This window comes from Lontra canadensis, unplaced genomic scaffold (assembly GCF_010015895.1).
Source record: "Lontra canadensis isolate GAN:19392208 unplaced genomic scaffold, GSC_riverotter_1.0 scaffold111, whole genome shotgun sequence".
Lineage (NCBI taxonomy): Eukaryota > Metazoa > Chordata > Mammalia > Carnivora > Mustelidae > Lontra > Lontra canadensis.
Window position 1 is genome coordinate 4,337,326 of NW_022631105.1, and position 144,179 is coordinate 4,481,504.

The window sequence follows — 144,179 nt, forward strand, 5'->3', positions numbered from 1 at the left end:
ATGAAAACAATTCCACATCCAAGTCCTAGATGGGTAGCTTCCTAGAACACATTCCTTACCAAGGGATTTGGATTAGAGGGGAAATACTTTGTAGCTACCCACGGCCATTTCCAAACTCTTTTTATTCGGGTATCTAATGGAATTCATTCCAGAGACTCCTGCCATCGGGCATGACCCCCCACCATCCCACCTGGTTGCTGTTTTCCTCCTACTCTTACGAGGATGGCTATGAAAGCACACGTTAAAACAGATGGAGTCATGCTCTGCCTCCTAGCCGTGCTCGTGGGCATGCACTGAATTCCTTTCAGCCATAGTTTCCCATCTGGAAAATGGGGATCACAGTAATTCTGATTTACTGTGTTGTTAAGATTAGGTCACGTGCAGTCTGCCCTTAGCGAAGTCCCACCACACACAGTGCTCCTGCTTCCACATGTCAGATGAAGGCAGACACGTAGGCCCAGAAGACCGGGCTGGAAAGTGGCTGGAGAAACCAGGAGAAACTGAAACAGTCCAGCGACCCCAAGAACCAAGTGGTCTGAGACTCTCCAGTGGGAGACCGAGGGTCTGGGGTCTCTGATGATTCCTCAAGAATAAGCAGGGACTGCCTACAGCATGGAAAACTCAGATTTCCCCATTATTCTCTGAGTGGAGAACTGACATTATTATTCTCATACCCGCTTCTAAACTTAAATAACAAAACTAAATGTTTCTTAAGGCAAATTTTCAGAGAATAAAACCTACTTCGTGGCTTAGAACAAATACCATAAGCACCAGTTTAGAAAGTAATGTCAGGATCACACGAAGAATGGAGCAACACTGAATGTCTTAGCTCAGCCAAGTACCTTTCAAGCCAGTGATCTACTCAGCAAATGTCGGAGCAGTTACTAGAAGCCGCTGGCAAGGATTCTGAACTCCCAGGAAGGGCTGCTGGAAATCCGTAAGAGACTCCCGCCCCAGCCGACCCCCAAAACCCGTCCCACGGCACTTCCTGGACTCCCGGGCGGGACGCAGCGGTCACTGAAGACAGGAAGTCCTCCTCACTCTGGTAAGTTTCCTTCCGCAAGCTTGGTACCAGTTGCCAGTTGGGCACAGAGCAGACACCCCAAAGACCAGCACAGCACAACAGGAAATCTTTATAAAGAGTCTAACTGCTTTTATTACAAGGGTGCAAGGCAGCATTTCACCCAACACAACCAAGAGCAAACCAGCGTCTTCTATAAAACAGTTCCAGAAAGTTCAAACAGGCAAATGGAAGGTACATTATCGGTAATGATTCTCACACAACAGTGTTTAGCGTTGAAACTTCATGTCACTCCAATAAAGTGTAATCATTTTCTAGCAAACGTGGCCAAAAAAAGTCTGCTGTTTGATTTTGTTTGCCTACAGACATATCAGAACATGCCTCACGATGAAAAACGTGTTCTCACGGCACTCCATGACACCAGTATCTACCCGTGCTCAGAATCAGCCAGTTGTACCAAATACCAGAAAATACAAAATGATAGGAAATATAAACATCAATTTGTATTTCAAGTTTGTAACATTTTATTTACAAAAATAGGCTGGGAGGAAAAGGGTTTGCAGCCCCATATTCTTTCCTGGGGGGACTATTTTGCGTCATCTTCTGGGTTTTTTTTCCTAACGATTTTTCAAGTCGCAGGTGAATTCCTCCAGAATTGGATTCACCCACTAGAAGCTGGGGAGGCACGGAGGCGAGGGGCGGGTTGGGGAGGGGCGGCGGGGGAAGGGCCGTCGGACAGCGGGCACACAGGTGACGTGCACTGGACTGCCTCATGCACTCGGCGACGCAAGCACGCTTCTCGACATCGACACCAAACGCCACTATTTACAGGAGCTGCGGTCTCGTCCGAGCCCCGACGGCACCTGCTCACCAGCGCGACGTGACCGGGGGACCGTGTCAAGCGGCCGCTAGGACATGACTCCGAAGACGGGGTTGTGGCGGCAGATGCTGGGGCCATACTCCTCGTAGTCCTTCTTGGTGTGGCACACCTGGAAGAACTCGGGCTGCGGGGCAGTGGTTAGAGGGAATCTCGAGACCCTCCCAAAAGAAGGTCGGAGTCCTACCCCAGGACGCCAGCCGGAGAGTCCTGCCCCAACACCCCACCCCCCAGCCAGGCCCCTGGGGAAGCTCCGCGCCCCTCCAAGGCCCGAGCTACAGACCGGGACCTTATTTCATTTCTTTAAAATGGACTCGGTCCCCACTTAACCAGCTACGTGCTCCCCAGAGTTAGCATTTCACTAGCTACTGGCAAATTTGAGGAGAAAAAGGAGTTGTTACGTGAAATGGTTACAGGAATTAATGACTAAAGCAAGGCGTCTGGGGTGACGTCTGGATCTCACCTGCCCTATCACCTGTAACCCCTGACCGGCAGGGACTCGCCGCGCAAGGGAAACACCCGGGACGGATCTGAGCTCTCCGGACCCGAGTGCCAGGCACAGTGCGGACGCGCACCGCCCACCCGGGACCGGACGGCTTTGCTCCCGCTCCACAAAGGGCGCAGGCAGGAGACACAGACCGGCCTGGGGAGGACTTACCGTTGAGGCGAGCATGGAGCCCCCGAACCACACGGCGTACCGCTGCATGTGGTGCGTTATCACCTGGACCTCCACGGGCTTGGGCTGGAAAGCAGACGGCGCACGGTCACCCGCCAGGGCACACGATGGGTCGCCGCTAAGCTCCCGGCTGACCAGACCCCCGCTCCGAGCGCCGACAGTGGGGCCTCCTCCCACCACTGGCACGAGGTGCGTCCCTTGTGTCCGAGTCCCTCCGTGGGGATCAGCCATGTGGGGCCCCCGGGAAGCGTCTGAGCCGCCCTGTCCCGCGCAGTGGTGCAGAGAAGGCCCCGGCACCGAGGGCGCGTGCTCACGAGGCTAAAGGCATTTTAAACAGTAAACAATCCAAGCAATTAACCCAACTCGTGTTTTTTTACAACACAGTTAGCTGTTTTCGCATCGCAGAGCTAGATCAAGTGTCCCAAACTGCGTGCGAAATGACCCTTCGCCAAGAGTGTGATCCGCTGGGCTGAAGGGCGCGTGTTTGCTCCCATTTTCCCCACACCAGAGCCCGGTCCCGCCTGGAAGCTCAGGGAACACACCAGCGCATTCGGAACATGACCTCAGAAGGGCACACACAGAAACTCGCTGCTACAGCTAGTTACTTTAGTTTAATGAGAACGTTTGCAAAGGATGTGAAAGACCCTCACTGCGAACGGACCCCTCTCCCTGCATACTGGTCGTCACACAACAGGCCTCATCTCTGGTAAGACAGAGAAACTGCCGGCAGCCGTGGGTCAGCGTGGGCACCAAGGGGCTGTAGCCAGCCCAGTGGCCGTCAGCCTAAGCTACACTCTTGGAAGGAGTTCAGGCGGCAAATCTCCAAATGTAGTCTCACCCAGCAGCTGAGAAACCAACCTGTTCCTCCTCCAGGCTCCGGCCAGTGGTCCCCGGGAGGGGGACTGGCCGTGCGTGGGAGGGGGACTGGCTGTGCATGGGGGGCGACTGGCTGTGCACGGGGTGGGGGGGACTGGCCGTGCATGGGGGAGGGACCGGCCGTATGGGGGGGCGATTCGCCGTGCATGGGCAGGGGAACCAGCTGTGCGGGGGGGGGGGAACGTGTCCTGGGAGGGAAGGGGAACAGCCATGGGAAGGACCCGGAGCAGCCAGGCTAACGTGCCCGTCACACCCGCCCCCTACCTTGATCCGGCCTCCACTGAGCTCCTCACTGAGTCTCAGCCGGGCATCCACCACGCGTTTCAGATCTCTCTGCAGTCGACGTCCAAAATCCCTGAACATCGTGGAGCCTCCTGAAAGAACGACATTCTACAAGACACAAAGCAGAGGGGTTTCCTTTGATGAAATCACCCACCCGCCCTGGCCTGGTTACCCGCCCCACAGCTCCTGTGACGACACATTCCACCCACGTGGGAAGACGTGTCAAGGCAAAGTCAATGCTATCAAAATTCTGCCTCCTGGTACTTCTCCTCAGCGATAACCAAGCAGACATAGAAATTCTGCCCTACGTGCTCCTCTGACAAAGGGACAGCTCCGCAGGGGCCAGGAGCCCAAACACACTCTGAACCAACAAACGGACTTGCTAGAATGACCCAAGGCCAAAGCAACAGGAGATCTGTAGCTGTTGTGCCTTAATAATCACGGCGGGGGGGGTCCTTTCAATTAAAACTTGAACGTTTTTCAAAGGGGGAGGCCAGGGAGGAAGCGTGCCCTTGGGGGTTCCGGGGAGAGTCACCGAGCTGCCCACGGGCCTCCACCACGCACGTCCTGCTCAGCAGCCAAGAGAAGGGGGAGGAAGGGAGCTTTACTAAATCTCTTACCGCATTCTGACGAGGCAAATGTCGTTCTTTCAGGCTACGGGACATTATTTAGGACAATGAAAGCAAAACTAGGTATATCCTGACAATTTTTTTTTTTTACAGAAAACATCACCTGAGAAAACGGTAGAGAAGGAAAATAAAGTACCCATCCCAGAGCCAGGAAGCCCGACTTCAAGGCCCTGTAGCGACACGACACGTGCGGGGCCGGCCCCTACTCTTCCCGACCCCGGGAGTCGCGGAGCAGGACCCTCCGGTAAGCTCCCAACAGCCAACCCTCCCCACACGGCACAGAAGGGGAAGTGCACCTTCCCGTCCCTGCTAACCCAGGGCACTGGTGACATGACAGGATGTTACAATATCCCTTTCCATGGGGTGCCTGGGTGGCGCAGTGGGTTAAGCCTCTGCCTTCGGCTTGAGTCATGATCTCAGGTCCTGGGATCGAGCCCCGCATCCGGCTCTCTGCTCAGCAGGGAGCCTGCTCCCCACCCCCCCGCCTGCCTCTCTGCCTGCTTGTGATCTCACTCTCTCTGTCAAATAAATAAATAAAATATTAAAAAAAAAAAAAAAAAAAAACAATACCCCTTTCCAGGCGGCCAGCACGGAGCAACAACGGACTGTATTTCTTGTTAACTCCCAGAATAGGCGCCCCAGCACCCACACAGACTTGGGGCAAGACAGGCAAGCTCAAAGCTGGGAGGAAAAGGAGCAGGGGCCAGAAGAGGCCACTGGTGATCCTGCCTCCTACCTGGGATCCACGCCAGTTCCACCCCTGAGTGTCTGCCCAGAGAAATGTCACCCTCATGACCTGCCAGCAGACTGCCCGTCAACCAGAGGCACCCTCCAGTGGCTGGGCTGAAGGGAAGCACCAGAGGTGGAGGCTTTCGCTGAACCTTAGCTGGGGACTGGCCAGGGGAAGCCGTCAGCAAGCGGCCACCAAACTGAACTGACATTTTCTATCACCTTCAGAAGTCTCATGTACAACCTACTTCTAAGAGAGGATCTGCAGGCACCCTGGTGGCCCCGTGGGTGGAGCGTCCAACTCCTGATTTCAGCTCAGGTCATGATCTCAGGGTCGTGAGATCAAGCCCCACACCAGGCTCCACGCTCAGCCGTGAGTCTGCTTGAGATTTTCTCTCTCCCTCCCCCTCTGTCACTGTCTCCCCCCAGCCACTTGCGCATGTGCTCTCTCTCTCTCTCAAATAAGTCAATCTTTAAAAAGAGGGGGGGGCCTCCTGGGGGGCCCAGTGGGTTAAGTCTCTGCCTTCAGCTCAGGTAGATCGAGCCCCGCATCGGGCTCTCTGCTCGGCGGAGAGCCTGCTTCCTCCTCTCTCTCTCTCTCTGCCTCTCTGCCTGCTTGTGATCTCTCTCTGTCAAATAAATAAATAAAGTCTTAAAAAGAGAGAGAGAGAGAATCTGAACTTGGCCTTCAAGGCCAGGAATGAGGAGGATTCTGATTCTCTGTGAGAATTCTGTGAGGATTCTCACAGAAGCACTGTGAGAACCCAGAGCCCTGACCTACGCCACAGGGCTGCCCTCGCCCCCCTCCTTCCACCCTCCTACTGAAAGGAAGCAGCACTGCGCACCGCAGACCCCTGAGGAGGGAAGCCCCCCTCGGAGGGCATCCAGGAATGACCACAGCAGACAGAGCATCACTGAAGTCTCTCCACCAGCAGATCTCACACTCGGCCGTCCTCACCGGCGCACCTGAATGGGCGCGGGCCTGACTGCTCTCGGAACAGTGTGGGCTCAGTCCCCAGGAAGCCCAGCCAGCGGCCACTTCCATTTCCTGGGGGGCAAACTTCTACTGACAGCCCCCCCACACACAGAGACCGTCAGGCACCCATCGTCTGTCTGTCCCTGACAAACTGCGAACCCAGATCTTTCAAGCCGCATCCTATCCCAGGATCAGCGTCGTGAATAATCACTCCCGCACTCGGTCTCCCTGGGGAGACCTCTCTCGGGAACAAGAGGAGAGGGTCCGGTTCCCATCGTTGTCAAGGGGACAACACACGGAACTGGGGGTCACCCTGGGTGCTGACACTCAAGCAGGACACCACCAAGAGGTGAGAGCTGCGGGACCGAGTGCCCGACGGAGCAGATGAGGCCAGACCCACCTCCTCCGAGAGGTGCTGTCACCTGCGGACACAAACTGTGCATCTGTTTGCTGGTAAGAATCACAACTTAAAGGCATTCTTGACGTGTTGGTCATCGTACCCCTGAACAAGCCTCACTGGCAACTGGTCCTGTTTTCTACATGCTGGTCAGACCAGCCAACTACCTTCTGGAAGGAAAGACCTCAGCTTCTATCAAAGAATCCAGCAGGAGCTGGGGAGCTGGCAGGGGGAAGGACAGCACCTGGCTGCAATCTGACAGCCCTAAGTGTGCTTTTATTTCCAGTTTTTTGCTGTTGTTTTTCACTTACTTTGATTTCTCAAACCCCACCACAGACAACTCCTCTGAAATCTTTCCAGGCTAAGATGACCATGGCCTTGCTCCGCGGCCTGAACTCGAAGCAGCCACCTGTCGGGCAGCGCCCTGTGGGTTCCTGAGGAAGCCCCCGGATGGCCCATCGCAGTGTGGGGCAGAGGGCCACAGTGGTCATCTCTCAAAGTCACAGCAAGACTCTGAGTCATCCCCCCTTAAATGACTGTCTACAGACGTGGAGCTGCTTCTAGCTGGATACCCAATACCATGAACCAAGAGTCATCCACTGCCCCATCTGCAAACCGCGTGCCGGTTATTGTGAAGGACGCGGTGAAGGGCATCAGTGTTACTATTACAGCAACACAGGCCATCGGAGAGCTACCTGCGCACTTTGCCTCTCGGTACCCACCCAAAGGACCATGAATCTAGGCTCCCCGCCCTCAGCATGGCTCCAGACAGAGCAGTGAGAAGTTCACTGCCTCTCGTAGAGATGAGTGGAGAAGTGACCTCCACTCTCAGTGAAGGTCAAAAGCAGAAGCTTGTCCTAGGTCTCAGTGTCAGGAAAAGCCGGGCCTCTCAAGAAAACTCGCTGGTTTCGATCACGTCTCGGAGGCCCTGTGACTCCCATCACAGATTACGCCGTCCCTCTCTCCTCTGGCGCCCAGTCCTTCCTGAACGGCTGGATAGAACCGTGCTGTGCTCCGCTGTCCTCGTCTTGCCGGAGTCACTCTGCTACTCCTGTTCTCCCTCGCCCAGACCGCTCTTACATGGGATGTATTTTCCCGACTGCCTCAAACTCTGCACACTTAAGGGTGGGCAGGTAGAGAGGGGCAAGTTTCTAGGGGCAGACAAATAGGAAAGCTGAAACACATTAGAACTGGCTTCTGATAAAATAGGGCAAAAGGCTAAACGAGACTGGGGTTTATGCAAGAATGCTTCGTCTCCATTCTGAATTCCTTCCTTCTGTCCTTCCTTCCCTGCACAACAAACCTCCACGGCCTGCAGTCTGCCTGATCACCAGACAACCTCCTAGTCCCCTCCACGCACACCTGTTGTCACTGGTGCCAACAAAAAGACCTCTGAAGCCCCTAAGAGCAGAGACTGTCTGGGTGCTGCAAGTTCACTAACAGGCTGGAGGAATATGTCCAAATTCCAGGAATCTAGAGATTCCCAAAGGGGCCTAGAGATCTCAAAAAAGTTAGAAAATATAAAACGAAAAATGAAACTTTAAAACACAACTTTCTATCACTGTGAAGACTGACATTTTAAAATGTTAGTATTTGGAATCTCCTAAAAGCATTTTAGAGCTGCTCATTTCAGATTTTCTCTAGAAAGAAACTGCTTGTTTCCTGCAGAAGAAAGAAATTGCTCTGTGCCTGAATCTTGATTCTCACTTGAGAGGTGCCCAGGAAGGTCAGCGCAAGGGTCCTTGAACTGGTAATTACTGGGCTTGGGAAGGAGAGTCCCTGCACCGGTGGCAGGACTCGACCCAAGTGCCTGCTTACCACCATTAACGAGAGCTACGTACGTGCACCGACCCAACTGGCCCCTGAGAAAGAAAGGAGGCATCTGGGGAGCAGGTGCATCTCAGGAGAATCCATTAGGCAAGGTCACACCCAATGACAGGTAAGAAACAAACAACCCTCTTTTCCATTGCTTTGCTTTTTACCCAGAACTATTTTATCCTCATTGTAAAATGAGTGTGAGCTTTAAACCACAGGCTGGAGCTCCATCCACACTGTTACTACACTCTGTCGAGGCCAGCACAGTTAATATGGTCACAGACAATGAACTCAGACACAATGCAACACAGGGAAACCTGACAAAAACACCAGCATGAATCCTGGCAAGATTCAAGATGGCCCTACCCACCAAGAAGATTCTGGAGAGGTCAGAAAGCTTAGAAAACAATGTCATAAGCTGAGATCGTACTCAGCAAAAATAATAGGAATATGGAACAGGACAGATAGAACAGCAGAACTGAAAAGACTAAATTAGATGTGGTCTGAATCCAGGTTGTAATGAGATTTACTCACACAGAATACACTGTGAGCAAATGTACATACAAACTTCACTGTGTGAGTAGAGATGAAGAACTGACCATGGCAAGTGAATAAGTCAATTAAGATGCTCAGAGGGACAAGTGGTGAGATAAAACATCACTGGGTCCCCCTTGTGGACAAGATGGCCCTCAATGACCACGACAAGTGGATGAGATGGCTCTCAATGACCATGGCAAGTAGACAAGATCCCCCTCACTCACCACGGCAAGTGGACAAGATGGCCCTCAATGACCACGGCAAGTGGACGAGATGGCCCTTGATGACCACAGCAAGTGGACAAGATGGCCCTCAATGACCACGGCAAGTGGACGAGATGGCCCTTGATGACCACAGCAAGTGGATAAGATGGCTCTCAATGACAATGGCTAGTGGACGAGATGGCTCTCACTGACCATAGCAAGTGGACAAGATGGCCCTCAGTGACCATGGCAAGTGGACAAGATGGCCCTCAATGACCATGGTTAGTGGGTAATATGGCTCTCAATGACCACAGCAAGTGGACATGATGGCCCTCACTGAGCACGGCAAGTGGACAAGATGGCTCTCAATGACCACAGCAAGTGGACAAGATGGCTCTGACCATGGCAAGTGGACAAGATGGCTCTCATGACCATGGCAAGTGGACAAAATGGCTCCCACTGACCACAGCTAGTGGACAAAAAGGCTCTCACTGACAAAGGCAAGTGACAAGATGGCTCTGACCACGGCAAGTGGACGAGATGGCTCTCACTGACCATGGCAAGTGGACGAGATGGCTCTCAATGACCACGGCAAGTGGACGAGATGGCTCTCAATGACCACGGCAAGTGGACGAGATGTCTCTGACCACGGCAAGTGGACGAGATGGCTCTGACCACGGCAAGTGGACGAGATGGCTCTCAATGACCACGGCAAGTGGACGAGATGGCTCTGACCACGGCAAGTGGACGAGATGGCTCTGACCATGGCAAGTGGACGAGATGGCTCTCATGGATCATGGCCTGTGGACAAGATGGCTCTCGTTGACCACAGTAAGTGGATAAGATGGCTCTTACTGTCCGTTGCGAGGAGACAAAATGGCTCTCACTGACCATGGTAAATGGACAGGATGGCTCTCGTTGACCAGATCAAGCAAGCATCACTTTATAAGAACCTACTGGCTACACTGATTTCTCTAAATCCTTTCCCATTTCTGCCCTAGAACAGATCATCTGTATCTGGCAGATTATAAGGCTTCTTCCATCCATTTTGTTGTGGCAGAAATAGATCAAATATAAAACAGTACTTGGTAAAACACAGCTAGGTTGACATTAAGTCCCTGGAGGGATGCCGGAACTTAATAGTGACCCCGTCTTCTTGACTAAGACATACACAGGGATCTTGTGCATGGGTCTCTTAATTATCTTAAATTACTCACATCAATCAAACTAGGCACTTAAAAGATATTGTAAGAAATAGAAAATACCAACAGAAAATTTTCAAATAGGCCAGTTTACCCAACAGAACTCATAGCTGGATTTCAGAGACAGAATTTGCAACATAAGCCAACATCATAAAATACTTTAAAAATTGAGTAGATTACATCTAAAATGGCCATTTATTTTTTAAGTAAATTTCTATTTACATTTCAAACAAGATAAGCACTGTAACCTAGTTTTTTAAAAAATCACCACTAATGGCTATTTTAATACATTTAATCTTACTTTTTTGGAAAAGGCAAATATTAACAAGTTGATGTAATGGATTTTTTTAAACTTTTTATTTGAAAAGAAAGAAGTTTCCATTTGGAAATAAGTAATTTCAAGGTAGCAAAAGCGGTACCACCCTTTATTCAGACTTAGCTGCTGTGAACACCTAACCACACCTGCTCCATCGTTCACAGTCTACACACACACACACACACACGCCCTTCTTTAATCATCTGAGAGTAAATCATATGCATCAAGGTTCTTCATTCCTAAACACTTCAGTGTGTCTAAGAACAGGGACATTCTCTTATGTTACCACAGCACAACTGTCAACTTCGCGAACTTACATGAACACAAAACTTTCATCCAACCTGTCATCCCTGTTCCAGTTTTGTCACTTGACCTAGTAATAGTCTTCACAGCATTTTTATCCCTCCAGTCCAGGATCTGGTCTGGGTTATTACAATTATTTGTCATATCTCTGTCATGGATTTTTTTTTTTTAATTTGATTTATTCATTTGACAGACACAGGTCACAAGTAAGCAGAGAGGCAGGCAGAGAGAGAGGAGGAAGCAGGCTCCCCGCTGAGCAGAGAGCCCAATGCGGGGCTCGATCCCAGGACCCTGGGATCATGACCTGAGCTGAAAGCAGAGGCTTATTTAGCCCACTGAACCACCCAGGCGCCTGTAATGGATTTTTAAATTAAGAAATAATTCAGCCAAGTACGCACATGAATGCTCACCGTGAACTTCAGAGCTCGAGTCGCCTTCAGAGAAATAACACGTAAAATCCATTTTATCATTCGAGCAATAAAAGTGCCACAGTATATATGCAGCCAAATGATTTTAGACATAGTGGCCAAGTTACCTCAATAGGGAAGGGAATACGAATGATGCTAGAGTAACTGATAACCATGGGAGGATGTGGGTACCCACTACCATCCTTCACATACACGGTGTGACTCAACATGGATCAGACGTCAATGTAAAGCTAGAACCAGAGAATCTCTAGAAGAAAATTGTTTTAATCTTCATGACTTTGATGTTGGCAAAAAATTTCTTTGATGGCACACTAAAAAAGTATTAACCATAAAAGATAAAAATGGATAAACTCGACTTCATAAAATGAACAACTTCTGTTCCTCAGAAGACACCACTAAGAGGGGTGCCCGGCTGGCTCAGGGAGTGGAGCCTGGGACTCCTGATCTCAGGTCATGAGATCAAGCCCACGCTCGGTAGAGAGTACTTAAGAACAAACAAACAAACAAACAAAAGATACCACTAAGAAAATGGAAAGACGAGCCACAGACTAGGAAAAAATATTTGCAATATACATATCTAACACAGGACTTGTGTCCAGAATAAAGAAAACAACGCTTACACCTTAATAAAACAAACCAATAAAAAAACAGGCAGAAAGTTTTGACACTTCACAAAAGAAGGTGCACAGGTGACCAACAAGCACACGGACAGACGGCGAACCGCACCCATTAAACCCATTACACAGCAAGTTGAGGTTATGAGAGGAACAGGCGGCACAACCACTCTGGGGAAAGTCTGCGGCTCTTTATCAAGTTAAACACACACAGACACACGACCATGGCACGCCTGGGTATTTGCCCGAGGGGAACTACACACGTATCCACACAGACTTGCACCCAGATGCTCAGAGCAGGTTTTTGTAGTAGCCAAAACCTAGAAACAAGCCGAATTCTGTACCGGTGGGGGAAGCCACCCGGGGGCGCGCATACAGCAGTGCTAACTGGCAGACAGGATGGCCCCTCCTAGCCTGCAGCTCCGAAGCACGAGCTGAGTACAGGGGACAGAGGACGCCGCGTGCGACCCCACGTGCGTGCAGGCCCAGAAGGTCAGGTCTGACGTGTAGTGACAGAGAGAGGTCGGTGCCCTCCAGCAGCCGGAGCTGAGGGACAGGGACGGCCAGCAGAGAACGGGGACCGTGTGCAGGCGGTGGTCGCGCGCTCTGCCTGCACTGCGGCGGCGGTTCCGCGGCCATGTGGACTCGTCCAGTCTCCTTCAACGGTCCTTAAGGTGGGTGGGTTTTATCGCAAGTAAATTCTACCTCCGGTGGAATTAACAGGGCAACGCAACAGAAGGCTGGGATGCACGGAGGACCCGCCGAAGGGGCAGGCCGCACGCCGAGCAGCGCGGCGGGAGGAAGCCCGAGGGACCCGCGCTCCCGGGGTCCTCCCTGCCTTCCCGCACTCTGCCCGCGCGAGGAAGGGAGCACACGGCCGGATCCACGTGCATGAAACACCGGAGTCCTCCCAGGTGCTGCTGCTGTGCGCAACGGAGAAGCAGCTCTGCGGCCCGGGCCCTCCCTGAGGGGGAGCTCCAGTCCTCACCCCCATTTCAAGCCTCGCTCAGAGCAGAGGATTCTAACGTGCCCCGGTAATCTCGACAGACTTACAGGACCAACCCTGATCTCAACCCGCTCGCCCACAAGCAACTGTTCACCCTGCTCTTGAGCCTCCGAACACAGGCCGTCGTCCCGGACCCCCAGTCTGATGGCAGCCGCCCCCCCACGCAAGCAGCGTCCTTCACACAGACCCACAGTGCGGCAGCCCCGGGGGGAAGGTCTGCAGGGCCCAGACCAGGTCACGGGTCTGGCTCTCGTGTTTGGCTGCAGCCTGGGCTTCTGAGCACCACAGCTAGCAGGGATACGTCCGCGAGGGATCAAAGACCTGTTAACCCAGGCGAGCAACGCAGCCACAAGGCACCTGCTGGGCTCCTGTCGGCAAATGCTCCCATCAGAACCGGCCGCTTCAGACAGCATCACTAAGGACATGCCGCCGTGAGTGTCAGATGAGGTCCTGGGAAAAAGAGATCTTGACCCCCGCTACAAAATACCAATACCCTAATTGTAAGAAAAGAGCTGGATATTAAAACAGACACAGGACAGAGCATTAGATCCCATTAAAAATCAGGCTTTTGAAGAATGCTGATTACTCAAGAAAATGTTCACAACCATAATGCCAAGTTAATACACAGGACACAAAATATACGCGTAGCAGACAGACCCACCCACTCCTGTTTCAAAACCATGAAGAAAAAAGGTGGTCACAGTAATTATACACAACGATCACAGAGTGGCGGGCTCGGTTTTACGAAAGATTTTGGGATTTCTCAAATTTTCTAAATGCATTTCAAGTTGGAGATAATCATCTTTGCTCGCCTCCAGAGTCGATGTTTTCTAGACTAAAGCTGCCCCTTACGATGCGGAGCCCTGACTTGCTGAACGGCGGTGAACGCTAACAGCACGATGCTCCCCTCACTCTGCAAGGCTGTTCCACCTGCTTACTCGGGCCACCGGGCTGGCCGGAATTCTCAGTGGCCTCGGCAACCACAGCTAACACCTTACCCGGCTGCACAAATGTTTGTTTCGTGATGGCCAGCAAAAGTCTCCGTTACAGAACCCCTCACAGACAGAAAGGTCCTGTCTACACCAGGAAAGATGATGGCAGCACATGCCGCTGTCGACACCACACGCGGCCTGTTGGCCACCCGAAGCCCAAGGCAGAAAGACTTGAAATAAAGTATGTAACAGCGGTACGTTCATTCAACGGACACCTAACACGGCACGAGAAATGGCAAGAATTCCCATTCCTGGAACTCTTGGCACGCCAAGCAGATTCTGGGCGAGACTCTGCTTCCTTTTAATCGTGTTTGGCAGACATACACTGCCCCCTGCCCACCGTGCTGTGTAACTTTAACCCGCTTCCCGGGTTCCCTGTGGTGAAAGTGCTCGTGGCAGAGTGTCCCCCCCAGGCCAGGCCGACAGCCCCATCAGAAAGTCCTGGGACCCCTCTCCCCCACACTGCAGTCCTGAAAGGCTGTCCCTCTTTAGGGACAAGAGCTTCTCGACTCTCAGGCGGGCCCCAGAGACAGCAAACCCAGCCAAGCCCGAACAAGCCGATCTCTAAAAGGTGGGCCGCAGGACGCAGCCCCGGGCCGCACAGAAAATCCAGGTAAACCTCCAGGCCCAACGGTAAACGGCTGCCCGATTTGGGGGATGAAACAACTAATGACAAACGTCTCACAAGAACGTCTGCACACCCCCCTTCCCTCGTGACCCCTCTTCCTCCTGCAGCTGTGCCATCTGTCCCCGCCCAACTCCTCCCAGGCCGCTCCAGTGCCTTTCCCGGGAAACCCTACAGCCACTTCTCCGCCCTCATCCCACGAGGCCTCTCTGTGTCACCTGACAGGGCGGAGGACAGCTGTCTTCCCTTGGCTTCCAGAGTTTTCTTTCTTCTTTCTTCAACTACCCCCTCTTAGCTTCTGTGATGGCTGACGTTATGCGTCAGCCTGGCCCAGCCGTCATACCCAGGGATCAGATCCACATTAACCTAAATGTCGCTGTGAGGGCATCTGGCAGATGCGGTTAAGTACCGAGGACCCTCGGGGCTGCGGGTGTGCCTCACGCACACGGGAAGGCCTGGCTGAAGAGAAAACCTGAGGTTCCCACGGGAGAAGGAATCCTGCCCTGAGGCTGCAGTGCCCACCCGGCCTGGGTTTCCAGCCTGCCCGCCTGCCCGCAACATTCTGGGCTTGCCAGACCGAAAGCAGGCCAATTCTTTAAAGACATGGAGAGCTAGAGCAAGATCAGATGGACAGGCAGAGAGGAAGGAAGAGAGAAGAGAGAGATACAGAGATACAGAGAAGATAGGTAGATAGAGACATAGATTAAGGGGGGAGCAGCCTATTGAGTCTTCTTCAGGAGACCCTGACTGACGGCCTCCGTCGCCGCCTTTCTCTGCACAACTGTTACAATCTGACCTTCCCGTGCGCTGGACCCAAAGTTTTCCTATCTTGTCACTTCATACTCTCCCTTGGTGACAGTCACATCGACGACCCTAGAAAGTCTCAGATATTCCTGACCCTCCAGCCTGTGTACCCAGCAGAGTACCCCAGAAGCTGGAACTGCTCTGACTCCTAAGCGGGTTCCCCTTCTCCAGCCGTCCCTGTCCTAGTAAATGACACCCCACCTCCCCAACGTGCAAGTAAGAAACCCGAATCTCTTCCCCGCCTCATCAAAATGCCACCAGACACCCCAGAGCCCCTCTCTCATCTCTCCACCCTCCCATCTCCCTCTGCATCTCCCGCCACCTCCCCAGCCCAGGCACCCTCCCACCTGGCCTGCCAGCCTTCCTGGCCCCAATCACCTCCTCAGGTGCTGCACTTCTCAGACTTAAATTGGCTTGTGTCACCTCCCTGCACAGAACCCTCAACACCCTTAGGATGAAAACTAATTCCATGCAAGGTCCCTCCAGATGGACAGGCCACACCACCCCTAAGCCCCGTTTAGTACCCGGCAGCTCACATCGCCCCTGCTATGGGCCTGTGCACAGCCCAGGCTCCATGCCCACGACTCCCATTCTCCCGTGTCGGGTCTGGAGACGCCGAGTGCCTTCCAGACCCACACATGCCCTGCCATAATTCACCCCAGCCCTGTCCTTTCCACCAACCAGCAAACCCTTCCCCTCCTGGTGCTGCACGCCCTGCTCTGACCGGGAAGTCACACCAGCCTTCAGGACACAGAGTGGGTCTCAGTAGTCCCATGTGACAGCCATTAGCCACATGTGGCCATTTATGTTTCAAATTAAGGTCAACAAAATTCTAAACGCTATTCCTTAGTTACACTATTCACATCCCAAGGGCTCTGCAGCCACACCTGGCTCATGGCAACTGTATTAAACCACACACAGACCGTGTCCACCATGACAAAAAAGTGTATCAAGAATGAAAAACGTGGGTCAGACCCTCCTCACTAGGGGCTCTCCCTCACAGCCATGTCAGAGTGAGCGTCCCCTCCGTGCCCTCACAGCTCACTGCCCATCTGTGTCCTCGGGCCCTGCAGTGAGGCCTGGCCTTCTGCAGGTGCTCAGTGCACGTGTGCTCGGCGTTGTCAACACAGAGGACGCACCACTGACACCTTCACCGCTCAGGTTACAATGAGCTTCTGAAAGCCCTCGGCTCGGCAAGTCAATGTCCTGTGCTGTGCCTCCCGTGGCAGACGTCCCTGCTTCTCCCAAGTGACCCGAGAACCGTGCAGTGCCAGACACGTCAGCAGGATGTGCCACAGAGAGTTACAGGGGATACAGGCATAAAGTCAGGCTGAACCAGCACAGTTCTGGAACCTTCTCTGCCCACTACCCTGCCCCAAATAGAGCAGCTTCCCTCCTATCTGTTCACATGTCAGACCTGAATCAGGATTTCATCTGAATAAAAGGCTTATTTAGAAAAGGGGTGGAGGGGCGCCTGGGTGGCTCAGTGGGTTAAAGCCTCTGCCTTTGGCTCAGGTCATGATCCCAGGGTCCTGGGATCGAGCCCTGCATTGGGCTCTCCGCTCCATGGGGAACCTGCTTCCTCCCCTCTCTCTCTGCCTGCCTCTCTGCCTACTTGTGATCTCTGTCTGTCAAAAAAAAAAATAAAATCTTAAAAAAAAAATCACTACTCACCTTTAAAAAAAAGAAAAAAGAAAAAAGAAAAGGGGTGGGAAAAAAAATCTTAACATGTGCATTTTTCTCTCTTAAATATTAAAGATATTTTAACTTATTCAATATTAAAAATGAAAATAAATATAATTCATTTACTCTACAACATGCTTCTCTGATTTAAAAGGCATTATTGGGGCACCTGGGTGGCTCAGTGGGTTAAGCCTCTGCCTTTGGCTCAGGTCATGATCTCAGGGTCCTGGGATCGAGCCCCACATCGGGCTCTCTGCTCATCAGGGAGCCTGCTTCCCCCTCTCTCTCTGCCTGCCTCTCTGCTTACTTGTGATCTCTCTCTGTCAAATAAATAAATAAAATCTTTTAAAAAATAAATAAAAGGCATTACCATAATTAAAATACGTACACCCAATTCAAGCCATCTGTGACAGAAAAATCATTCCTTGAACTATATCAAGATGTGTTCACATCTGCTCGACAAACATAATGAATAAGACTTTTTAACAACTCCCAACCCACTGTGTGCTAAAGCACATTTAACAGCATTTTATCTCTGGCCCTGCCCTCCGTCCCAGACTTGGTGCTGATACGCTCAGTGCCATCTTGGAATCCACCCCAAACAGATTTCTGAAACGCCTGCCCCACTCCCCCACCGCCACCTGTGAAACGCTGTCCTCCCGCTCACCGTACTCCCCCCACCCCGGCTAAACCCTCAGGACTCTACTCAACCACCACCTTCTGCAGCCTTTCAGGACCCCCTCCACTTAAATGCAATCTGCCCCTTCTCTCAATGACCGTAATTTGCGTGACTCACTTTCATGACATTCAGCTTGTAGTGGCTCCACCAGAATTATTGATTATCTGTAGCTTTTGTATAAGCTCTTGAAGACGAGAACCACCTCTCACACACACATCACCTAATCTGGCAGCAATAGGGTGCTGCAGTTAGTGGGGCACTGGTGTGACAAAGGGAACTCAGGAGCAGAAGACATCTAGCTACATCACAGAGCAATGCAAACGTGACTTTGCCCTCAAGTAGAGCATAATGTTATGAAACACTGACTAATCCGGGAGCGGACTAGTTGCTGACAGTGTAACATGGTTCTCCATCTAGCTGTGCGTTAGAATCCGCCAGGGAAGCTTTTAATGTCCAGACGCCCAGGCCCAGCCTGGTTCCATCAGAATCTCCGGGGTGAGACTGGGGCTCCACCAGAGGTGTGGCTATAAGCCCCCGGGGCCAAAAATTTCTCCTTTCCAGAAGCACCTGCTCCTTGTAACAACTTGGCCTTCTGGGGAAATCACAGGCCAAACCAAGACTGGGGCCTCACTCGAGTCCCCCTGTCCAGGCCCCACTTCCACAACGTAGCAGCTGAACAGAGAAGGAGGCACGTAAACACCTATCCCTCTATCTACAGGCCAGAAAGAAAGAAAAATTAGATGGGAATTACTTTCATCTAAAAAGTTATGGGGCGCCCGACATGGAGCGTGCGACTCTTGATCTCGGGGTTTTGAGCTCAAGCCCCGCACTGGGTATAGAGGTTACTTAAGAATAAGTATCTTTTTTTAAAGATAAATAAATAAAAATAAAAATGAAAAGCTGTTCTTCTATAAAGATTCTAAGTGCTCATCCGCCCACCATCCCTGCTTACCTCTCCACAGGCCTGACCAGGGGTTACTCAAGGACCAGGAGCGCCTCAGGTGTTTTCAGCAGAGCCCCAATAGCTCACAAAGGGAGCAAGGGGTGCGGTCCCCTCTGTGTCCCTGTCCTCCCACAGTGCACAGAGCCTGGCCCCACGACAAAGCAGAAAAGCCCCACCAACTCCCCCATTAACCCAACTGGGGGTCTAGCCACCTGCAAGGCTGCCATCGCCACATAGAGGCCACCACAGGAATACCGGCAGCGACGCGACGGAGCCAAGACCACCTTGGTACAGACAACTGCGGCCCAGCCAGCACCTTCCCCACCACAGGGAGAGACAACGGCCCTCAGGGTGAGGTGGTCAGGGACAGGCCTTCCCTCGTTGCAGAATCATCCTCCTTCCACCTGAGATGCAATTTTCAGTGTTGTGTGTCGATAGATGTGGGACAAGACGCAGAACCCAGCCACCTGGCTCCGCAGCTACGTGACCTCCCCCGCACTTCGCTCCTCCGATCTGCAAACAGGACCATTTTCCTCAACAGAAAGGTGTGAGGCCTGAAGGACCACGTCCCTGCCCTCGACAGGCCTCCACGACACAGCAGGGCCACCTGGAGCCAGCAGCCACCTCACGACAGTACAGTGAGGAAAGCGTTTCATCTGTTCTCGACACAAATCAGCACCCAATAAACGAGCTGTCGCCATTTACGAAGTGATCTGTTAAAGTCTGTGAATAACGTGGTCTGTTCAAGAGAAATCTGCTCAGAGACGGAGACACTCAAGGTTGTTTCTGAACAAGGTCAGGGGCATCCGGATAGCAATTAACCACACAAAGGAAATCTGAAATTTCCTAACATTTAAAAAATTACGTTTAGAAGCTCAACTACTTTCTCCAACTTCCTGAGCACAGGATTGATAGAAATCTGAGACTTTAAAAATGTGTTGGGATGGGGTACCTGAGGGGTTCAGTTGGTTAAACACTTGCCTCTTTGTTCCGGCTTGGATCATGATCTCAGGGTCATGGGATCCAGCTCCGAGTCGGGCTCCACGCTCAGCAGAGCCGGCTTCTTTCTCTCCTTCTGACCCTCCCCCCCTTCACTCTCTCTAAATAAATCAATTAGGGGCGCCTGGGTGGCTTAGCAGGTTAAAGCCTCTGCCTTCGGCTCAGGTCATGATCCCAGGGTCCTGGGATCGAGCCCCGCGTCAGGCTCTCTGCTCAGCGGGGAGCCTGCTTCCTCCTCTCTCTCTGCCTGCCTCTCTGCCTACTGGTGATCTCTCTCTGTCAAATTAATTAATTAATTAATTAAACCTTTAAAAATATATATGTTGGGAAATGCAAGTAATTGGGTTAAAGCCCTTGCATTAGGGCTTTAGTCCCGTTGTCAGTCCTAACCCACCCCCGCCTCCGTGTCCCAACACCCAACCCTCTACACCAGCTCTGCATTCACCTCCGCCAGCCTGTGGCCCAGGGAGCGGCGTGCACAGCCACCAGTACCGAGGGAAGGTCTCCCCACACGTCTCACCCTCCTTCACCCCACATCCATCAGGAGGATGACTCTGAGGCCAAGTGACCCACTAGTATCTCTTCACTCTCACTCCGGGAGTGTCACCGGTCTGACCCGCCTGGGGCTGTGGGTGAACCCAGCCCACCCTTCCATCAGGTGAGGACCACGGGGAGACAAACTGTTAGCAGGGCCTGTGCATATATAGCTTCTGTGGTGACTACGGAATCACCTGGGAGTGTCTAGAAAGCAGACAGAATTGGAGGCTGGACCCCCCGAGTGGTGAGGGGGCAGAGAACCCAACTGGAGCGGCTGCTGCAGGAGACTTTCTCAATCCCAGCCCCCAGAACTCATCTTCCCTCCTCCGCTTCATAAGCCATATCCTCTCCCACCTGTAACCCTTCTGATGACTCTGTTCTGAGCATACTGCTGTTAGCAACTCAGACTCTGCACTGGAAATGGCGTCCTGGTGCAATTACTGGTCAGACAGGAAGGAGCAGGCCCCCCAACAAGGGGAGAGACAGGAGGCCGACTCCTCCAGGAAACCCGGGGCAGAACACGGTGGAAGGAAAGACGCTCTCCTCTTCGAAGCAGCAGAGACTGTCCTCCCCACCCAGCCTTACCAGCTCCTGTCACTGGGGTTAAGGAACCTGTCCCGTGACAAAAGACGTGAAGTGGGACCAAAGACAGCCTCACAGGCATCTGCTCCACTTGGCCCAGCACCCCTAGCTTGGCCTCCTCTGCCCATCTCTGGGCTCGGTCCACACAGTCTCCAAGGCCATCTCTTCTTCGAGAATCCTAGAAATCCACTGAGCGTGAACTACAGTGTCATGAGAAAGACCCCGCCCCCCCAGGAGCAATCCGCAGCCGCTGGTAGGAGCTGTGCACACCTGCTCTCACCTTCGGGGACAAGGAGACACAGCTGGCGTCTAGTGAGGGTTAGGAAGGGGGAAGGGCACGTGCTACTCTTTCACTCAGTAATACGTGAGCAGACCCCCCCAGTCGGTCGTCAGTTTCCCTCTCTTGCACATTTTACTTGAGAAAAAAGATACGCAACAAATAAAAATAGAATTATAATTTGTTTCCACCAATAAGAAGTTATCTACACAGTGAATTTTTTCCAATAATAAAAATAACATTTTTTAACTATGAAATCTCCAGTAATTTTAAAACACAAAAAGTAGAAAGTAAAAGCTGTCCATTCCCCACCCCTGAAGACACCGCACATTCAAATCCTCTTCTATGCACATGCGAGCTCTATTTTTACATAAAATGACGTGACAGTACGTGTAAGTGGTATAACTTGCTTTCTCACATCTTTTCATTTGAGCTTCCGTGGATTTACCTCACTCTCCTTAAAGACTGCGTAGTGTCCCGCCGCACAGATGCCGCAGGACTGAGCAGCTGTCGTCCCTGAGCCCGATTCTTTCCCTGCCACAGGCGCCGCCTGCGCCCGGGGGGAGGCAGGCCGGAGCCACAGGCCATGGCTGACAGCGTGACGTGCTCAGGCAGAAGCCACTTTACCGTGAAGGCCAGCAGACCTCTACCTTCTGCTCTCAACACGTGGCTGTCAGCAGTATTTCCTTTATCCTACAGTGACATGGCTAGCTTTTTCTCATTTCGAGGTCCAAAATACCTCGCAATCAAAGAATTCTGGAGAAAATGTTATATGACCATTTTCTCTTTGACTGTTTCATCTCAGGCTCTAACTTCTTCTGGCTATACCACATTTGGCACCAAACCCAGACATGCATGAAACAAGACCAGTGGATCTCATGGAAAGCACAAGGGGAAGTATATTCTTTCAACCAATAAACATGGCTGAGGTCCAATTTAAAATATAGCTTGCCAGATAAGAATAGAAAATCCTAGAGTATTTAAATTCAATATTTCTAGCTAACTGAGTCATATTTCCAAATTTAAGTCACCCCCAGTCTAAGAAAAATATTTTACCATCACACCAGCCTTTAACAAAGCCTATCGAACAAGAATGGAACGGGAATGTCTGTGAATTCTTTAATGCTGAAACGAAATCGAAGCACCTAATCATACCTTATACAGTGGACGGCGCACATCGATGGGGCAGTTCTGTATTACTTCGTCAACGACATCGGAGATGGATTCCATAAAGTCTGGGTTGGCAAACTAAATTTTATAGAAATATAAAAGAAACATTACACATTTCTCTCAATACGACAAAAGAAAACTCTTTTTAAAAAGTAGCTTTGACAGATACAGGATTTACTGTACATTTCAAATCTTCACATTCATATTGGTATAATATGCCAAATGAATCCCACATGACTTGTGTAGTGACGAAGACATATGTCCCCTCAAGAGAGGAGATGGCTGGGTTTAGTGAAGGAAAACTAGCAAACTGAACAAAAACACCCCAAGGACAATGAAAGATCACGGAGGCGGGCCAGAAGAAGGGTGGAGGGCTGCCCGATCTGATGACGGTGGTTTATGTTTTTTAAGCAGGCTCCACGCCCAGCACAGGACCCTGAGCTCAAGACCTGAGCTGAGATTGAGTCGGGACGCTTCACCGACTGAGCCCCCTGTGCCCCAACCTGAAGACGGGGTCTTTAAAATGACAAAACCGAGATGGTGTTGATCAAGCTACCGAGGGACCAATCTTATACTTCATTCTCTAAGTTAAATATGCTAAAGTATAAATAATTCAATTACATCGTAAGCAGATTTTAAAAATCAAGAGAAGCTTTAATGTACACTAGTCTCAAGGAAGAAGAAGGTAACATCCAATTTCTCTAAGCTGTTCACCAGACCCTGTCCCTTTCACATCTGTTTTAGGTCAGTATCAGCAAAGGCTTGCGTGGAGCACGATGCTGTCAGATGACAGTAACTCGGACGTCTGGGCCACTTCCTGGACGAGAGGGGCATAGACACACCCAGAAATAGGCCGCAGTTTGTGACCTCGTGAATATAAACGGAATTGGGCAGAAATATATACCACAACACAAGTGAAATGCCTTTTACTGAAACCTTAAAATGTTGCCTCACAATTACTCCTCCTGCAAAAGTAGTAATTCTTTGTGACTAATCGTTAAAACGGTGACATCTGTAATTCTTAGACTACGTAACTGATGGAAAGGCTAGTCCTCCTCCAACCGAAGCTTCAACTGCTCTGCAGAACCAATGTCCTGGGTTAAACACCCGGAGCAGGAAGGATGGCCACCGAAGAGGGAGAGACTCTGCGTTACCCCACTTTTAAAAAGAGGCAACTTTCATTTGGTCCTTGAGGCAAACTAGCTTTCCTATCAGTGTGAGACTGACTTTAATCCCATTACCTTCCACTGCTCTTCCCAACCACCCAGGTGATCAGTCATTAACTATTGAACAAGCGGGTGTATGCAGAGACAGACTGGAACAGCCACCCTGACAGACGGCAGGGGCCGGGACAGACATATGGCAGGGGCCCGGCACCTGGCAGAGCCGCCGGGGGACTCAGTCCTCCCGCACTGCTCTCCACACACACTAGGTGGCAGCGTCGCTCCACGGACGCCTCACTTTGGCACAGTCCAAAGCAGACTCTTACCTCGGGGTGAAAGAAAATCTCGGGCCCCAGGAATCGTTCGTAGCCCACATCTATGACGAACTTCCTCTGGTTGATGGCATTGATACCCGTGTACTGTTTGATCCACTTCCGGGGATCCACGTCGTATTTGGCAAATTCCTTGACTATGTCGGGGCAAATATAACAGTATTTCTCCTGCAGACGCAAACACAAAGACGGCACCAGGCATTAACTAGGCAGAGTCTGTTCCCTCCAATAGAAGTACCCAGTGACCCCCGCATGAAACACGCCAGAACTCTGGTGTGGACGTGCCGTCAGGCCTCCTGCTCCCCTCCCTCACAGCAGACGGGACTGTGCTTTGATTCTGGATACGGGAGTCGGCTTTCTCTGTAGCTCAGCTGTAAATCTCAGCCTTACTCTCTCAGACTTTGTTGCCCTATTACCTGAAACAATGTCCAAATGTGTCTACTAAGTGTCCTGTCTTGGGGCACCTGGGTGGCTCAGTCGGTTAAGTGTCTGCCTTCAGCTCAGGTCATGATCCTGGGGTCCTGGGATCCAGCCCCACGTCAGGCTCCTGTTTAGTGGGGGGGCCTGCTTCTTCCTCTCCCTAGGTAATCTCTCTCGCTCTCTCTCAAATAAATAAAAACCTTCAAGTGTCCTGTCTCATCTTCCCTCACTCCTCTGAGGTCCCCATACAGCACTGGCCCAGGCACTGGACCACCAGACCCTCACACCTACCATGAACAATAATTCAGCTGTGAGCCTGCTGTGCAGTGTGACACGGCATGGTCATGGGCTCTGTAACAAGTACGCACTGAGGGCCTAAGCACATGGGCTGTGCAAAGGAAGAAACACACACCGACCCCTGCCCACTGGAACATACGCTCCGGCCGAGAGCTGGACAGTAACCGATGGCCATAACACATAAGAAAACGACAGTGTGCTGCAAGGAGGGAGATGCCGTGAAAAAATAGAAAAGGCAGTGCAGACGGGAGCACTGGGGGTCCCATCGCTGCCGCCATGACGCTCTTCGCCCTGGCGTCAGCAGCCAACCCGGGATGTGCCCGGCATTCCCTCAGCGTCTGGTAGTGTGTGACAGGCAATCTGTGGGTGGCTCCTCTGTCCCCACAGCTGACCTCAGCTAGCTGGCTGGTGGCACTGGGGTACCAGCTCCCAAAAGTAAGCTTCCTGTGGGCAAAGGCCCGGTGAGCTCTGTTCATCTGGCACTGTGCAGGGTAAACAGCTGGTGCTCATTACACATTCCCGAAGGACCTCTGCAGGTGTTTTCCTAATACTAAGTTCTACGTTTTTTAGGATCCCCGAAACCTATTCTAATAGCATCCTTAACACACTCTTGCAGAATTAACAAGACCGACAAGCCAGAGTTGTTACCATCCCGTGTGCCCTGACGCTAGAGGGGGTGAGTCGGGCCATGCGACTTGAAAGCTCCCGGGCTGGACACCGGCGGTAAGCAGTCAGAGGCCTGGTCAACTCCCTGCAGCCTCGCTCATACCGGAAACGCCTCAACAGACTTGGCTGGAGGGCGGCGGTGTGAGTCTTAAATTCTGGACTCCTGCTACAATGATGCTGTGTGCCTGCTCGCGACCAAGGGGGACGGCCACAGGACTACCACGACACTGGGGTACGTCTCAACCACTCTTTCCAGAACCTCCTCCTTCACAGAAAGCAGAGAGGAGACAGCGAACAGCAGGCTACGCCACACAATGGGGCCAGCACAACTCATCCGGGGGGCGCGGGAGGACTCCCAGCGTTCACCGCTGAGCAGGACGTGGTCACAGCCTGAATGGCAGGCCCCAGCTGCCGGGTGATAACTGGGCCCCAGACAGACTGTGAGCAAAGTGGACCCCACTGCAAGGACCAGGACAGCACAGTCAGAAACCTTCACTAAAAATGGAACTCTCACACTCGCCAGACAGAGCCCTGAGCGTCAGGGACAAGTAGTTCAATCCTGAATCACATTAATCTCAGATGTGGGGTGACGAGAGAACATGGATCAAATATCCAAATTTCTTTCATTGAAGAAAGGCAAGGAAAAAAGGAAAATCTTGGGAAATATTTTAATCTAAAAGAAAGTCTTAGAGTACTTCTGTAAACTCTGCCCCCGGGTTCACCCAGGGCAAACTATTCTAGCCCTGGGAGTACCCAACCCCTGACACTCCCGTCCCCGGGACGCTGAGGCAGCTGGCCATCCTCCCAGCAGGAGCCCTGGCCTACACCAGTGCACCCTGTCCGGAAAACGCCAGTTTTTACCAAGAGCGGCATACAAAACGTGGGTCCTCTCTGATGACTCTCCTTCGATCAGCCCACTACTGGGTGCTCAGATGGGAGCGGGGGCTTCAGCTCACCTCCCCTTAGCCAGCCCATGTTCCATGAAACAGGGGATGCTCCTGGTCACATGTCGCACGTCACAATCACACTCGTCTCCAAAAACCGACAAAACCCTTCCCTCTTCAACGATATGACAGTTATCCTTGCACTATTAAAATTCTCTTGCCTTTTGGCTAAAAAAATAATCTGCCCTGATTTTGAAACCTAAAAAGAGAAGTCCCTTCAGAAAGGGTCTGTCAGCTGCCACATACAGAGTAATACAAAGGCGAAACTGATGGGCCAGGTCACGCGGACAGTTTAAGGACCGGTGAGCCATTTTTCTTCTAATCCTACTGATTTCCATGGTCAAACCTCGTGTGACTTCTCCAGCATGGTACCCAGAGCCTAGGAGATGCAGGAGGATGTTGTTTAATGGTCTGAGATCCTAGAACGGCGTCATTCTCAGCCGTCGTTCCCAGGGCACAGAAGCTCAGCCGGGCACCAGCCGTCGGTCTGAGGACTGGCCTGCTCCACGGGCCGCCCAGCTCTGCTGTGCTGGTGCTCACGCCTCTTTGCAGGAAGGAAGCACAGAGGCAGATGTGGAAGGCACATTCAGTTAATTGAAGGTTCCATCTAATTAGGCTCCAATTAAACGATGCTGTACTACGTGCGCCTGTGCTCAGTACCAGTGATGGAGCTGTTCGCGCTTACAGCGGAGCCTCCACAGCACTGGCGCTCGGAGAAGGCGAAGCTTCCAGGCTTTCAGTCCCTTAGCTCAGGTGGTCAACAGAACAAGACCCACATTCTCCGGAGGGGAGAGGAAGGAGGGAGGGAGCAGGGTTGATGGCGGCAAGGGGAAGCGTCCAAACACCGTTTCTCTCTCCCCCCAAACCGGCCCATTCCCCGGCCCATTCCCCGTCTGTTTTTACCTTAATGGCTTTTGCGGTCTCCAGTGACTGCTCAGGAGGGATTCCCACCTCCCTCTCCCTTAGCAGCTGCTGAATGAAATACGTAATGTCTCTACCTGCAATCGGGATGTGTTTGATGCAGCTTCCGATGACGTAACCTTCTGCCTGGGGAGGAAGAGGAGGCAGAACGACCGCAGTGAGGGACCCCAGTGGGCAGAGCTCCCGGACGCTGTATGTCCTGCCCCCTCGGAGCCCGCACGTCCTGGACCCCCAGTCCAGGCAAAGCTCAGGACAGGAGGCCTCTGAAAATGACTGCATGCACGAGCCCATTAATATAACCTGAGACTCTGCAAACAACCAAAATGATTACGTCAGAAAAGTGAAGAGAAAAACCAGTGCATTTCCAAAATGTCGTGCCATCTGTGAGAACAGGAACAAGGGAAAAGCTTTACCTATAAAGTGGGAAACCGACTATGAACCTACTGACATCTAGGAGTCAACAATCTGGCTAAGTACACGGGGATTAGACTCAGACAACCTGGATGCAGATCCCGGCTCCGAGACAGTCCGCTGAGTGACCACGCACATGCCTGTCAACGCATGTCAGCCCCAAAACCTTCCTCCACAGTCTGGGCAAACAAAACCCACACGTGGTTTGCAACAGAGACTTGGTGAAACACAGTAAGTCAAGCACATAGCACTGTTTTGGGGCACGTACTTGGTACTTGATAAATGGTCCCATTTATGGTACCAAGAGCTGCACGTGTTAGGATTAATTCTGGTTAGTTGACCCTGTGCAGCTGGAGACCAGTGCTGGTCAGGAGCTGGGCCGCTCTGGCTAGACGGACTGTGTGCCTGGTCGGCAAAGCACATCTGTGGGGCCCGGACAGGAAGCAAGCCAGGAGTTCACACGCCGGCCACACACAGGCGGCCCCAGCCCCTCACCAGCTGTCCTGGGGGCACAAGTTGCCCCAGAAGCCATGGCTCTCCGGGGGCTGGTGGCCAGAGTGGACGGCTTCCTACCACAGTTCCAGCTGAAGACAGGAGACGCTCCAGACTCCACATTCCAGCACCGGCTTCTATGCCACATGCCCATGGGAGGCGGGGGACAGCAGTGACCACCGACCTCACCTTATGGGTGGGTTGGAGCCAAGGGTTACCAGCACCAGACACATCGGCAGTTAAGCTGCAAGGACAGGTGCCCAAATTCCTCTCGTGTGCTTTCTGATGGACCTGAACTCTAAAAGTAAAAGATTTGGTCTCTCCACAGTGTCCAAGCTATTTGTGAAATATTTTGAGATGGAAATAAAAGATGGTACAAATTATTAAAGTAATAAAGATTAACCCAAGCTCACAAGAATATTAGCTAACACAAACTACTCACAAACTAAATTGTCATACTCTATGCATCACATGCAACATTTTCTAAAATGAAGTTGACCAGCATTAAGTGAGTATTGGCTTAAAAAAAAAAAAAACAACACCCTGTGTCCAACCACAGGAAAATAAATGAATGGGTTATCCCATACCCACACGATGGGCTATAATGCAACTATTAAATATTTCTTCACAGAATATTTAACCATGAGAAAAAATATTAGGGACAAACCAATATGCAAAACATAACTTCAAGATCATATTATACAATTAGAATACACACAACCAGACACAGAGTATCCCAGTTTTGCCTAAAACATGCATCCCTTTGCACCTAAGAAAAAGAACTGGGAAGGTTCTCCCAACAGAAGTATGATGTGGTTCTCTGGGCAGGTTTATGGGTCATGTTACTTTCTGTTTTACAGAAATTTTGCACAACAAATGTAATTTCAGAAAATCAGAAAATCAGAAAAAAACTGATTAAAAAGCATAGATAAAAGGTCTAAAACCACTTCCTCTGTGGACCTGTACACTCTGTGAAATCTGTTTTCTCTACTTCTCCTCATTCGAGACCGGATGGGCCGAGCAGCAGCCCCTTGGCACCCCTGCCCCCAGGGCTTGGCTTTACTGAGCTTGGAGGGCACGACCTCAGAGACAAGCCCAATGCCAGAATCTGCCCATCAGTGTTACACATTGAGTGGCAGGAACACTTCACAATGACCCAGAAGAGGAGTAAGCGTGCTGAGAGGGCCCTGGTGCTCCCAGCCCAGGACCCGCAGGCATCAGCCAGGCCTGCCCGATGCCTCCCTCACCCTCTACAGCAGGGACCCTCGGATGTAGCATGGGACAAACCTGGTGTTTCTAATTCCTGAGTACAGATGTCTCTTGAAGCCTAAATTAGGAATCACTTCTCTAAGGTTTTAAAAATTAAAACCAAAAAATGACATTGCAGAGCACTCTGCAAGTCAAAATGTACAATCTCTCCTTCTTCGTTCTTGAATCCATTTTTTAAAAAACAAGAGCGTAATTCCTCGAACAATTCCTCTAAAGCATGAGGGGCTCAAAGCCGTACACATCCGGTCCCACAACACAGCAGTAACCCTCCAAGGGGTCATGCCCCAGGCCAACAATCCGTCTCCAAGATGACATCTACCCAGCAGCTCCACACGCGAGCCGGGAAAAGTCCACGGGCGATGCCACCCCAGGAGGAGCACGCGGAGGCCAGGAGTCCGAACCGCAGCTCACGCCCAGACTGCGGACATCTGCCGCTACAGAGTGAAAACCACCAATGCCACGGTGAAGGGACATCTGTCCTCCCCACACACCTGGGTTTAAAACCTCTTTTTACCTTTTCTAAGTACAGCCATGACTTTTAATGTGAAATTTTAATTACAGAAGGGGTTTTCTCTTTCATTTCTTCCCTTACCTCAAAATTAGGTGAGGCCTACAGAGAGTGAAGCATTGACTATCCTGCTTACCACTGGGATGGCGTGAGTGACCCCATCCCCGCTGTCAATGACGATCCCTGTTAACGTACGTTCACCGACTTGTCGAGACGTCCAAGATGCAGCCAAGGCCAGCACTGCCTGGATAAAAGACGCAGAAACCGTGAGCACACGGGAACTGTTTCTCGAGTGTTCTGCCTACATGTTCTCAGGCTCATTGACTAGCTCTTTCTTAGCTACTCCAAGCAAATCTCAACCTGCCCTATCCTCCACCCTCCCCCCCACCAAAGCCCCCACTGCTCCAAAATTCAAATTCCAAATTGCAAACAATACACAAATTTAGTACAATTACACTGGACGGGTCAAGTTTTCAATACAATAAATCAACGTTTACAAAGGAAAGCCCGTGAGAGAGGAACTTCACTATGGAGTAAGAAGATTTTAATCTCTAAGCCACTAGTTCTCAGTGTGGTCCATAGATATGGTAAGATCACTTGTGGAGTTTAAAAAAAAAAAACAAAAAAACAGATTACTAGGCCTCACACCCAGACACTCCGATCCGGTAGGACTAGGGCAGCTGTGCTCAGATGGGGCAACGTTGCCCCTCAGGAAATCTCTGCAATGTCTAGAACTGTTTTGGATTGTTACACTTGGAGAAGAAGAAACCGGTGGTGGTGTTTCTTCCAGTGGGGAGAGGCCAGAAATACCGACTACCCTGCAACACACAGGTCAGCCCCCACCACACAGAACTGCACATTCTGAACCACTGAGGTTGGAAAACCTTGGTCTGAGACGAAGCCTGAGAATCTGTTCTTACATAAAACCCTCTCCAGGCAGCCTCAATGCACTTGGCTGGGGTTCAGTGTTTCCTAAAGTGTCTCCCTACTCCATGGAATGTAAATAACTTGGGGAAGAGGAGATTTCTGGTTAAATAAATTTGGAAGTGTTGGAATGAACAGATTTCTTCAACGCAGGCATTCTCAGGGCCTTTACTCTGCTACTCACTGTGACTCACCACCAGCAGGCTACGGCGTGTGGGATCTCCCAAATTATTTTCCTATGCAACTCCTCCTCCTTTTCCTTAAAAGGGACTAGTATGATGCAGAAAATATTTTGGGAAACACCTGCCCCATTATTCCCCCAAATTTCAGCCAATTCCTTTATATAAGATGGCAAAGAAATAACCACCCAAACCAACAAATACCCCCATGCTATGAGCAAGGAGCTTCAGAGGAAGTTGTCGGTTCAGGGAACCACAGGAGCCTGAAATCCATAAGGGGGACCCTCTCAAGCTATTTATTTTCTTTTTTAACAGACTGTACAGTATCTTTCCTCTATTATGATCAGGAGTGAAAGAACCAAAAAAAAAAAAAAAAAAACCCAAACAAACAAAAAAAACCCACACCTACTTCCTGATCTTGTCATCCAAAGAGAAATACAACAGATTTTAATGCACGTAGAAACAGCCAGATAAATCCTGTATCAATAGTGTAAACATAAAAACAAACACAGAACATGTTCTCTACAATGTTTGAGTTCAAACCCAAGTGGGGTCGGGTGTGCGCTAAGGGAGCGGGAAAGGGAAGGACACACCGCACGGTCTTCCCACAGACAGCCTCTGGAATTGCCGTTCCGTCCACTAGTGGACAGCTAAGCTCTGCTGGGAATTGTAAAAATAACTTTTTTTTTACCTGAACCGCAATGTAGAGTCCTGGTACGTTAAATGATTCAAACATAATTTCTGCAAGATACTCTCTGTTTTCTGGCGTATTCAGTGGAGGTTCTGTCTGTAAGAAAACACCGACTACATTTAGCCTTTGCCCAAATTTCCTGTAATTACATCAGAGCCATAAAAAAATTAACCTGAAAGCATATTAATCAGGATGCTGTATCATTCCCTAATTTTACAGATAGAGTACCTTTACAGTGATTAATTAAAGAAATCTGGCGTGGGTCTTAAAAGCTTGAAGATGGCAAAGACTTCCCAGAACATTTCTGCCTTTATGAACCACACCAAAACAGGAACAAGTTACAGAGAAGGCCGTAACACCTAACATACCCTGGAACTGGAAAGACCTGCTGCAAGCTGCTAAGGGCAGTAAAAACCCAACCGAGACACGTGAAGATGGACACCAAAAGGGAACACCAGGGACTCGGATCCCAGGCAAAGAGCAGAGCTCTCCCCAGAGGAGCAGAAGCGTCAGCCCGGGCTCGGAACCACAGCGTCCATTTGAGCAGAAGAGCTGGAGGGGCCTCCCAAGCCCGAGCCCCCCCTGCCCTCCGAGTGCAGGACGAAGGTCAGGAAATCTTTGCTGCCAGGAAAGCGCAGGCGCGAGGCAGCCTCGCCTAGACTCCGCCGGGCCCCCGCCCCGACTGAGGTCACGCACACAGCAAGGTGAGGAAGAACTACTCGGAGTTCGGAGGGGAGGAAAGAGCGCGCGGAAACCAGCCAGATGCCATATGGAAACGCTCAAAGAAAACAAGAGGGGAAAGAGAGAAAATAGGAAAAACAAAGAGCAGACAAACACACATGCCCAGGAAGATATAAAAACAAAGCAGATACAAATGAAGACCAAGAACAGCTCGAAAAATTCAAATATCCATTTTAAAATAATCATCGTTATCAAATAGGAAGATAATAGAAGGATAAAAAGAATAAATAAACCTGCTTTTTGTCATTCAGCAATATGTTGTGAACATTTTTCCATGTCAATAAATACGGACATACATCACATATTTAACGCTGCAAAAAGAAAAAAAAAAGAATAAATAAAAATTCTTTGGGCATTTTGGCAAAAAAAAAAAAAAAAGTCCACATTACCCTTCATTATAGACCAAACTGTGTCCTGAAGTTCTTATGCTGAAGCCCAACCCCCAAAGTGACTGTATCTGGAGATGGTACCTCTAAGGCGGTGGTCACAGTTAAATGAGGGCCTAAGAGTGGGGCCTTAATCCACTAGCACTGATGCCTTTTTGAGAAAGATAAGAGACACCCGAGAGCTCTCTCCATCTCCACATGCCAACAGAGGAAAGGCCACGGGAGCACACAGCGAGAAGGTGGCCGCCTGGCAGCCAGGAAGAGAGCCCTCACCACGGACGACCCTGACAGCGCCGGGATCTCGCACCTAAAGACTCGAACACTGTGAGAACACAAATGCCTGTTGTGTAAGACGCCCAGCCTGTGGTACTTTGTCACGGCAGTTTGCACACACTCTGATACCTGTCAAGCGGGGAAAGTACAGCCGCCCTGGGCAGACACAGAGCTTTTAACACTGGGACCCAGGGGGCCATACATACAGTCCTCTGAGCAGGAAGGTGTGACCCAAGAATTCTACGTCTGGTCACACTGCTGATCAAGCCTGTTACAAAAATGAAATTATCTTTAAACGTACAAGAACTTGGAGAAGCCCTTCGGGAATTAACTCTACTAGAAGATAAAGTTCAGCCAAACAAGAAGAATGCACCAAGCACAGCCGAAGACTTACAGGAGCAATTAATCCACGCAGGAGGTAGAAGGAAAGATGGCTCTTTCTCAGGATGTACAGAACGGCACGCAAATGTTGTAAATTAAAACAGCAGAAATAGCATCAAGCGGAGAGAATATAAAGACAGTGATATCCTCTTGTCATGGAATCAAACACAGTGTTTTAGACTGATCAGGCACGGGAGGCATCGGCACACACAACGTTATAAATGTCGACAGTGGAACGTGATCGGTAACGACGCCTCCAGAGCGGGAGGCAGAAGAACGGAAGAGGAGGTAAGAAGACGTGGAAATGTACCAACGTGCTCACTAACCACAGTAATTCACCCCTAAACAAATACCAGGTAAATATATACAGCTAGAGTTGTACGGAAATACTATATATGTATAGTTACACTAAAAAATGTTTTAAAAATACCAAATTATTAGGAAGAATACACACTCGCTACAAAGCAAAGAGAAAACCAAGCCGAGTTGCTTTTTTTTAACATTTTCTTTCTTTAGTTGAGAGAGAGAGAGACAGAGACAGTGACAGAGATAGCAAGAGACAGCACGAGTAGGGAGAAGAGGGAGAAGCAGGCTCCCTGCCGGGGTCCATTCCAGGGCCCTGGATCGAAGGCAGACGCTTAACCAACTGAGCTACCCAGGCGCCCCACCAAGCCAGAGTTTTAAGAAAAATGAACACATAAATAGGATACACTAAACAGAGAAAGCTTAACATAGTGTAAAAGCGCTCAACGAGCAAACACGTTGGTCTCGCAGCAGCAGCGACCCGCGGAGTGCGCATGACGGTTCTGAAGTGCTCGCCGCGGGGCTAGACGCAGCCCCCGCTTCCACGGTCTGCAGAGCGACCCCTGTCTCGGCGGGAACCAGAGGTGGGAGAGGGACGGGCTGTAAGGAAAGCGCACGGCGGCGCCTGGCACGCGGAATGGGCTCCATGGACGTGAGTTATTTTTAGTAAAAGCTTCCGCAAACCCAAGTGAGAAACTCAGCTACTGAAAAGAAAAGTCTGTCTGCAGGACCGTGAGGCAAGATCCAGTCACATCCCGTCGGCGAGAGCCACCAAGCCAAGATGCTCCAGAAGGGCGAACGGCCGCAGCGCTCGCGTGAGGGGATGAGAAACCGCCGCGCCGTGGCGAAGGCCGCGAGGACGCAAGTCACGCCGTGTCCACGGACCAGAACGCGCCGCGGCCGTCAGGAGGAGCGAGCGGGCTCCGAGCCGCTGGGACACAAGCCCCAGGAAAGACGGAGGCGTCTCCGAGTCATACACACGCTCAACGCATCTTCGGGGTCCGTGATTTGTAATGAAAACCTTCTAGAATACGGAGTGTGGGGAGAGATGGGCAGCTGCTCCACGGGCAAGCGCGGACAAGGACAGGACAGGAGCCCCACCTCGCAGCGACGAGGACCGGGAACACGAGCGAACGAGACATTTACAAACCACTGGGAGGGTGAATTTCACATCACACGTCTGTCACCACATTTTTATTTTCTTAAATAAAAAGAAAACAAGGTGTACAAGAGGTATACTTGGTTACTGTCCGTATTAAAACAAGAGTTTACACACAATCCATCTGCCTGCTCACAGTTCCCTCTGGAAAGAGAAACAACGAGCTGGTTAAGAACTGAGGAGGGCGGTTTCCTCTTGGAGGAGGGTCTGGGGACCAGAGCAGAGGGGAGAAGGCAACAGACTTCCAGCACCTTCTGACTTCTGCGCTGCGTGCGTGTCACCTCGTCAAACCAGCTTAGCGACCCACCACCTGCCCCCTTCGGTTTGGACTCTAGCACCGCAAGTGAACAAAGCTCAAATGTAGTGTCACAAGAAAGTTTTATCACCATAATTAGAAGCAATATATTCCCTGGATGGGACAGAGAAGGCAATCTTAAAACACAGGAGAGAGGGGCGCCTGGGTGGCTCAGTGGGTTAAGCCTCTGCCTTCGGCTCAGGTCATGATCCCAGGGTCCTGGGATTGAGCCCTGCATTGGGCTCTCTGCTCAGCAGGGAGCCTGCTTCCTCCTCTCTCTCCGCCTGCCTCTCTGCCTACTTGTGATCTCTGTCAAATAAATAAATAAAATCTTTAAAAAAAAAACAAAACAAAAAAACAAAAAAAACAGGAGAGAAATAATGAAGTCATCCACAAAAGCAGGTTGTAATTAGGGACCTAAAAAATCACTCAACAACATCCGACTTATGTTAACGTGTCCCCCGCACCAGACTGTTAGACCTGTGAAGTGCCCAGCACACACTTCACACTGCAAATGGTAGTGTTTATTGCAATAGATTTCCTTTCTTTACCGCACAGGATCTGCGGCTGCAGAGTCCAGTGTATCGGCTACAGGGCCTCTCTCTTCCGGAACCTCCCATCAGTCTGAAGAATGGGCCTAGGAACTACCTACCCACTTCAAGGTTGTCGTGGAATGAGATAAAGGGGTTAACACATGCAAATACTTGGGAGGCGGGGAACCTGGGCACAGGGCACGTAGTCAAGAAATTCAGCTGTGATTATCCGTACATGCTATTCAGACCAGCAGAAATAACATACATTAACTAAAGAAATCTACACTGTTTTCTCACCTTGAACAGGAATCCCAGCACTTCAATAATAAGTTTATTTTTAAAAGGCGGGGGCATTGGGGCGCCTGGGCGGCTCAGTGAGGTAAAGCCTCTGCCTTTGGCTCAGGTCATGGTCTCAGGGTCCTGGGATCGAGCCCCACATCGGGCTCTCTGCTCAGCGGGGAGCCTGCATCCCCCCCACCCTCTGCCTGCCTCTCTGCCTACTTGTGATCTCTGTCAAAATATATTTTTAAAAAAATTTAAAAACGGGGGGCACTTAAACTGCATAGAAGGGGAACAGTGTCAGGAGAGAAAGGTTGAGAAGGTCTGGAGAGCACGGTCATAGGTCACACAGATCAGGGGGTGTTTCCTGCCCACGCGAAAGGAGTTCCCTACGTGACCTGCGGCAAAAGGTGAGCCTCCAGGAAGATACCACCAGCAGGGAGCAGGGAGTAGATTAACCCTGGCTCCCCAGATCTTCCCTGGGTTCAAGTTCAGTGTCAAATCACGTTCCAAATAACCCCAAATGGATGAAGACAGGGTATAAACATCAAAGGGAAATAGATTTACTACATGAAAATTTAAAGTTATAGATGCTCAAAAAACATAGCCCACAAAAGGAAAAAAATCAACTGAGAAAAACACACTCTGATGCCGACAAAAGCTTCCTGTTCTGCGCAAGAGCTCACAGAATAAACACAACACAGGATGTGCACACAACGGGATCTTACTCAGCCCTAAAAAGGAAGGACGTCCTGACACCTGCTACAGCATGGATGACCCCGGACGTCATGCTAAGAGATACACGCCAGTCACAGAAGGACAAATCCCGTGTGAAGCCCCGTGCATGAGGGCCCTGGAGTGGTCAGATTCACAGACACAGGAAGTAAAAGGATGGGTGCCGAGGCTAGGGGAGGGCACAGGGACACGTGTTTAATGTGGACAGCGTTTCAGTTTGGGAAGATGAAAAGTTCTGGACGTGACAGTGCTGATGGCTGCAAAACAGGGTGAATATACTTCCTGCCCCCAAATCATACATTCAAAAATAGCTAAGGTGATCAATTTTATAGTGTGTACATTTTATCACAAAAAACTTGGGAGATCATAGTAATAAGAGAAGCAACAAAACACTAAAATGCACAAGAGTGGAGGCACATGAACCAGCAATTCACAGGAGGAAATACAGCCAGTACACCTGTGAGAAAATGTGCACGGTCCAAGTTCTCAAAAAATGCAAATTAAAAGCAAGTTGAATTTTTACTTCATCAAATGATCAAAAAAGGTATCAACCAATGCTGACAGGAGTACAGACAGAGTGGCCTCTGTATGCTGCGGACAGAGCCTGAGATGGTAAGCTAAAGACGAGTGCGGTGGTTTTTATTTGTTTATCTGACAGAGAGAGAACACAAAGGGAGAGGGAGAAGCAGACTCCCCGCTGAGCAGGAAGCCGGACTCAGGGCTTGATCCCAGGACCCCGGGATCATGACCTGAGCTGAAGGCAGACACCCAACCGACTGAGCCACCCAGGTACCCCAAGACTTGATATTAACACTTCTGGACCCCGATATCAAACACTGGTAAGTTCTTTTTAGAGGAAAAATGCTCTAAATGTAGAAAGAGAAACTGTACGTGCAGACGTTTTGTTTCTAATAAAATCAAGAAATTGGAAACACAGTATACATCTAAAGAGACTAGAACAGCTCAACAGACAGGAAGCGTCCACTGGACAGCTGAGTGCAGGGCCGTTAGGACAGGAGCGACGGACACCACGCAAGAAGGGCCGGGGGAGGGCGGGGGACACGGTACTCAGTGTGCGTCACTGAAACACATGAGAAGACAGCAGATGTTACTTAGTCCGCTTACTGTGACAGGACTGAGCAGAGTCCCAGAGACAGTCTCCGAATGTTCTGTCATACTCACAGTTCTGGAACTGGAAGAAAACCTTCCCCAGAGGGGCAAAGCCCTGGGTCACAGCCTGTGGGCGAAGGGCCACAGAAACGCCAAAGACAACACCCTGTCTCCCGAGTCCACACCCGGAGAGACTCACCAGGAGCAGGAGAGCCAAAGCACAGGAGCAGCAGCACACCCCGACTGGGCCCTTCCCTCGCCCACGGGCTCCTCAGAGCCCACGGCACTCTCCACACAGCTAGGATCCAGCCAGCGATCTGCAAACAGCTCAATTCTTGTTTTGCCACTGTCCTCACACCTGCGGTCAATCATATGCAGTATCTACTCTCCCTTCTGCCATACTGACACAGCACCCATCACTCACGGGAGGAGGGAGCGAGCCCTGAGGAAAAGCATTTCCCACACTTCCTTGCGGACAGAGATGACCAAGTGAGTAAGTTCAGGCCAATAAGAAGCAAAAGCTGATAGATTATGGCTCCTAGGAAAGCTCCTTATAAGGTTAGGACTTGCGGAGGAGACTTCTCTTCTCTCCTGGAATGCAGATGTGACGACTGGAGCTGCAGCAGCCAACTTGTGGTCATGAGGCATCCTTAGAGTAGAAGCCATATGCTAAAGATACTAGAGCCCAGAGAGCTCCAATGACACCAGAGAACTGTCATTAACAGCACTGGCCTCCCTACTATTTCTGTCGAAGAAAAATAAAACCCCTAACTTGTTTAACTGACTGTTTTCTACACTTTTATTACTTGCTGCCGAACAATTCACCACCTGTGAAGAAGTTACACTAAAATCTATATATTTCCACTTAAAGGAATGTTTATAGTATAATTAGGTTCTCCTGATTCCTGAATCAAATTCAGCATTATTAAGGGTAATATCTTCAAAGGTTCTGAGCAACATAATCAAAAATCCATTTCTTCCTCAATCCTCCATTTCTTCTATGCTTCCTACCAGTAGCTGTTCCTTTAGGAGATTGAATTTATTTCTTTTTCTAAATGTGGAACCCTTCACAAATTTGCATGCCATCCTTCTACAGGGGCCATGCTAATCTTCTTTGTATCATTCCCACAATTACTGTCTGTGCTGCCAAAGCGAACACACATCGATTTAAATAAAACTTTCCCAAACCATTATGTACAAGACCTAAGGTGAAGTATTGAGTTTTTATTTGTTTAAATACTGAAGCATATGATTAAAGTATCCCAGGAATGCAAGCAGCATATACATTTTTGTTCGTAACAATGGTAAAATATCATCTGGTATTGATTCAGAAATGAATAATTAATCCGTACCATAAAAACCAATCCATATTTCTGGATAAAGACAGCAAAATGAACACATGTACCTAATATTGCTCTACTCCCATATGCCTCTAAAAGCAATAAAGAAACCTTTTCAAAAAGATAAATCCTCAAGGAAGGAGAGGGGGAGAGGAGAGGACAATATACCAGAATATGGAAAGCACATGGCCAGTGGGAACTAACAGAGGGAACCTGAGGACGTGCCGCTCTGCCCTTGCCCTGGCTGGTGGCTACGGGACGGCGCAGACAGTCTACATCTTTCGCAGTCGGGACATACCACGTGCAATCGTTAGTTTTACGTGTCAACCTGGCTGGTCTAAGGGATGCCCGGAGAGCGGGTTACACATGATTTCTGGGTGTGTTGTGAGGCTACTCCTGGAGGAGATCAGCATGCAGTAGACTGAGTAAAGAGATCTGCTCTCAACAGTGCGGGTGGGACCACAACAGAACAGAAAGGCAGAGGATGGGAGATTCTCCCCTCGCCCCTCGCTCAAGCGGGGACGGCCACCTCCCCTGCCCTTGGACGCTGGAGCTCCACATCCTCAGGCCTTCTAGGACAGCACGTGCTACTCGCTTGTTCTCGCTTGATTCATAGTCAAAAATTCTGCAAATCTCTTCGGAAGCTATAACTCAATTTCTACTCGAAAGCACTGCCATTCCTTAAAATACATGATTCTATTTTGAACTCTGAGCAACTCAGTATTGAAGAAAAGAGTACAACTCCGGTTTGCTGTCTGCTCAATCCTCATGACCAATACGATGGGAGTCTCTGAAACTTCTTGGAAAATACGAGCTGTGCACAGAGTCTCCTCGCCTGCATGTCTGGGCGACTGCTCACAGGAGTCAGAAGGAACAATCCTGTGAGCCCCCAAGGGCCTACGGTTTAGGCCTCTGAGACCCTCAAACACCAATGGGCTCTTACTGATGTTGAGTCCATGTCTTCAATTAACTTCTAGGACTTGGCCATAAATCTGTATACTTGCTTTACTCCCCTTTAACTGTTCCATTAACTGATGACTAAGGGTATAAACCTGAAAGAAATTTACCATTCTCACCACTTCCTCAAGCCCCTCCTGCAATAAACGGACATGCAGAATTCAAAGCATAATGTGCATCACATATTATCTTATCTTTAATAAACTTGACTTTTTTCCTCAACAATCATTACAGAGACTCGTTTTGGGCCAACGGACTTCAGCTTTTCCATATTCGAACACGTCGGATTCCTTCCTGGCAAGTGGTTTTGCCTCACCGGCCCATATATGCCAGCTAAACTGGAAAAAAATTTCTTTCAGGAGAAACTTCCTGGGTGGCGACGTCCTGGGGGCCTCCTGCATGTGGCGTGAAGGGGAGAACTCCTGACCCAGCGAGCTGCGGCAGACAGAAGGAAGCAGCTGGCCACAGCGCCTGCTCCTAAAATCCTATCCAACAGGTAGTTACGTGATGGGCTAGAGGAGGAAAAAGGCCACGTGTGGCAGGTGGGAACTTGTTTTGGCTCTCAAGGCGAAGCCGTGCAGACACACGCGGTCAGTCTCCTGGCTTCTGCAGATCCGCAGCGTAGACACTTCCCAGTGGCCTGTAAAACACAGGACCCATCCTTGGCTGTTCCCGGTTGCGAAGATACGACCGGAAGGAGGATCAGAGCACTTTCGAGGACTTGCTTTAATAGACATTAAATATATAGATTCCCCTAACTACCATACTAGCCTTAGAGTTAGCACATTTTAAGCCAGGTAATTCTAAAGAACACTCCATATTTAACATTAGGAAGAATTATATAATTGGATCTGGGACCATTTGACAATATACTTGGGTGGAAACAATCCAAAGCTAAATTATGTACGTTTTAATATGCAGCTTATGTTACATGCAATTGCTCTCTCGAAAGCAAGTGTTGTGAACATGTAATTAATTTTAACTTAAAAAGAACATTTCAGGGAAGGAAACATATAACGTTGAGTAGAACAACTAGAAAAGATTCCATAACCAAGAGACATTTCTCCTCATTTCTTTGTAATGTCTTATTTTATCTGAACAAGATCAATTAAATACGATAATCAGGGCCCATAACTCAGCTCAATTTTATTTTATAACGAGATTTAAACCCTGGGGCGCCTGGCTGGCTCAGATGGAAGAGCAGGAGACGCTTGATCTCAGGGGTCATGAGTTCAAGCCCCATGTTGGGTATAGAGGTTACTTAAACAATAAGCTAAAAAGAAGAAAAAAATTTAAACCCTGGCAAAATAATATTTTGACTCTGTTTCCTCTGCTATAAAGAAAAATCACAGTCATCAAGTTACCTCAGGGGGCTATCAATGTACATAGTCCGTTGCCTACCCCAGGGCATTCCTCCCTCTGCCTTCCTTACAAATCGAGGCCTATTTGGTACTTCAGATGCTCGCCCTCCTGGGGCGGGTGAACAGCGATGGTCCCCTGCCCAGCCCCAGGGAAGAAATGTGATTAATCTACACCCTTCGGGGTAATTCCATCCCCCGTGCTGGAGAGCGGGGACAGATGGGACACGTCTGCTGGGAAGGCTCCCAGGAAAGGGACTCTTCATTCTTACAAAGCGCTTCTACCTCTGAGGTGGTAAGGCAGGGGGGGAATGCGCGGCGACCCTGGGGCCAGCAGGGAACCAGCACAGGAGGCCAAGCTAGAGCCCAAGGTGAGCAGCCCAGACACCGCCCAGCTCTGGCCTTCCTGTTCTGAGAGAAAATGAGCCCTTTGATTTGAGACATTTTTGTGGAGCCTCCTGTTACTTGCCCAAAAAGCATCCCAATTCATACAAATAGATTTAACAAGAATTAAAAACTCTCCAGAGAAGAATATCTTGATTTTAAAGTCTAAGTAATCTGGGGGGGGGAAAAAAACCCACAATCCACGTTAACTGGGAATTTTGAGGGACACGCGCCCCGGGCGGCAGGCACTCACCATCAGGAAGTAGTGATCTTCAGGCTCGGCTCGAAGATACTTAAAAATCACTTGTTCCATGAACCTTTCCATAAGATCCCAGTCTTCGATTATCCCGTGTCTTATCGGCCACTGTGGCAAGAGAAACCGAAACACGCCCAGCTTCAGTTCACAACAGTGACACGAAGAGCCCCACGAGGCTGGCCCAGAGCAGACCGGGTGGGTGGGGGTACGGCCCCCTGCACGGGCCTGGCGCTGACTCGGGCCCAGAAACAACGTGCACCCCCCCACCCCCCAGAGAGGCTGCCACTGCGTTCACATGACCTGCACCCACGGCTAAGCACGAAGAACCATCTCAACAACGGGCAAAGGACAGAAAAGCGCAGACGAGCCCCAGTTCCATTCAGTCTGGAGCATTTTTTTTTCCTAGAACAAATGTCTACTTAATTTTCGTCCTTTTTTTTAGTAATCAATCTGTAACTGCCCATCCCTGACAGGCTAATCAATCAATTGTACAGCAGCAGACCCCGCTCCCGCGGGTAACCCAGCGAGGCTGTGGCAGTTCTGCCTTCCAGAGTTTTGTGAATTCACTTTATTTTCCACATCAAAAATACCCCACTCAAGAACAAAAAAACCTTCTTTTTAAACATAAGAATAAAAATAGACCCATAACTCCTAAGTATGATTTCCAGATAATCGCATTTTGTATTACTCATTCCACTGCTCCGCTCTTGGCTACACACTGAAAGCAGCAAATTCCTCTCAGGAGCTCACCTTCGTGGCATACGTGGGCTTATCTATGGCCTCGTCCCCTATGAAAAAGTCCAGGTCATCGACTCCCCTCAACACCCTCCTTTGGGCTTGGTCGACTACCTTTGCTGACTCTCTGATGGCAATACCTTAAAAAGGAAAAAAAAAAAAAAAAAGCACGAAGATTTCCATCACGATTCACATTTATTTGAATGACCAAGAAAGGCTACTATAATCCCCATATATGTACAAGTACATTTTCAATGTTAGGGCTTTGAGACGTTCACGAAAAGGCACCATCAATGAGTACCTAAAACACAGAAACAAGTCTTCTGTCACAGCATTCTTTCCAGAAGGGCACAAAGGAACTTCACTGATCTGCGGCTCATCGGGCAGAAACTACATCACTAAATCTCTCAGTTTCATCTAGAAAAATCCCTCGAGATAGTAAATGAAATGCCCATGGAGTACAGTATATATCAACAGGTTCCAAATTTTAAAATACAATATAGAAGTAGACAAAGTTACTAATACAATACGAAAGAGAAAACTAAAAAATAATACCTATACACTCTCAAGTCATCTTACTAAAACTCTGCATAGATTTAAAACATGTATTTTTAATCTTATTATAGGAAAACTGACTTCATTAAAAGGAAAAATAAGGAAATTGCTGGCTAAATCCATCATGAAAAGTACAATAATCAAATAGGCATTTTATGTAAAAAAATATCAATCAATTAATTTTAACTTATGATCTATTATTATGATCTATTTTAACTTCATGATCTATTATTTTAAAAAGAGGTTAACTTTGGTATTTGGGAGTATACTTAGAAGTAAATAATCAAACAGGACTTCACTCCAAAATCTAACATCTAATGAAATGTGGAAGCTTCCCAAAGATTCAATTTCCCATTTAAACTCCTAAGTCTTGGGTGCCTGGGTGGCTCAGATGGTTAAGTGTCAACCTTTAGCTCAGGTCATGATTCTGCGGTCCTGGGATCGAGTTCCGCATCACTCCCTGCTCCTCAGGGAGGCTGCTTCTCCCTCTGCCTCTCTCTCTCTCTCTGTTTCTCATGAATAAATAACTAAAATCTTTAAATAAATAAATAAATTATTTTTATAATAATTTATTATTATTAGGGTGACCTAAGCCTTGGTCACCCTCTGAGCTCCCGTTAATTCACCTTCATAAATTTACCCCAAAACAAATTAGTAAACATATAAAATTATTTTTAAAGCAGATTATCTGAAATCCCCAATTTATTACAAATGAAGAATGGCAACAAAGCTACACAAGTGAATTTGAATCCTTGTTTTCAGAAAGGCATTTCTTGAAGTCACAGGGGGAAGAGGTGAAAAGGGAAACGTGCAGGACAGAAACCACTCTGCCCACCTCCTTTCCTCACTCCAACTCACTGCCACGTTTAGACTCAAAGCTTTCAAGTTACAAAACGTGGCACAAATCCAAGCAACAGGATTTCTGCGGGTCTGAACAAGCAGGTGTGGTGAGGACACGCCGGGGACAGAGCCTAAGGAGCGTGTCCAATTCGGAGGCGGTGAGCACATCCAGAGCCCTGAAGCTGATAACAGGGCAGAAAGGTCTGGTGGGCCCTAACTGGCTGAGACGATCTGTAGAAACAAATAAAACCACCTCTGAAGACTGACCACGCCACACACAGACAGACTCCCACCAGATCACCTGATGCGCACGTCATAGACAGGAAGGGCCCCTGGCAAGATGGCTTGCAGCAGACCACACGGTCCTCACAGTGCGTGCCACAGTGACAGAGTCTACCCTCTGGGCAAGATCAAACTTAATTATGCATGAATTTAGAATTAAACTGCCAAGTTAAAATAAAAAATTGTGAAGAGACAAGGGCAAAAAGGTTCTGCAACTCATGACATCATTCAAGTTTACCAAGAATTTGGGGGCAACATATTATGCAAAAGAAAAATTACCACCCTGCACAGAGAAAAATGCCAAACTTACTGAGGTGACATTTCCACACTCAAAAATCTTAACGAAAACAAAGTAAATCTTAGCCCTCCCAAAAAGGTAATCAAAATACTCAGGCCCCAAATCATAGCAGATCTATGTCTTTGTGGCCATTAGAAATAAGAAAAAAAAAATTTTAAACCATAAAGTATACTTCTTTTAACTATTATTAACCATTATTATAATAAGAAGCAACCGAATCCATGAAACAGATTAAAGGTATATAAAGCTTATAGTCAAAATCTTTTGTTTGTGCCTGTGAAGAGTTTTAAGATGTGGTCCACACAGTCCTTCGGAGCATGACAAAGAAATGTGTCTGAGAGTCGCTATCCAAGACTGTGAGTATCCACAGATCATATGACATAGCCCCGAGTAAGGATCCGTGTCGCCCGACCACGATCTCCAGGCCCCCGCAACATACAGTCTCAGACCCTGACTTGGGTGTAAGCAGAGAAGACCCAGACAAGGAAAGGACAATGAATATAACTGGTAATGGTGTCCACACTGACACACTCCAACTGCTTCCAGGGAGGAGGCATCTCCACACCACGGTGCATCATGAAGCCATGAAAAAGAATAAAGCAGGTCTTCACATACAAATCTAAAAGGATCACTAAGACGTAGCGTCATGAGAAAAAACACGAGGTGGGGGGCGCCTGGGTGGCTCAGTGGGTTTAAGCCTCTGCCTTCGGCTCAGGTCATGATCCCAGGGTCCTAGGATCGAGCGCCACATTGGGCTCTCTGCTCAGCGGGGAGCCTGCTTTCCCCTCTCCCTCTCTGCTTCCCTCTCTGCCTACTTGTGATCTCTGTCAAATAAATAAGTAAAATCTTGAAGAAAAAAAAAACACGAGGTGTTAAAGAGTGGACGTGGCAAAATGCCACCAGGGGTTTGAAAATAGATGCTGCATGTGTTTGCTGGTATGTGCAGGATACCTCAGGAAGGACTTATAAGAAACCAGAAATGACAGCTGTCCTCTAAGAGGGGAAGTGGGAGATGTTACTTTTCACCATGTATCTCCTTATACCATTTAATTTCCATGGCATATGAATATATTATCTACAAAACTAACTAAACTTGGAATTTCCTATTGCTCTTACTGAGTACAGCCAGGACCCCTGGACCTTCCAGACGAAAGAAACGGGCCGAAAGCTGAAGAGCAGGCAGACTGGCTGGAACCACAGGAGCCCAGGAACAACACACCAGTGAGTTTCTGGGTCTTCTTTTCGTCTCCTATGGCCCAGATTGGGTGCTAGAGAAGCTCGCAACCCAGAAACACCAATGAGCTCAAAACAAAAAAGGTATCTCCAAAAAAAAACACCTGCTATCTCCAGCCAAAGAGGATAAAAGGGGCAGTCTGAAAAGATAATGAAAAAACAAAACAAACAAAAACAAAACAAACAGAAGAAACTTCTAAACAATAACTGTTTGACTCCAGTCAAACAGCATGGGAAACCCCCACCACCACCACCACCACCACCACCACAGTGCAGATGCCCTGGGGGTAAGCTGGCCTTCCACCCCACCCAGCACAATCAATCCATCCGTCTGCTTCCGACGCTGGGGTTTCGTCAGAGGAGGCCTAGTAGAAAATCAGGACTTCCACCATCACCAGCAGTAACAAGGTGCCCCTGTCCTTCCCAGCCAGGATATCACCTGCTGAGACCTAGTATGAAGGCTGAACTCCCACCCTCAATGAGCAGGAACACCCAACCAAGTGTCAACAAAGGTCAAGAGGAGACACTGAATTTCAACCCCAAACTGGCATTAACAAGGGGCATTCCCCCTTTCCTTGCTGGAGCAATATCAGAAGTAACCTGCCAAAACATCAGAGTTAAACAAGATCCAGAATCTCAGAATATAGTATCTAAAATGTCCAGGTTTCAATAAAAATAATCTCTCACCATAGCAAGAACCAGAAACATCTCAAATGAAATGAGAAAAGACAACCAACAGGTGCCAACACCAAGAAGACATGGATAACAGAATTATTAAACAAGACTTTAGGAGCCAGCTTACAATACCTCAGTGAGCAATTACAAACACACCTGAAACAATGGAAGATACAAGAAAGTCTCAGCAAAGAAACACAAAGTGAAAGCAAAGATAGAATACATACAAAACCACATGGAATTTTGGAACTAAGAAACATCATACCTCTAATAAAAACCTCAGTGGATGAATTCAGCAGAAAAGGACAGAGGAAAGAATCACTGATCTCGAAGACATAACAATAGCAATTACCCAATCTGAACAACAAAGAAAAGACTACAAAGCAAATGAACTGGGCTTCAGGGACACATAGGATATATAATAAAAGCACTAACATGCCTGCATTCCAAGTCCCAGAAGGAGAGCAGAGAGGAGGTGGGGCTGGAAAAGTATTCAAAGAAATAATGGCTAAAAATCTGCCAAATTTGACTAAAAAAGAAATAAGCCTACAGATTCAACCCTGAACAAACCCCAAACAGAATAAACCCAAAGAAATCCATGCCAAGACATATTACAGCCAAAATTCTAAAAAATGAAGACCAAAGAAAAAATTCTGAAAGCCTCCAACAAATTTTCATCAGAAATCAGGGCACCCAGAAAGAAATGGTATATTTTTCAAGTACTAAGAGAACTGTCCACTCAGAATTCTTTCAGAAAAAAATCCCTCAAAAAAGCAGAGCAGGGGTGCCTGGGTGGCTCAGTGAGTTAAAGCCTCTGCCTTCGGCTCAGGTCATGATCTCAGGGTCCTGGGATCGAGCCCCACATCAGGCTCTCCGCTCAGCTGGGAGCCTGCTTCCCCCTCTCTCTCTGCCTGCCTCTCTGCCTCCTTGTGATCTCACTCTCTCTCTGTCAAATAAATAAATAAAATCTTTAAAAAAAATTTTTTTTTTAAAAAGCAGAGTAAATCAAGACCTTCTTAGACAAACAAAACCTAACAGGATTTTGTCACCAGCATACCTACTCTAAAAGAATGGCTTGAGAAAGTTCTCTACACAGGGAGGAAATGATAAAAGGAATCTTGGAACATCAGGAGGGAAGAAAAATGGAAAGAGCAAAAATAAGCATAATTACTTTCCTTCTTGAGTTTTTCTAAATTATGTTTGGCAGTTAAAGCAAAAATTATAACACTGATGTCCTTCTCAATGTATGTTATACTAGAAATGCAGGAAGGTAAAGAGACCTTGCACTCAGACTGTTAAGGTGTTGCCATCAACAGAATAAGAAAAGTTAGGTATAGATGATGTAATAGCTACACCAACCACTTAAAAAGTTACACAAAGAGATGCACTCAAAAAAAAAAAAAAAGAAAGAAAACAACAACATATAAATCAAAAAGAATTATAAAAATGTTTAAATAATCCCCAAACTTAGGTGAAACAAAAAAACAGAACAAACAAAAAAAGGACTAATCAATAATTACAATAAATATAAGTGGTCTAACTACATCAATTAAAAGACAGATATTGGCCGAGTATATTTAAAAAACCCAACTTCATTCTATGCTATCTACAAAAAACTCTCTTCGAATGTAAAGATATATGTAGGTTAAAAGCAGAAGGACAGAAAAAGATATCCACACAAATGTTAATCAAAAAAAGCATGAGTGGCTATACTGTGATCAAATAAAGTAAATTTTATAGCAAAGAAAGAGAATATAGAGAACATTAAAAAAAAGAAAGGGTCAGTCCATCAAGAAGACATGACAATCTTAAATGTGCACTTAACAAAGACAGAAATGTAAAATATACGAGACAAAACCTGACGGGATAAACAGACGAACCTACAATTATAGTTCTGGACCTCAATACCTCTCTCTGAACAACTGATAGAACAAGGACAGAAGAACTCAATAATACCATCAACCTACAGGAACTAAGCAACATATATAAGAACACTTCACCCAATGAGAACAGAATATACACTGTTTACAAGTGCCTGTCAAACCAAAATAAACCTTATACTGGACCATAAAAGAAACCTTAATAATTTTTCAAGAATTAAAGTCATACAGGGATGGCTGAGTTGTTTGAGTGTCTGCCTTCAGTTCAGGTCATGACCCCAGAGCCCTGAAGTCAAGCTCCATGTCAGGCTCCCTGCTTAGTGGGGAGTCTGCTTCTACCTCTCCATCTGCCTACCATTCCCCCTGCCTGTTTTCTCTCTCTCTCTCTGCCAAATAAATAAATTAAGTCTTTTTTTTTAATTTTTAAAAATTAAGTCATATAGAGTTTGGTTTCTGACTATAATGGAATAAACTCAAAAATCAGTAACAAAAACATAGAAAGAAAATCCCCCAAACAACTAGAAATTAAACCACATAGTTCTAAATGAGTCAAAGAGAAAATCTCAGGGAAACCAAAAACTACATGAAAGACATGGAAATGAAAATATAAAATATCAAAATGTGTTTTGATATTTTGATATTGCCAGAGCAAAAGCAGTGCTAAATGGGAAAATTTAAACACTAAATGCTTACAACAGAAAAGAGAAAAAGTCTCAAATCAATCATCTAAGTTTGCACCTTAAGAACCCAGAAAAAGAAGAGCAAAATAAATCCAAAACAAGAAAAAGGAAAGATACATGGATAAGAGCAAAAATCAATAAAATTTAAAATAGAAAAACAGAGAAAACCCAATGAATCCAAAAGTTGGTGTATCAAAAGTTAAGTCTTTTGCTCTGCAGAAGACCTTGGGAAGAAGACAGAAAGAGAAACTACACAATGGGAGAAATTATTTGCAAACCATATATCCAACAAAGGACTCCTATCTGGTACATATAGAGATCTCTCAAAACCTCACAGTAAAATTATAAGCAATCCAATTAGAAAATGGGCAAAAGACATGAAGAGACATTTAATGGAAGAGGATACTCAAAAAATAAGTGCATGGAAAGATGTTCGACGCCACTGGTCATTAGGGAAATGAAGATTAGGACCATGATGAGATCTCACCACATACTTATGAGAACAGCTGAAATAAAAATTGTGACAAAACCAAAGGCTGGCAAGGATGCAGTGAAGCTGGCTCTCACACACAGCTGGTGGAAATGAAAAATGATACAGCCACTCTGGGGAAAACATTGGCAGTTTCTTAATACTAAACATAAATCTGCCATACAATGCACCAACTGCACTACACAGTATTTATCTAGAGAAATGAAAATTTATGTCCACACAAAAACCTGTACACAATTTTTTTGCACACAACTTTCAGAGCACCTTTATTTGTAATAGTTAAAAAGTAGAAATAACCAAGATGTCCCTCAGTAGATGAATGTTTAAACAAACTGTGGTACATCCATGCCCCGGAATACTACTCAGATAAGAAAAGACACAATCTATCAATACATGGATCTCAAGACACTATGCCAAGTAAAAAAGCCAATCTCAAAAGGACATATACCATATGATTCCAGCTACAAAACATTCTCAAAGGGGCGCCTGGGTGGCTCAATGGGTTAAGCTTCTGCCTTCAGCTCAGGCCATGATCCCAGGGTCCTGGGATTGAGCCCCACATCAGGCTCTCTGCTTAGCAGGGAGCCTGCTTCCCGCCCCCCCTCCCCCGCCACCTGCCTCTCTGCCTGATCTCTGTTAAATAAATAAATAAAATCTTTTTTAAAAATTCTCAAAAAAACAAAATCACGGAGATAGAAACATTAGTAGATGCCAAAGGTTAGGAATGGTGGAGGGGAAGGGAGGTAAGAATAATTATAAAGAGACAGCCCAGGAGAGGTTGTTGTGGTGGTGTGACAGCTGCATAGCTTGACTGCAGGATGATTACAGGAATCTACAAATGGGATAAATGAACAGAAATCCACACACATTGTGCTCGTGTCCAGCTCCTGGACTTAATGCTGTGTTGTAATCACATAAGCTATAGTCTATGATGAAACACAGAGAAGGGGACACAAGACCTCTCCACACTATAGTTTACACTGCTTGTGAATCTATAATTATTTCAAATTATTCAAAATAACATATTTGAAGACAAATAAAATATAGTTTGCAAATCATTTAAACAAATTAAAAAACAAAACCCCTCAGTTACCTGTAAATTAACAAAACTTACAAGATTAAACTTAATAAAGAAAAATATAAAAGCTCTGCAGGTAAAAAAGAAAAAAATCACATGGGTACAGAATAAGAGAAACTAGAAGAGAGGCACCTGGGTGGCTCAGTCATTAAGCTTCTGCCTTTAGCTCAGGTCATGATCCCAAGGTCCTGGGATCAAGCCCCACAATGGGCTTCATACTAGGTGGGAAGCCTGCTTCTTCCTCTCCCATTACCCCTGCTTGTGTTCCCTCTCTCGCTGTCTCTGTCAAAAAATAAATAAAATCTTTAAAAATAAATGAGAGTATCCAGAAGAGACAGATTGTTTTCCTAATGCCAAAAAGTCATCTGAGGGTAATCTAAGGAAGATTATCAGAAGAGTGTATCTAAGGCGAGCACATCTACTTGGATATAAATTCTGTATCTCAGAAACACTTGCCTCAGTAGTTACCAAACAATAGTAATGTTTTAATTAATGTATCTAGTACATTTCCCAAAAGAATGTCACATATTTGACTAAGCCTTCAAGGAATAGTAATTCTAATCTTATATAAACTGTTCCAAAGAACAGAAAAGAAAGCTGAAAAACTCATTTTTTAAAGCCACTCTAATTTTGATTTTCAAAACCAGACAAAAAGAGTACAAGAAAGGAAAATTACAGACCAATCTCACTTTTGAACATTGATGCAAAAATCCAAATAAATATTGCCAAATACAATTCAGCAGGTAGTTGGTATTTCATAAAAGTAGGGCTTATCTCATGAATGAAATAAATGACAGTTCAGTATTTGAAAATATATTAATATAATTCATCATATTAGGAACTCAACTGTCTATAACCATATAATCATCTCAACAGATAGACAAAAGGCCTTACATGTTAATATCCAACCACAATTTAAAAAAAAAATCCTCTTAGTAAACTAGGAATAGAAAGGGCTAGAAAGGGCCCTGCATTAACTTGAAAAAAGCATTTCCACAAAAACCAAGAGTAATCACTAGTGGAACACTAATATCACTGTCTTTAAAGTCAGAAAGACAGGGGCGCCTGGGCGGCTCAGTTGGTTAAACATCCAACTCTTGATTTCAGCTCAGGTCATGATCTCAGGGTCCTGAGATCCAGCCCCATATTGGGCTTTGCATTCAGCTCAGCAGGGAGTCTGCTTAAGATTCTCTCTCCCTCTCCCTCTGCCTCTTCCCCCCACCCTGCTACCACCACCACCCACCCACCCTGCACTCACACATGTGCACGTGCTCTCTTTCTCCCTTAAAAGAATAAAACTTTTTAAAAAGGGCTTAAAACTTTTTAAAAATAAAATCAGAAAGACAGAAACACCCAGCTCTAGTCACTGTGGCAAGGAAGAAGTTCTAGCCAGTACAAAAGACCAAGGAAAAACTATGAAATACTGGGATTGAAAGAGACAAAATAACCAGTATTTGCAGTTAACGGTCTGCATAGAAAACTTACAAGAATCTGCAAGCTAATAGAAGAAATAAGAGAAGTAAGATTGTTGGACTAAAAAACAAAAAAACTCAATAGCATTCCTATATGCTAGCAATTACTAATCAGAAAATGTAATTTTAGAAAATTCACAACAGCAACAAACACATAAAGATATCTGAAGTTAAATCTAGCAAAAGGTGTATGAGCTTGGGGCACCAAGGTGGCTCAGTTAAATGGCCAATTCTTGGTTTCAGCTCAGGTCATGATCTCAGGGACCTGGCATCAGGCCGCCTCATCAGGGTCTATGCTCAGCAGGGGATCTGCTTGGGGTTCTCTTTCCCTCTCCCTCTGACCCTCTCCCTGTTCTTGCACATTTTTTCTCTCTAAAATAAATAAATCTTTTTTTCCAAAAAGGTGTATGAGTTTTATGAAGACTATTAGGAAACATTACTGAAAATATGAGTCATCAATAAACAACAAAAAATATATACCATATTCATTGACAGAAATACTCAATTCATAAAGATGTCAAATTTTTCCCAAATTAATCTATAAACTGGGTGTGTCTCTAACCAAATCCCATTATAATTTTTCATGAAGCTTAAACTGCTTTTAGAATCTATAATAAAAGGGGCGCCTGGGTGGCTCAGTGGGTTAAAGCCTCTGCCTTCAGCTCAGGTCGTGATTCCAGGGTCCTGGGATGGAGCCCAGCATCAGGCTCGCTGCTCAGCAGGGAGCCTGCTTCCTCTCTCTCTCTCTGCCTGCCTCTCTGCCTACTTGTGATCTCTCTCTGTCAAATAAATAAATAAAATCTTTTTTTTTAAAAATCTATAATAAAGAATAAGGGCCTAAGACTGCTGGGTAGCTCAGTGGGTTGAGGATCTGTCTTCAGCTCAGATCATGATCCTGGAGTCCTGGGATTGAGTCCCACATTGAGCTCCCTGCTCAGCAGAGGATCTGCTTCTCTGCCTCTCCCCTGGCCCACACGCATTTTCTCTCTCTCACTCATTCTCTCTCTCTCAATTAAATAAATAAAGTCTTAAAAAAAAAAAAAAGAGTAAGGGCCTAAGAATAGCCAAGGTTATTCTGAAAAAGAAAAAGGAGGAAAAACCACACCTACCAGAAATCTAGACACTTGCTAAATTAATAGTATTTAGACAGCTTGAAAATGGAGCAGAGATAAATAAATGCATACATGAAACAAAATAAAAACACTAGAAATATTCCTAAGCATATATAGTACCTCAATATATTGAAAAGGCATGACAAATTAAAATGCACTCTTTAATAAATGCCCATGGGACAAGCATCCTTCCTTTTGGAAAGCAAGTAACTACCTCACAGCATATTCAAAAAGAAAACTCAAATTTTTTTCAAAAGAATTTAGAAAGTCTTTATGACTTTGGAACAGAAATGTATTTTTCAAGATGGAAACAAATTATATACGGAAAATAATGAAATTTTAACCATATCAAAATTTTAAATTTCTCCATTTAAAAAATCATTTAAACAGATATCATAAAATAGGAGACAATATTTGCAAAAAATTAATATTCAGAGTATATAAAACTCCATAAAAAAGACTAAAAAATGCAGGCGCCTGGGTGGCTCAGTGGGTTGAGCCTCTGCCTTCGGCTCAGGTCATGATCCCAGGGTCCTGGGATAGAGCCCCACATCAGGATCTCTGCTCGGCAGGGAGCCTGCTTCCTCCTTTCTCTCTCTCTCTCTGCCTACTTGTGATCTCTCCCTGTCAAATAAATAAATAAAATCTTAAAAAAAAAAAAGACTAATAAATGCAATAGAAAAACGGGCAAAGAGGGGCACCTGGGTGGCTCAGTGGGTTAAGCCTCTGCCTTCAGCTCAGGTCATGATCTCAGGGTCCTTGGATCGAGCCCCACATCAGGCTCTCTGCTCAGCAGGAAGCCTGCTTCCCCACTCTCTCTGCCTGCCTCTCTGCCTACTTGTGATCTCTGTCTGTTAAATAAATAAATAAAATCTTTGGAAAAAAAAAAAAAAAGAAAGAAAAGTGGGCAAAGATATGAACAGGCAATGAAAGGTGCTCAACCGCACTAGTCATCAGAGAAAAGCGCACTCATTAGACCGGCAGAGATTTAAGTCTACCAACATCACCTACTGTCAAGGCTGTGCAGAAACAGGAACCCTCCGCCCCGGTGATGACCGTTTACACCAGCACAGGCGCTCCAAAGAGCCACCTGGCAACAGCTGCAAGGCTGAAGAGGTTCACACCGGCACCATGTGTGCGCTACTTTTTCTTGGGAAGCTAGCACGTGTGGGTGAAGAGAGGTTTACAGCACCATTCTGCGTATTAGAGAAAACTGGAAAATGCCCAAATGAAAAGAAGAACTGTTGAAATTCAAATGCTAGAACTCTGACTGAGAACTTCTTATATCAACATCAATAAATCTTAAAAACACATTATTGAGGGATTTTTTTTAAAGGACAATGCAGAAGTAATTCATAGTACGGTCTTGTTTGCAAATATGTAAATGACAGACCAATGCAACATACAGCTGAGGAGCTCTGTACCTAGAAGGTCAGGGTAGAACACACTGGCCACAGGAAGTACCGGGCAGGGGAGGGAGTGCTAGGGAAGGGGGCGGGCTGGAGGAAAAGGGAGAGGGCTGCACCCACTCCGATGCGTGTGTTTACTACGTAAGTACCAGATGAAATCATGTCAGCATTTGTTCATGCCAGGTGGTGGGCACATGGGTCTATGCCATATTATCTTCTAAAAATTATTGGCTGAAATAAAAATTCATTTAAAAAAAAAAACAAAAACAGGGGCGCCTGGGTGGCTCAGTGGGTTAAAGCTTCTGCCTTCAGCTCAGGTCATGATTCCAGGGGGTCCTGGGATCAAGCCCGCATCGGGCTCTCTGCTCAGCGGGGAGCCTGCTTCCTCCTCTCTCTGCCTCTCTGCCTACTTGTGATCTCTGTCTGTCAAATAAATAAATAAAAAATCTTAAAAAAAAAAAAAATCTCTGGGCTCAGTCTGTATCTGCAGTCTAGACCTTCCCTTGAGCATGACGCCTATCACCCGATGCCCACAGGACTTTTACACCCCAACTCTGCAAACGCAGAATGTCTAAAATGTACTTACTTTCTCCTGACCCCTCCCTGCACCTCCCACGTCCTCTGTCCAGAGACGTGATCACCACACATACACTCACTCCTCTGCTGGAAACTTTTCAGTGACTCTCATATACTCCGACAACTTAAAGACAAAAGAAAGGTAGGGAAAACCTTTGCTCAATCAGGAAAATCCCGCTCACACAAGCACAAACAAACTGGATACCCGGAGAGCTGCCCTGGTAGTCCCAGGACGGGACTCAAGGCTGGGCACCTCGCCAGTCCAGGGGGCAGGCCTGAGGGAGCCCCTCAAGGAACAATCTGAAAATTCCTGGATGCAAAATAAAACTAAAATTCTTTAAGAGAACCAAGTCTCTCATGGTCTGGCCCTCCTGCACATTTCCAACCACGCTCCCCACCGCTCTGCTCAGGGCTGGGATCTCCTACGCCATCAGAGCACGTCCGTTCTCCACACACCCAGTGTGCCTCGCCCCTGTGCCCACTGCCCCTATGTCCACCAGCATCCGCGAGCCTGAGCACACGTCCACACAAACGCCACCTTTTCTCGGCGGGTACCACTTTAGCCCGGGTCTTGAACCTCTCTAGCCAGAAAAATGATTCCACTCCCAGAACCAAGACGAGCAGTGAAGCAGACAGCCTGAGGGAACCGAGGCCTCTACCTACCCCAACAGCCCTGCTTCTGCCCAAACATCTTCCCACCTGCCTCCTGGGGCTTCTCCATCTCTTGCAGCAAACTCAGCCAACAATGTAACTGTTCTTTTACTCCCACCTCTTTAACATTTCTATGCTCTTTCTAGCTTCTGCTACCGTGAAGGTTCTGACAGCACCCATCTGAGAGCCGCCTTGCTATCTGACAGCGAAAGAAATCCTGCTAATAAGTGACTTCAATTCTCCACCCTGTTAATGATGGCAGGTTAAATGGGCCAGCCCGCTGAACGCTGCTGGCAGTTTTAAATGGCAATGCGTTAAAGCAAAAGGTGCAAGGTCAGCCTTTTAGAGCTATGGCACTTAACAAAGTTAAAATCCAATCTGCTCTGAGAAGTCAGAAAGTCCAATTTATCAGTCCAGCATGGAACAATCAAGTTCTGGGGCACTCGCGATGATAAAATTCACAAAAGATTCATCTGGCCTACAAAGTGCCAATTGTAATGGACTTCACTGGGTCCCTTCAAAATTCCTACGTTGGACCCCCTGCCCCCACTGTGAGTGCATTTGGAGATGGGGACTAGAAGGAGGTAATAAAAGTTAAATGAGGTCATAAGGTGGAGCCTTAATCTAACTGAACTGTTGCCTTCTAAGAAGAGAAGAGACAACAGGGACTGAGCGCAGGGAAAAGGCCAAGTGAGGACAGGGTGAGAAGGTGCCATCTGCAGACCAAGGAGGGCCGCCACTCCAGACTCCAGTACTGACCGCACCTTGGTCTTGGACTCCATTCTGGGATCAAATACATTTCTGTTGTTTAAGACATTCAGTCTGCGGTATTTTGTAATGGCAGCCCTAGCAAAGTATGACACCAGATTATGAATTTTAACTAAAGATACAGCAGACAAATCAAGCCTCTCATTGAAGACACCCCACCACGGTAATTCAAACCTAGAAGTCAAATTCCTGATCAACTTCATCCAGCCGGCCAGGAAATATAATGAGGTGACTCAACTGTGCTCAAGGAACCTGAGGACACACATATGCACCCAAAAGGGCTTCTGTCTTCCCTTGAATAAATGCTAAGCTCCTTGTCCCCAGCTCTCCTAAGCTTTCCCTGTTCCATACTGCTCACAAGAGCCAGTTATTACAAAAACGTCACTGGCCTCGGACAACTCAGAATTTCTAAGATCACAACTCATCTCACAAGAGCTACATTTAGGAGGCAGCGTTTCCCTTTACTCTGGAAGGACAGATATTACTCTGGTAAACCGTCTCCAAATAACAACTCAGAATTTGAATACTTCCAGAGGAGAATTCTCCCCTATAAACAACTGACCTGACCTTGGACGCTGCTGTGGGGAACAAAGAGTGGGGAGGATACACTCTTGCCAAAATGTGAGAACATTTCTTCTTTGAAGTTGATCATCCTCCACAACTAAAATTTAAAACAAAAGCAGACACTCTGAACACAATGAAACAGTCATCGGGCCTCTCATTTCAAAAAAAAAAAAAATTAAAAAAGGTCTTTCAGTAGAGTGAATAGTGCAGCACGATGGATATTTAGTCCACGGAGCTGCCAAGTTAATGAAACTATACTCACTTAAGATACGAATTAACCTTAAAGGACCAGATACGCTTCTTCAAAGAAGCTCCGACATTCTTGAAGGAAAAGCCCCTGCCAACCAGCCAGGGGGAAACGCCAGTGACAGTGACGAGGAGCTCATCAGGAGACAAGCAGAGGGTCGGAAGGCTGGGGTTTCTCAGGCCGCAGTGACAGTGCACAGCAATGTTCAGCCACTAGGTGTGTCAATGTTAACAACCCACCCCGGTCCCCAGAACAGCCTTCTGAAAGCAGATGACAGGTCAAATAATACGCCTTGAAAAACAGACTGTTGAGAACCCCAATCCTTTAGAAACGCGAGGGTGGGCTGTACTTACATGAAGGAATAATGAACTGGGGCTCAGTGTTGCCTGCGTAGCCAAGCTTGGTGTACCTAAAAGCACAAAGTCATCAACACAGGTTTAGACAATAATACTCTCCCTTGGATCCCACTAGCGTCTTCTATTACAAGCTCTCCAAGTCCAAAAATAGCAAGCCTCAGAGCGGCCACTTGAATTAAATAAATTAATTAATTAAAAGCTTCTGATGACTGAGAAGCAAACCCTAGTTTCAGATAAGCAAGCTGTTGTTAGAACAGAACACGTTGTGCTCGTTTCTACCGGGGACAAGCTTGCACACGTGCAATCACACATAAACCACATTTCTGCATCCCCACCAATGTACAAGTGCCCTTACACTCTTTCGCTTTTTACAAAAACCCCGTAGAGAAAGTAAATATTATCCCTATTTAGCAGATGAGAACACTGAGGCGCTGGGGAGCTAATTCAGCTGCCCAAAGCCAAGCAGCTGGTGAAGCGGGGAGGGGGAGGGGGGGGGGTAAAAATCCAATCTAAATATACAGGATAAATCCCAGAGCTGGCTCTCAAAGAAGTGTACTTACTTCTCAAACTTGATGATCTTTGGGGGGGGGGGGTAAAAATGATTATATAATTTTCTTAAAATGTCATGGCATATGTCTAGAAACAGCTACTGCCACCTCCTGAGAATATCTGACAGGAGCATCTCTTTATCATCTCATTTCAGAAGGAGCCCATTTTCTGTCAAGATCCTCTGTGTGATGGATTCCAAAAGTCTTAACTAAAACAAATGCCAAAATACTACTATCTGTTCCAAAAGCATTTGCTAATCCCTTAAATTTAAAAAAAAAAAAAAAAGTGGTGGGGGGACCACCACTGAGAACCATCTGCTGGAAATAAAAAATTGAAAACCAAAAAGACTCATCAGCTCTTCCTTTCTTATTAGGCCTACGGTAACGAACAGTAAAGTCTGGACAAGTGAGCCAACGTTCTGCAGTAATGCTCGTAATGAAGAAAAACACTCCCCAACACTGTTGAAAGTAACTTTATTAATTCATTCCTTTTTATAAATTATTTTAAGACGCTCGATACCAAAATTTTTTGATGTAGTAGTACATTCCAAATTCTAATAAATTAATTTTATGATTTTTCAATGTATTTTACCATATGCTAATTTTACTATTTCTGAACACACAGTGAATGAATAAGCTTTGGTGAGCCAAAAACGGCAATCGAGCTCCATTTAAATCACGCCTTACTGCTCAGTCTCCAGGGATCTGACGTCTTGGTGCCACAAAGACCGGGGCGAGGCTGGGCTGTGAAAGCCACCAGGCCCCACAAGAAGTTTCCAAGACCCACCTGAGGGCCCCCCAAGTTCCACAAATAACCAGACACACGAACAAAGTGGACCCCACGCCAGGGCTCACCAGACCCAGAGGAAGGTTTCAAAGCCAGCCCAGAGCCGGGGACTTTCCAGAAGGCAGACAACATATCCTGAACGTCTAAAAATTCCCAATTCAACCACCATTCTGGAAGTATATTCCAGACAATCAATACAAATGAACTGAATTTCTGACCCAAGGCTCAAGAAGCCTAGGAAGCAGGTCAGAAATCACTAAAATCCTCAAATTTAAGACTGTGTTATTTAAAAGGCCACATCACCCAACCCCCCACCCCCAAAAAATACGCATCTCGAGCTTCAAGAATCTCTGCCTGTCCTCACTGATGGATTTCAAGCCACGGGATGACAGAACATAGTCCTTCTTCATGACTGCAGCCCCGCCCCGGCACCGTGCCTGGGGCAAGCACTCCAGCAAGATGTGCCCAGTGAGTTCTTAGCGGTGTAAGGAAAGGTCGTTGCTGTCCACCTGCTGGGCAAAGGAGCAGTGTTGGAAAGGGGGATGCTGAAAGTCAGAAATGCAAGGTGATGGGGCACAAAAAGCCAGACCCACCATCTAGCATAATCTTTCATTTATAGGTGAGAAAGCACTTGCCTCTGTGATGAGATTATTTTCAAAAAAAGAAAAGAAAGACCTGAAACAAATACAGTAAAATATTAACACTTATTAAGATTGGGTGCTAAGTATCATTTCTATCTACTATTCTGTGTTATTTCTGAAAGTGAAGCATGTGTTGTGCTGGTTATGACCACGCACTCTGGCATGAGACTGCTCGGGTTCAAGTCCCAGCTCTGTTATTCGCCAAATGTGTGGCTTTGGGCAAGTTACCATACCTATCTGTACCTCAGTTTCTCCATCTGTAAAATGGGGATAATAATACAATCTATTTCCTAGGGTGCGTTTTATATATAAATAGGGAAACAGAGAAAGCACTAGAACATGCTATTTATAGGTTTTATTTTTTCACTATTGTTATTTTTCTGTACATTTGAAATATTTCCCTAATTTAAAATATCAAAAATCTCAGAAAACACACATATAGTATGGTCTGTGGCTGTGTTCAGTCTTTCTGCTGTACGTGACTCTATATGCCAGAGACAAACACCTTGCACGGTGGGAGAAATAAAATGCAAATGGTAAACCCTACAGATCAGCTCTCCTTCCGCAACTGTGTCCTATACCCTGCGATCATGAACTACAGCCCAGAGCAGCAAAATGTGACTGCAGAAATGGGCTGGGGCATGCTTAGATCCACAGCTCCAAAATTCAACTGAATACTGATGATGCCACCACCACGGGCCACTCGCCAGCAGCTGCTGGAATGCTGGGATCCCGCAAGCACAGCACTCTCTTGGACAGACAGCCTTCAAGGGTGGCCTTCTGTCATCTAGTCACACAGGTAACGGAGCATCAATAACATTAAGCAAACAACAATTTTCATCACTGAGGCAAACTAATATTAAGACATATGAATGTTTTGGGGCACCTGGGTGGCTCAGTGGGTTAAACCTCTGTCTTCAGCTCAGGCCATGATCCCAGGGTCCTGGGATCGGGTCCCGCATCCGGCTCTCTGCTTGGCAGGGAGCCTGCTTCCCTTTCTCTCCCTGCCTGCCTCTCTGCCTGCTTGTGATCTCTGTCAATTAAATAAATAAATTTTTTTTTTAAAAAGACTTATGAATGTTTTTATGTATAAACAAATTACAATGAGCTCCCCTACCCAAACTGAAACAATTAAAAACAGTAGCAAAGGGGCGCCTGGGGTCTCAGTGGGTTAAGCCTCTGCCTTCAGCTCAGGTCATGATCCCAGGATCCTGGGATCGAGCCCCACATCGGGCTCTCTGCTCAGCAGGGAGCCTGCTTCTCCCTCTCTCTCTGCCTGCCTCTCTGCCTACTTGTGATCTCTGTCTGTCAAATAAATAAATAAAATCTTAAAAAAAAAAAAAAACAGTAGCAAAAGTACAAATTACTCAGATTACTTAAGGTAACTTATTATCTTTAGATTTTTCTGCTACTCCTTACAGAGCATTTCATTTCATTTGATGAAATGAAAACTTGAGGTTTCATTCTTTGAATAATCACAATGTAATGAACATTTAACAAGATTTATTTTAATAAAATCTTCATCAACCGAGGCTCATACCAAACTTCAATGAGAACATATTAAATGTAACACTGTAAATGTGGCCTAACAAGCACTCACCCTATAAGCCTCTCCCAGGACGACAATCCGGTGCTAGCCTGGCAGCCCCCTTAGAGGCAATTTTACAACTATATAAGGAGCAGAACCAAAAAAAAAATCAACACATAAAACACAACTATTAAATAAGGACTGTGTTCAAGACACCATTTATGAAAACAAAGAAGCATTTTTTTTCTCTCCCAGTCAGTTTCCCAGCTAGCAGCATAGAGCAAGCGTACCACGAGGGTTCTAAGACAGGAGGGAGAAAAGCACGGCCCCGGTCCTCAAAATACTGCTCCACATGTTTACCTATTAGAAACGGGATTTCAAACTGATTTTTTTAATTGCAACATGGCCTACTTTCTCTGACAGGCAGGTTTAAGATCACCTGGGTAGGCTTCCAGAAAATCTGCACCAAACCTTCTGAACAGATCACCATGGAAACATCTAAAATACATACTCTCAGTACCCGTCCCAGAACCACTGGCGGGAATCCCCAGATTCCTGTATCTTTAGCATTTCCCGTCCCAACCCCATGGTTCTGACAGTATGCTTAGAAATCACGAGATAACATGAATCACAAATGACTAAATGAAACGAATAACACTGGGAAGGAGACAAAATGTATTTCTAAATGAGAATTGCAGACCCGGACTTCCTAAGGAAACCAAGTAGAAAAGTAAAGGAAATGAGGAATTCAGTGAGATGGCCAGTTACTAAATACACAGACAAAAACCTGACGAGAAGTGAGAATCCACACTGGGTGAAAAGATCCCGATCACAATGGCACACGGGGTCACACTGGGGGATCACACGGGATCAACACGGGGTCACACTGCCGTCAAGACTACGCTACACTGACACACTGAGCGATGCAGAGATCGGGAGGGGCGTGTGCGAGGAACTCTCCATACACAAGCCGGCAAATAAACTGAGCCAGGCCTTACTCTTACACTGGAAGAGTACTGTTTTTTTAAGAAATATCAAATGGCATTAAATTCACCTATTGATTCCAAGACCATTCAGCCTCTGGGCCAGTACTGAAGAAGGTGGTGGGGAGTTACACATGGGCAGCAGTGAAAGGCCGGGGAGTCATTATACACGGAAGTTTCACATTCTCTATCAGAATTTTAAATGCTTATCCCCTATTGTCCACACAGCACATTTCTGGGAATCTACCCCACAGAAGCACTTTAAGACGTAGGCAAAGAAAAGAACAAAAAATGTTCACTGCAGCATTATAATAGCAAAACAACAACAAGAAACTGGAAACACCCAAATGCATCAACACAGGACATACTAAATAAATCATAATAATTCCATAAAATGCTCTACAGCCATCAAAAATGGAGATTTACGTTACTGCCATACACAGATAGGCAATATGCACTCTTTGAAACAGCACATGTTTGTGATGTGAGGGAGTTTAATGGGACTTGCAACACTGGGTCCAAAACACAGCACTATGACTTGGGCAAGTAAATTAATCCCTTTGTACGTCAGCTTCTTCATCTGTAAAAGGTAAATAACAATAAACCCTACATAATGTTAAATAGTATGATTTCCAGGAAATATTAAATATTACCATTTCCAGGAAATATTTCCTAATTCAAAAAGTAAAAGGATCCATTATTTGATCATTTTGAGGGGCTCCTGGGCAGCCCAGTTGGTTGAGTACCCTACTCTTGATTTCAACTCAGATCATGATTTCAGGATTGTGAGATCGATTCCCTGCGGCAGCCCACACTCCAGGCAGAGTCGCTCAAATTTCTCTCCCTCTGTCCCTCCTGCACACACACGCATATCTCTAATAAATAATTTTTTTAAATCTTATTTTAGGCATTCGATCTATCTTTATTTTTCTTTATAATACCCTCAGAAAATTTTCTACTAGAGCTTTAGTACCTTACCAATTTGTGCAAATCCTTACGTACCAAGGATATGAATCCTTGCTCCTATATACATCACCAATTTTTCCCAGTTATACATTTCCTGGCATACAACCGTTGACAGTTAAGATGATCATATCTACCAATTATCTTCCTAAATAACTTCCTGTCTCATTTCAACTTTGAAAGTCCCTCGCTGTATTAAAATTTCGTATTATTTCTCTTCCAGGTCTATGTATATCTTTTCATCCAAGTGGGAAGAGCTATGTCAATCAAATTTCCCCAGGTGTGTACATAAGGAATCAAGACCAATTCTGATGTTAAAAGCCCTTGACTTTTTGTTTGTTTGAATGCTCTCTTCCAAAAGGATAGCCAGCGTAGTAAAGGTAGGCATCATTCTCAAGAAAACGTAAACTACGCCACATTCTCAAATTCAAGGCTACTTCCCTGCGTCCCCTGGCTTGAGACTCCTTCTCACACAGCAACAGAATGAGAAGCTGTATAAGGCAATACCCATAGTTACTACTTGGCCTCGTACACAAGTCTGTCCTCATTGTCCAGACTTCAAAACACCATAAAAAGGTATCCATGAAGAAGTCTCACTCCCCATCCTGCCCCGTGCACCCCACTTCTGCCTTCCACCGCTTCCTATTCTTACGTGTCCTTCCAAAGTCTCCTCCTGTAAATACAATATATCCTCATTTGCCCCAAACATTTTAAACAGCCCTGGTGCAAAGATTCTTTCACTCTTCTGGTAAAAGCCACTATTTTTCCACAGCAGTAACACACAGACTTTTCAATTCTGCCGTCAAGAGAATTAATCTGACTACTGTCAACTCAACATATTTATATATAGTTAAAATTCCTCCTACAACCATGTGTCTAGAGCAGAAGGTGACAACTTAAGCTCAATTAATCTATGTTTAAAAGTGGAAATGTCACATCCTAGAACAGTGTTTTTCAAACTGTACCCTGTAGGGAGGTTCTTTCCACTGAGACCCCTTATAAGGTCCAGTCTTATACCCCAAACTTCAGCCAAAACAGCTCTACTCCTTCCTGAGGTTTTCAGTTTAAAAAAAAAAAAAAAAAAGTGACTGCAACAGCCTTAGACTATCGTTCTGATAAAACTAAAACTATCCCCAGATCTCCATTACCGTTTCTAAATAATACACACCCTCTCTGCACTGTATACTGTAAACTAATAACACGATCGAGTGCTTCAAACATTCCTTGGGCTACTGAATAGAAAAGGGTAGTCTCTGTTTCCAGGACAAAGAGTTTAATATATAACTTCAAATTTACTCGTTATTTTCTCTAAATCCAATACCTTTTTTTTTCTTTGTCTATGTGATCTGTGAATTTGCCATTACTGAATATACTTCTCCATTTGTCCTTCTATAAGCAGCATTTTTTGATCTGTGTTTGGTAAATATAAGACCATGAGGTATGGTCTTTTTGTGGATTTTGATCACTATAAAGTGAACTCTAACTTCCAGGTTAAAATGGTGGACTAAATATATAACGTAATTATTTTACTCTGTCCCAAAGTCCCACTAAAATCAAAGCAAAATGGTTTTTTTAAATCCGTGTTAAACCACAACCGTAGGAAGAAAAGAAGAGGCGCCAGTAACAAAGGTTTGGTTTGGAGGAGCTGAGGATTGGGGTAACCGGCTTTGGGAGAAGAAAACAGGCAGAGGCCAAAGCTAAGAACCAGCCCAGCACACACGCCTGCGTCCTTAAAGGCTCCAGAAATAGATAGCTGCAGAGGAGCCTGTGGAAGTAAGACCAAAGGGCCCAAACCAGGCGGCCCGGGTGAGATTCCCCGCCCACACGCTGGGGGCCACAGCTCCTCCCTGACCCCAGCATTCTCCAGAAGCTGACTCTTTGGAGGTGGTAAAGAGAAAGGTCTCTGGCTCCGGAGTCACTGGGCGCCAGTGAAGTCAGAACCATCCCGACACCAAAGGCCTTCCGGCCTGCATCCACAATAAACACGGATGCTGAGACACCCTCTCCCACATCCTCCTCTCTCTTCCTGTCCTCTCGTAGAACACCAGCACCCAAGCCCGGCCCACCAAACAGAGGATCCCAAGTAGAATCTCTGGAGAAATGAGCAGTTCAAAAGAAAAGATGATAGACCCTAAATCCCAGGAGACTCCCCAAAAAACAACCTGCCTATATCACCCTTTGAGAAGCTCAAAATCAATAAGCAAATCTACACACTGAGAGTCCAATGCACATTTTATTTTTTTGACTTCTCATCATGAGCAGGCAGCCAGGAATTACCAACATCTGAAGAAAGCCTCTATCACCAAATAGGGATGAGAGCATGCAAATCAAAAACCAACTCAGAAGAAACAAAACCTACTTGAGGAGAAACCTGCACAACCACCAAGAAAACCATGATCCTCAATACCCTATGAGAAGACACCACATCCAAGAAACAAATGAGAGGCTATTAGTAAAAGAACATTTAGAAAACACAAAGAATTTTGGAAATTGAAAATAAGAGCAGAATGGAAAACACTGAAGAGAAGGGTAAGAAGACAAGGCAAGGCGTATCCTAGAAGCAAGGAACCAGGACTGGATGATGGAAAACGAGAAAGACAAGAAAATCAGAGAGTCAGCCCAAGAATTCTACACAGAAACCACAGGAGTTTCAGACAGGGCATGCACGTGAGCACAGGACAGACAGAAAGACGCACACACCGTAGAGGAAGAAATAATCTAAAAGTATTACCCAGAACTCAAAGATGCTCATTTCCAGACTGCAGGAACTCACAGAATGCCCAGCACAGAGGAAAACAAACCCACTTCAAGGCACATCATTGTGAAATTTCAGAAACCAGTGACCAAGTGAAAATCCTAAAATCTCCCAAAAAGGAGAATGGGGGAGTCAAAGTCATAAAGTCTTCAGACTTCTCAGCAGCAAAACCAGAAGCAAGAAAACAAAGAATCGGTGTCTTAAAAATTCTGAAGGTAAATTATTTCCAACACCGAATACTACACACTAACAATCAACCAAGTGAGGGATTAGAGAAAAAACATTTCAGAAAAGCAAGACATTTTAAAAATTCACCTCCCACACGTCATTTCTGAGAAAGCTACTGGAGGATGCCCTCCACCAAAACAAAGGAGAAAACCAAAAAAGAAGACACAGAACAGACACACAGGAGAGAGGTTCATGAACCCCTAGACTGATGGCAGGAGACACCAGGATGACAAACGTGCACAAGTCAGATAGGCGGAAATGAGACTCAGGACCCAGGCACAGCAAAGGCACTCACCACAAACCCTGCACTGCTAGGTCACCATCCCTGCCCCCGCAAAGCTGAGAGGACTACGAGCAGGGAGGAAAGCAGATAGCAGGAAGGAATGGACTCAGAAAACACACTCAATCCAGGAGAAAGGCAAAGGAAAGGCCTAGAAGGTTATAAGGAAAGTCCCAGGCTATGTGGCAGGCCTGGGAGGCAACCACCCCAGAGAGGAGGACAGAGGTTTGCAAAGGGGAGGTCTCCAAAAACAAACAGACTCTGGTAGGATCTGTAATGTGATTAGCCTTGTGGAAAACTGTACTGAGAAGCTGGCTACTTAAAAATATGGAAAATAATTAGCAGTGGATACAAAGAAAACAAAAAAGGCAATCATCAACTTCCATAAAAACAAAATGTAAGAGACAAAAATACTTGTAGTATACTTTCATAAATGAGGACATATACTTGCATAGGCATAACAGTATAAATGCTGATCACAAATTAAGTGGAAAATGTAACAATATCTCTCTATTGAGAGAACAGGGAAGGAGAAACAGGACAAAGGCAGAATCTAACAACAGTAAATTAACAGATAATGTGAAAAATTGGTAATCAAAAAATAGATCCATGTGCCTATTACTTAGAAACATGGACATCCATAAATGCTGGAAGACACAGATTAAAAGCTGAAAGTAGCTGTTTCTGGGCAAAGACAGAGAACAGGAGGCAGGACAGCACCCCTCATGTTTGCACATTGGCCTCTGAGCTCTATTTGACTCTTTTAATTAGTGTCCATATTATTCTCATAAAATCAAAATTTTTATCAAAACTTTTAACATCACGTTTAAATCATATTCTTGCGTTCTATTGGTCTGCCTTTGTTCGGTATGTTTTTGACCATGGTTTACTTTCTGACAAAGCAGATCTCAGGCTTTCAGGAGACTAGAAACAGGACGCCAGCACCATGGGACAGCAACAGCTGGGAGAGGCGCTCCGTGAGGCAGCAGTGCCTTTCACAAAGCAGCGGGAAATAATGACAAAAGACTCAACACCACACGCTCAGTCCAACACGGAGTAAGTGGAGGAAAAAAACAGGAAGACCAAAATACCGTCATGAGTAACGCAGCTCGTGTCGAACTCTGAACCCACTGACAGAGAACCGATCTTCACATACAGGCAGGACCTGCGCAAAACGGACCACGTCTAAGACGCCATGAAGCCCAAAGAAGAGAAATAAAGCTAACAGCCTCTCTGAGCAATACTGCAACAACACTAGAAATTAAAAACAAAAATAAACAGACCCTTACACCTGAAAATTTTAAAACATGCTAGTATAGAAATACTAGTTATGGGGGAAACTCAAAAGAAAAATACAGAAATTTCTTTAAAATTATAATGAAAAAAATGTATCTAAATCTAAGGGATACATACAGCTTAGAATATAACAACCAAAATTCTGTAGTATTCATTCCCTTCAATTAAAGGAAAAAATAAAAATTAATTTAACATCTAACTCAAAAACAAAAAGACAAGAACAAAGGAAAGCCAGAAAAAAAAAAATAAAGATAAAAGCAACATAAATGAGTCAAAAAAAAACAGAAAAATAACAAAACTAGTAAGTAAACCCCAAAGCTCACTCTTTGAAAAAAGATGCACAAGTCACTAGGTAAACCAAGAAGAAGGATGAAAACAAAACACAATAAATTTGAGTGACAAAAGGGGAAAAAACCATAAATGCAGAGGACATTTTTTTTAAAGCATAAGGCTACTATACACATACATTTGAAAAATCTAGATGAAATGAAAAATTTTTAGACAAATACAGCACAAAAAAACTTGATTCCACTAGAGATGGAACGTTCAACAGGCTTATAAGAAACAGGGTGAGACGCAGTCTCCCCACACACAAGTATTAAGTCCAGACAGTTTCATGGGGTAATTCTACCAAGACCTTAACACTCAGGTAATCCCACTACAACAGACCATTCCAGAGCACAGAAAGAGAAGGGCCACTTCTCAATTTCTTTGTGAAGAGAGTGTTAGACTCTCTTCAAACTATAAGTCGCTCACACTTACACTGACCACATTGGGCTCCCTGCTCAGCACAGAGCCTGCTTCTCCCTCTCCCTCTGCCTGCTGCTCTGCCTACTTGTGCTATCAAATAAATACATAAAATCTTTTTTTTTTAAGATTTTATGTATTTATTTGACAGACAAAGATCACAAGTAGAAAGAGAGGCAGGCAGAGAGAGAGGAGGAAGCAGGCTCCCTGCCAAGCACAGAGACCGATGCAGGGCTCGATCCCAGACCTTGAGATCATGACCCAAGCCGAAGGCAGAGGCTTAACCCACTGAGCCACCCAGGCGCCCCCATAAAATCTTTATTTAAAAATTCAACTTTGTTAACATACAGTGTATCCTTAGTTTCAGAGGTAGAATTCAGTGATTCATCGGTAGCATGTAACACCCAGTGCTCGTTCCATCACGTGCCCTCCTTCATGCTATCACCCAGTTACCCCATCCCCCCCCACCTCCCCTCCAGCAGCCCTCAGTTTGTTTCCTAGAGTTAGGAGTCTCTCACGGTTTGTCTGCCTCTCTGAGTTAATTTTATTTTTCCTTCCCTTCGCCTATGCTCATCTGTTTTGTTTCTAAAATTCCACATGAGTGAAATCATATGGTTGTCTTTCTCTGACTTATTTCACTTAGCATAATACCCTCTAATTCTATCCACATAGTTACAAGTGGCAAGAGTTCATTCTTTTTTGATGGCTGAGTAATATCCCATTGTAGATATACATCACATCTCCTTTTTCCTTTCATCTGTTGATGGACATCTCGGCTCTCTTCATAGTTTGGCTATTGTGGACACTGCTGCTATAAACATTGGGGTGCACGTGCCCCTTCGGATCACTATTTTTGTATCCTTTGTATTAAATATCTAGTAGTGCAATTGCTGGGTCGTAGGGTAGCTCTATTTTTAACTTTTTGAGGAACCTCCATGCTGTTTTCCAGAATGGCTGCAGCAGCTTGCATTCCCACCAACAGTGTAGGAGGTTCCCCTTTCTCCACATCCTCGCCAACACCTGTTATTTTCTGACTCGTTAATTTTTAGCCGTTCTGACTGGTGTGAGGTGGTACCTCATTGTGGGTTTGGTCTGTATTTCCCTGATGCTGAGTGATGTGGAGCATTTTTTCATGTCTGTAAGCCCGTAAGTTTGTCGTCTTTGGAGAAATGTCTGTTCATGTCCTCTAACCATTTCCTGACTGGATTTTCGTTTTTTGGGTGTTGAATTTGGTAAGTTCTTTGTAGACTTTTATCCAATCTGTTATTTGTGAGTATCTTCTCCCATTCCATAGGTCAACATCTTATTTTAGAAACACCATAAGCTGCCCCCACTAAAGTAAGAACAAAAGAATAATGCCCACTAACTCCATTCCTATTTAACATTATTTTGGAAGTAATGGTCATTGCAGTGTGTCAAAAAAAAAAAAAAAAAGGCAAATAGAGTCCCTACCAATAGAAAAGAAGGGGTAAACCCTGTCTAGTTGCCAAGTTTTGTATCTGGAAAACCCTAAAGATCAAGGGAAAAAATTTATACAACCTAAGAGTAAAAAAATTTATACAACCTAAATAAATACAACCTATTTTGCAAAGTAGCAGTTTACAATATTGGCACAAAAAAACTAGAGCCTTGGGGCGCCTGGGTGGCTCAGTGGGTTAAGCCTCTGCCTTTGGGTCAGGTCAGGATCCCAGGGTCCTGGGATCGAGCCCCACATCAGGCTCTCTGCTCGGTGGGGAGCCTGCTTCCCTTCCTCTCTCTCTGCCTGCCTCTCTGACTACTTGTGATCTCTGTCTGTCAAACAAATAAAAATAAATCTTAAAAAAAAAAAAAAACTAAGAGCCTTAATGTATTGAAGATAAACAGAAAACATAAAGAAAAAGAAGACACCATTTATGAGAGCAAAACAGAAATCACATACTGAGGTGTAAACTTAACAAGAAATCTACCTGGGGGAAACACAGTGTTCCTAAAAGACACAAAACAGACTTGATCTAATGGAAAGAGATGCCCTGTTCTTCCATGGGGGAACTTACCATCACAAAGATGATGGTCCTCATTAAATTAACTTACAAATTTATTAGAATCCAAATCAAAATGCCATCAGGCATTCTCCCTGTGTAACTAGAGAAGCTGACTGCAAGTTCATTTGGAGGAACAAGAAGCAAAAACTTAGCAGAAAGCCCTAAAAACAGAAAGGGATGTGTAGGAGAGGCCAGCCGCACCAGGTATGAAATCATTCTAGAGCCACAGTAATTAAAACTCTGTGGTGGCGGTGGCTTATGCGTAAATAGATTAAGGCAACTCGAAACAAGGTCTAGAAATAAACACAACTGCACAGACAAATTTAGTACATGATAAAGACAGAAACTCCAAGCACAGGGTTTTGTTTCTTGGGTGTTTTTTTTTTTTTTTCCATAAATGATGCTGCAACAAATGGGATAGCCAGAAGGAAAAAAGACAGTAGTAGTTCCAACTGGGTCCTTTCCTCATACCATATCCCAGGATACATTCCAAATGGATTAAAGATTTAAATTGGAGGGGGGTAGGAGGGAAGGAATGAAACCATTAGAAAAAACCACCATATAACCTGGAAATGGGGTGGTGAGGGGACTTTCTTAACTCTAACTCAAAATCTAGAAACAATAAGGAAAAAAATAAATAAATTTGATTACTTTAAAAAACCTTTGAGGGCACCTGGGTGGCTCAGTCATTAAGCATCTGCCGTTGACTCAGGTCAGGAACCCCGGGGTCCTGGCATCGAGTCCTACATCGGGCTCCCTGCTCAGTGGGAAGCCTGCTTCTCCCTCTCCCATTCCCCCTGCTTGTGTTCCCTCTCTCACTGTGTCTCTGTCAATTAAATTAAAAAGAAAAAAATTAGCAAAATATCTCAGTTCTTTAACAGGAAACATGTATTTGTGACTTCCACCCTAAAGAGCTAACACCCCAAAGTGCAGAAAAGAGTTCACCGGCCCAAGACTGCTGTCTAGAAACCCTGCTTGTAGGCTTGGCCACTCAGCAGGCATCTGGGAACTCTGGGCTCAGGAGGCTTCTCGCCATTCCCTCAATGGCATTCACTGTACCTCAACCACGCTAATAGTAGTTTATGCTGAACACCTACCTATCTGCCTTCCCTCTGGGCCTCTGTCATTTGGTATGTGTAAGGCAGGAGTGTCGTGGCCAGCCCCGACAACACTGGCCACCGAGTCTTTACTGAGCTTCCTTGGTGTGCTGTCAGAACTGGAGGCTGCTGGAGCACGTCTGTGTAGCTCCGGGGAGAGAGGACTCCGGAAGCTTGCTCCTGGTTTCCTCCTGACTCTGCTTCATGTGCCTTTTCCCTTGGCTGATTCTGCTCTGTACTCTTTCACTACAGTCCTGGAATTGCTCCTAGAAGATCGCTGAAGCCAGGAGCAGTCTGTGGGACCTCCAACACACCCTAATATTTCCAAAATCAAAGAAACACAAGACCAAAACGCACAAAAAAATGGGCTAGACAAACGACGAGACACAATACAGAAATGTAAATGTCTCTTAACCAAATGAAAAGATGCCCTTATTCCCACATAAGAAATGTAAATTAAAACTATATTATCATTTCTTACCCTCTAGATTGGTAAAAATAAAAAAAAAATTGACAATATATTCTGTTAGTGAGTCTGTAAGAAGACACAGGCAGTTTCATACATTGCTGGTGAGGATACACACTTCTGAGTGGGATTTCACACCGACTAGCAAAATTACATATGCAGTTACTCTCTGACCCAGAAATCCCACTTCTAGAAATCTATCCCAGAGATACCCCGCAAAAAATACAGAAAGATGCATGCACAGGAAAGACGATCATCTATTGGTAATAGCAACAGGCTCAAAAAAAAAAAAAAAAAAAAGATAGGGACATGTCTAAAGAACTCCAGAAAACAGTTTGAATGGCTTTTATTGGTCAAATCTCAAACAATTTAAGCATCAAAACAAATAATGCCAACAACAGATAATAACCCATTGAATATCGTAAGAATGACCTTTTGAATAAAATAACCCACACAAATGATAAGTCGATGAGAAGTATGGGAAAGTGTGCCCTTATAGTAAAACATTCACTAATAAATGTAGACATAACACTGAGTATTAGTAATCACAATCAGATCATCATCACTACAATTATCAATGAGGCAAAAATCACCAACGGATACGAAGACTAATGGGTGAAAGTTTAAGGAAGAACACGTATTTACATAATCTCAAAATCTCTCTCTGTAAATGACACTAATTACACAGGGAAAAACTAACGATGCAATGGGGGAATCTAGGGGACATCTGCCTATCCAAATAACCCAGTGAACTTAAGGAGGCATATCACTAGTTTAAGCCATCCGACTAGAGGGATCTCATGTACAGTGCAGTGACTGTAGTCAGTAACACTGTATTATAAACCTGAAAGTTGCTAAGAGACTAGAACTTAAACATTCTCACCATGGAAAAGAAATGGCAACTATGTGATGTGAAGGAGGTGTGAGCTAAAGCTATGGAGGTAATCATTTTGCAATACATAAATAGATCAGATCAGAATGCCGTACACATTAAATTCATACAATGTCACATGTTGGTTAGATCTCAGGAATGCTGGGGCTGGGGAGATTCTGGTGGGATGCACTGAAAAGGACTGGTTTTGTTTCTGCAGTATTCTTGACAAAAATGCATACCTCGAATCTGTCATGGGGAAACACCAGACAAGGTGACACCGAGGGACAATATACATAGCAATTGGCTCCCAAAAATCTCAATGTCCTGAAAACCAGAACAAGGCTAAGGACCTGGTCCCATTGGATGAGACTTGAAAGACAGGTGCAGTGCTGGACAAGGAGAGGAAGAAGACTCTTCTTCTTCCTTCCTGCCACGGGACGGCTCGTGGGAATCTGGACAGCACATCAGAGAGCACTACTGCAATCAAAGTCAGGCTTTTTTACTTTAGATCATTGGTCTCTGATTATACAGAAGTCCCTCTTCTTAGTATGCACTGAATTATTTTGGTATAAAAGGGCACAATATCTGCAACTCACTCTCAAACAGTGCAGAAAAATAGTATGCATAGGTTATACAGAGGATGATAAAGCAAATGTTAATAGTTGGTGAAAATGGATGAAAAATATACAGTAGAGGGAGGGGTGCCTGGTAGCTCGTCAGTTAAGCATCTGGCTCTCGATTTCAGCTGACATCATGATCTCAGGCTTGTGAGATCATTGCCACGTCGGGCTCCACGATGGGTGTGGAGTCTGCTTAAGATTCTTGCTCTGGAAAAAAAAAAAAAAAAAAAAAAGATTTTTGCTCTCCCCTCCCTCCACACCTGCTCCTCTCTCTCTCTCTCCCTCCCTCCCCCACAAAATTAAAAAAAAATATGGGGGGATAATGTTTTTTGGTACTCTTCTTGCAGTTTTTCAGTTGATCTGAAATTTTTTCGAAGTAAGTTTTAAAGCAAGAAAAGGGGCACCTGGCTGGCTCGGTCAGTGCAGCGTGCAACTCTTGATCTCGGGATTGTGGGTTCAAGCCCTGTACTGGGTATAGAGATTACTTTAAAATTAAAAAAAAAAAAAAAAAAAAACTTTTTTTAAAAAGTACCAAAAGTGGGGGCACACCTGGGTGGCTCAGTGGGTTAGGCCCCTGTCTTCAGCTCAGGTCATGATCTCAGGGTCCTGGGATCAAGCCTCGAATCCAGCTGTCTGCTCAGCAGGGAGCCTGCTTCCTTCTCTCTCTCTGCCTGCCTCTCTGCCCGCTTGTGATCTCTCTGTCAAATAAATAAATAAAATCTTTAAAAAAAAGGGGGGGGCAGGAGAAGTGAGGCTAGAATTTGTGGAATATTCTTCGAAAACAAGGCAGTGCCGTAATCCCTTTATATAAAATAAGCTTTATCTTTGGATGAAAGAGGTACCTGGGTCGGCATTACCCATACCCCCCATACACACTGGTGCTGAGCTGGTCTCAGGAATTATCAGAGGAGGATGCACGGCTACCAGGATGGATTTTATTTACCAAAAAAAGTAGTATTTGGTACACTGTCTACTAATCACTACTGTTCATTATGTGTAGTTCCACATGAATTTTTCTTTTAGAATTTAGTACTAGGAAAAAGCTTTTTCACCCGAGAAGGGTATTTCTCTTCCTTCTTGATGACAAGAATTGCAGTAACTGACAATGACTAATAATTTTGTCAGACAGGTAGACTAAGGTCAAATGTGGGGCCCAACCACAGTGACCACTGGTCTACAGTTTAGGATGACTACCTAGGTCTTTTTCCTTTGTCCTTATTTTTATGGGCATTTTACCCTTTTTTGGGTCCTATTTTGACGTAAAAGTCAAGAACAATTTCCACTCTCTGGGAAATATAAGAACTACTGATATATATGCTCAGGTAAATTTAAGCCCTCCGAGGCTGTTCCATCTGACCGTATTCCGGACCCTGGGAATCCAGGGTCAATCACAGTCGCTTCCAGGACAGAATATGTCCGTGTGAAACCTAGAGGGACAATTCCCTGCCACTGTCTACAACAGACTGCCAAAGCCTACAACAGACAAAAGACAACTGCATTGATCTGGGGTCATAAAACGATGATATACTGAAGTTACATCTCCAAGTTGCATTTACCACTTACCTCAAAAGGTCAGAACAGCACCACGCTTAGACATTTATAGCAAGAACGATGAGTAAGGCCCCAGCTTACTAATATTAAAGGTAGGACAAACTCCGGGGGCATTACTTTAATGCTATTACCAAGAAATGCTCTAGATTTCCATAGGTTTACAAGACCAAAAACACAAAAGCCAAAATTTCACATGCACAGGTGGAAAAACTACATTGACCTGCTGCCTTCACTCCTGACACAAGCAGACCTCAGGGGGCAAGGGATAAACACCCACACTGTGGGAGAAGGCAATGCATCAGGATCCAACAATGGGGGGCGGTTCATAGCAATGTTGACTTGGGCTTGTGTTCTGGGGAGCAAAGCAACTTCTAAAATAAAGGGCCGCGAAACTTCTGATACAATACTTATTTCAGAAAGAATCAGCACAAGCCAAGAGGCCGCTCTTTCCAGCCTGGAACCAAGGCCAGTGGCTTCAGCAGCAAAAGGAAAGCCCGATCCGTAGGAGATGGACTGTCACAAATTGAAGACTACACCCCCGCAAGGTTGCCAAGGAAACCAAACCCAGTGCATTTTTCTACAGAAAAGAATCAAGGCTAAGGTGAACGTGCCGTGGAAGATTTTCTGACAAAAACACGTAACATCCCGTGTCGGGAAATCTGGAAGAGACTCGATTCACTCCCCCAGGCGGCGGCACGCAGCCCCTCGTCGATGCGGCGAGCTGCGCGCCCGAACTTGCGGACCTCGGGCCGGGGACGCGCTGCCCCGCCCGACCAGGCTCGGGCCACGAAGTGCAGGAGACTCTCCGAGGTCCCTTACGCGCGTTGTAACAACATCGGAAGAAACACCCTCGACCAAAACGTAAAGAGGGGGAAAGGGAAAAAACAAACTCTGCCACACAGAGGCTTCCCCAAATCCAGACTTTGTTTTTCAAAATGGAGCCTTTTCCACGTTTGTTTTCCAGCGAGACGGCGAGGGACGCGCACCGGGGCGAGCGCCCGGCCCGCGCGAGCCACCGGTGCTCGGAGAGAGCGGAGCGGCCGCCCCGAGGGTGTGCGGCTGGCGGAGCGACGTGAACCCGTCCCCGGCCAGTGGTCCGGGATCCCAACAAGTGACATGCACCGGGGGGCACAGGTAGGGGCGCGGCCGCGCAGGTGCGAGGCAAGGAGCGTCAGCAGGGGTACAGCGGGAGACGAGGCGCGCGCGCGGCGGCCGCGATCAGCGCCCTTCAAGGTGAGCGGCCGCCGCTCGTGGCCCCGGGGTCGGGGCCGGGAGGCGGGGGCGGGGCGCACAGGTGGCAGCCGGGAGCCGGGCCGGGGCCCGCGGTGGCGCGTCGTGCGGCCGCCAGGTGAGCCGGGGCGGGCCGCGGAGCAGGTGCTCGGCGCCGGGGCAGGGGCGGGCCGCGCGGGAGCGGGGCGGGCGCCGGCGGCTCTTACCCGGTGCCGCAGTCCACCACGCAGGGAGGCAGGGAGCCCGCCATGCTCGGCGCGCGTGCCGCTTGGCCCACGCGGGCGGCCGGGGAGGCGCCGCCGCCGTCCGCTCGCCGCGCCGCCCGCTCGCGGGAGCCTCCGCAAGGCCGCCACCGGGGGCCCGGATGCTCGGCGGCCGCCCACGTGACGCTGAGCCGCCGGCCAATCAGGCCGCGGGCACGCCCCGCCCCGCCCAGCCGCCCGCCCGCCATCTTTACTACTGGCGGCGAGGCCGCCTCGCGTGGACGTCCAATGCGGCTGCTGGAGAGGTTGGGGGCTATTTTTAACTGACTTACCGTGAACGTGACCTCGTTTCCGGGGCCTGGCTCCTTCTCATGCTTTAAATCTTGTCTGGAATGTCACCTTCTCAGGAAGTTGTCCCGAATCATCCTAACTAGGTCCCCTCCCTGCACCTCACTCTATCCCAAGACCTATTGCTCTCCTCGACAGTGCCTGGAGCACATTTTTTTAATGCTAGTTTATCTGTGCTTCCCCCGGCACCGCCCCACTGGACTGTGGGCTCCACCAGGTTGGGGCTGGTGTCTGTCTCACCGTGGGCGACCTGGTGCTCAGCACATTATTTGGTGCATGCTAGGGAAGCACCTAAGTGTTTGTTGAGTGAATGAGTAATCTTCACCTTAAAGATAAAACAATTACCATCAGAACTGATGGAGTCCGTGACCTTAGATGGAGGTAACACCACAGCAAGACCATCATGGGAAGATGCTGTCAAGTATCAAACATGAGATGATTCTCCCTGAGTGCTTAGGGAAACCAGGGACCAGGGGTGCCTGGCTGGCTCAGTCAGTAGAGCATGTGGCTTATGATCTCTGGGCCCTGAGTTCAAGGCCCACATGGGGTGGAAATAACTAAATAAATAAGCTTCTTTTAGAAGGAGTTAGTGGGGGAAGGGGAGGCAAAGCAGACAAGCACCTACCCACTATATTATGAAGGCATGAAAGCCCCATTTGCCTCCAGCTCTCTGCCCTATCATAAATTCTTCACATTAATTTTTAGGAGCTTTCTGGAGACTTAGTTCCATGTAGTTTAACTAATATTTAAAGCAATGTGTTTTTTCCTAGAAGAAGTAGTAGATGAGTGAGTCTTTCTAGGTAACCCATGATCACTCCTTTTTTCCCCACTAAAGTGAACTGGAGAGAGGAGTAGAAGATGAAAGGGAAATGACAGGTCAGGAGGGTGGAGAAATCCCAGAATAGGAACCAAGGCCAGGGACAAACAGTGACCTGCCTGCTTTGTGTGTTGCCAAGGGCCTGCCAGCTCCTGCTCTTTCAGGATCCTAGTCAGAATGTTGTAGGTAAACGCTGGATTGCAAACGGTGGCACAGCCTTATCTCTTATTTTCTTTCACTTAGTACATGTTTATCAAGTCCCTTCTGTGAGGTAGGCTTTGTATTATATTGGACATGAAACAGGAATCAGAGGACTCACAGTTTAAGGACTCCAAACCTTAGAGTCTAGTGAGGGATAGAGACAGTAAATGGGCAACCACAACCCAGTGTGGTAAATGCTAAGATGGGGGAAGTCCAGGGTACCCAGAAAGCCATTAACAGGGCACCCAACCCAAACCTGGGAGTCAATGAAGTATTCGCAAAGCAACGGTATCTAAGCTGACACCCAGAGGGTGGGGTGGAGAGTAGCTGCGTAGTGGAGAATATGGGGTGGGAGAGTATTTCTGGGTTGAGATATATGTACAAAGCCCAGCAGGCCTTCAAGGCTCATATATGGCCCAGTTTGCTTTAACAGCAAAGATGCCTCAATGGAACTGGGACTAGCTAGTAATGAAGTATATGTGCAGGACGCCTGGGTGGCTCAGTGGGTTAAGCCTCTGCCTTCGGCTCAGGTCATGATCTCGGGGTCCTGGAATCGAGCCCCACTGTCCGGCTCCCTGCTCAGCAGGGAGCTTACTTCTCCCTTGGCCTCTGCCCCCCCTGCTTGTGCTCCCTCTTTCTCTCTCTCTCTCTCTCTCTCAAATAATACGCCACCTCTGTGAAGCTTTCCCTCCACTCTTCACTCTCCTCTGTGCTCCCAGAGAGACTTGTGCCCCCTTCCACCTCTGCCTTATTTGATGGCGTTGTTATGGTGACACTTCTGTCATTCCCATACACAGGAGCTCGCTGATAGTAGAAGCATGTCTTTTATGTATTTCTGTCTCCAGTTCACTAGATACTACCTAACACCCTGTAGCCACTTTCAATGAATGATTTTTTTTAAGATTTTATTTATTTATTTGACAGAGAGAGATCACAAGTAGGCAGAGAGGCAGGCAGAGAGAGAGAAGGAAGCAGGCTCCCTACCCAGCAGAGAGCCCGATATGGGACTCGATCCCAGGACTCTGAGATCATGGCCTGAGCCGAAGGCAGAGGCTTAACCCACTGAACCACCCACGTGCCCTCAATGAATGATTACCGAATAAATAAAAGCCATCAGGAAATTTTTAAAGCTCTCAATTACGCATGACATTTGCTTTTATTTACTTTTTTGTTATCATCAAAAGCAAAGGAGAGCAAACACTAGACATAACTTCTACGTTCATGTTTTTGCCATGTTTTCTATATATTACAACATGTGCTTCTGTGTCATTCTTCTTAGATTATAGACTATACATCAGAGACTGAGGGCATGGCTTTTGACACTGTTAGGACAAAACACCCACAGAGAAATGAACCTCGTTCTAAAAGGAGCGCTTCGAGTACGACCTCTAGGAATTATATTGCCAAAGATGTTAGTTCCAAGATACTTTACAGAATTCTACTCATTCGATTTGTAGTTGGCTTTCCTAAGTGGAAAGAGGCGTCTTTTTATTGAGCTTCTCCCCAGCGTGATTCCTACTCCACCTTCTCCCAACAGGCAGAAATGTGGAAGACTGAACACTTCCAGAAAGGTCAGCGTCTCTTCCGGGGCCCATGTTGTGATCTTCCCCAACTGCTATCCTGACAACTGAATAACTCAGGACGACTTTTTTCTTTTTAAGTTTTGTTTATTGATTTGAGAGAGAGAGAGCACGAGCAGAAGGGGTAGAGGGAAAGGGAGAAAGAATCCCAAGCAGACTCCACACTGAGTGCAGAGCCCATGGCAGGGCTCGATCTCAGGACCCTAAGATCACAACCTGACAGAGCCACCCAGCCGCCCTAGGACCACTTTCAAAGGAACGTTTAACAAATACCTTTTGATGCTGGGAATGATGCATATGTATGTACACAAAGACAACTTCAAAACAAAACAATCAAGGCTTAGAGATTGCCCATCTCATGCAGTTTAATCAGTGAGCACCCAACAAAGTGACCTTCGTTTCCTGTGTTTAACTAGTTGTGCTGGGCCAAGAAGGAAAAAGAACACAAAAACCAAAGGCTGTCTTCAAAAACTGCTCACCCCGCAGCTCTGTGAATCTTAAATTGTGGAGCTGTAAGCAGGAACGATCTGTGTGTTCCCCGTTGCCATGAGATTGCAAACAGAGAAGAGTACCAAAAACTCAGTACCCACTGCTTTGAAAGTAGCTGGCATTCTCCTTTAAGAGAAAGGGCCTGTCACGCCACTCAATGGACTTCCCGGAGGTCTTGGCAACCACTGGAGAAAATGATCCAAACCAGAGCTGATTGGCCAGAGTGTGTTAAGTGTGTCAGAGAGTTGATAACAGACCCAAACCAAAGGATGGGTAAGGAAATCACCGAGATCGTGAACATATTCAGACCAACTCCAACTCCGGTGTGTTCCTGCCTCTACCCATGGCACTTGCTCAGGCAGGAAGCCCTTCTCTGCCGCCCTCCTCCCAAATCGTTCAGCAGCCAAGTCCGGCTAATTCAGGCCTCCCACTTTGCCTGCGTCTGCAGCCCGGCTTTCTACCCCACCGTCGCTCTGGCTGAACTATTCAGTGGTCTCCCACTAGCTGCCCTGTCTCCATGCTTTGCCTGTCCAAGACATCTTTTGGGGAAGTTATACTGTTATAAGAGGCGTCATGTCAAAATACAGGGGGTTTGTACATCATGCCAACAGCCTCTTTCCCCATAGTCTTTGATGAATCGCTATGAATTACTATGGAAATTTTACCCAAACCCTGATGGTGGCCTTCAAGGTCCTCCATGATCCTCTCCTGAGTTACTTTCCTAATCTCATCTCACATTATGCTCTTGACACATGAGGACAGCCCACCAGACCACACGCCAAATGCTCTATATTGTCAAGTCAGTCTAGAGCATTCTTCGTCACCTACCCATCGTCTTCATCCTTCAAGATTCCATTCAAAGTTCACTCATCCTTCCATTTCAATTCAAAACCACTCCCTTCATTTCTCAAACAAAATAGGGTGAGTGTTTCTTTATACCTCTAATCAGATCAATCACTAGTTCTATGTCTATCAGTCAGAATCTAGAAACAAATCTATAGATGGGCATATTAATAAGGTCAACTGTTCTACCAAATAGTATTATAATTTTTTTGTAATGAAGTCCTATCCAACTCTGATGGAGAACTGAATTACAATAATGTCTTGGTTTACAAAGCATTTTCAGTACATTGTCACATTTACTCTCCATCACATCCCATGAGGTAGGTATTATAAATACCTCTTTTAATCAAAAAAGAAAACTGGGACTCAAACTTTACAAATTAGGATATATTAAAACTTCATTGTCATTGGGGGCCCCTTCTTTAGGCCCTCTTGAGAAAACAGGGAAATGCTAGCATGTCATACCCCAGCATCTGGTGCTAAAATGTCATACCCCAGCATCTGGAAGCATGGAGATAATGTGCGTACAGAGCTGGGAGGGATCCCGACAGCCTGCCCTTCAGACCAACCTGGTCCTTTGATCATTGCAAAGACACTTTGAAAATTTTGAGCTTCACCTTGAACATTTTCTATTTCCAGTAACAACTGCCCATGAACTTCCATTAGGCAACCACTATATGTTCTAGAGACTGAGCAGCATCCAAGAAAAATCTAATTATTTTACCAATAGGAATGAAACCGCTGAGTAGTGTAATTGGACGCCAGGCACTCTGGACAGAGCGTACTGCCAACAGCGAAGTCCAAATGTCTCTTGCCAGGGTGCCGTCTCAGAAGCAGTAGGTTCTGGAGGAATTGGCTGCCCAGGAGCCTCTCCTTTCCTTGCTGATGTCCATCTAGAACGTTCTTTTTAAAAGCAACACAACAGGAACTCTTAGGTTGTTAGAATGAACAAAGCAAGACTGTGCCACTTCAAAATAGCTTCACCAGATGTTGACTTGGTCCTTTGGGGCTGGAGAAGTGGTGCAGGGAAACAGAGAGGGCAGCGTGAATGATGGGGAGCACCTGAACAGTGGCGGGGGGAGGAGCAGGGAGCGAGAACCCAGGCCAGCTAAGTCTGAGTCTTTTCATCCAGCGGAAACTCTGGTTGCAACAATCTATGTCTGGACCATGTCTTAGATCGCTATTTCTTGTGTTCGCTTTACTGACCAAAGTGCAAGATGAATTCTAAGTAAGAACAATTTGTAGAAGAGTCACTGTGTTCCCAATAAATGTAGCCGATAACAAATAGCTATTGGTTAACGTAAAAATCATACTGTATTCTTAATCCAGACATTTTTAGTTATATTAATAATGATAAAAATGTATAAAATTAATTTTCTTTATTAGAGTATGGAAAGAGCCCAAATTTTGAAGTCTTTGTGGATATGTTCAAATGCCATCTCAGAAACTTAAATGTGTTTCTGCGTGAGTTATTCACGATCTCTGAGCTTTACTGTCCTTATTGGTAAGGAATGGGTCTTCTGAGCTGCATGGTGAGTTTATAAAAATGCCGGGTTAGAAAGTGTTCACTGTCCTCATTGTCTTGGCTCCCAGCAGCTGCTTTTCCCTCTAATTAGTAATTCTCATATTCTTGGGTTTTTTAGCCACAATCTCTGACTTCTGTTCTGGCTATTTGGATGATAACCAAGGTATTAAAAAGAGTTAAAATAGACTGATCCTCACTGTTACTTAAGATTTGAGGCATTTTTCCACTCATGGACATGAGCTATATCAAATCATTCATACCCTCTCACCAGCTCTCCTGATGCCCAGGCCTCCTTAATTCTCATGATGCTAAAACTTGTCTAATTCAGAGTTAAATAGTTTATATTGGTAAAAGTCATAGCTTTGAACTCAAATGGCCTGAGTTTGAATTTCAGCACTGACTTTATGAACTTGTTCTCCTGGGCAAGTTCTTTAACCTCTCCGTGCCTCAATTTCCATCTTGGTAAAATTTAGGAAATAATATTACCTGCTTCATGAGGACTGGTGCAAAGAATAAAGAGATAATCTATGTAAAATACTTACAGTGGTGCCGGATACCCAGCAGGCATTCAATAAATGACAGTTATCATCATTATAATGTTATAATTACTGTTGCTACAGGGGAATCAAGTGTTCTAGGTTGACCTCATTAGTACTTAGGGGGTTTTTTGGTTTTTGAGACAGAGAACATGTGCTCATGTGTGCACAAAAGCAGGGAGACTGGTGTGCTGAGGGAGGGGGAGAGAGAGAATCTGAAGCAGGCTCCATGCCCAGCACAGACGGTGACACGGGGCTCGATCTCACAACCCTGAGATCATGACCTGAACTGAAATCGAGGCAGACACTTAACCAACTGAGCCACCCAGATGCCCCAGTAATTACTTAGTTTTTAACCCAACCAGCTAACGAAAAACAACCACTGGAAAATTTTCCAGTCATTGCAAGCTGAATACCTCATCTGCCTTGAATAAGAAAGCAAATTCTAGGGAGCCTGGATGGCTCAGTCATTAAGCGTCTGCATTCAGCTCAGGTCATGATCCCTGGGTCCTGGGATGGAGTTCTGTATTGGGCTCCCTGCTCAACAGGGAGTCTCTTTATCCCTTTCCCTCTGCCTCTCTCCCTCGCTCATTCTCTCTCTCTCTCTCTCTCTCTCTCAAATAAATAAAATCTTAAAAAAATAATTACTTTGTATGTAACTGGATGAAAGCCTCCAATCAAAAGATATAGGGTAACAGAACGGATTAAAAAAAAAAAAATAAGCCCCATCTATATGTTGCCTGTTAGAGATTCATTTTAGACCTAAAGACACCTGCAGATTGAACGCAAGGGGATGGAGAAACACTAATCATGCAAAAACATGCCAAAAGAAAACCAGAGTAGTCATACTTACATCAGACAAAATAGACTTGACTCTTCTTATTAGTAGACCCTAAGTCCAACATGAGCCTTGAACTGAAGACCCGATGCTCAAGAGGGACGTGCTCTACTTCTGAGCCAGCCAGGCACCCCAGATAAAATAGACTTTAGAACAAAGACTCTAGCAAGAGTTGTGTCTTTTCTGTTCCCAACCGCAGGTCTGGCTCCCAGAAGAAAACAGTTCTTGAGAGCAGTAGCTCAGACTGATCTCGTGAAACCCTTCCCGACACTCTCCTTATTGGGCAAAGAGGAGGTTGCTAATGTTTTCTCTACCCCACAGTTTGTGTATAAAGATGACTATTTATGCCGTCAAGATACCGGGTTCTCTACCTCTCAGGAGTCACTGTAAGTACAGTTTCACACCTATGAGGTGGCTGGATATTCGAGATCCTGGTTCCCACCAACCTGCTGACCACGGGAGCTAGTCGCCTGTGGTTTAGGAACTGTGAACCCTGTTGCCTCAGTGCGGGCCGCCACCTCACAGCCAAACCCAGCCCCGTTCAGAACCCAGTTAACTGGAAGAATTACAGCCAGTCACATTCTCGCCTGCCAGCTTTGGAAAATGTCATCTTTAGTAAAGGATCAGAACTTTCTCCCCTTTCTCCATACCCCTCCTCACGTGCTTCCTCCTCCCAGCCAGTCTCCTGACCCAGCTTTGGTGCAGAGAAATCAGAAGACAGGGTCCTTCCCTCTCCAAAATGATTTAAAAAAAGAAAAAAACCTGGAAGGAGGACCCAAGGTCCATTTGAGATGTGATTCTGCAAATAATTGAGGGGTCAGGATACTGCAAGAAAGCAGACAAGAGGCCTTTTGTGGGGATTGTCAGCCTCAGATGATTTCAGCTACCTTCTTCTCCCCTCTTGTTTTACAGCCTCTCTCTTGCCTGCCCCTTCCCTTCTGCGCCTGGGTCACCGGGCAGGAACACAGCGCATGGCAGGGCTGCCTTTGTTGGCTTCTGAACACACACACTAGAAGGGCCCCATGCCTGAGAAGGGCCCTGTGCCTGGTTTAATGCTCCACTGAAGCGGCCTTCCGGAAATTCTTCATAATCTTTTTAACTAAGGCCTGGCATTTCCATTCTGCACTGTCTGCCGCCCATGCCGGGTCTTATAGTGGTGACCTTCCAGGACCGTCATCCTGATTTACATCCCTAGCTGACCAAGGAGATGAGGACAGGCTGCTTGACACGGGGATCCTACCTTACCCATCTCTGAATCAGTCCCCAGCACCAGCAGGGGGCTGGCACACACTGCAGATCTACAACTCTTTGTGGAGGGGAGGGGAGAAAGGGAAGAGGACAGGGAGGACTGGGAGGGAGGAGGAGGGAAGGATGGAGAGAAGGGAAGGCCTGTAGGATTCACTTAAGCACCAATTTTTTTTTTTTTTTTTTAGATTTTATTTGTTTAGTTATTTAGAGAGAGAGAAGGAGCGGAGCCGGGGAGGGGAGGAGGAGAGAGGGGGAAAGAATCTCAAGAAGTCTGCCCTGAATCCAGAGCTCGATCCCACATCATGATCTGAGCCAAAACCAAGAGTTGGACACTTAACCGACTGAGCCACTCAGGCGCCCCTCACTCAAGCCCCATGTCAACGAACAGTCCCCCAAAAGAAATTAACTTCTCTTCCCCTGAGTCCCTTCTGTTGTGTGAAGCAAGGAAGGAGAATGGGTCTTCTGCCTGAGAATCAGAACCAAACCTGACAATCCTGACTCCAACTTGGGTGATACAGAGTGAATGTCCCCTTAACAAGCCAATGGGAATGGCCAGTATTTGGCCATGTAATGGACTTCCGTAGCTACCGGTCTGATGGCAGCCACACACCCCACGCAGGTCACCCCCATGGACCGTACACACTCCGCTGAGCAGAACCTGTTCCCACCCGCTACACGCAGCGTTCTGAGCTCCTGCTTCAAATGCCCTTCCCCGGTTTCCCCAGTTTCCACCTTCAAGACTCACTTGCAGAAGCTTCCCGACCTGGTATTCTTGATTCCTGAGTAGGAGTTAAACACAAAGTGAATTGCTTTTGAGACTAAATGGACAAAACACAGCAGGCCTGTGAGAGAATGAGGGGCCCCACCCTGGGGAGTTTGGAGAAGGCAAGGAGCTGCCCCCCTAGGCATTAAAAGGGGCCACGTGGAGAGGAGGGAGGATTGTACCCTGAGGCAGGAGGTGAGATGTCAACATTTGTTTGCCACATTGGAAGTGTAGGGGAAGGGAGAGAAACAGTTCCTCCAACCTCTTAGGTTAGTGACTGGGACACGCGAATTAAAGGGACAGAAGACAGATTCACAGGAGAAAGGTCTGTTTCATATACACACAGGGAGCCTCCCCCGCAAAAAAGTGAGAACCCTAAAAAGTAGTGAGGCCTGGGCATCCATATACCACATTAACAGAGAGCAATGTATGGGAGAAAGTGGCTAGAAAAATGAACAAGGTGTGGGTCTCTAGTGGCAGTAGATTATGGGAAGGTAAATACATTGGACAAATCAACAGAAAACAAGGGTTATTTAGTAAGGTTTGTTTATGCAGACCTGCCTCACTGCTGACTTTCTGCGTCCTGGCACCGGGATGTTCCTTTCCCCCTGGCTCAGGAGAAGGGCAGGAGGTAGGGTGGGGGGGACCTGCGTCGAAGGAAATGTACATCCTGCTTTCAGGCAGAAAGGGAGAGGGCAGAGTTCCTCCTGCATCTGCTGCTTAAATGCCTTCAGCTCAAAATAATCCTATGCCAAAGTGGCATCTTTTGGGGTGGCATATTCTGGTCCAAACTTCAGAGATAGGAAACAAGATGTCCCCAAGATGCAATTGCCCTCTGCCAGAATAAAACATTTTCAGCACATTTTATACACATAATTATTAAGGCTCTTTTAGATGCTGGCTGTCGGCTAAGGGATTGGAGTCTACAGATGACGACCTCCAAAGCTGGGTGGAGAAGGAGACGCGTACAAGTCCGCCTGTGAACGTGGCTAGGATGGAGTGGGGTCATTTTAGGGAGCACCAAGGAGAGAACAATTAATTCTGATTAGGAGAACTAGGACAAGCTCCATTGAGAGGCAAACATTTAAAAATAAAATAATGAAAATTGGGAAAAGAAGAACAGCATTTACAGAGGGCAGAGGACTTCAGGAAATGGTTCGGGGTTCAGTGCAAGCTAACATGTATTCTATCTGTTATATCCAGGACATGTGTACTTAATTCTAGACAATAAATACCCAGAAGTGTTTCAGGAGGGAGGTGTGTGTGTGTGCACATGTCAGTGTATGCCTGGAGGAGGTGGGTAAGGGAGGAAATCATTTAGAAAATCACGGAGGTGGATCTTCGTGGGACTTGGGATAAGTAAGACATTTCCATGGTAGAAACAAAAGGTCTCAGGGACCTGTTGGGATTTAAAAAAAGGGGGGGGGGGAGAAGATGAAATAATTGCTATTTTTGGCTCAGATAACTCTCTGCATGGCGAAGCTGTGACATGGGCCAGAAGAAGGACCAGCGGGAGCATTTTGAGGCACTTCTGGGGTATCCAGGGAAAGATGTTCCAGAGGCAGCTGGAAAGGTTGGCCAGCAGCTAAACAGAGAGGACAGGCACCGTTCAGGGCTCCAGTACGCAAAAACATCGGGACAGATTCTCTGTTATGTTTGGAAGGGGCGGGGGCATGGCGGGGTCATCCATGCCTGTCTCTGTCTGTGCCCCGGGGATAGAGGCACGTCAGTCCTGTCCACTGCTCCACCGCCTGCTCCTTGCCCTCCTTGCCGTCTACCACCTCACTCTTTGAGCTGCCCTATCTCTGGCCCGCATCCCAGGATCAATGATTCGGCCCCATAAATGCATTTGGGTCCCTGTAAATGTATTTGTACCAGATTGTGCATCCCAATTTTTGTCTTGGACAATATGAGTACCTTAGCCATCAGTTACTCATAAACCACACATTCTGTCACTGGCTTGGATATACTCCTTGTGTCCCACGGATAATGGACAATCCCTGTCACTGACAGTGACACTGACCAAGCGCGTAACCCATCCGAGGTCCCAGCGTCTGTCAGAGACTCTCCACCTTGCAGCTCTCTGACGCACTGCTGGGGCTCTTGGAGAAACTGCTTTAAGGAACGGGAGAAGGAGAGAGGGGTGACGAGCCCCGAAATAACGTTGTAGGAAGGGCATTCTTAACATCCCAGTGCTACGATCCTGGGCTCACGCTATGTCACCGCCTGAAATTCTAGATTCCATTTCTTTAAAAATGGGAACAACTTTGGGAAGGGGAAGGGACTCGGGGCATCAGCATATCATCATAAAGTAGCAGTTGCTTTCCTGAGCCCGCTACTGAGGAAATGGGAATATTGGATGCAGGGCGCGGAGGGCAAAGGGGGTGGGGAGAAGATGGCTGTTTATTTTTTTTAAGGTCTGGACAACTGCCAAACACCTGAATATTTTATTACCACTGCAGGAAGGGGATCATAATGAAGGAAAACCTGTCGTAGGACGGGGGCTGAAGGCAGCTTGCAGGCTCTTGCACTCAGCATCCTGAGAAGGGCCCTGGGGTGCGGTGAGTGGGAGCCTGCCCCCTTCCCACGCCGCAGAGCCCCCCACCTCTGCGAGGCACACCCGGGTCCCTGCCCCGTCAGTAACACGAGGAAGTATTTACTGGGAATCGAATCAAATGCCCGATGTTCTTCATGTGGGCAAGTATGTTCGGATTCAGTCAACTGAATGTAAAATGAGCTTTTGGAGCTTGATCCCTGTGTGAGTTGGAAACTGTCTCATAATAAAAATAGCGATCGTGGGGCGCCTGGGTGGCTCAGTGGGTTAAGCCGCTGCCTTCGGCTCAGGTCATGATCTCGGAGTCCTGGGATCGAGCCCCGCGTCGGGCTCTCTGCTCAGCAGGGAGCCTGCTTCCTCCTCTCTCTCTGCCTGCCTCTCTGCCTGCTTGTGATCTCTCTGTCAAATAAATAAATAAAATCTTTAAAAAAATAAAAAAAAAAATAGCGACCGTTTTTTTAAACACAAATCAGTGCACTGAAGGCTTTGCCTGGGTTATTCCGTTCCATCCCCACCGCAGCACTGAGACTGGCGCACTGGGGTTCACACTCACTTTGTAGACCGAGAAGCAGTGGTGGGTCCCGGGTTCCAATGTCCAAACAGCGTGCTCCCCGGGATGGAGAAGATATTGTCAATCCACAGGGCGATTCTGGGCTGTGCGAGCGGTGATTAAGGAGAGGGTCACGGGTTCAAGTTCTGGCTCTGCCGCTTATCCTCCCAGTCCACCTGGGCAAGCTTCTCATTGTCTCTGAAATGTAACACCTTCCCCCAGAACACAAGGAAGTAATGCTGACTGTACAAAAAAGGCGGGAAGTTAAGGAGATAGGCATGCTGGCACTTTGTGAGTGTTCAGTAAATCGCAATAACCCCTCTGTCTCCCACCCCTCCTCCGGAGACGGAAGGCTAAACTCAGAGATGCAGACCAAGGACTTCACCAGAACTGTAGAGTCAGATAATGCCTTCTTGTTCTCTCAGTTCTCAGCAGGTTGGTCATGAGACATTACCTGTGCTTCCCCACAAGCAGCTCGCAAGCAGGCAGATCCCCGGAAGCCTGTAGACCCAGCAGACAGCAGTAGCCTTCTTCACAGTAAGTTGCTGTATTTACAGCCTCTCCTGGGATTACCCACAGTTGGCGAAAGGCAAACACGGTCCAAGTTCCCAAGCCAAACTGGTTGGGTCGAGGGATCAGTTGCTAGGTGGAAAAACAGCCACTCCGTTTATGCGGCTTTGCTATTTTGTCTACGGGCTAGAACATACTGGGCAAAACTACAAGACAATGAAATTTCTAGAAACTGGTGTTAGGTCTTACAAAGAAAGGAGATTTCTCCAGTCACCCACACCAGCATGACGAAGCTGGGTTTCCAGGCTCTGCTCTGCCCCTGGCAAACTTTTTGGCTGTAAAACTCGACCTGAATGGAGGTGAGACTGTTTTTTCATCGTTTTCCTACTTAGTGTGAAAACTCGCATGTTTCACTGCAGAAATACCAGCGTGAGTGATTCCCCCACTGCTGTTTCTAGTAAGACTTGATTCATGCACCATTTCCATGTCCAAACGGTGCAGAATTCTGAAACAGGGCTACAACCACCGGGTCTGAATAAAGGACGGTAGAAAAGTATTAGATCTTTTCTCTCTGCACTGTCTGAAATAAAGAATTAAGAAGACAGTTCCATTTATCAACGGCACTGAATTTTCAGAGTCAGTTAACATGGGCTATCTTTTTATTTTGTAGAATTAAGGGTTGTGGGGGTTGTTTTTTTGTTTTTGAGAAGGATCTCCTCTTCTAGCCCCTTCACTTTACAAACAAGGAAGCCAAGACCTAGGGAGGCTATGTGCCTTGCTTAAGGCCCCATATTTTGAAGCTGTTAAAGGATGTTCCATCCATCCCTGGTGGGAGATGAGGAATTTGTCCACTCGCCCTCACTTGTGGGACCCGGCGTACTGCATTACAGTTTGGGGCTTAGCAGCCTGCCGAGCGGCCCCCTCTCAGGGTGACCCTTACCGCTGTCATGCTGGGTTACAAGCCTGAGGCTTGGTGATGGACCCTTTACAACCCATAGAGTGTTTGACACCTCGGTTTCCTGAAGCCTCGATCTCCCAACTGGAGTATATGTCAGTCAAACCATGAGGTTACAGGGAAAATTCCTATCGTACCTATTTTTTTATACAGAGACAAAATACAATTTTGCTCATATCTAAGACCTTGGTGGACATGGGTCAGTGCCTTGGCTGCTCTGTGTCCCTGATGGAAAGCGAAGAAGGGTAGGCACTCCAGGGGCTGACCACGGCCCCCGTGAAGCCCCCCGCTTACATGCATGGGTCATGGATAACACTATCTTAAAGTGTGTGATCATCACAGAAGTTTTTTAATGAGATGCAGATTGACCCTGAAAATATGTTCTATGGCACATAAGTCCAGGGGTTATTTTCTTTGCAGAGAACTTCAAAGAATCTTTGAGTTGAAAGACAAGCCATTCATTTCTCCATTTCTGTGAAAAATATCTTTTTCAGAAAAGCAGGCAAGTTTCAGTAATGAAAACAAGCACAGAAGGAAACCAAATTTGATACCAGACTTTGAATAATTATCATAGTGTTAAATAAAGATCTTGTGCAATAGTGAGGCATAATCGATCACAAAGTAAAATGCTTTTTGTTCCATTAATAGATGAAATTAAATGAGAATTATTTTAAAATATTATTTCATTCTTTCATATTTTTGTTTTTTGTGTGTGTTGTTCAATAGCATTAACACAGTAGCATACATATGCAACAATATATGTGTATAAATATAGGACAGACACACACACAAAAATATGCAATACAAGTTCAAAAAAAATTTTTTTAATTTAAATTCAAGTTAGTTAACATATAGTGCAGTATTAATTTCAGGAGTAGAATTTAATGATTCATCACTACATACATGTAAAACCCAGTGCTCATCCCAACAAGCACCATCCTTAATGCCCACCACCATTTAACACAGCCCCCCACCCACCTCCCTCTAACAACCCTCAGTTTGTTCTCTGTAGTCAAGAGTCTCTTATGGTTTGCCTCTCTCTCTGTTTTTATCTAACTTTTTCCTTCCTTCCCCTATGTTCATCTATTTTGTTTCTTAAATTCCACATATGAGTGAAATCGTGTGACATTGTCTTTCTCCAACTGACTCATTTCACTTGGCATAACACCCTCTAGTTCCATCCATGTTGTTGCAAATGGCAAGATCTCATTCCTTTTGATGGCTGCATAGTATTCCATTGTAGATATACACATCTTCTTAATCCATTCATTCACCAATGGGCACTTGGGCTCTTTCCATGATTGGACTATTGTTGCTAATGCTGCTATAAACATTCGGGTGCACATGCCACTTCTGATCAGCATTTTGTATCCTTTGGATAAATAACCAGTAGTGCAATTGCTAGGTCATAGGGTAGTTCTATTTTTCGCTTTTTGAGGACCCTCCATGCTGTTCTCCAGAGTGGCCGCACCAGTTTGCATTCCCAGCAACAGTGCACGAGTGTTCCCCTTTCTCCGTATCCTGGCCAACACTTGCTGTTTCTCGACATTTGAGATTTTTGCAAGTGGTTCTCCGAACATTTTCGGAGTTGGAATTCCGGGGACTGGATGAAACCTGTAATTGTACTTTTTCTTCTCATTTCCTAAACTCAGGTGCTGCATTTGTCTGTAGGCACCAACTCTTCCCACTTTGGATTCCTAATAACCGATGTCCTTCAGGGTCTCACATCCTACTCCGGCATGGCGTTAATCCAGAGCTGTCACCAGACACTCAACAGCAAGCATGAGCATCTCCGATGGAATGAAAAATAACTTGGAGAAAACATGGACAAAGATAGGCAAGAAGTGTCCTAGCCTCTTTTCTCGAAGGAAACCTTCCCATAGTCTCTGGTTTTGTTACTGCCTGTAAATAGTAAATGAGGAATCGTGGGTCTTTGCTCAAACATTCCCTTCTACTCAATATGTTCATGTGTATAAGCTTACGGTTTGCTTTCCATTATCAACATGAAATGGGGGAGAAACGTGTATTTTAACTGACCATTTATTATAACCGCCTATTCTCAGAAATGTTAGAAATCAGCAAGGTCAATTTTCGGGTACTTTTATTGTCTATTCTCAGCTCATCTTCAAATGGAAGTTCTAATGGTTTATTTGTTTGTTTTTAAGATTTACCTCTTTGTCAGAGAGAAAGAGAGTGAGCACAAGCAGGAGGGAGCAGCAGACAAGGGCGGCAGGCAGAGGGAGAAGCAGGCTCCTCTCTGACCAAGGAGCCCCACGTGGCTCCATCCCAGGACCCTGGCATCATGACCTGAGCCAAAAGCGGATGCTTAACTGACTGAGACACCCAGGCACCTCCCTCATGGTTTTAAACTCTCATCCCACTGCCTCTTGAGAGGAAGAGAAGCAAGAAGCCTGAATTAGCCTCAAAATCAAGACATGTAACTAGCAAGGGACCATTTACTCTTCTTACTTTATGATACTATATTTGGAACAATAGCATGTCCCCAAAGGTATTTAATATATATTTTTAAAATTTATAGCTACTACTGTGCTATTCAAAATATGAAACTTCAGTGCTCCATCAAAATCAAATATCGCATATCTTTTGCTTCATGATATCTAGCAATCAAAACAGTCACTCCATTGGAGAAGAAAATTAAAATCCACTGACAAGCCTTGTTCTCATAATTGTGCTTTATAATTGATTGATTGATGGCTGCCAGCCACTGATATCGTTCTACTGTCGGTCAATGTCTTAGATGGATAAATGGAAAATTAGAACATTGAATTCGTTAATATGATTACTTACAAGGATATAAGTCAAATTCAACCTAAATAGTACAATATTTCCTTAATCACAAGGCACACCCTCTATTTACAACAGCTTTTTGTGTGGGGGGAATGCTTTAAATAGTTTAGAAAATTTAATGAGTGGGAAAAAAAAAAAAACTTAGGACGGAAGAAAAATTTATCGAGTATCTATTCCTGCAAAGTGCCGGGCATTTATTCTAGAGCCGCGTCCTTGAGTGTACACAGTAGTGAAGCCAGAACCCCAGAGAGCCTCGCCCTGGATAAGCCCCAGGTGAACTTTCACCCCTGTGTGCCTTTGAGAGGACATGCCATTCACCTTTGGATGCTATTTTCAAGTTTTGGATAATTTTTTATTTTTTTAAAGATTTATTTGTTTGAGAGAGAGAAAGAGAGTCTGCAAGCTTGTGCATGTGGCGGGGGAGGGGCGGAGGGAGAGGGAGGATCTCACAGCAGCCTCTGTGCTCCACATGGGGCCCTACACAGAGCTGATCTCAGGACCTTGAGATCACGACCTGACCCGAAACCAAGAGTCAGACAATCGACTGGGCCCCCCAGGTACCCCAGATAATCTCTTAAAAAGTCCCCTCCCCGCTAACAAATAATATTGCAGGTTATTTTTTCTATTACTTATTTTGATGACAAGCAAAGGCTGGTCTCCTTATTGTAGTCTGATTATTACAGTTACAGCAGAGGGTCATATTAAGTTGGCAGGGGCAACTCCCCAAAGATCTGAGGTGGAAAGTAATTATTCTGCTGTTTAAGTTGACTTTAAAATTACTTGGAAGATTGTCTCCATCTCCGTTGTACGAAGCTTAAGGAGCACACCATTCCGGGTGGGAAAAGTTTCCAAAGCGTGATAGTTTTGTCCTTCCCGCCTCCGTGTCAGTCACTTGTTTCGAGACTCTGAGTTTCCCAAATTGCCACGGTCTCACTCCCCAACTTCTCTCCTCTCCTTTTTGGGGGTCGCAAGGGCACCTCCAGTTTCAGCACATAAGAAGAGATAAATTATGATGTTCTCCAACAAACTCAATCTTCTCCCTGTGGGAAGAACTCAGAACAATTCATTTTTTTTTTAAGTAGTCTACATGCCCCATGTGGGGCTTGAACTCACAACCCCGAGATCAAGAGAGGCATGCTCTACCAACTGAACCAGCCAGGCGCTCCCTGTACAAATTATTTTAAAACACTTTGTGGTCCACACCAATACCAAATTGTTGATCTTGCTGGGTTTCCAAATCAACCTTAGAAAGAGTTTTTACAGGAGAGTCAAACACACGACTGATCTATTCAAGTGGGTAATGGGCCAGGATGGGCAGGGTGAAGTCAGAGAAATGACCCAGCAGCTGTGCATGGGTGGAAAGCCGTTCTCACCACCTGACAGCAGCTCGATAGCCTGGAGAAGGAGCTGGAAGCCTCTGGGGGTACCACAGAGTGCTCTGATGGGGGCTAAGAGAGCAGAAGCTGTCTTTTCCCTTAAAGACAGCTGGACTCTGGCTGCTGCCCAGAGATAGTCTTTCCCCAGGTGCATGCATGAGTTCACAGTTCTTAATCTTTAAAACATCCCCACTGTTTAAATTCTTGCTATTCTCTATGGTAATATTTTTTAAAAGTCCAGATTTGAGGGATAGCGGGCTGGCTCATTCGGTACAGCGTGCAATGCTGGATCTTGGGGTCTTGAGTTCAAACCCCACGTTGGGTGTAGAAATTAGTTAAAAATCTAAAAAAAAAAAAAAGTAGAGAAAACTAGAAGTTGGCAGTAATAAGAGGAGGGTGTGAATTTGAAACTACTGATACCCATTAATTTTGTAAAACTACTGTATCTCTTGAGACTTGATGTCCATGAATAGACATTTTTCTCTCCCTTTCCTTTCCTTCCCTCATCTGTCTTCTTTTTCTTTTTTTTAAGATTTTATTTGTTTATTTGAGAGAGAGACAGTGAGAGAGAGCATGAGAGAGGAGAAGCAGACTCCCCGTGGAGCTGGGAGCCCGATGCGGGACTCGATCCTGTACTCCGGGATCATGACCTGAGCGGAAGACAGTTGCCCAACTAATTGAGCCACCCACGCACCCCCTCATCTGTTGTCTTATCTCTTTTATTTCTGAGGTCACCCGTCCCCGGATAAAAGTGTTAAGGTGCTACTTACTGATAATTGGAAAGACTTCTTAGTACCCACTTCTTTCTTAAGCAGACCACAAGACTGAAGTTCTTTGGCCACTTACTAGCTGACCCCGATGAACACCTTCATCCCTGCTGGCGACAAGGGGGGCTAATAATGGCTTCCCGAGCTACCTGAAAGGACCGTTGGAAGGTCAGGTGAGATCATAAACATGCAGGTGCTCTGATGAATGGAGAAGAGTGATACAAATGTCAGGTGTTATTATTAATAATTCATGAACTGAAACACTGACTTATACTCCCCAACCAGTAAATTAGTTCTTGGATTTTTTTTTATTCCATTTACTCTTAGGAGACCATAGTTTTTACCAAAACTCAAAGTGTAGGGGTGGCTCATTCTCAACAAGTTGTTTCCATGTAAGACACTGTAAATTAAAGACTTAATATGTCAACAGAAACAATGAACTCAAAGCGAAAGCCTATTGTACAACATCCAGATAAAAGGGGTTGGAACAGCAGGCCTTTAAGAATGTTCTCGGTTGAAGCTTTTGGGAAGGTGCTGATTGCCGTGGGGAATCAACAGTCATTTAGCGGGATTACATGACATCAGTCTGAGTCATGCTAGTATGTAAAACTAGTATGAGGTCATTTTAAGCTAATCAAATGGGTGGCTGGAGAGAGGTGCCATTCACCATTTATTACCTCAACCAGAAACAAAAGGCCTGGATTTAGTTAATGGAAACCAAGGGCCTAATGAATCAGACAAAACAAGGAGGGTGGTGGTAATTGTGTCATTAAGGCCTTAATGCTGAGAATCTGTCTACTTCTTATATCGGCCCTAAGGCAACTTTTCCAAAGGTGATTCTATGGTCGTTAAAAAAGCTTTCTGCTTTCAACTCATAGAGCTTTTCTCATTGAAAGTCACTGAAAAGTGGTTTCTGGGTTACTGAGAGTTTGTTCAGGGTCACTGGGAATGTTCGTTATTGGTCGGCAAAGATGTTGGTAATGCCCATCAAGTTCTCTTCCACTGGCAGATGTCTAATCAACCCATTGATGGGGCTTAAAAGAAAAAAACAAACCTAAACTAAAGCTGATTATATTGGATGGCTTCTGGAAACCAGTCTCATGTTCTTACTGTGCCATCACGTCAGACGAACATACAAATTATTACAATTCCAAAGAAGGGGCCATAAAAGGAGCCTTAAGGCCCAGGGGTGGGGGGGAGGGGAAGACGAAAGCAATGACATCTTTTCTATCCGATTGATGGGCTCTGGAGCTCCTCTGTAGAAAGATGACCCTTCAGCCATTCACGGGGCGGACGGAGGAGCGGAGAGAGGGCGGGAGTGGAGGCTGGAAGCGGTGGGAATCTGAGAGGTCGTGTGTTAGAGCCAGCAGAGCAGGGACGGGCGAAAGAGACCCGCACCACAAAGGGACTGAAAGAGAGCATTGGCTCTCAGTCTGAGTATGCAGGAAAGAAGGGAGATATGTGCCCGAAAGATGGAGTGAGGGGAAGGGCCTGTGTGGGGAGGGGGAGATGACTTGGGTTTGGAATGTGTTACCCTGAAGCCTCGTGGATTCCTGTGGGGAAAGAAGACCAGAAGGGACCTGGGGCCGGGGCAATCCGCCCTCTACAGCGGACATGTCACCAAGCAACAGGAGTGAAGAGGCCATGATCCAGCAAGGGACACTGCGACGGTCCCAGATCGGGTGGCCGGTTCCAGGATGGAGGGGGGGGGGAAGGCAGGCTGCATGGGGTGCGGCTCGGTGTGGAACAGCAGGTCTCCTACGTGAGCGTGAGCGCATCACCTAGCTTCTCTGAAAGCTCCAATTTCCTCAAGTGGAAAGTGAAGAAATAAACTCTGTACCTCCAGGACGAGGGGGTGTGTGGGTACAGAGCCTCCTAAGGGAGCCCGGCATGCAGCCGGTGTTCAGTGTGGGGGCCTACGGTAGGTGGGTAGGACCACAGGTAGAGAGGCAGACAGTCACGGAGGCAAACAGAAACCTGCCAGACGTGGAAAGGGAGAGAAGAAATGACAAGGAGCACGAGGAAACCTGTGATCGACAGAAGATAGGGCAGGTAGCTCCTTAGCCCGGAGAGCAGTCAGTCCCGGGTGCTTTGGTACCTGGTACCTGGCTTTGCTGGTGGGGTAACTGTTTGAAGATACAGTTGGGGATGGATACCTGCGGGGCTCAGTGAAGGGTCCTACTCCTGGTTTCCGCTCAGGTCATGATCTTGGGGTCTCGGGATCAAGCCCAGGCAGGCTCTGTGCTCAGCGGGGCGTCTATGTGAGAGTCTTTCTCTCTCCCTCCCTCCTTCCTTCCCCCCACCCCACTCTCATACACATTCTCTGTCTCTCAAATAAATCAATAAATAAAATATTTTTTAAAAATACAGCTGGGGAGCAAGAATGAACATGGTCACTAGACAGGATACAGTAAGTGGATAAAACAAAGCATGATTACACCTGAGCCCTGCCCCCCGGGGGGTGTGGGCTGTCCAGTGGTAACCAGAGCAGACTGTCCTCCAAAGAAGACACACCCTCCTGGTCTCCGGTGCTGGGGCACCGCGTGGCGCCAAGAGCACCGAACTGGAAACCAGACCAGGGCAGCCAATTCTATTAAGGGCAAAACCAGCTACCTAATTTGCAGGCCCCAGTGCAACACGAAAACACAGGGCCCTGGTTTAAAAAGTATTAAGAATGTCAAGCTTCCTCCTCTCTCTCTCTCTGCCTGCCTTTCTGCCTGCTTGTGATCTCTATCTGTCAAATAAATAAATAAAATCTTAAAAAAAAAAAAAAAGAATGTCAAGCAAGGGTCAGCAGCGTGGCACCAAGCGTGGGCCCATCGTCAGGGTGGAGCCCCGTGGGCCATGTCAGGCGCCAGTGTGGCCGGCCTGAACTTGCAAACTCTGTAGCTAGCTCACAGCTCAGGCAACGTCTTAGAATGAAAAGGAAAAAATTCTCTTCTCTCCCAGTTAGAACCCTTTCGGTGCACACTGGTGAATTAGAGCCTGGTTTGCATCCCTTGCTGGGGAACCATTTTCAGATTAAGCTTTTATGTCATCATGTTCGCGTTGGGCAGTCAGTCGATCCACGCTCACTCCTTCTGGGAAACCTCCCTCTCCTGACCATGGCCGCGAGTCCACGCGTCACGCAGTGTCTGAAGTCGACACTAGGAGGCACTGTTGTCTAGATGTCTGTTTGAAGGGCCGCGCTGCAAGAAGCGTTTTTTCCTCTTAGTTCCACATGCTAAGGGACTTAGAAGCTGTATCTTAACTGAAGGGACATTCTTAATTGTCTACTTCACAGCAGTTGAACTATATCAGATTTATGGGGGGAGCCACAAAAGAAAAATGCAGAGGTCCTTTTGACTGCAGGGTGCCCGTGTTAACGGTTTTACATAAACCACTCAGCCTACAACCACAGGGTCAGAATCCAAAAGAGACTCTCCTAAGTAAGAACTGAAGAAAGGTTTAGATGGTTTGGGGGGGTAAACTTGCAGTGCAATGATGCCCACGGCACTGTCTTGGACCAGAGGGGATTTTCTATTGGATCCCCATGGCCTGAGGCTTACCAGCTTTCCTTTGTTAGCAAAATGAAGAAGCGAGAGGGACAGAAGCTAGCAATGGTCTTGGCTTTCAAGGCTCTTCACGGGAGCTTACAGCAGGCCTTGTGGGCGACTCCACTCTCCCCAGGGCCACAGACCCCTCTGCTCCTACTTTCCAGAAAAAGCCCACAACCCAAGCCCTCTGGAAATGGTCACTGAGTTCCTAGGATGGGCTTAGATATGTTTTTTTCTATCTTAAAGGAGGTAGTTCATAAGCACACATAACTATGTGATGGTGTATTAAAGGAAGTGGTGTGAACAGTATGGTCCCCGGCAAAGGATTTCCGGGTGGAACAGGGAGAGGTCCCTTCTGTCAGGGATAGTCTGGCTTCCCAAGGATGGCACTTGAAAGAGGCCTTTCTCAGAGGAAATGGAGCAGAGGGAGAGAAGCACAACTTGGGTTCAAGGTGCAGCAGGTCGTCAATCTCTACAAGATAGTCTAGAGAGATGGACTGGTTAGCAAACGGGGAGTTTGGCAGCTTACAGAACCCACCAAGATTTTTAGAAAAGAGCTGAAAAGCGTCTTGTGGGAGGATCCATGGAAGAGAATGAATGAACTAGGAGCAAAGCAGCACTTAAAAAAAAAAAGGTATCCCCAAAATACTGCTGAGTCAGGCGACAAGATACTCGGGCTGTTTGCCTGGGAATTCCCGCTCCCTCACTTGGAGCTGTGTGACCTTGGGCGAGCTGGTTAGCCCTCCTGAGCCTGTTGGTCGTGTGTAACACAGGGTTAGTTCGAGCAGGAACCTCATAGGGTCCACATATAGATGACACAGATCACTTATAGAAGGCGCTGTACAGGGGTAGCGCTGCACACGAGTCAGTGATGGAGGAAATCTGAGCTCAGCCAGATCCAAAACTAACCAGAGGCAAATCCGAACAAACCGGAGTCATCTGAATCCGGTCCAGAGCTCTTCCTTCTTACACATACACCTTAAAGTCCTTCCATCCTGAAATACCTCCTCAATCTTATATTTTGACCTTTGTGTTAAAGCACAAATTCTTCTGGGGCGCCTGGGTGGCTCAGTGGGTTAAGCGGCTGCCCTCAGCTCAGGTCATGATCCCAGCGTCCTGGGATCGAGTCCCACATCAGGCTCCTTGCTCGGAGTGCCCCAGCGGGCTGCCTGCTCACCAGGGAGCCTGCTTCTCCCTCTACCTCTCCCTCTCCCTCTGCTGCTCCCCCTGCTTGTGCTCTCTCTCTCTTACTCTCTCTCCAATAAATAAATAAATAAATAAATAAATCTATCTTAAAAAGAAAAGGCACAAATTCTTTCATAAATATAGTAGCCTCAGGGGCACCTGGGTGGCCCAGTGGGTTAAAGCCTCTGCCTTCGGCTCAGGTATGATCTCAGGGTCCTGGGATCGAGCCCCACATCAGGCTCTCTGCTCAGCAGGGAGCCTGCTTCCTCTTCTCTCTCTCTGCCTGCCTCTCTGCCTACTTGTGATCTCTCTCTCTGTCAAATAAATAAATAGAATCTCAATAAATAAATAAATAAAATCTCAATCAATCAATCAATCAATAAAGTAGCCTCAGTAGTAGCTCCATTTTCAGTACTCCCAGGAAGAAAGCCTAATTCTATGATCATAGTTAACTGATTTCTATTAGCTGGGAATGTCAATGCCTTTCAGCTGAATCCACGGTTTTCATTACAATAAGTAAATTTGATAGTATCTATAAACATGCTATACAATAAAATGTATTTAAGTTTTTTCCACTTTAGGAGATATAATCTATACATTTTTATTATTTTTTTAAGTTTGATTTATTTATTTTAGGGGGAAAGGGAGAGGCAGAGGGAGAGAATCTCAAGGAGACTCCTCCATGAGCAGGGAGCACAATGTGGGGCTCCATCCCAGGACCCTGAGATCATGACCTGAGCCGAAACCAAGAGTCGGTTGTTTTACTGACTGAACTACCCAGACACCCCTTGTTTGTACATTTTGTAAAAGTTATCTTAATTTTTTTTTTTGTTATCTTAATTTTTAAAGTTCACTTTTGTAGCTGCAAAAAGAAAACCCAAATCACATAAATATCTTATTCATGCAAGTAAAATTCAGATAACTGAGATACACAAAGTCTTCAGGATGTAACCACATGTAAACAAATGCTATAATAGCCATAACACATGCCATGTAACGGCCGGATAATGCTGTAAGAACAAGAACAAACCAACCAACCTTTCACCAGAAGTGAGTAACTGGATTTATTTAACTCAGAGCAAGCTTCCTGCTTTGAGTGATTTTCTCTGGCAAGAAATATGTATGATTATTTCAATTCTACAATGCCACAGGAGGACTATGGAAGCTCAATATATTTTGGAGGGTGGTGGGAGAGAGACCACTGTCCCAAAATCCTTGCAGAACCGTCCCTGCATGGAAGAGTTCTGCTCATTCTGTGAAGTTCTAGAAGCCAAGAAAAGGACTAAACTGTTCGAAAAGACAAATCCAGCTCAATTTTAGGCACAACTTCCTGTCAGGGCGCTGAAAATGGAACTTAATGTGAAATTGTGTTGTCATTCGTCTTAAATAAAAAGTTTGGGGACGCCTGTGTGGCTCAGTTGGTTAAGCAGCTGCCTTCGGCTCAGGTCATGATCCCAGCGTCCTGGGATCGAGTCCCACATCAGGCTCCTTGCTCGGCAGGGAGCCTGCTTCTCCCTCTGCCTCTGCCTGCCATTCTGTCTGCCTGTGCTCGCTCTCTCTCCCTCTCTCTCTGACAAATAAATAAAATCTTAAAAAAAAAAAAAAAGTTTGTGCATGGCCCTGATTGAAGGAAGGGAACTATGGTCATATGAACATGTGAACCAAACCCTTCCCATATCATATACAGAAACGTCACAGTGGTTGCCGCAGGAAGGGGCACTGAACAGACGGAGAATCCTCGCGCTCAGCATACTTTTTTGTGCTGCATGTGTTTCCATATATAATAAGATGATAATAAAAGGAATGCCTCAGCGATTTTCCCGATATTGATAGCGCTTGAGTACAGTCTTGTCAATCAGTTCCTAAGATGGCTTTCAGAAGAATTCCTGCTTTGAGTGAGGACAAGTTCATGACAGAATCCCAAGTTCCCGTCTGATTTAGAGATCTATGAGCAAGTTAGTGCGGTGAGGGGGGGCACAAATGAGGCAGGAGAGCCATGGGAAGGGGAGAGGTCCTCACCCACTACCCTCCCTTCCAGGTTCCAGGAGAGAAGGGACGTCAGCTTCCCAGATGCACACCAATGCAGAATCCACTGTGGTTATCGGACACAGAGGGAAGCTTGCAACCCAGTCTTGATTTCTTTTCTCTTTCCTTATGCTTTTCTGCTTATATATTTAATCTCTCTTTTAGTTTCAAAGCAGCACAGTGGTGGATAGTATCAACAACCATTATCCCTGTCCCGAGGTAGTTGTCAACCCAGGAGAGAAACAGGATCAACTCTGGGGAAATGCCACCTGGGCTTTGCTCCTAGAGCCTGTAATTGCCTCTGTCAGGAGAGGTATAAAATTCCACTTCCCTCTGCCACAGAAACCAGACTGAAATTCTCTTCCCTTGCATTCCTCTGGGCCGGTCCCATAGAGAATGAGGCTGAGGCTGGCTCTGGACAAGAAGGAAATGAAAGCAGATTTGCCCCAGTTACAACGTCTCACTGGATCCTTCCAGCTGCCACTCCCCTTTCTAGGTCTGTTGACCTCCCCGGGGCACTGTGGTCCGCTGACTGCCAGCGCCATCTTGTCTCCTTTGCTACTGTTCACTCTGGCCCAGCCTGGCCCAGGCTTCGGCTGATACTTAGCATTGATCCCTAACGTAGCTATAACCTTTCTTAAGAGGTCACCTCCTCGCTTGTGCCTTTAACCCAGTGTGACATATGATGCATACAACCCCAGGTCATCACAGAAGAAAGAACAAGTTCTGTCCTACTTGATGAGATACCTGATTACTTTATGCTTTGCATAAAGAGAAGTTTGCTTCAGGTAACACATAACACATAAAAGCTGAGAATGGAACTGCCTTTTAAAAAGAAGAATGTCTGCTCAACTGAATTTGGGGAATGTTTCTCTTATCTCCATTGTTCGGGCATCAAGCAGATCTTTTCCTTTATCTCATTTGGCCGCCTGCCTTGCTTCTCAGTTATTTAGAAAGTGCCTTAATGGCATCTTCACCAATGAGTAAAGAAAGAGTAAATGACATTTAAAAAAATAAAAGCTTTTTTTGTTTGTTTTGTTTTTACTGTTAGTTTATCTGGTAAGGATAAAGTTTTAAAGGATTGAATCAGATACCTTCTGCAAATGGCAGACTGGATAATGGGGAACTACTCTTTCACTGAGAACAATTAGAAAAGCTGCCCAAAACATAAAAATAATTTGTTTGAAGACATTAGGGGAACTAAAACACAGTAAATAATTACAGAGCTGGGATCTAGAGAAGAATTAAACCCAAGGAGTGGCATCCAGTGTTAGGTCTACTGTTCTCCTGGGGCTTCTGCCAATTCCTAAAAAAGTAACTGAAAGATTGAAAAGCTGAGCAGATACTTTAATAGCCTTGTGAGGGAGACCTCAGTGAGGAGGAGCTCTAGAGAAACACACACACACACACACACACACACACACACACACACGCACTCTGAGTTGGGAAATTCAAGGGCCAGATCCTAGGAATCAGGATGAACTGAAGCTCAGCTCCCAATTATCTTAAGGCCTCTATTGAATTAATCTGATCTGGAATTGTTAGTGTCCCTAGCCACCTGCCAAAAGCAAATACAAATCTTCTCTAGCAAAAGCTAACATTATATTAGATTCAAATTATTTCTGTAATAATGAATATGCAAGGTCTTGTACACAACAAAAAATAAATAGGTTTGTGAGGAGTCAAATCCACTGAAACCTAGAGAAACAATGAACAACAAAAGCATACCCATAAGGGATCAAAATAATGGAGTTCTTCCTACTCAAAGGTGTTAAAATATCTCTGCTGAATATGTTCTAGGAGATTAAAGACAACTCAAAAGAGAATTGGAAACCATAAAATAGAACTAAATGAAAGTTATAGGATTAGAAAAATAATAACCAAATTTAAATACTCAGTATAGAGGTTTAACCTCCTATTATACGCAGCTAACAAGAGAATAAATCAGAAGATATGTCAGGAAAAAAAAATACCTAGCATGAAGCATTGAGAGACCAAAGGACAGAAACCATAGAGAGAAAGAAAGAGGCAGAGATAGAAAGAACTAAAAGGCACGTAAGTGAAGTACCAAGGAGAGAACAGAGAGAATGGGGGTGAAGCAATATTTGAAGAGATAACGGTAGAGAATTTTCCAAAACTGATGAAAGATATCAAGCTACAGATACAATCATTGCTATGAGCCCCAAGCAAGATAAATACAAAGAAAAACACCCACTTAGATACATCACAGTAGAACTTCTTGGAAACCAAAAACAAAGAGAAAAATAATTAAGTGCAGCCCGAGGGAAAAAAGCTTTCCAAAGAACAACTCTGAGACTGGCAGCAGAATTCTCAAAAGAAACCATGGGATCCAGAAGATATGAAATATCTTTAAAGTGGTTTAAAAAAAAAGAATTAGAAACTACCTGATAAAAAGCAACCTTCTCAATTCATTCAACCAGTACATATTGTTAATCCATTGTATCCCAGGCACTCTGTTGGACAATGGGCTTATAGCAATGAAAATGCACATCCCTTACCTCAAGAAGCTCAGTAATGGTCCTCAACACTTCATGCAACAGCATTCCACACCCGAGCTGTATGACATACTTCCATCATTAATGGTGGGTTCCTTACGGAACTGCTTGAAGAACGTGGGGTTCAAGGGTGATCAGAACTCGAAGGTGTGTGTCATTTTAAAAGCATCCTCTCCCCTAATCCCCTGAAGGACTTGAGATGCGCTGGAAGAGAAGGTACAAACATTTGCACTGTAACATAGTAAAGCCATAACCAATTAATTTACCCAATCATTTTGAACACTGTGCTATGAGTATAAAGATAAATAAGTCCCATTTCCTGACCTCAAGATGTTTATAGTCCGTGGGAGAGACAGCCACCAGAAATCACTAATTACAGCACAGAGTTTATGACTTCATATTCTTTGGGAAGCTGAATAGTACGAGCATGATCTGTGAAATCAGACTGTATCGCCTGTGTTGGTGTTGTAAGATTAAGTGAGTATATGCAAAATATTTAGCACCATATATGCTTGCAATATTAATTGCTTAGTAAATATTGCTTATTTGATTACAAGTGCCAAAACCCAACTTTAGGTCGATTAAGGAAAAACAGGTGGGATTTTTTCTAAAGGCATATAACAAGATACTTAAGGGCCACAGGAAAGGATCCAAATAGAATGAAGAAAATTATTAGAAACCCGTGAAGTACTGCCTCTCCCCTATTCTCTCTACATTCTGCATATATTCAGTTCTTGTGAAGCCTGGATTTCTCTTTTCCAGTACCAAGGCCAACTGTGGCCACCCACTAGCTCCTGAATTTATGGTTTGTGATCCAACCATACACAGGGACTGAGTGATGGTCTTACAGATGCCAATTCTAAAACTCCTGATTTGGACAGTTGCTCACTTATGATATGATTACTTTGGGGCAAGAGATGAGGCCAGTAATAAAAACATGACTAGACAAAAATAATAATATAATCCCTTTCATATTCTTTTCTATGCCTTCAATTAAGTGGTGCATACGGTAGGCTAAGAATATTCTTAATAATTGATGAATGGGGGCGCCTGGGTGGCTCAGTGGGTTAAGCCTCTGCCTTCAGCTCAGGTCATGATCTCAGGGTCTTGGGATCGAGCCCCGCATCAGGCTCTCTGCTCAGCAGTGAGCCTGCTTCCTCCTCTTTCTGCCTGCCTCTCTGCCTACTTGTGATCTCTCTCTCTCTCTCTCTCTCTCTCTCTGTGTCAAATAAATAAATAAAATCTTAAAAAAAAATAATTGATGAATGCAGGTCAGTGATATGAGCTAGTCACGCTTCCTTTCCCCCAGTATACCAAGAAAGTAAGACTTTGCTTTAGGAGAACATAACAGATCTTTGATAAGCTTAAACTAGAATTTAGATTATATGGGGTGGTTTTGGGCAGAATAGCTCCAGAAGCCATCTGGGCATGAGTTGGTATGAGCAGAGGTCTTGATGTTTGGGGCTGGGAGGGGATATGGTAGGGTGTGCATGGATGCCTGAACAGAATGCGTGAAATGAGATAAAGAGGGAGGATGGCCAGTCTATGCCCCAGCTGTACTGACTGAGGGGTATGGTCTCAAAGTGGAAGAGATGTATTCCCAAGAGGCTGTGTCTGGTAAGAGTTTGGCTGAGAGCTGTGTTGCTCTGAGGGCCAGTTAAGAAACTAGAACACAAAATTGGTGGGAAGTCCATCCGCTGTGGTCTGCACATTTGCCCCCTGAGGGTTCGCTGTAACCATCAGCAGAGAACAGCTGGAGCCAGTCATGTCGTCATTCAACTATGGCACCAGGAGCAGGTCAGGTAAGATCCTCAGCAAGAAAGCTGGGCAGGAGAACCCAACTGGACCCATTTCTGAGGATATGACACAACCCTAGTTGATCCCAGAAATGCCTTGGGGAGTAGGGGGAGGGATAAAAGAGGCCAAGTTATTCTCTGAGCCTGTGAAAACCGAGGCTTATCCTATTTATGGCATTCACAGGGTTCCTCAGGCTCACTACTGAGCAGGGCCTGGCACCTTTGGCACTAAAGCAAAAGGAAAAATGTTATGAATGCAAATCTTCAGACAAAGGTTACCCTTTTATGCATGCACAGAAAATCAAGTTTTAAAAATCATCCTTTTTAAATTGGGTTATTAACATTTTTGCTCTTGAGTTTCATGAGTTTTTAAAATATATTTTGGGGGGTGCCTGGGTGGCTCAGTGGGTTAAAGCCTCTGCCTTCGGCTCAGGTCATGATCTCAGAGTCCTGGGATGGAGCCCCACATCGGGCTCTCTGCTCGGCAGGGAGCCTGCTTCCTCCTCTCTCTCTCTGCCTGCCTCTCTGCCTACTTGTAATCTCTGTCTGTCAAATAAATAAATAAAATCTTTAAAAAAATTAAAAAATATATATATATTTTGGAAATACACCTGTTACTTGATGGTCTGCAGATATTTTCTTGAGTTCTTTAGGTTAACTTTTCATTCCGTTGGTTGTTTTCTTTGTGGGGTGGAACATTGTTAGTTTGATATTATCCCGCTTGTCTACTTCTGGTTTTGTTGCCTGTGCTTTTGGTGTCATATCCAAGAAATCACTGCCAAGACCAATATCATGAAGCTTTAGAAAATGGGCTAAAGACTTGAATAGACATTTCTTCAAAGAAGACATACAAAAGGCCAATAGCTACATGAAAAGATGCTCAACATCCTTCATCATCAGGGAAATCAAAATCAAAATCACAGTGAGATACCACCTCACACCTGTCAGAATGGCTGTTATCAAAAAAACCCAAAAGAGGAACCCCTGGGTGGCTCAGTCAGTTAACTATCTGCTTTTGGCTCAGGTCATGATCCCAGGGTCCTGGGATTGAGCCCTGCATCGGACTCCCTGCTCAATGGGAAGTCTGCTTCTCCCTCTCTCTGCCTTTCCCCCTCCTTGTGCACTCTCACGAACTCTCTCTCTCTCTCTCTCCAACAAATAAATAAATAAAATCTTAAAAAAAAAAAAAACCCAAACCCAAAAGATAATAACTGTTGGCAGAGAGGTGGAGAAAGGGAACTCTTATACTCTGTTGGCAGGAATGCAAAATAGTGCAGCCACTCTGGAGAACAGTATGGAGATGCCTCAAAAATTAAAAATGGAACCACCATCTGATCCAGCAATCCCACTCCCAGGTATTTATAGGAAAGAATTGAAATAAGGATTTCAAAGAGGTATCAGCCCTCCAGTGTTCACAGCAGTATTATCCACAATAGCCAAGATGTAGAAACAAAGTCAATACCCATTGGTAGATGAGTAGATAAAGAAAATGTAGCATGTACATGCCATGGGCTTTTGTTTTTTTTTTAAGATTTTACTTTTAGGGGTGCCTGGGTGGTCAGTTAAGCATCCGACTCTCAGTTTCAGCCCAGGTCATGATCTCAAGGTCGGGAGATCGAGCCCCACTTCAGGCTCCGCACTCAGTGGGGAGTCTGCTTGAGATTCTCTCTCCTTCCTCTGCCCCTCCCCCCACTCCCTCTCTTAAAATAAAATAAAATAAAATAAAATAGAATAGACTCATCGAGTCAGAGAGTAGAATGGTGGGTTCCAGAGGCTCCAAGGAGGGGGAAATGGGCAGCTGTTCATCAACAGCATAAAGTGTCAATTATGCAAGACACATCAATTCTAGAGTCTGCTGTAAGGAATTGTACACTTAAACATATATTAAGAGAGTAGATCTCATGTTGAGTTACCATAAAAAAAAAATGTTTAAATTATACTTTTTCTTCAATGCATTTTGAAGTTCCTGCTTTCAACCAGATTTTGTTAAAATTAGAAACAAAGATTCTACCCTCAAAGAGGTCATACTCAGGGCGCCTCGGTGGCTCAGTCGGTTAAGTGTCTGCCTTCAGCTCAAGTCATGATCCCAGCATCCTGGGATCAAGCCCCACATCGGGCTCCCTGCTCGGCGGGAGGCCTGCTTCTCCCTCTCCCACTGTCCCTGCATGTGTTCCCTCTCTTGCTGTGTCTCTCCCTGTCGAATAAATAAATAAAATCTTAATTAAAAAAAAAGAGGTTATACTCTTAGCAGAGAGATATTTAGGGGAATTTTTTCCGCAGCCAAGTACACTGAGCGTGCAAATATCAGTGAACTGACGTCTACTGCTCTCTGGTTGCACTTGCCGTTTCGTGACTCTAATCCATGCTGTCACTGACTTCCCAGCTTCAGCTGACATCTCTGTGATGCACATTTTGGGTCGAGGCCTAAGGACATTTAGAAATAGTTTAGTGCTGAGCATAAGCTGAATATGTTCCCAGAATTCCTGTGCTAATCAATTATTTATCCCTTACAAATGCTGAGATCAAGTATGAAGAAAAGTTATATATTTGAGCTTGACAGGAGGTTTTGGGAGACCAGCAGGAACAAAACACTCTTGAGCCCACCGTGGGTAAAAGTGAGTTTCCCCCTTCTGTTGTACTTTATCTAAAACAAGGCAAAGAGTACTCCTTTGCCACCAGTAGTTCAATATTAATTCATAAGTTATGAGGAACACGTAATTTGTATGAAATGTTGCAGTCCTTTACCCATGAGTTCCTGGGATTTTCTAATGTAGCTGGTAAACGCGTTGTGATATTTGTCACACTTTCCCCCTCATTTCTGTTTTAGTACAAAGGCGATGAAGTATACCAAACTGCCACTTCAGAGAGCATCTCTTTTATCTACAAAATTCCTCATCCTTGTACACACACGCTTTTAACTCGGCTTTATTTATTTTTTTAAAATACTGTTACATTTACAGGAAAATCGGTAAGACTGAACAAAATGTACATGGACCCACATTCCCCTGTGCCTGACACCCAGGTTCTGCCGTGGTTGCCATCGTACGGTGTTACGGTATATTCGTTACATGTGATAAACCAATATTAACACTTGCCTCCTGTTTTGTCTTTTCTTCCCTTCAGCCTCTCTGCCTTCAGCTGTGCTGGGCTCGGTCTCAGGCTCCACTCCGGGGCCAGCCTGCCCTGTAACCCCGCTGGGCTGTCCCTCAGCGCTCACACTGCCGCTCTGACATGCTCGCAGCCTCGGACCACCCCAGGCTCTGCCTCTTGCTTTCCACCCCGAGGGACTGTGCTCCTCTCTTTTCCATTTCCCTATATACAGCTCCTGCTGTGATAAGTGCTATGAAATGTCCCGTGACGTGGGATACCATATCATTAAACCTGGGTGGCTGGGTGGCTCGGTTGGTCCGGCGTCTGCCTTTGGCTCGGGTTATGATCTCAGGGTCCTGGGTTCGAGCCCTGCGTTGGGCTCCCTGCTCAGGGGGGGGAGTTGCTTCTCCCCTTTTCTCTGCAGCTCCTCCTACTCATGCTCACTGTCTGTCACTGTCTCTGTCAAATAAATAAATAAAATCTTTGAAGAAAGAATTCGAACACCTTCATGGCCAGCAAAGGCGGGAAAGGACCCGACTGAAGATCCGCCTTCCTCGGAATGAGGCTCCGACGGCGAAGAGACCGCTCAGGCCTCTTCGGGCTTCCGGTGCTGGTTTGGCACCTCGTGTTGAGAAAACGTGACTCATTTTCTCCGTGGGGCCCGGCGGTGTGTGGTGTCCCCTCCCGCCGTCACAGCGCCCCGCCTCCCCCAGGACCGCTTTCCTGGGCGCTTCCGGCCGCGTCCCTGCTGCGCGCGCATCCGCGGGCGGGGCCGTGCGTGGGAGCGCGCGCCGGCTCCGGTCTCCGCCGTAAGGCGCGGTTCTTGGAACCCGGCTGTCGCCCCTTCTTCCCCAGGGACAGCCGGTTTGATATCCCTGGTTTTCCGCGCGTTTGATAAGATCATTTTCCATACCCATGTAGTCCAAGCTCCCTCTGTTTGTGCCCAGGCTGTGCCCGGGGCCCTGCCGGCGGTGGCCACGACGTGGCCTTGGTTAGACCCTGAGGTGTTGTCACCCCCGGAACGACTCGGTCCCGTGTCACCACCGCTCTTCCTCCTGCCTTACCGACGTCTGCTCTGGCCTGGACCGAAAGCGGCTCTTTTCCTGCTGTTGGCTTCTCCCGGGCCCTCACCCAAGGCTTCAAAACCATGGGTGACCCAGTCGGGCTTCCTGCTGGGCTTTTTAGCGACTGTGATTACTAAAAAGTGTACCTCAAGTCCCAAAGCAACGTGCTCTGCATTTGAAGACACCAGCCGGAAGACCATCGGGTCATTCTGAGGGATTTCCTTTCTCTGCTCGCCAGTCTTCTTCTGGTATTACCTTGGTTTCTTGGGGGCGCCTGGGGGGCTTCTGCCTTCGGCTCTGGTCATGATCCTACGGTCCTGCTTCTCCCTCTGCCTGCCGCTCGGCCTGCTTGTGACCCCCCTCGCTCCCTCTGTGTCAAATAAATAAATAAAATCTTTAAAAATAAATAAATAGGGGCGCCTGGGTGGCTCAGTGGGTTAAAGCCTCTGCCTTCCGCTGGGGTCACGATCTCAGGGTCCTGGAATCGAGTCCCACATCGGGCTCTCTGCTCTGCTTCCTCCCCCCCCCCCCTCTCTCTCTGCCTACTTGTGATCTCTGTCTGTCAAATAAATAAATACAATCTTTAAAAATGAATAAATAAATAAAATGTCTTTTTTTTTAACATTTTATTTACTTATTTTAGAGACACAGAGAGAGAGCAGGGGGAAGAGCAGAGGAAGGGGGACAGACTCCAAGCTCAGTGCAGAGCCTGACATGGGGCTCAAACCCACAGCCCTGAGATCATGACCTGAGCTGAAGTCAAGAGTTGGACAATTAACTGCCTGAGGCACCCAGGCGCCCCTGGTTTCTATATTTTCATAGAGCAAAGGTAAATGTTCAGTGGTGAGGCACATGCTTAATTAAATAATTTTTGTACATTTATCTAGACATCTGTGCACATATTTTGACATGTCATTATTAAATAACAATTCTGTTAAAATGAAATGTGAAAACTAGTCAAAGGAACTACTGTCAGGAATTACAGCAAGCACTAAACCTGTGGTTGGCGCCCTGTGATCTAAGGCTCCTGGGATTGCCAAGACTTTTCATGGGGGTTCATGAAATCAAAACTGTGTTCATAAAAATACTAAGATGTTATTTTCCTTTCTCATTATATTGGCATTTGCACTGTGCTGACATTACAACAGATAGAACTCAGAAGCAGATAGAAGATTCTAGCTGTTGTCTGATGAAGCCAACCATTAAAGAGATTTGCAAAAAAACTAAAAATGCTATTCTTTTCACCAATTTTTTATTTAATTTTTTTTAAGATTTTATTTTTATTGGGGCACCTGGGTGCCTTATTCTGCTAAGCAGCTTCCTTTGGCTCTGATCATGGTCCCAGGGTTCTGGGATCAAGCCCCATGTCTGGCTTCCTGCTCAGCAGGGAGTTTGGTTCTCCCTCCCCCTCTGCCCCTCATCCAGCTCATGCTCCTTCCCCTCCCAGCTCTGCTCTCTCTCAAATAAATAAAATCTTTAAAAAAAGAAAAGATTTCATTTTCGTTGAGTAGTCTCTATACCCATGGGGCTTGAACTCACAACCCCAAGACCAAGAGTTGCATGTTTTACTGACTGAGCCAGCTGGGTACCCCTCACCAATTTTTTTACTTTAAAAAGCACTTTTTAAAATAAAATATGTTGGAGGCGCCTGGGTGGCTCAATGGGTTAAAGCCTCTGCCTTTAGTTCAGGTCATGATCCTGGGGTCCTGGGATCGAGCCCCACATCAGGCTCTCTGCTCAGTGGGGAGCCTGCTTCCCCTTTTCTCTCTCTGCCTGCCTCTGCCTACTTGTGATCTCTGTCAAATAAATAAATAAAATCTTTAAAAAAATAAAATAAAATATGTTGATGTGTAACAGGTTGAATGAATACATACATTTTTCAATTTCTCAAACTAATTTGTGATACAGTAAATATCATTAGATATGACTCACATAAACAAAAGTTCTTTGAGGTCCTTAATAATTTTTAAGAGGGTAAAGTGCTCCTGAGCCCCAACATTCTGAGAGCTGCTACCCTAAAGTGATATTTCAAATGCAGTCTGAATAGTTTTCTTGGACCTTCCTTTGAAATTGTTTTTTACCTAAAAAGGTGAGAGAATTCTATTATTTCCATATTCAGCTATATAACAGGTTTTTATTATAACAACTCTTTTTATATGTCTATAAATACAAATGAAAAAGAGAGAGGGAATTGGAAACCTTTTCCTATATGACCCAAAAGAGACATACAGATGGATAAACTAGCAGTCTTTTAGTTAAACAAGAAGTAAAAATTTCTGCTGGAATGAGCTGAGGTCTGTATAATTAATTGTGTGTATGAGTAATAAAATGCCAGTTTTGTAAGTAAAGAAGATAATGTTGTCCTAGTCAATTCCCAACATCCATTTCTCTCAGTCTTAATCTCATAGCCTTTTTCAACAGGTTTCCTGAAAAACTCACATGCATGTAGTTCGCCTACGAAAATGTACAGTTCAATGGCTTTTAGCTTATTCAAGAGTTGTGCGTCAATCACACCATCAATTTTAGAACATTTTCATTATTCCAAAAAGAAACCCTGTACCCATTAGCCATTACCCACCAACACTCTCCCATACCCTCCAGCGCTGGCAACCAATAATCTATATTCTGTCTCTATATTCTCCTATTCTGGACATTTTATACACATGGACTCATACAGTTTATGTCCTTTGTGACTGGCTTCCAATACTTAGCATAATGTTTTCAAGGTTTGTATGGATCATAACACAAATTAGTATTTCATTTCTTTTTGTTGACAAATAATATTCTATTGTATGAATAGACCACATTTTATTTATTCACCCATCAGCTGATGGATATTTGGGTCATTTCAACTTTGTGGCTGTTATGAGAAATGTTGCTATGAACATCTGTTACAAGTCCTTGTGTGCACAACGGTTTTCAGTTCTCTGGGATATAGACCCAGGAAAGGACGTGCTAGTCATATGAGAACTCTAATTTCAAGGGATGCGCGGACTGTTTTCCACAGAGGCTGAGCCATTTTACATTCTCCCCAGCAATATACAAAGATTCCAATTTCTCAAGATCTTCGCCAGTATTTGTTATTTATTTATTTTCTTGTATTATTCTAGCCATCCTGGTGGGTGTGAAGTGGCATCTCATTATGGCTTTGATTGGTCAAAACCCTTTTATGTTATCAACCTGTGAACTCTAGTAGTACCTCAGGCTTTGATGCCTAGACTCTGCAAAACCCTTTATTCTAATATGGAGGCTGACCTCAATCTTTTCACCTCCTAAAGCCCCAATTAAATTAAATTTAGAGCAATTTTACTTCTGCGGGTCTTTTTGTGAACCCAATTTTCTGCTGGCATTCTGTCAGCATGACCTAGAGAATTCAGAAGTCTCACTGACCATTACAAGTTCATGGCCCTGGGTTCTCTTGTCCCAGACACAGTGCCTGTCTTTTTGTGTGTTGTGTGAAGTCAAGAGCACCAGCTTTGGGTCAGACCCAAGTTCAAAATAATCCCCATGTCATCATGGAACTGATGTCATCTCTCTAGTCTCGGTTCCTCATGTCTAAAACAGGGGCATCACCAATGAGGTAAAAGCATTGGAGCCCTAGAACTGATCGGCCTGGATTGTAATCCAGCTCTGCAACTTCTTAGCTACATGGCCTTGGGCAGGTTGCTTAACCCCTTTGATCCCCGGCTTTGTTCCTTCACCAGGCACCTAACCCATAGAGCTAAAGGAGAAAACATGTAAAGCGGCTAGCATTTGGCATAGCACTCAAAAATTGTTAGTCAATACCACTATCGAATAGTATTCATGAAATTTAATAACTAAGGCAAAAAATTGGATGCCAAGAGTTGAGTATATGGGGAAAGAGGAAATTGTGTCCACCGACCCAGCAGAACTCAGTTGAGTTAATGTGTTCATGACCCAGACACCCCATCCCAAGGATATATTGCAGAAAAATTCTCCAAAAGATCTGTAAGGAGACATACATAGTGAATGTTCGTTAGAGTGCTGTATGTGGGAGCAGGATTTGGAGATACTGTAGTTACAGAGGACACAGATGACTAAGATAAGCACAGGGTGGTAGGTATGCAGTGTAGACCACCATGCCGCAGTTAGAGAGTGACCCAGACGAATAGGAACAGGGCTGGACCTTAAAACAACGGAAAAACTGAGTGTATCCACCAGGAATTCACTAGGAAAAGAGATAACACCTTAAGTATTTTAAAACAGGATGTAATATGAGAAATTGGTTACCCAGATGATGAAACATTTAAAGAAACCAAACAGGGCACAGGTGAAGCCTAGGCTTTTGTAACAGCAGGGACGTAACCCTACCACCTGAGATGGGAGGGACAAGGGCAGGAAGTGAGGTGACCTAAGTCCAGGGGCTGAGGTCACTATAAAATCTGGAACGACGGCAGGGTGTTCCGTGGGAACTGGATCTCTGGAGAAGACAGTTGCTGCAGGAGATCCTTAAAAAGACAGAGAAGGAGCACACACCAGCTTCTCCCTTCCTTTATCCTCCCATTTCCCTCTGGTGCCTCCCCCTGGCTACACTCTGATAAGGGAACCTGGCAATGCAGCTTGCCGAACCCAGCCCACTTCCTGCCCCACTGCACCCTGCACCGTCCTGTGATATATAAAGCGCAGTGGAGAAAGAACAAGAAATGGATTGGAGAGTCTTCGATGCCCACCAGGACAAAGAAGGAGCATACTGCTCTCCATGAATCACAAATTTGTACACACGCAAGCGAAACTAGTTATTGTAAGGAACTCACAGACTCAAGTACACACAGAGAACACTTTGAGTAATGGCCTAGGCAGGGGTGAGATAAAGAGTAAGAAATGGGCCTAAAAGAGAATAAACAAGTAAATGAAACCAGAGCAGGGTTTTGCAGGAGAAGAGAGCTGGTCGCAAGCCAAAAAAGTACAATGAACTATCCCACGGTATATAAGAAAGAAAGGGGTTGAGGTGACAATGACTTTAGGGTATGTGAACCTGATACTCACTTGGCTGCTGGTTAATTCCCACAGGAAAAGAAATTGAACGTTTAGGTTATGAATTATTAGTACCTTGGCAGACATGTTAATTTCTTTCCCTTTCTTCCTTTCTTTTTTAAGATCTTATTTATTTGTCAGAGAGAGAGAGAACATAGGCAAGGAGGAGCAGCAGGCAGAGGGAGAAGCACTGAGCCAGAAGCCTGATGCAGAACTTGATCCCAGAAGTCTGCGATCGTGACCTGAGCTGAAGGCAGACACTTAGCTGGCTGAGCTACCCAGGTGTCCCGGTTGATTCTTTTCTTAATCACAGAGAATCCTAGAGTTATAAAAGGCCTGAGACCCTTTGCATCTTCTAGAAGCAACTTAATATGTTAGGAAGACCTCAGGCTTTATGGTCAGGTAAACCTGGGTTTACCAGCTGGAGGACTATATGATGGTTAAACCTGTCTGAGTCTCAAAGTCCTCATCTATGAAATGGGGGTGTAATAAATACCTTGCTGGAAAGGGCTGGGCATCATACAAAGAGCAAAAGGCAGAGTGTCTGCAACAGAGTTGACTTCTGATTAATGGAAGCGATCACCTAGTCTGAATCCCTCACTTCCCGGGGAAGAAGTAGAGGCCACTACCTCATGGAAGTTAGAGGCAAACCCAGCATCACAGAGTTGAGGATGGATTTTAAATCTCTATATGGAATTGGAGGTATGACTTTAGGATAAATTCCTAGAAGTAGGATTGCTGAGTCAAAAAGTTCGTGAATGTATGTTTGTTTTGGGGTTTTTTTTTTAGATTTTATTTATTTATTTATTTGACAGACAGATCACAAGCAGGCAGAGAGGCAGGCAGAGAGAGATGGGGAAGCAGGCTCCCCACTGAGCAGAGAGCCCGATGCGGGGCTCGACCTAGGACCCTGAGATCACATCCTGAGCCAAAGGCAGAGGCTTTAACCCACTGAGCCACCCAGGCACCCAATGAATGTATAATTTTTGTTAGGTATTGGCAAATTCCCTTCCATAAAGAATGCATATGTTTGCATTTCCACCAGCAAGTGATGAGAGCACCTTGAATATTCTTTAAAAAAAAAGACAAGATTTATTTATTTCTCTCTTTGCTGGGGTGGCAAGGGGAGAGAGAGAGAGCAAGCAAACACATAAGCAGGGGGAGCAGCAAGGGAGAGGGAGAAGCAGACTCCCTGCTGAGCAGGGACCACCCCCCTCCCACCAGTCCCCTGACATGGAGCTGGATCCCAGGACCCTGGGATCATGACCTGAGACAAAGGCAGATGCTTAACCCACTGAGTGCCCCGTTTGCCCCTTGAATATTCTTTTATAAAGAAGTAATTTCTCTAGAATATTAAAATTGAAGTAATTTCAAACCATGTTGTGCAAGATGGCCCATGCAAACAGGTGTGCACTTAATGAACTAAGCCAGTTCAGCAGACACGTCATTTTCATTAGGGACAGTGTGAGGGCCGAGAAGCTCAGCCCGGCCAGGGCGGCTGTTCAAGTGTAAAGGCCTTCTTTCTCAAATACTGATTTTCTTACATGTAAGGAAAGATTTGCTTTGCAGAGACGTGAATGGAATGGAAGAGGGGGATGACCTAGATACGGTGCTTTCTATATATGTGTCCTCATTATGGAGGATATAATGAGATAGAGGGTGCCTCCCCAGCACCCACTCCCAATTCTCCTAACTACTGGGATGTTGTTGCTTCATTATTTACGGTTACCCACACCTTACACAGAGCCCATATACGTTGAAAGAATACACCTCCAACCCTGGGTCTGGGGGTAGAGAATGTAACTCAGGCCCCAGCTAAACAGCCCAACCTTATTTCCTGAGTTTATTAATTTATTAATGTTTATTAATAGGTAAGAGACTATTGCTCTATTGTATGATGCAGACACATAGCCCTATAAGGGCCAAGGTAGAGAATATGAATGTGACAAGAGAAAAAAGAAACTAGGTACTTGTTTGTCTAATTCGGCCTCTCAACAAACTAACCTTGAAACCTATCTTACCTCTTGACTTTTATCTGTGTGACCCAATAAATCTCTTTATTAATGTATATATTTATTATATTTTTAATTTTATTTTTAAGTAATCTCTACACTCAACATGGCACTTGAACTCACAACCCAAAGATAAAGAGTTACATGCTCTAGTGACTGAGCCAGCCAAGGACCCCTCTCATTTTTTTTAATCAATAAGAGTTGAGTGTTCTGTGACTTGTAACCAAAACATTCTAATTTATACCATGAGCAACTTTAGTATTATCTATGAGAAATATTTCATAGGTATATGATATTATGTCAACTTTTTAAAGATAGATGAGTGAAAATATATCTTTTCATGAAACTTTGTCATTCCAGTTTTTCCTATTGATGTTAATGGCCATTAGTATCAGTTCCAGATTATTGCCTCTTAGAATCCAAAAGTGGGCATTACTATTACCAGGACTAAATTTCTAGTTTGTCAAATCCTAGAGATTAGGCCCAAAACTTCATCAAGAAAGCTTAACAAGGCATAAAAAATCTTTTGGTCAGAATGAAAGACATGCTTATCTATTTTGGCTAAATTCTGCTTTTCTCAATTATAATGACATTCCTGCTTCTCTGAACTTCTCCTTTGCTCACTCAAAATCTTTACTTTACCAGACTGCTTAGTGTGGGTTTACTCTTCTAGTCAGCTAATGAGTTAGTCTACCACAATTTCATGGATGCTGACAAAAGACAGAAAAGAGTCAGCGGGTGCTCTGGTGGCTCATTTTGTTAAGCATCTGACTTTTTTTTTTTTTAAGATTTTATTTATTTGAGAGAGAGAATGAGAAAGTGGGAGCACGAGTAGGGTGAGGGGCAGAGGGAGAAGCGGGCCCCCTCCTGAGAAGGGGGGGGCTTAACCCCAGGACCCTGGGATCATGACCTGAGCCAAAGGCAGATGCTTAACAACTGAGCCAACCAGGTGCCCCAAGCATCTGACTCTCGGTTTCAGCTCAGATCATGATCTAAGGGTCCAGGGATCCCGACACAGGAATCAAGCCCGTGTTGGGCTTCATGCTCAGCAAGGTCTGCATGAGATTCCCTCTCTCCTTCTCCTTCTCCCTTCTCCCCTCCCATGCTCCCACACATACACCGTCTCTCTCCAAAATAAATAATCTTAAAACACACACACACACACACACACACACACACACACACACACACACAAAGTCCAAACCAGCAGCCAGAGTATCAACATCTCGTTATGCTGGTTCTAAGAGCCCGGGTAAGCACAGGGAATGTGAAGAGGGTAAGATAACGCCTCACACGGAGTGGGTTGCATTATAAGGGAGGACATTTCAGCTCAAGGAACCCAAATCTTTTCTAATGGACAATAAGCAGGACTTTGCTGCTGAGGGAGACACTGTATCCATCTTCCATGGCTGTTCATTACACAAACGCCTTGGATATCTTACAGAATTAGAAAATCTAGACTTCACATTTCTAAGATAGGAAATCCAGGACCCCAGTTCAAAAGGGGTTATAGTGCAAGCCATCACTATCATCAATATCATCAGAATTACATTAAGATTTGCAGACTTGCCTCAGGGAGCAAATAAGTTGGCACGTCTTCGAAAAGATGCATTTTCAATATTTGCTGACTTATTTTTAGAGATTCACAATCCTGCTTCCTTGTGTGGGAGCGGGTGGGGAGAAGGCAGAGTAGGAGGATGTTGGTGGTGGTAATGCACCAGCTTGCTCAGCTTACCTTCTATCCCAATCAGTTAAACCCTACACATAGTAAACCTCTGTTACTCAAAGGTGTCTTTGATGGTGACTGTTTCACCATCTTTCCAAGTGTCTTTTCTTCCCAACCACATACAGTATCCTGCTTGAAAAGAGTTGCAATTAAAAATCATTTTTTCCGGGGCGCCTGGGTGGCTCAGTGGGTTAAGCCGCTGCCTTCGGCTCAGGTCATGATCTCAGAGTCCTGGGATTGAGCCCTGCATGGGGCTCTCTGCTCAGCAGGGAGCCTGCTTCCTCCTCTCTCTGCCTGCCTCTCTGCCTGCTTGTGATCTCTCTGTCAAATAAATAAATAAAATCTTAAAAAAAATCATTTTTTCCATCGAATATTCCTGTGATGTTTTAGCACATAGAGAAGTTTTAGCAGCTTTTATGATGTACCACCCTGGACAACTGCCAGACAGGCTCATCTCTTAATCTGGCCCTAATCACTGCCATCATGGTTAACAGGAGATGGGGAATGTGTAGTTATTGTAGCTTTGGCACTATGCTAAGATATGATCTAAGAAAGATAGGGAGGTAGGAACAGAATCAATATTTTGTACTAGATGCTGTGCTAGCTTTTTTAAGTACATAGTTTCATCACCACAGCACAACGATAACTAAGGTCCAGGGTGGTGAGCGATGTGTATCATGGGAATAATGGACGGAACCAGATCTAAAATTCCAAGTGTGTGTGTTACCAAAATCCAGAATGATTTCAGAAAATTTATTCTGAGATTCAAGAAAATTGTAACTCAGGGAGAAAAGCTCTGTGCAATGAAAGAATAGTACTAATATATGTTGTGTGTTAAATGTGATTGTAGACAGTAAGTGTTAAGGAAAATTATCCTGGTTAAAACAATTACCGCCATGGAGTACTGAGGTCAATTACCACTGCTCTGTGCACAGAATAAACCAAGAATGGACTTCTGAGGAAGGTTTGTGGCAGAGCCTGTCGATGCGAACATTAAATCCAGGCATCAGCTTAGGCGCACACTTGACTTTCACAAGAGGAGCTCAACTTTCACAAAAGGAACTGACTTTCACAAGAGGAGTCTTGGATTTCTACTACCTTGCTTTCTACCTCAGACTTGACCTTCTGCAAGCTCTTTGAGCGTCCCATCCCCAAATTTATCTTAATCTGCACCCATTCTCAACCCTTGTCTCTACTCACCGGGGAGAAAGAGATGCCCCCCCCCACAGCTAAAGCTTTCTTACACCTGCATTACACTCCGTTGTCTGTAGGTCCTGACTCCATCAAGTGTTCTTTCTCTTTCTTTAACCAGTAAGTTCCCACAGCTCTTCCCTGTCCGCATTTAAACACGTTCCAGGCTTTGCCTTCTTAAAAGACTCTTCCTTGACTTTTCTTGTTACTGTTATCTCCTTCCTTCACATCCAAGTTTCTTTGCAGAACTGTTTGTGTCCATGCTCTTCCTTTCCCACTTCCCATTAATGTGCTGACTCACTACCCTCTGGTCATCAGAGTAAAGTGCGCCAAGATTGTGCCTCAGTTTCCTCATCTGTAAAATGGGGATAAGAGTAGCTACCTCACAGGACTGTGCGGATTAAATGAATTATTATATATAACGCACTAAGGACACATACTAAGCACTATACGTGTTAGCTGTAATTATTATTATTATTATTATTATTATTATTATTTCTTAATTACACAGATTCTTTCAATCTTAGTCTTAATTCTTTGTTTTCAGAATTAACTCTGAATCACACGTATCGCCAGCCAGAGGCTTTTAACCCACAAACGGACAAAAAGCCCTTCGTACTCAGTAACTGTTTTGTTTATAGTAAAAAAGAAAAAAAAGTACATATTGCTAGTTTTACCTAATAAAAACGAATTGAAGTTTAGGAGACAAGAAAAACATCACCAGCTGTCTCCGGTCTCCTAAGAGACGGAGTCTGACGTCATTCGGGCGAGGGACGCCCGTCAACAGTACTGCGCATGCCCCTCACCTCCCTGGCTCTGGGCGGGCGTAGTGCGCATGCTCGCGCCCGGGTCAGCGGGTCAGCGCGTTTGACTGGCTGCGAGGCCTCAGCCGCTCGCGGTAAATGGCGCTGGTGGCGGGAAAGTTGAGTGTCTGGTTCGCCCAGCCTTCGGGGCGATGTGTAGTGACTTCGGCAGGGCCGAGTCTGGGACGCAGGTGAGAGCCGCCGGGTCTGGGACGGGAGCTGCGGAGACGCGAGCAGGGCGGGGGGCGCGCGACGGAGCCGGGAGGCCGGGGGAGGCGGGGTGGGTCCCGGGCCGGGGGCGCGCGGGGCGCTCGGCGGAGCGAAGGCGGCCGCGCCGGACTGCGGCGCCGGCCCACCCCACCGGCCTGAGCCCCCGGCGCCGGCCCGCGACTCTGGGAGTCGTCAGACATGCGTGGGCTGCCTGGCGCGCGGCGAGCGGAGGCGGAGGGAGGCGCCCGCGCGTGCCCGGTCGCTGTGTGCTTCCTGCGGTCCGCTCGCCGCGCGGGGCCGGGGCTGTCCCGGGCTACCCGCTGTCGGGGGCGGTGAGCCGGGCGGCAGGAGCGGGGACACGGCGGGGCCTGCCGGTCGGACGGTCTGCAGACAGGAACGGGACAGGTGGTGTTGGAGCAGGTGGCCTCCCGCCTGCCCCTGCGCGGGGCACCGGCCGCTCGCTCGCCCGCGAGCGTTTCCGGCGCGGGGCGTCCGCGGACACGCCGGCCTTGACAGGTGCTGCGAGAGTTTGCTCAGAAACGGCACCGGCAAGTATCCAGTGCGGCCTGCGTGTCGGTCACCGGTTACGGAACGGGAACGAGGAGCTAAAGGAACGACTTCTGCCTGAAGAACCAGTAGGGGAGGCCGACTCGGAGGAACCGCGGCCTTGGGAGGGAAGCGCGCTGTCCGGTGGAGGGCGGGCAGCACGGAGCCCTGGTCGGGAGGAGCAGGGACTGAGGCTTTAAGGGCCATGTGAGATCGGTTTGGCAAGGAGGGGGCGGCGGCCGCGGCGAGTAGCCGGTAACGTGGGTGTTCAGGGAACTGCAGGTGGTTCTGAAAGTTAGAACGAAGCGAGTGAGGGAGACTGGAGTTGGGCCCTGAGCCCGGAGAAATGGGCGAGGTGGGTTAGGAAGAATCTTTTATACAGACGAGGGAGAGAAACAAGACTCTTAAAAAATAATAATAATAATAAGGTTTTATGTATGTATTTGAGAGAACAAGTGGAGGGGAGAAGCAGGCTCCCTGTTAAGCAGGGAGCCTGACATGGGGCTCCATCCCAGGGACTGGGATCATGACCTGAGCGGAAGGCAGACGCCCAAGCGACTGAGCCACCGGGGCCCCCGAGACGCAGTGCTCTTAGGAGGAGTCCACAAATGTTTCCCGTGAAGGGCCAGATAGTATTTAGGCTTTGCAGGTCACGGCGCGCTCTGTCAGAACTCCTTAACCTTGCAGTTCTAATGTGAAGGCATCCGCAGAGAGGGGGACAAACCAGCATGACTGTGTTCAATAAAACTTAGTTTTAAACTTTTGGATTTAACCTGCTGGCTAGAGTTTACCAGCCCTTGCTAGAACCACTACAGTTAAAACCTTATATTTAGATGATCGTTTGAAACCAGAGTTAAACACAGGTGACTTTTGCAGTCAGATCAAGCCTAGTATCTAACAAACGGGAGCCCTGGGTCTCCTGGGTGGCTCGGTCAGTTAAGGGTCTGCCTTCGGCTCAGGTCCTGGGATCAAGCCCCACGTCAGGCCCTCTGTTCTGTGGGGAGCCTGCTTCTCCTTCTCCCTCTGCCACTTCTCCTGCTTGTGCTCTCTCTCTCTCCCTCTCTGTTAAGTAAATAAATAAAATCTTCTTAAAAGTAAAAAATGGGAGCCCAGCACAGCCAAATCATTGAACAAGAAATTTAGCAACATACCCTTGGCCTGCCATGTCTGCATGGAGACCCTTAGCCAGATTGCTTGGCTCGTACTACTTGAGTACAGAGGGTCCGAGGGGAGAGCAGGGAGCTGGGCAATAGGTGCTACTTTATTCTTTTTCCTTTTTGTTAACAAAACCAGCTAAGTGAAACTCGGAGTGTTTTGTAGGACTCTGGCTAGTGCTTAATTTGTTCGGACACAGTTTTCTTCCCTTGCATATTATGCTACAAAACTTTACTGGTTCTGCTGGGAGGCTTCGTGTTGAGGAGAACTGAAGTCGCAAGCGAGCCCAACAAACAACTACTTTAAATTTTTAACTCGCTAGAATTACAGCTTCAAAAAACAGCTAACCATTCCCACATTTTGTGAGTAGTAGGAAAAAGACATTTCATAGGGTCTTCCAAGAAAATAAAGTTGCAAAAAATATTTTCTTTTAATGTATTCTAGAGATAGAACTATGGTAGGAGAAGTAGTGTGTGTAAAACTTAATAATGAACCCTGCATTTAAAGACCAGCATTTGACTACAGTTCACAGTATAATAACCTGGTTTTTACCTCCTGTTAGTCTTTATTCTTTTATCCTCTTTATTCTTCTTATCTCACCTGACATTTTATATCGATTTAAAGGTCATGAGAGCAGACTTTGTTGTCTGTTTACTCCTTTAGTCCCAGTGTTTAGAACAATATTTAGCCCACGGTTAGCACTCAATAATTGTTACTTTAGTAGATAAATTTGATATCTTTCTCCTCTTCTCTCTTCCTTCGTTCTGCCTTGCTTCTTCGTGTGTCATCAAAAAAAAAAAAAAACAAAAAACTTCACAGGAACTCCCTTAATTTTTCCTGTTGTCTTTCTGTTACTGATTTCCAGTTTGTGCCCTTCATTGTTGGAGGACATACTGTGTATGATTTCAGTTCTTTTAAATTTGAGGTTTGTTTTATGGGTCAGGATGTGATCTGTCTTGATGGATGTCCCATGGGCACTTGAAAAAAACATGTATGCTGCTGCTGTTGGGTGCAGTGTTTTACATACATGAGTCAGATCTCGTTTGTTCAGATTTTCTGTGTCTTTAATTTTGCTTGTAACTCTGTCCTTTGCTGAGAGGTGACTGTTAAGGTCCCAGATATAATTGTGGGTTTGTCTAATTCTCGTTTCACCTATATTAGTTTTGCTTCATATGTTACACATTTAGGATCGTATGTCTTTTGGGTGGAATGATACTTTTATTATTCATTCTGTAATGTCCCCCTTTGTCCCTAGGAACTTTCTTCCCTTTGAAGTCTGCTTTATCAGATGCTAATACTGTAATTCCTCCGTTTTCATGAAGTCTGTCTTGATAATATATGCACAGGTTTTCTCTGAATTTCCTCCTTAAAATAGAGTAAATATTTTTGCTTCTAAGAAGCTGCAACTTCGAGGACACCTGAGTGCCTGAGTTGGTTAAGCAACTGCCTTTGTCTCAGGTCATGATCCTGGAATCCCATAAAGGGTCCCACATTGGGCTCCCTGCTCACTGGAGTCTGCTTCTCCCTCTGACCCTCCCCCACCTCGTGCTCTCTCTCTCTCACTCTTTCTCAAATAAATAAAAATCTTTAATAAAAAGGGAAAAGAAACTGCAATTTAGAGGTGACTGGGTGGCTCAGTCGATTGAACATCTGACTCTTGGTTTTGGGTCAGGTCACGATCTCAGGATCGTGAGATGGGCAGTGCTGAAGGGGGGCTACCCCCCACCCTGCACTCCACGTGCAGCTGGGAGTCAGCTTGAGGTTCTTTCTCCCTCCCTCTCTGCTCCTTCCCCAGGGTGGGCACTCGAGCATGGGCTCAGCCTAAATACAAAAATACATTCGTACATAAAATCTTAAAAAAAAAAAAAAAAGAAAAGAAAAGAAAGTACAACTTTTCCACTTACAACATGGATTTCTTCCATCCCATTCCTCCTCAGGGAACTCACTGCTACAGATGTTTCCCACTCCTATGGTCATTTTTCTGTCTTATGTTTTTTCTTTTTCTTTCTTTTTTTTTTTTTTTAAATTTTGTCAGAGCAGGGAGCCTGATGCAGTCCTTGATCCCAGTACCCTTAGCCAACTGAGACACCCAGGAGTCCCAGTTTTCTGCATCTTTAATCTTCTTTTTCACCAATAATTTCCATTGGTATCCTAACATAAAGCAATAAACAGGAAGCAGAAAACCTCCCTAGATGTCTCCCTCCCAGCCAGCCCCATTCCTTTACTACCCAGCACAGCAAAGTCTGTGCTCCGGTCTGTACTTCTTATCTCCCATTCTCTCTAGCCCATGGTGATCAGGCTTCTGTCTCCCACTAGACCAGTAAAACTTCTCATAAGGTTATCAGCCAACCTGTGTTGCCAAATGCTCGTTTCTGAGTGCTCTCCTTTTAGACTAAAGTATAGGAACATGGCAGAATGTGTACTGCCTGTAGGAAAGCCATTGTGGGGGAGGAAGGGGATGATCCATGGATACCTACTCTTAACCCATTAGAGGATCTTCCCTGGGGGAGGGAGAATGAGAGGATAGGAGAATATGCCAGAAGTGTTTCTCCAGCAGAGTTCCTCACATGCAAGGTGAGAATAAGTGTTCTGCCAACATTAGGCTCCTGTAATATTGATTTTATGCTCTACTGTTTTCTTTTTGGGACTGCATTTATTTGATTTTTTAAAAAGATTTTATTTATTTGAGAGCGCGAGTGGGGACAGAGGGAGAGGGAGAGAATCTCAAGTGGACCCTGCACTGAGATTGGAGCCCAATGTGGGGCTCGATCTCACGACCCTGAGATCATGATCTTAGCCGAAATCAAGAATTGGACACTTAAACAACTGTGCCACCCAGGGGTCGCTATATTTGTTTTATCTAAATGAAAATTTGAAGCAGTTTGGTATAACTTCCTAATGAAACCTGAAGAATGCATTTAATGGAATTACTCATTTGTGGGATATCATAAATTTAAAATTTAGTCCTTAGAGATTCTGCTAGAAGTTAATACTTCTTACTCATCTTGAGAATGGCTAAAATCAGCAGCACAAAAAACAACTGGTGTTGGCCAGGATGTGGCAAGAAAGGAACCCTTGTGTACTGTTGTGGGAATGCAAACTGGTGCAGCCACTATGGAAAAAAGCCTAGAGGGTCCTCAAAAAAAAAAAAAAAAATTTAAAAGTAGAGCTGCCATATGATCTAGCAATTGCATTCCTGAGTATTTACCCAAAGAGTACAAGAGCACTGGGTCAGAGGGATTCCGGCACCCCATGTTTATAGCAGCATTATTTACAATAGTCAAGATACTGAAGCAACCCAGATATCCATAGACTGATGAATGGAGAAAGAAGAGGTGGTGTATACATACAACAGAATACTATTCAACCATAAAAAAGAGTGAAATCTTGCTAGTTGCAGTGACATGGTTGGAGCTAGAGAGTACTGTGCTAAGCGACATAAGTCAGTCAGAGAAAAACAAATACCATGTAATTTCATTCATTTAAGAAATAGGGGCCCCCAGGTGGCTCAGTCGATTAAGTGGCTGCCTTTGGCTCAGGTCATGATCCCGGAGTCCTGGGATCGAGCTCCCATCAGGTCCCTGCTCAGCGGAGAGCCTGCTTCTCCCTCCCTCTGCCTGCCGCTCTGCCTACTTGTGCTGTCTCTCCGTCCAATAAATAAAATCCTAAATAAAAAAAAAAAGATTCTCTCAAAAAAAAAAAAAAAAGGAATTTAAGAAATAAAACAAACAGGCATCTGGGTGGCTCAGTCGGTTAAGCATCTGACATGGGCTCAGATCGTGATCCCAGAGTCCCGGGATCTAGTCCTGTATTGGGTTCCCTGCTCAGCTGGGAGTCAGCTTGTCCTCTCTCCCTCCCCACCCCTGGCTCATGCTTTCTTTGTGTCAAATAAATAAAATCTTAAAAAACAAAAGGAAAAAAATGAGAGAGACAAACCAAGACACAGACTCTTAACTTCAGGGAACAGACTGGTTTAGAGAGGGGAGGAGAGCGGGGGTATGGGTGAAACGGGTGATGGGGATTAAGGAGTGAGCTTGTGGTGAGCACGGGGTGATGTATGGAAGTGTTGATTTCTGTATTGTACACCTGAACCTAATACAACACTAACTGGAATTAAACCAGTTAGTATTAACTAACTGGAATTAAAAACTTAAAAAAGAGAAATTCATGCTGCTTAAATTGTCAGATATATATGTAGTACCTTTTGGGGGCGGTGCATGGGAGAGGAGGAAGCAAGCAAGCTTCCTGCTGAGTGGAGAGCCTGATGTAAGGTTTGATCCCATCCTGACCTGAGCCAAAGGCAGATGCTTAGCAACTGAGCCACCCAGTTGCTCCGTATATGTGGTAGTTTTTGCTTTAGTTTATATGTATCTATTTTTCCTTTTCCTCTTACAGGATGATTGCTTTTATAAAAGCATTAGCTTTTCTTCAAGCTTGATTGAAGGGCCAGGCCTAGTACTCCGCCCTAAAGGACAGTTGAATTTTCAAAGTGGCAGAGGAGCCTAATTTCCCATGTGAAGAGGAATTTATGGAACTACCATGAGATCCAAATTTTGCATCAGTCACATACATACTCATCTAGCTGCTGCTTTCCCTTGCTTCCTTATTCCGACTCTTCTCTTTCATTTCTTGTGTTACAGTTACACATTTTTGCCTGAATTTCCTCTACTACTATGAGTAGTAAGACTAAGAATTGTATTTATTTTATAGCTGGGAAATCCAGGTCTATTATGGGCAGAGGTGGGAGTATTTGGTTCAGAATGTTTGCTTCTTTAGGTAGGTTTTTGTTTTAAGATTTTATGTATTTGAGAGAGAAAGCATAAACTGAGAGGAGAGGCTGAGGGAGAAGCTGAGCTTCATCGCAGGACCCTAGGATCGTGGTCTGAGCCAAAGGCAGATGGTAACTGACTGAAGCACCCAGGAGCCTCTTTAGGTAGCTTTTTTTTTTTTTTTTAAGATTTTATTTATTTATTTGAGAGAGATCACAAGTAGGCAGAGAGAGAGGAGGAAGCAGGCTCCCTGCTGAGCAGAGAGCCCGATGTGGGCTCGATCCCAGGACCCTGAGATCATGACCTGAGCCGAAGGCAGAGGCTTTAACCCACTGAGCCACCCGATGCCCCTTAGGCAGCCTTTTATACTGAACCGTTTTGCAACCCTACTACTGGGGTCTATCTGCAGACAAATTTATTTACAGAAGATCAGGGGAAATGAGCCTTTATCTAAATCAGCTGTGTGTGTGTGTGTATGTATTTACCTTAATGCCATTAATTTCTAATTAGTTTGATCTCTGTATTCTTTCTGCTCTTGTGTAAGCTTTTCCACAACTGAATGGTCTTTAAAAACATCTGTATGGTAGGTATTCTGCTTACTAGGTGTTGAAGGTATATAATGGCATTGGAAATGGACTTTTGTTAGTATAAAGAACTTCGAGGACATGAATACTCCTGGACTTTTGTTTGGTATAAGTTTGCATACTGTCTAAACATGAAAATGGAAATAGTTTGAGGTCATTTACACTCCATCCTTCCCAAGCCTGCCTACCTATGCCCTGTTTACCTTTTAATTTAATAGGCAGCTACTGAGTTTCTGCCAGACAAAAGCATTTTGGAGTCCGTTGTGAGCCAAAATAGGTGCTTTTCCTTTTGCGCTTTTACATCCAGATGAGGGAGATGGGCTGGTAATGTGCTAAGTACAGTAGTAATAGCTTCATGGAAGGAGGCGGCCTTGAAGAATGTATGTTATTATCATCATTTGTTTAATAGTCTTGGCCTTAGAAATTTAAAAGAGAATAGGCAAAGGACATTCCCTGTAGGAAGAAAAACATTATCAGTGCACATTTTCTATGTATTTAAAAGAACTAAATGCTTAATCTCTTGTTCAAAATTAAGGGTGCCTCCCACAAATTAGAACTGACTATAAGACTGAAGAGAAAGGCTGGCAAGGGCAGCCTGCTGTGAGAAGGGGACTTCCTGAATGAATCTTCTCAACTCCACCACCCTTGAGACCGGCTTTTCTAGCCCTGGAGGTTGGGAGTCCTGCTGTGGGACCACCCAAGAGGAGAATGTCTAATGGCTGTGTGTCCGGGCTCTGGGGCAGGTCAAGGGCGTTATGCCCTAAGGGTATACTTAAGGGTGTGGTTAAACAAGAAAGAATGTTGGGAGGGGTGCTGTGCTCCAGGAGGTCCCACGTCACTGATTGGGCCTCGGGGGAGATTTGTCCCAGATGGCGTTAGGTTCCCGCACCTTCCAAGCACCCTGCCTGTGTTTCTTCTGTAGCAGCCACTGTACTGTATTGCATTTTTGTAAACTTTTGACTCTCCCCTGTTAAATTCTTTGAAGATAGGAACTATGTCTGCTACATCTGTGTATCCCCACGTTGGCTGATATGGTTACCAGTGGCTGGCTGTGCAGTGAGGATTACCCCCTTTGTAGGTTATATTATTGTTATGGTAATAATGCTGCCGTTGAAAACATTGAGGGCTCCTTGTTGCTGTTGGGGGGAGTATTAACAGAGATGGTTGAAAGAGGCCTAGACAGGATCTCGGATCAGCTTAGTAGATCCAGATTTTATCTCTGTACTCAGATTTTATTAGACTCCGTCATACTGACTCTGAGGCACTGGAGCCCAGCGGACTCCAGGCTTTGGGAGCCAGAAGAGATCTCTTAAGCCTTGGCTTTGGCATCTACTAGTTTCTCATCTGAAAAAGAGAATAACAAATAGTTACTAGCGCAAATAGTAGCTATTAGTTGATGACTTTGTTAAAATAATAAAACCTAGAAGATACTGATTTACAAACCAGATGTCAAATCTGTTAATAAACAATATTAGTGAAATTGCCAAATAGACTAAAATTGTGTCCACTTTGCCTTCTTTTCTAAATAGGAAATTTGGCCTCAGAAAGATTGCAGAGAGAATCAAGAGAAATCCATCACCAAGCTGTAATTGCCCAGTGTGTTAATCTCCCTGAAAGGATTAAACTGTCTTGTCTAACAGAACTTACTGGGGTTCCTTTTACCATGGACACTTTGGACTCTTTTTTGTCCTTCAGAAACTCCAGGTTGATTATACCTGGCTTCTTTTAATTCATTCCTTAAATCTGGACATCATTAATTTTAATTTCTGTAATAGTTTATGTCAGGTTTTTAGGGTATTTTCCTTTTTTTTTTTTTTAAGTTTATTTATTTATTTATTTATTTGAAAGAAACAGACTCTGCTTTGGCATTGTAAACATTTTGAATATTAGTGGGAAGTTTTCATCCTTGAAAATAAATTTGATTTTTTAATAATAGTGGAAAATTAGATGCAAACTGGCTAATTTAGCCAATTGGATAAGAGGAGTTATGCCATCTCTGTCCAAGTATCCTGCCAATATAAAGCTTTCTTGAATCCTTTCTTACCAGGAATTCTCACAGTGGAGAATTTTAAAATATTTTGAGGAGTGACAATAAGAGTAAACAATCGGAGTAATTTCCTACGTTAGTCATTCTGATGAGAATAGTTATTTGTATACATGCTTCTTAAAACATTTTTTTTTTGAAGATTTTATTTATTTATTTGACAGAGACACAGGGAGAGAGAAGGAACACAGGCAGGGGGAGCAGGAGAGTAGGAGAGGGAGAAGCAGGCGTCCTCACGGAGCAGGGAGCCTGATGTGGGCCTTAATCCCAGGACCCTGGATCACAACCTGAGCTGAAGGCAGCCGCCTAACAACCGAACCATCCAGGCGCCCTTTTTAAAACATTTTGAAGTCATTTTATGTGTTTCATCTTGTTCATGAAAGTTTCTGTCTTGTCTTTCAAGCTGGACTCTCCATCTTCTAACTCAGTGGTTCTCAATTTTTGGCTTTAGGAGTGCATTGCACATGTAAAAATTATTGAGGATTTCAAAGAGCTTTTGTGCATTTTTTTTTTTTTTTGGGTAGAATAGTAGTTACAACGTTATATTAGATTGAGGTGTACATCATAATGGTTTGATATTTGTTTATGTTGCAAAATGATCACAATAAGTGCAGTTAATATCTGTCACCAAAAGAGCTTTTGTTTATGTGGGTTTTATCTGTCAGTGAAACTGAGATATTTATCTATTTATTGAATAGCAGAAGCGAGAAAGTTTATTAAAGCGAAAATATACTCTCGAGAGATCTCCAGAGCAGGTGGGCTCTGGAGAGAGCTGCGGTGAGAAATTTAGAATTTTAAATATTTGCATTCATATACAAGTGATAGTTATAAACTCTTTGAATATTATAAGTATTTTAATGAAAAATAGCTATATTTCCCTAACCAAAAAATATGAGGAGTGACACTCTTTTACATATTTGCACATCTCTTTTTTAATGTCCAGTTGAATAGAATTTGACTGGGGTCTCATCTCTTCTGCATCCAGTCTATGACTTTATGTTGTTCTGGTTGAAGTACGTTAAGACTCTCTTAATGTTGTACTTCAACCAGAACAACATAAAGTACTTCCGATGTATAGTTGGAAAAAGGAGTATTTGAAGGTCTTTTTAGATATTTGTGGGTTTACTTCTTTGATTCTGTACCAAAACGGGACAGATATTAGTTTCCTAAAAGTTAATTGCAATGTAGAATATAAAATTATATCAGTGATTTTTTTTTTAATATGTTAAAACCATTGATTGATTGGTCTTACACTTGGAGTGAATCTTTTACCCAGGACTGATTTAACATGCATTGGTCATTTGGAAATACTGGTTCACTGAATTACACAGATCTTTCAAGAATTGGCGTGTTTGTTAAATAATTATTTTTAAAAATCATTCATTAAAACATTGGTGTCTTCCCCATAAAGGATCTTAAGTATCGGGAAGCTATCAAGGTCACAGTGGTGGGTGAGTTTTCTAAAATTCAAATGTTATCATTGGCAACAAATACTGTCAATTTTCTTGAAGTGACAAGCTTACTTTCTTCGTTTTAATAAAATGTCTGCCAAATACCAGAGTTTAGTTTCTTTTAGTTGTTCTTTCAAAATAAAGGGTAGTCTATGAAAAAAACATCCAACTCAAATAATCAGCACAAGTGCTTTTCCGAGAGGGGGGGAAAAAAAGATTGTATTTAATTTTGGAGCAGAAGTCCTTCATCTGTGTGTGAAATTGGGGACGTCCCGGGAGCAGACTTTACCAAGTTTCGGATCCCTAAGACTACACTCAGCTCTGATATTGTTTGCAAGTTGAGGGGCCTGGGGACCCCGGGGACACCTTGAGGTATAGCAATTCCGTAGAAGGACTCACAGAACTCATTGAAGGTGGTTGTGTTCATGGTTATGGTTTACTGCAGGGAAAGGATGCGCTCTTAAAGACAGGCACAGGAGGAGGTGTCAAAGTCCAGGAGAATTCCAAATGCAGACCTTCCAGTTGTCCTCTCCTGGTGGAATTATGGAGGGTACTCAGTTCTCCAAGCAACAATGTGTGAGGTCTGCTAACTACAGAGGCTCCCCTGGACTTGGTGTCCAGAGTCTTCCTGGGGCTCATTTTATACCATCAGTATTTGATATGTAAACAAATAAGGAAGTGTTTTCTGAATGAACGAACATAATTTTCCTCCTAACTTGTATTTCCTATTTCATGATTTCCTCCAAATCCTCAAAATTAAATGGGTCTTTTTTATAGACCTTTGGAAAATGGTGTAAATGTAGATGTCTAAGATTTTATATTTTTAGGTAATGAGTTTTTCTTTTTTTTCTTTTGCTAGCTTCTTGCCCGACTTGAAGGTAGAAGTTCCTTGAAAGAAATAGAACCGTGTCTGTTTGCTGATGAAGATTCATCTGTACATGGTAAAAATCTCAAACCAAAACACAATGTCACACATTAAGTCTTATAAAACAGGGTTTTTTTCTAACATATATTTATTTATATGTACATGCTTGTAGCAAACGGCTATATGGATTAACCTGTAAAATTAAAAAGTGAGAAGTAGATCATCCTAGAACACTTTTAAGTCTTCATTATCTGTGTCAGATGAGTTAAAATTTGGCTCTTCTTTGGTAAAATCTTCAGAATAAATATTGGCCTCTCTTATCCCAACACAGTAGTTGAGGGAGTTTTGTTACTATAATTTATTTATTTTTTAATTCTTTAGAAGTTTGAGAGTCACAGGTAAGTCCTTAAGTACCCCGTTGTCTGTTACTACTTCTGTGGAAGGGAAAAGATATGGCTGCTTGTTCCCCCAGCACTTTTACACTAGGGAATACTTACAGAAGAGTCCTACTGTGCTGGCATTGTTTCTCCTCGTTAGTGGAAGAGCTCTGTGGAGGTGTAATTTGCCCATTTAAGCGTGCAGCTTCCTGACTTGTATTTACATGTATGCAGCTGTCATCACAACTGATTTTAGAACATTTTCATCGCCCCAGAAAGCAAGCCGTGCCTCTTAGCAGTCACTCCCCATTTGCTCCCACATCCCTCAGCCCTGGGTGGCCACTGATCTACTTGATGACTCTCTAGACCAGCCTTGTCTGTGTATTTCATGTAATCATACAGTATGTGGTCTTCTGTGACTGGCTTCTGCTCCTTTGCATAACATTTCCAGCTTTTATACCGTGGCGTGGCTCAGTGGTTCTGGTTCTTGTTGAGTGGATATACCACGCTTTATCCGTTCATCAGTCGATGGACATTTGGGTTTCTGCTTTTTGCTGTTATGGATAATGCTGCTGGGATGATTTGTGTACGAGCTTTTCTGTGGATTCATGTGTTTGGTTCTCATGCGTAATACCCACGAGAGGGACTGTTAGGTTCATGCGGTGACTGGGCTTAACCTTTGGTGGAGCTGTGGGGCTGTTGGGCATAGCAGCTGCACATTTTACTTGCTGCCAGGGGCGAGGCCTAGAATTGTTCAGTTTTTCCACATCCTGCAAACAACTGTCATCGTCTGTGTCTTTGATTCTAGCCTTCCTAGTGAGTATGAAATGATATCTCATTGTGGTTTTGACTTACATTCCCTGGTGGCTAATGATATTAAGCATCTTTGCTTGTGCTTAATGGCAATTTCTAGGTGTAATTTGGAGAAATGTCATATCTCTTGCCCTTTTAAAAAATGGATTTTTTGTTGTTGAGTAGTAAGAGTCCTTTATATATTCTAGATACAAGTCCCTTATCCAATACGGTTTGGAAATACTTTCTCCCGCTCTGTGGTTGTCTTCACTGTCTTGATGGTGTCTTGAAGCACAGAGTGACTAATTTTGATGAAGTCCAGTTTATTTGTTTGTCTTTTATTGCTCATGCTTTTGGTATCATAGCTAGGCCATTGGCTAATCCAGTAAAGGTCAAGAAGATTTACCGCTTTGTTATTACTGATTCCTGTTTTCATTCTTTTCCGATCAGAGAACATACTTCTCTGATTCAGTCTTTTTAATTGATTGAGGTTTGTTTTATTGCTGACCATACGATCTATCTTGAAGAATGTTCCATGTGCACTTGAGAAGAATGTATATTCTGCTATAGTTGGATTGAGTGTTTTCGTGATGTTTTGTAATAATTGTGGTTGATTTTTAGCATTAAGTCTCCTGTCCTTGTTGGTCTTCTGCCTAATTGTTCTATCCAGTATTGAAAATGGGTATTGAGTTTTCCAATGATTACTGTTGAATTGTGTATTTCTCCCTTTATTTCTCAGTTTTGCTTCATATACTTTGGGGCTTTGTGCACTGTTGGGCACTTTCAAGTTTATAATTTTACCTTTTTGATGGATTGATTCATTTATCTTTATAAAGTGTCCTTCTTTGTCACCTCACACCCATTATAAACAGTAAATATATAAAATATATAAATATATATATTTATATATAAATATATAAATATATATAAATATATAAATATATAAAATTTATATATAAATATATAAATATATAAAAACCCAAATATAAACAGTAAAAAACAAAATAACAAGTGTTGTTGAGGTTGTAGAAAAATTCTGCACTGTTAATGTGATTGTAAAATGGTGGCACTGTGAAAAACAGTATGAGGGTTCCTCAAAAAATAAAAAATAGAGCTGCTGTGTGATTGGGGCACCTGGGTGGTACAGTTAGTTAAGCATCCAACTCCTGATTTCAGCATAGGCCATGCTCCAGGTTGGGCCCTCGGTTTGGTGTAGAGTCTGCTTGAGATTCTTTCTCTCCTTTTCCTTCTGGCCCTACCCCCACTGTGCACACTCTTCTTTCTCTCAAAATAAATCTTTAAAAAAAAAAAAAGGAACTGCCATATATATGATCCAACAATTCCACTTCTGGGTAGGTCTCCAGAAGAATTGAAAGCAGAGTATTGAAGAGATATTTGCAGTCCTATGTTCATAACGGCACTACTCATAATAGCTAAGAGATGGGGCCAACCTAGATGTGCGTTGACAGATGCATACATAAACAAAATGTGGTATATGCAGACGAGGAAATACTTGTTCAGCCTTAAAAAGGAAGGAAATCCTGTCATGCTACTACATGGATAAACAAGGGGGACATGCTAAGTGAAATGAACTAGTCACAAAAAGGAGAATACTGTGATTTCACTTACATGAGGTATCTAAAGTAGTCAAATTCATAGAAACAGGAATGATAGTTACCCGGGACTGAGGAAAAAGGGGAGAAGGGGAGTTGTTGTTTAATGGGGATGGAGTTTCAGTTTTGCATGATGGAAGTTCTGGAGATGTTGTACAACAATGTGACTGGAACTTAACACTACTGAACTGTACAATTAGAAATGGTAACTTTTATGCCATCTTTTAGCACAATGGAAAATAAAAATGTCCCTCGTTTCTAGTAACAGTTGTCTCAAAGTATATTTCGTCTGATACAAGTACAGCCACATCAGCTCTCTTTTGGTTACTGTTTGCATGGCATATCTTTTTCTATTGTTTTGTTATCAGTCCGTCTGTGACTTGGTAAAGTGTGCCTGTCGTAGATAGCCTATAGTTGAATCCTGTGTTTTTATTCCATTCTGCCAATCTCTGCCTTTTGTTTGGACTGTTTAGTCCACTTACAGTTAATGAATTACTGATAAGATAGGGTTTATGACTGTCATTTTGCTTTTTATATAGACATCTTATATCTTTTTTCTTTCTCTATTCCTTCTTTACTCTCTTCTTTTGTGTTAAATATTTTCTAATATACCATTTGGGGGGTGCGCAGAAGGAGAGGGAGAGAGAATTTTTTTTTTTTTTTTTTTTTTAAGATTCTATCTATTTATTCGACAGAGAGAGATCACAAGTAGGCAGAGAGGCGGGCAGAGAGAGAGAGGAGGAAGCAGGCTCCCCACCAAGGAGAGAGCCCCATACGGGGCTCCATCCCAGTACCCGGGGACCATGACCCGAGTCGAAGGCAGAGGCTTTAACCCTCTGAGCCACCCAGGCGCCCCGAGGGAGAGAGAATCTTAAGCAGACTGCACACCCAGCACAGAGCCCCACCAGATATGGGCTTGATCTCACAACACTGAGATCATGACCAGAACAGAAATCAAGAGGCAAGAGTTAATCAACTGAGCCACCCAGGTGCTCCTAGTGTACCATTTTTATTCCTGGTCATTACTTTCACTTTTTAAAAAAAGAGTCCAGCCGCCGCCTTGTGCGCCCCCCACCCCCGCCCCACCAATGGGGAGTAGCAGAGGGAACGGGAAAAGTAGGTTCAGCAGGTTCCATGCATAGGAGCAGGGAGCCTGATGTGGGACTCAGGACTTGATCTAGGATCCTGGGATCATGACCTGAGCTGAAGGCAGGCACTTAACTGACTGAGCCATCCAGGCTACCTTGAGTTATTTTCCTAATGGTTTCTCTGAGGATCACAATTAATATCTTAATTTAAAATAATCTAATTTGGATTAATACCATCTTAATTTCCATATTTTATAAATACTTTGCTACTGGGTAGCTCCATTTCTTCCTTCTTCCTTTGTGCTGTTACAAGTTACATATCTATGCATCGTATATCCATAAACACTTCTAAAATTGTGACAGTGCAAGAAATTAAAAAGTCATTACAGCAAAGAAATTAAAATGTATTGGGGCGTCTGCATGGCTTAGTGGGTTAAGCCTCTGCCTTTGGCTCAGGTCATGATCTCAGGGTCCTGGGACCTGCCCGGCATCGGGCTCTCTGCTCAGCAGGAAGCCTGCTTCCTCCTCTCTCTCTACCCACCTCTCTGCCTACTTGTGATCGATCTCTCTCTGTCAAATAAAATCTTTAAAAAAAAAAAGAATTAAAATTATTATAACAAAGAAATAAATTAAAAATATTTAGTTCATTTGTTTAAGTCAGATAAGTGAAAAAATTACAAATATAAAACATATACTGTCTTTCATATTTACCTATGTAGTTGCATTTACCTGTGGTTTTTATTAACTCATGCGTTCAAGTAACTATCTGCTATCCTTTCATTCAGCCTAGAATATTCCCTCTACTATTTTTTTATAGAGCAGATCTGTTAGCAAACAATTTTCTAAACTATCAGTAATAAAGACAACTTTTGACCAAACGTGTTAGACAAAAGATTGAACTTTAAACTCTATCAGATAGGATATTATTAAGTTGGACCTTATGAAACTGACACCAAAACATGGGTCAGAGCACCGCTTATCCATTTGAATGTTACATATATATTTTTTTAAGATTTTATTTATTTATTTGACAGAGAGAGATCACAAGTAGGCAGAGGGAGACAGAGAGAGAGGGAAGCAGGCCCCCTGCTAAGCAGAGAGCCCGATACGGGACTCGATCCCAGGACCCTGAGATCATGACCTGAGTCTAAGGCAGAGGCTTAACCCACTGAGCCACCCAGGTGCCCTGAATGTTATATTTGTAGAAACTTTAAAAACACCATCATGCTCAGTCACTAACAAAAAAGTTTACTTAGTTTTGATTAACACCATCTTAATTTCAATATATTATAAATACTGTAGATATTTTAGCTGTGAAACTAGTTAAATGAGTGCCCACTGGAGTAGTAGCAGACCTAAGACTGGTATTACAAGGATTGTTTGTCAACAATAGTTTATCAGAAGCTGTATGGGAAACATTTAGGGCTTATAGAAAGCTCTACTCCGTTGTAAACATTTCTAAATGCTTTTTCATAGTAGTTATGCAGTACTGTGTACTATACCATATACAATAGTGCATACCAACTCATTACCTCTTCTGTATGATTGTAATCTGCAAATTCAACATATTGTTATACAATTAGTAGGTTGGTACCAAGATGGTGTATTTTTTGGCTTTTCTTTTTTATCCTTATTTTGAAGGATCTTCAGATTCATAAACTCACTCTGACAATCTGTTACCCAGATCCCTTACAGCATTCTATTTGTGAGAGTAACTATCAAGGCCAAACCATCCAGATTTTCTGATTTAGCTTAATTTGTCAAGTGCCAAACTATAGAGGGGTGTGTGTGTGTGTGTGTGTGTGTGTGTGTGTTTAGTGGTGAGAGGTGTTTTTTTTTTTATTTATTTTTTTTTACTCCCAAGTTGTCATATGCAATACTTTGAATGGACAAGGGTATGATTTCTTTTCCAACAGGTCTCAGAAACATTTGAGATAGTAACTTCAAAAACAGCTAAAAGGACTATGCCCCTCTGTAGAACATCATGCTTGAATATGATTTTTGATGTGATGATTAGATAGTAAATGTTTATAAAATTAACAAAACTGACTTCATCATTAAACATATTTATAGGGAATCTGGGACTGTGATGATAATATTTATGTGTAATTTGTAAGTTTGCACATTTTATTTCCCCAGTTGTTACAAAAGACCTTTTTACTGCTTTGCTATTAATCTGTAAAAGGACAAGAGTGTTTTTATATACCCCTTAATAATCTCCTAACCAAGGATTTCACCTTAAGCTTTGCCTCATCTCAATCTTGTCAAACCAAGAATCTAAGGAATCCATATACTTACGTCATCTGTTTCTTAGTAATGTATGAATTTAGCAAACCTTGTTAAACCATGTAACGAGTGCTCTCAAAGACTTACACCGTTGAGTTATGCTGAATGATGTTTATGAGCACCACCTTCTCTCCAAGAAAATACTCTTCTAGATTTTCCTTTTTTTCCTATTCTGAGGATTCCAGAAATACCCACAGACGGCTCCCACTTACCAACTCTGGCCAGTGGAGTCTCTTCCCTTTTACTTCAGAATATGTTGCCTTTCTCCTACCTTTGGTTGTCTTCATTTGACTTCAGTCTCATGAAACTGCTGTTGAATATTACTTTTTAAATGAATGTAAACCATCATATTTTTCCCCTAATTCTTTGTGTGCCCCCTGCCTTCCCTGCAGCCCAGTCCTTGGAAGAACGCGGAGTTCTCCCTGGAGAGCCCTCCCATCTCTTTTCTGAGTATCTGATTTTGAAGTTTGCTTCATAAAATAATACATGTATTAAATGTGGTTTTGCATACTACACATTTACTGGTGCAAGGTAACTATCTGGGACCAGTTCAGGGATCTGTTCCCAAACTCTCCTCTGCCACTTTACTTTTAGAAATTTTGTGCTTCATTTAATGTATTTAGTATTCTTTCATTTTCTTGAAGCCTTTTGTGCTCTGTCATTTTCCTTCTCTAATTTTTATATTAAATTCATGTTTTATGTCTTCATGCCGACTCCTCTAACGTGGATCTATACCAAGAGTTGTGTTTTTGGCCTCTATTCCTAATTTTTTATTCACTCTCACCGACCAAATTGAGCTTTCTGTTCTCTGTTGCTTTGTAGCTTATTCTCAGATCATTATGTCTACACTCTTATTACTGTCTTGAATCTTAAATCCCTAGGGGTTGTAGGACATTTTTATTTTGTGACACCTACCTAACATAGCATTTTGAAAGCTAAATTCTTGTTAGGATATTTATGTGATTACGTGAATTAAAAATTCCTGCTTTCCTTATGTGTTTGATGTGTATGGGTACTTCCAACCCTGTCTCTGAGAAGAACCTTTACATACATCGCTACCTTACCCCTGAACATGGGCAGGCACTGAAGATGTGACAGAAATGAAGTGTCCACACTCACTGGGCCAGGGGCCGTGGGCAGGGGGCTGGACTTATACTGGGCACTCTGTTCCTGTTCTGGCTTGTCTCCTGTGTTGGTCTCTCGTTTCCAGCCTTGGTCCTGGGCCTTTACATCTGCAGGACTCTGGTGACCAGTGCCGCACTCCCTACCTGGGACTCCCTACTGACTTGCTTCCTTTCAAAATGCAGTGTTCCAGAGCTCACTCTGGAGCCTTAAGCCCTCCCCAGATAGGACTTACATTTTCATTTTTCAGATGTCTCTCAAGAAGTTCTCAAAAAGAAAGTAACCTAATGAAGGGCATTCAAAAGGTACTGTGTTTTGTGCTGGAAATAGAATAGTAGAGTCCCAACCTTAAAGTAGTGCGTAGGAAATACGATGAAATAGCCAGAAATCGTACAGCATGAGGGGCCCCTGGCTGGCTTGGTCTGTGGAGTGTGCGGCTCTTGATCTTAGGGTTGTAGTTTGAGCCCCACTTTGGGTGTAGAGATTATGTAAAACTAAAAAATCTTTTAAAAATTATATAGCATGAGAACTGCGATGAAGGAACGTGATAAAGTTTGCTTTCTTCGCTCAGAGTGTTATTATTAGGGTCAAATGAGCTATCATCAAGCTGTCCCCTTTCCTTTGTAAAGCACCATAGAAAAGCTGGTCGCTGTTGATAGGTCTCATCGCCTTCTTTTCTGGGGAAGGAAGGGAGGGTCTGGTGCCGTCTGCTGGCTGGTTTCCCCACTGTCTTCTCCGTGCGCTTCGCTGCATCCTACAAACTATTTTGAGATTAGTCTTGCTAAACTGCGTTTTCAGCTTTCCTTTTCTACCATTAATATCTGTTCTACATTAATGTTTCATCGAATGCATGTAGTTTACTCTCTGTAATATAGGGAAGTAAAAGACTTACCTGTGGGTAAGGGGAGGATTTCAGCTTCGCATCTTAGTCAGTAGGAGAGTAAACTGAACATCTGGCCTGAATAGTTACTTAGTTACTGTGTTAACTGCCAGCAAGAGTATCAGTGAACAGTTGTTATTGTGAAAATAGTTTCACTTCTTGAGTCTAGAATCTTTGGGGAGAGGGGTGTGGGGAATCATTTTTATTTAAATTTGTAATTGCATATTGCATGTAAGATTATGGTAGAAACTGGTTGAAGTTTCATAGTACCTTAAATGTGTTATAGTGGTAACATGCTCGTTTTTTTACATTCTTTGTGAATGTTCCAATTTACAGTGGTATGTTAGTAATAACAGGAAGTAAAGGAACTGGACTCTCACACTAGTAATTTGGTTGGGGCCTGAGAATCTGCACTTTTAACAGTGTTTCCAGTCATGTGGTTCAGCCATAAATTAAATGGAAACAAACTAGCAAGGATTGGAAGGCCACTGTTAGGAGTGGGTTTTGAAGAGCTCTGGAGGTAGGACAGTTTCCCCAGGTGTTTAATTTGCGTTCTCCTGTATAGAAACCTATATAGAAAAAAGATTTGGAGTCTTTGAAATTCAGAGTAGTTTACTTCAGCTTATAATGCTGGGAAAATAATTTACAGTGCAGATGTCATTCCAGCAGGGCACAGCTTCAAGAAATTTATATAGCAGAGAATAACTGATAGCATTTTGGAAATGTGGAGGGCTGTTACTGGCATTTAGGCCCAAGAGCTGAACATATGAAACTGCAGTGTCGAGAATTGTTCTGCCCATAATGCCAGTCACACCAAAAAAACCCTAGTTAGGGATCGTTTCAGCCGCGTGTGACAGAAGTCCAACTCAGTGGCTTACCTGATAAAGGCTTATTTTCCTCACCTCACAGGTGGTATAGACGCAGGCCCTGCCCAGCTGGTGTGGGATTCCACCATGTCATCAAAGTCCTGGGCACCTTTTGTCTTCCTGCTCCACGATTCTTAGGGCCCACCCTACTTAGGGTGTCCCTTTTCTACCCACTGCCTCAGGATGGTTGCTTCCCCTCCAGAGCAGGGTATGGCAGAGCAGAAGTGGCACCTGTATCAGGAAAGCAAAACTCAGAAACCCCCAACAGAGTTGTACTCGTGTCTCCCCGGCTCTGGTGATCCCTGCTGACTCCTCCTTGCAAGGGATACTGAGAAAAATAGTTTTTTAGCTCGGTGCACTGCCCCCCCTCCCCCGCCCAAATAGAGGTTTTATACTTCAGGAAAGGGGGAGGATGTATATTGGATAATCAAGTAGCAGAAGTGCTGTGTACCGTAGTGGTCAGTAGCTTCTTTTAGCACTTTATTCTTAGCTTCTCAGTTTCAGTGTGAGTGCATGTGGACTCCTCCCCGAGAGACTTCCTTGGGTGCCTTTCCACCTTGTCGTTCTGTTTTTCACATTTTCTTGATGCTAGTTAATAGCCAGCTCCTTTCTCAGAGGTGAAATTTAATGATTTAATTTCCTTACTTACTTGTATTTGCTCATATGGATCCATTTTCGCAAATGGATTTAGAATTTTTCTTTCACATTCCAGTAAACATCTTTTTACACACTGTTGCAGACTTTTCATTTTGTAGCCTACCGTTACTGTGCTGCTGCATTTTGACTGACATTTTTACATTTTACACAGGTGATATTCTTGAATTTCATGGTCCAGAGGGAACAGGAAAAACCGAAATGCTTTATCATTTAACAGCACGATGTATACTTCCAAAATCCGAAGGGGGACTGGAAGTAGAAGTCTTATTTATTGACACAGATTACCGCTTTGATATGCTCCGGCTGGTTACAATTCTCGAGCATAGACTGTCCCAGAGTTGTGAAGAAATGGTCAAACAGTGCCTGGGAAGGTTGTTTTTGGTGAGCTGCGGTAACAGCACCCAGCTGCTCCTCACGCTGTACTCCCTAGAAACCACGGTTTGTAGCCACCCTTCCCTCTGCCTTTTGATCTTGGATAGCCTGTCCGCCTTTTACTGGATAGACCGCGCCAATGGAGGAGACAGTGTTAACTTGCAGGAGTGCACCCTGAAGAAATGCGCTCAGTTCTTAGAGAAACTCGTAAGTGAGTATCGCTTAGTTCTTTTTGCAACAACACAAAGTCTAATGCAGAAAACCTCAAACTGGACAGAAGGGCCTCTGCCTGCCTTTAACCATCCAAGTGAGGCAGATGTGGACTACAGACCCTATCTCTGTAAGGCATGGCAACGAGTAGTAAAGCATAGGATATTTTTCTCCAAACAAGAGGATTTTAAAACCAGCAACCAGTTTTCTTTAGTTTCACGTCATTTAAAAAGTAACAGTTCAAAAAAGCACATTTTTATTATTGGAGAAAGTGGTGTTGAGTTTTGTTGATATGTGTCATAAAATAGTGTTTTTCAGGATATCATGCAAAATCTAAAAAGTCTTTAATGGGTTAAAATGACTCGGTAATAAAGTTTTAAACTCTGGGAGAATTAATAAAAATGTTTCTACACAGAATGGATTTTTTTTTTTTTCCAGAATGGATTTCTTAAACTAGTACAGGAAAACTTTATTCTATTCTTGGGTTGTTGAAGATAAAGTGCTGATAATAATTAAACTGTATATTGAGCTTGTTTTAAGACTAAATAAGTAATCTACACATTGCGGCCTGAATAAAATGAACTTTTTTCTACTTTGTGTCACATTTCTGGAATTTAGTTAAGTACTTAATTGTTTAGAAAAGTTTAAATGCATTTCTGACTTCTCATATGTAACTCCTTTCGGAAGCTATGACTTTGGAAAATGTTTCTGTAGAGCTGTTATTTCTGCAAAGGGGATGAAAACAAGGAGCCTCTGCCCATCTGCCTTTTACACCAAAGACTGTGGAAAGCCAGAGCATTTTGATCGGAGTTAGAATGAGTCCCAAGATGGAGTTGCATTCTGGTTGGGTCTCTGTACAGTTTTTTTTAACACGGGGAAATAATATACCCATTCACAGAATTCTATGAAGATTGTTTTTGACATTTTCATCCCCTCATTAAGTGATAAAGGCTAAAACTGTAGTAGAACTGTAACTAGTATGTTCTTAGCCATTTAGAATAGTCCAGCCATACCATGCAATGAGTCAAATTGTTTCCAGCT

The 144,179-nt window shown here is 45.2% G+C and overlaps 2 protein-coding genes and 1 non-coding gene across 5 annotated transcripts in view; 1 reads left to right on the forward strand and 2 right to left on the reverse strand.

Moving 5' to 3' along the window:
* Positions 1-1,130: 1,130 nt before the first annotated feature.
* ACTR3B (actin related protein 3B) lies at positions 1,131-76,723 on the reverse strand. Of its 3 annotated transcripts, XM_032840136.1 has the most exons (12): positions 76,608-76,723; positions 57,784-57,839; positions 42,636-42,760; positions 41,883-41,993; positions 31,396-31,491; positions 29,738-29,845; positions 26,904-27,047; positions 23,668-23,841; positions 22,164-22,256; positions 3,715-3,840; positions 2,557-2,640; positions 1,131-2,025 (listed from the first exon to the last, which is right to left on the reverse strand). In XM_032840136.1, exons 1-12 carry the CDS (start codon positions 76,649-76,651, stop codon positions 1,930-1,932), a joined length of 1,257 nt encoding a protein of 418 aa, XP_032696027.1. In that variant the 5' UTR covers positions 76,652-76,723; the 3' UTR covers positions 1,131-1,929. The 3 variants fall into 3 exon arrangements, with proteins under 3 accessions (XP_032696027.1, XP_032696029.1, XP_032696028.1); XM_032840138.1 differs by lacking the exon at positions 57,784-57,839; XM_032840137.1 differs by lacking the exon at positions 26,904-27,047.
* Positions 38,642-38,749, reverse strand: LOC116856736. Its single transcript, XR_004380615.1, has one exon. It is a non-coding gene; the product is annotated as a U6 spliceosomal RNA (small nuclear RNA).
* A 44,584-nt stretch (positions 76,724-121,307) lies between the features above and the next one.
* XRCC2 (X-ray repair cross complementing 2) overlaps positions 121,308-144,179 on the forward strand; it is a 22,971-nt gene continuing 99 nt past the window's right edge. Inside the window, exons 1-3 of the mRNA XM_032840284.1 lie at positions 121,308-121,442; positions 132,870-132,951; positions 142,708-144,179. The exon at positions 142,708-144,179 is cut by the window's right edge and continues 99 nt beyond it. Coding sequence (XP_032696175.1) covers positions 121,404-121,442; positions 132,870-132,951; positions 142,708-143,429 — 843 coding nt within the window. The 5' untranslated portion in view covers positions 121,308-121,403 and the 3' untranslated portion in view covers positions 143,430-144,179. The remainder of the gene's footprint in view (positions 121,443-132,869; positions 132,952-142,707) is intronic.

Excerpts from the sequence above, each read along its gene's own strand:
- ACTR3B (XM_032840136.1), bottom strand. The coding sequence starts at position 76,651 with ATGGCGGGCTCCCTGCCTCCCTGCGTGGTGGACTGCGGCACCGG. Across the intron at positions 27,048-29,737 it reads TCACTCACGCCATCCCAGTG|GCAGAAGGTTACGTCATCGG; the intron begins GTAAGCAGGATA and ends CTTCCTCCCCAG. Across the intron at positions 2,026-2,556 it reads GCTCCATGCTCGCCTCAACG|CCCGAGTTCTTCCAGGTGTG; the intron begins GTAAGTCCTCCC and ends ACTGCCCCGCAG.